Raw genomic sequence first — 118,393 nt, forward strand, 5'->3', positions numbered from 1 at the left:
TTAAATATATATATGAAAAAACGATGAAAGACTTCTTTGTCCAATTGTGTGGGAAAGAAGCAATTCCCACCGAAGAAAGAACTTATGTGCGTTGCAGAATAAAGTACAAATTGAAAATAATAATCACTGTCTTTACGAAATATACAGAGTGTCCACAAAAATCCTTCTATAACCTGGTAGCGGTTATAACAGTCCGCCGCGAATTACATGACATGAACTTACGGGGTCGTGTTGCACGGGCCAAACCGCTCATCAGGAACCATAACGCTTTCGCACGCCGCAAATGGTGCCGCGACCATGCAACTTGGACCGTTGAGGACTGGAAACGTGTGATATGGTCGGATGAGTCATCCTTCACCCTATTCCCAACCACGGGCCGTGTTTATGTGTGGAGAACGCCCAAAGAAGCTTATGATCTGCAGTGTCTCCGCCCAACTGTGAAACATGGCGGCGGCTCGGTGATGCTGTGGGCCGCAATATCATGGTTTTCATTGGGTCCTATGGTCACACTTAGCGGACGAATCACTGCCAACGATTATGTCGCAATGAGATATATATCAAATCTATGAGTGCAATTGTTCCCCTGCAGCCCCAGCTGAAGCATCTGGGAAAACCAAGAGAATTTCCATACAGGTGGGTTTTAGGATGCAGCTTGCGTCCATGAGATTATTTAGGACAACATAATTTCTCATTTAAAATGATACGTGGAAAAAAACTGGAGAATAGAAAATTTGCTGGGAAGAAAGTTAAATTTGGAAAACAGAGTGGTAAACTTGAGGCACAGAGTGATAAATTTGGTGAGAAGAGTGGTACGTTTGGTTCACAGAATGGTAAATTTGGGTGACAAAATGGTAAATTTGGGGAGGAGAATAGTACATTTGGTAAATTTGTGACAAAATGGTAAATTTGGGGAGGATAAAAGTACATTTGGTAAATTTGTGTGACAAAATGGTAAATTTGGGGAGGAGAATAGTACATTTGGTAAATTTGGGTGACAGAATGGTAAATTTGTGTCACAAAATTGTAAATTTGGAGAGAGAGTGATATTCGGCAAAGAGGAATGGGCAATTTAGGGTGTGTGTGCCCAAACCTGTGGAGGGATGGGCACCATCGCTTCCATATAACTACTCATATTTAGTCACAAAAGTAAAAATGGGAAATCGAGTCCCTTAAGTCTCAGCCAGGAAATGGCAGTGAAAACGGCTCCGTATACTCCCATCAGACCCGCACTTTACTTATGAAACTCAATCTGCATGCAGCTTTTTTTTCTTCTGTAAGGGGCTCCAAAAACAAGTCTCACCGCCACTGCACCTACTTTACGCCACTAAGTATAATTATCCTCTAACTTACCGTGTACAGCAATCTTCATCCCATAGAAATCTAGGTAAGAAGAATAGTGCGTGTTTCCATCCGAAGTACACTTGATATTCAATAGAATGAAACTCCTGAATATTTCACACGTAATACGCAAAGGTGATTCTGATTTGGAAGACTAAAACTAACAGGAAGTGTCATTTGTGTAGACACGTTGATTATATCACAAAATCATGGGAGATGAACGAACAGGAGAGAAAAAAATGCGTAATCGTTGTCACTATGGACGTATGGACAGTGACATTATGTCCTTGACGTCCATCATTTGCCTTCACCATATAAGACATAAATGACATATTCTTGCCGTATTTTGAGACATTGCTAAATAATCTTCAGGGGACGATTCGATTAAAAAAAGACTACGAATAACGAAAGAAACATGATATAAAAGCTTATTTAAAGAAAAATGATTCATAATTTGAGACTGTGTTTGCATGGAATTTCGTTGAATATCTTGATAATAAGAAATAATAGTGTGTTTCTTTCTAAATTTTATCTACATTCCAATCGGGGATCTGTTGAGAATATCGTCATCAACCGTGTTGGAAGCAAGACGATAATAGCTGTGCAGCATGCTATTTCTGCTGCCGGTAGTAGAAATGGACGAGAATTGCGCTGCATGATGTCGCTACTGTAGGCGGTAAATGCATGAAAGTGGTTCAGGGTTAGTTCCCCTTTCATTGCAATTAGTGAAGTACCCACACGGGCGGTACACCGGGCCCAGAATCTTCCCCCCTAAAAAAGAACTTCATAGTACTCATACTATATATTAGGGACGTCATTTCAGATTTCGCTTGGGAGGGGGGGGGGGAACACCACCAGCGACATAAGACTTTCACGCTTTGTACTAGTATATTAGTAGACAATCGATTAAAGTATATGTATTCCTCAAACTCTTGGGGAGAAAATTGCTCTCTCCGGCTCCCTTAAATGACGCCCCTGCTATATTGTACATTTTTTTTAAGTATACTTGTTTACCTGAAGAAATGATTGATGTAGCTACCTTACAAAAACAATCCACTTCTATCATTTTTTTCTAAGAATACGGGTTTCAGTATTTAACCATTACCTATCATCTTTTCGCGTGCATAGCTCCTTCGTGGCTAAGCGGTTAGCATACGCGCCTTTGCCGTGGGAGTCCCGGGTTCGATTCCCGGCAGAAGCTCATGTGGTTCGGATTCCACGTTAATCAGTAGATCCACGTCTCATATAGACTCGCTAAACTATAATCAACTCAACTCAATTTTCGGGTGCAGTATAACACCGGTTCAATAATATAAAAACGTAATGTCTTGTAGTGTTGGACTACCCCAAAACTTTGAACCCCTTCCAACAAAAAATTCTAAATACTTGTCTGATTTCAATAGAGGTGAGGGGGCCGCGGTGGCTCAGTGGTAGAGCGTTCACCTCTGGTGCTTGGGGTCTCAGGTTCGATCCCAGCCCCCACCAAGTGAACTTTGTGGTGGACAAACACCGTGTGCATGGGTTTTCTCGGAGTTCTCCCGTTTCCTCCCACTTTCTTCATTCCACCATTTCATTCATTTCTCATCAGCACCGTCCATAACCGTGGGACATAAAACTCAAAGATTTCATTTCATTTTCAATAGAGATGCTTTGAATACCGTAACAGCAATGGATGAAGTAGTGTAAAGATACTTCGTTCAAAAACTTGGGATTGCAACTAAGTCTGAATTGAGCGCATGTTTGATCTGAAGGATTTCCGGCTTTTATATTGAACGATTTTATTATCTACAGTACTCACTTCTAACTAGGTGCTTTGTGACGTTACAGTGTGTTCCAGCATTATCATAATCAAAGCAGAAAGTACAAGGAGAAGGTAGCAAACTTAGCGTTGACAAAACACAGTGATAACAGGCAAAAAAGGCGTAGTCGATGGTTTTGCAGAAACATTACTTGTAGATTCATGACTCTTCGAAGACTGCCAGCTTTGTGACTAATTGACGAAGACCCTTGCTTTCTGGTTGTGCGACTGTGAGTGAAACTGTGTGTTACCATCTGTAGGCGAGTTGCAGAGCTAATATCAAAATTATTTGATATTGCCACATATTCCACATACTTTACTCTGTCTACAAAAGTCCTATATTAATTGCCTTAAATAAGTGAATGGCGTCTGTAATATTATTTTCCTACCTAAATGTAAATTGTTCCCACTCTTACTTTCTCATTTAATCAGCTGTATACTGTTTCTACTCATTATTCGAGGCAGAACTTTTTCTGCATGAATTTTCCTAGTAGCAAAAAAGCTTTCTGCCACTTGGCGCGTGCTTGGCTTTCTACGCTTGCACTTGAAACGGATGCGTTCATACAATCTGCCTTTTTGGTACTTGCAAGCAATGCTTTAGACCCTTCGCAGAGTGTCATAGCATCACTGGTCGTTCATTGGCTATTGACTTGACTTGGCTTGTAAAACGCTTGCCTCAAGTTTGAATGGAATACCGAATGGAAAGGTTGCCTCCATGTAACTTCTTTACTGGAATCCAGCTTGCGGCATGCTTGCACATTTTTCCAATCAAGCTGGACGCAAGCTTGGCCGACTTACAATAAGCTGTTTGCAAGTTATCTTTGCTACTGGGATAGGGTGCCCAGATTCTGACAAGCGAAAAGTAGGACCAAGTATAATAGTATATGATAGTTTACTTCGTCGGCAATATGCATGTCCTTATTTCATTTAATATTAACCTTAAGTTAATCACTCATTTTTATTAAAAAGTACAAGGTTATTATAAATGATTGGAGCGATTTCCAGCTTTATAATAACTGTAGTACTGTATATATTACGCACACACAGAAAAACTCAAAAAGTTTTTGCTAACAATTGCAAATGTTCGATATATGTCCCCTTAGTGATTCAACAGACATCAAGCCGAAATTCAAGTTCTTCCCACACTCGGCGCAGCATGTACCTATCAATGACTTCAAAAGCATTGTTGATACGGGCTCGCAGTTCTGGCAGGTTTGCTAGTAGAGGAGGTATGAACATTGAATCTTTCACATAACACCCACACAAAAAAGTCGCATGGGGTTAGGTCAGGAGAGCGTGGAGGCAATGACATGAAATGCTTTCTCGACTCCTGTCGCCATCTTGTCTCACTGCTATGCTTTCGTGGGAAGGTGTAAAAGTGGATCTGAAAAAGTAGGGGGACGGTAGGTAGCGGCCTGACGTCACACCGTTCCCCCTGCCTATCTTTGTCCATTGTAATTTTTTAGAAGCTGGGAAACGCCGTACATATTTTCTCAAAGTAGGGGGACGGCGTTCCCCTTCACTTTTACCCCTGCCCATGAGAGAAATCTGAAGTAAACTGCAACAAACAAAACTTTTTATCCTTAAGTTTTTCTACGTTACTGTTGAGTTACGTTACAATATCTCAATTACTAGAGCTACAGTGAATTTATGAAATAGCTTCAATCATTTATAATAATCCTGTACTGAACAAAAGTATTGAAGTAATTCAACACAACTCATGCTTTGCTGAATGCAACTCATGCAACAAATGCTTTGCTGAATGACAAAGTGGTTTATTTTTATGAACGTACAGTGAAACTTTGTGTTGGACTAAAGATTTTTTTTTTTTTATGGATTTTCGGAGCGTGTTGCTATTTTAAGGAATGAGAGAAAATTTAGATCAGCACGAGGGAACTTCTACTTAACTTGGTTAGCAACAGTGTCGCAAGTTGAAAATGAAGCTTTTCCTACTTTACCGATATCTCAACAAGCCCTTTTCAGAAAAACAAATGTATTGTTAAACAATGGTTTGTTGATTGTTCTCCATCCTTAACATCTTTTGAAGAGTGTTAAAAATACAGCGGTTCATCATCCAGGAAAAAGAGTACCTGTAATTAAAAATGTTATGCATAAAGAATGAAATATTAAGATACTAGAAATAAGTTAACTCAGGACATTTCGCAGGACATTTTTAAAAAGAAGGATATTTCTCGATTTTCTAGGTGTCTTCGCAATACGCAGGACAGCTCTTTGAAAAACGGTACTGAACTGCGAAACTCAGTACGTCTGGTCACCCTATAACTAGGTAGTTCAATAGTGCTACCATTCTGTCTAACACTCTTTCTTTTTTCTGTATCTATGAACTACTGTATTTGTACCACTTTCACATTTCATGCACATTTTATTGCAAATTTGTGAGATTTCTTTGTTCGTTTTTTCCCCCTATAGACTACTTCTAAATAAAAAATATATGTTCCGTATTGGCCCGTATATAAGCCGCACATTTTATCCAAATTTCAATTTTAAAGAAATAACTTGCGTCATTTCCAAGACCATACAAAATCATAACATTTCGTTAATTGTACACTGCTAAGGATGTGCTGCTTTCTCATTTTCTATTAACAATAATGCAACAGTAGTGTTGTGGAAACTGGGCGCGTTATAGCTTAGTTACTGTAATAGTATCCAACAATAGCACTACTGCAACTATCGGCATTCTTGATAACGTACTCCTTGGTTTTACCAGTAAGATTGTGTTTGTTATTCTCTAAGCTTACACTTGTATGCATTTCTACTGTAGTGAACATACTGGTTTGTGCCAATATGAATAATCATGCAGAGAAGAAATCATAATCAAGTCCATGTAAGTACGGTACTATCTTTCCTTCCCTAGGCTTATATTCGGGGTATCATCTTTGTTTTTCTTTTAAGCTTCTTCAAATGTTGTGTGCTATATTCGGTTCAATACGGTATTTACTTGAGTACTTAAGTGTTAGTGTTAGTATTCCTTCACGAAGAACGAAATCATGAATCCGTTAAGACTCATACCTAGTGCGGTGTCATTGAGTTTGTTTTAGAATTTATTGATTATGAATAAGATTGTTTTTTTTTAATACAATCAATTCATTAGGATTTAACGTCTATGTTTGGCATCGGATCCGTTATGTGAACTAGGATCTGCCCTACTTGGGTTTATATCCGAGGGAAGAACCCCCACAGCGGGAATTTAAACTATCCCTAATAAATGGATTCACTTTGAAGTTATAACTTTTCGAATATATATCAATAGCATTTTAACATTTTCTAACTCCGTAGCGAAGCATTTCTCTAGATATGATTGGTTATTTACAGTTTACAGCTTATTGCATTTCTCTCCAACAATGGACCAGATTTGGATTAGAAATCAGAATTCTGGGCTTTTGGCATCTATGGCTATATTAGCCCATCACATAGTATGAGGTATGATGTTCCTTGGCGTTTGCTCTACCCGGGAAATTGGAGAGTAAGATGTTGCGCTAGCACGAGGAAAGAAGTGAGGAAGGAGGAAAACTGCTTAGGATTATTATGTTAGGTATCATTCCAACATTTACCTGGAGTGAGTAAGGAAACCTCAGGACAACCTCAGTCAGGATGGTTGGTCTGGAAAAATCTTTTACATTTTTTCGACCAGTTTGTCCCCACCGGGAAAAAGGCTATGTAGGAAAGTACCAAAATGTGGTTCAGAACGCTACTCAAATTCTTATCAGAGTCAATTACTTCCAATGTATGTCAAGCTAGAATCACTACTTTTAAAAATTAAAAAAAACAAATAATATCAATTGTGTGTGTACGATTGTGAAGCAAAAAATTTCGTTCCTCCAATTATGATTACAAAATTTTATATTAATTTTAAAATGGTGGTTCTAGCAGCTTACATCAAAATTGATCCACTACTACTGGAAAAAATCAATATTTATGCAAACGAATGACCTCGATCTTCATTTGTGCTAGTTTACATAGAAGAAAACATTTCTGCAACTATAATAAAATTTTACAATATTATAACAATTTTGAAATGGCAGTTTCTGCTTAATATCAAGCGAAAATCACTGCTATTCGAAAAATCAATATTTATACAAATTAACAGTCTACATGTACTTGACCCCACATTTGGAGCTGTAAAGAAGGGGGCAATGCCACTAGGTTGTCCTTCAAGATCCATTGATTGTGTTTCGTTTGCAGAAAGCTGGTTGAGGCAAAATACATACGAGTATACTTCCACTTGAAGCACTAACGATGCCACTCTACTTAAGTAAATCACTAAATATGTACCAAGAGCTACTATTTCTGAGATAATTGAAAAACACAATGACGTTATTATTCTATCTACTGATCCACAGTTTACCACAATTATTCGGAACAAGTTCTCTTATGAGATTTTTTTGGCACAGTAGCCAAATCTTCAAAAGCTTCAATCGGCAATAGATAAATAACACCCGCAGCTAAGAAAGGTACTATCATTATCTGCTGCTATACAGGAGGTATGCCCTCTTGTCAGCGAGAACAAAGTAACGAAAGAGTTGAAGCTGGAAAGTCTTGACACTCAAAAATGCATGTCTGTTGGAAATAACGAAGGACAGACCTACCTGGTACGGATACTAACGGAGTCACAAGAAGTATTTGACTCGAAGCTATTAAATGGCACTTACATCGTTCTTTAGAAAACGCCAGCATGTTGAACTATCTTGTATTACACAGCCAATATCGATCCAGTGTGAGAGGTGTAAATATTACAATGATCAGTCAACTGCCAACTGAGAGAGTGCTTCCAAATGAGCTTGTTTTCAGAGCGGAAAGAGCTTTTTCTCTTAACACGGTATGTACTTGTTAAACTACATGCAGAGGTGCCCCTGGACAGAAGATAACTTCATTTGTTCACTAACTACCACCTCTGTGTTATGTTCTAGTAGTGGAGTGCATGTTAATCATTTGCCACTTCATTCTCTTATACGTTTCGTAGAGCAACGATTGAAAACTCCTACCCATAACAAAAAAGCAGAACATTGTTCTCCCGCCTTCCGAACATCTCATAGACTTACGAACGTTCTTGAACTCCAAGAACTTATTTTTATCTTATTCAATATAGAAGACGTAACCTTCTAACGACACCTATTTCTTTGCTAGCATTGCAAAAATAAATAAAAAATAAAGTAAATTCCATTTACCTCACGACAACGCAGGATCAACACCTAGGGGTTGAATATTGTGCCACCACACAAATAAATAAATAACAAAAATTATGAATAATTGCATTCTTTATTTGTCAAAGTATGTAAACATTTTTGTCAACTTTCGTACAAAGTAAGTAAAGTCTTGATAGTATTTTGTAGAAGCTATACAAATATATACAAATAACATACACGTATATGTTTTATTTGATTCAGGTATAATTGAATGTGAGCATAAGGCCTTATTATTGAAAAATTCCACATTATTATTTGTGCATCATACAGATAAACTCTTAGATGTCCCATACCCACGTAGGTGCTGGTAAGGCGTACTCGTCATCAGAATAAATAGGACATTGTTTATATTCGCATGGAACGTCATACCATACATAGAACAACCTCGTTGCATCTGGACAAGAAGAAATATCCACAGTGACTGAATTCGTTGTGTATGAAGATATGGGTATGTTTTCATCGTAGCCGTAGTTACACATTACCTATAAAGTAATCAGAAATAATTTATTTCCAGCTGATAATGTCTTTCTTAACATAATTAAATATATGTGTATTTCTAAATTCTTGGAACAAACCTCAATACTGATTTACATTAATTGTCTAGGAACAACAGCTGTCAATGATTGGGTTGAAACAATCGTTTTAGAAAATACTTAATATTTTAACCTATTCTTATACACAATGTATATAAACAAAATTTAAGACATGTGGAAATTATATCTATATATCTATATCTATCTATCTATCTATCTATCTATATATATAAACAAAATTGAAGTAATCACGGTTGTCAATAAATTATGATACAGTAGTATCAATGATGAACATATGCTTACAATTTTTATTGTGCGAGCACAATTCTGGCCTCGGTTGATGTTTATAATTTTACTTTAGTTGTTCCAGTCACGATTTCTGGGGATATCCCCTAGGGAAACTTTCTTTGGAGTTACGGAATTCCTTTTGGGGTTACTAAATTCCCCCCGAGGGTAGAATACACTTCTGTTCGTGATTAATGTGGGCTACCAGGATTTTCATAGTACTGGGTTTCAGACATGTGTATCGAAAGCACCCACAGGAGAGGGAAGAGAAAAATATTCTGAAATCATCACTGCCATAACCTGAGGTAGTTAAAGCTAAAAGATCTTTTGAATATCAATAGAATATGACGTTTGAATCTAGGGCTAATACAAGAGTTTATTTTATTTTATTTTATTTTACTGTTTAACTTCTTATAGTAAGATAGGAAGATCTTTGATTTCGAATATGTAAAAAATAATGCATATCCCGCAAAATCTATTATGATGAAAGTGTTTACATTGTAAGTGATCTATATAACTATACCACTTTTGTTATTTAACATGTTGAATGCGTCCGGAGAGCAAGACTGTGAAGGGCAGATTCTACTTGATACTCAGTGAAGCGAAGTATTTACTAGTGGTGGGCACAAAACCCGGCTTTTCGGTTTTCTCCAAAATCGGTTTCGGTTTTCTTCAAAACCGGTTCGGTTTTCCACCGGATCCGGTTTCGGTTTTTTCCAAAAGATCTTGTATTTCTGACCAAAATATAGTGTTTCGTTGTTCTCCGGAAACCGATTCCGTTTCCACAGAAATAGTTTTATGTCCTTTCCAGACGTTTTCACCGAAACCAGTTTTGGTGAAAACCGAACCGATTTTGGAGAAAACCGAAATCGGTTTCGGTGAAAAACTGGTTTTTCAAGAAACTAGTTTCCGGTTTTTTATAAAAAACCGGTTTTGCCCATCCCTAGTATTTACTAGTTTGTTTCATAATGTTCTGAATCTTAAGCACTTGTGGATGAGGCCAAAATACGAAGAGAGGACTGACTGAAGCCTCAGTACTACTCGTATTCTTGTTTATGTTAATAAATATGAAGTGAAACCCATATAGGGATATCATGGTTTCAGTAAGTTGTTGAGGTGAAACCCAAAACTAAAAATCGTGAAAGGGAGAACGGGTGACTCATATTTATGGATCTCATTGCAGTCTAGGTGTTAAAATATTCGATTAAAATTTTCCATAGATCTTTGGGTAAGAGACAAAACTACTTCGCATCTCTTACCATTTTATTTCTCGATCACTTTTCATTCATATCTTTTCATGTGCGTCTCTCCATTCTTTTAATTATTTTTCTGCTTACTTTTGTTTCGTCATTTTGATTTAATTTTTCTTGTATAGTTGTATTGAATTGTAATGTGGCATTCCTTTCAATTCTTACAATAGTTAATTTAACTGAAAATAATTTTTGTACAGCATAAAAATCAGAAACAGCTACTACACACTAAGAAAAATATTAACTGATACTTACAGCAAATCCTTTGTTGTTGAGAACTTTGATGTTTTGGTCGAAATTAAGAACCAATGAATTTCCTTGTTTCTGGATATCTGTCACCTGAAAAATGAGTTTGGTAAGTTCTCTTTATCTTTTTTTTCTGTTTTCATAACAAACTACTGGAACATTTGGTGTAAGGACATGCAAAGTAAAGTTATCCCCACCCGAGTTAATCTCCTAATTATAATAACACAAATAGTAATAAATGTTTTGGATACCACTAACAATAAAGGCCTTGGGCATGTCCGTCAACTCTGAGGAAGAATTAGTATAAAATTGATATGTATAAAGTTAGATTCGTCCAAGTTAAACTCCTAACATATGATAGCACTGACGTTAATATTAGGTGCAGTAATAATGCAGTTATGATCTATAAAGTTTGAAGAATTTTCGAAATGTATGTGAGCCTAACTTTAGACACAATTTCATGAAACACAATTTGAAAGAAGATGCATAATTCATAAATTATTAAATTAACAAAGTGGGAGAAAACTTGATCCTTTGCCTATTATAGTTACTGGAGATACGTAAACACGATGTCAATACAATATTTTCGCACAATTCGCACTTTAGTTTATTGCTTGGCTGTAAAATTAACTACAAATAAATTTGTATTGCTTATATGCGTAGTCAATGTAGGTTGATTAAATATTACTTGAAAAAATGATAACGTGGTTCGCTGGTAATTCTAGATCTTTATGTGGTGCCGCTAATGAAGTTGTTGAGAAGATTTCGAAGCCTTCGATAAGTGTTCTTTCACATGTTCTATTGCAATTTGTATTTCATGCATTTCCGTACTAAGACAAGCTCTTAAATTTTGTACAAATGTGTAAATCCGATGTAAAACATAAGTGCACCACCACCTTCTGAGTAAGACAAACATACTATCAAGCTTCTGAATAGACTTCATATATCCTTTAAGAAAATGATTAACTAATGCATGTCTTGCAAAATATTCTTACGAAAATAATATATGTAATTAAATAGTTGTATTTTATAGAAGTAAAAAAATTGATTGCATTATATTGAATTAACTTAACACTGCAGTGGTCGCGCGGATCACTATTGTGATCCAGGGGTATATCTTTCGTTGCCGCTAGGAGTTGGTAGAACGCTTGACCTTAAGCAACCATGTACCTTCCCCCCACATCATGTGGAACAGACCAGTGATGTCACAAACTTTCCTGCTGGCAAAAGTGCGTTTACCGGGTGGTCGATTTTGTACTTGGATCTCTATTGTGATCCACGCGACCAAACACGGACTACATTTTTTAAACTTGTCCCAATTTGGGTTTTGATATAACTGGGTTTGTTTTCTACACGGTGCGTATATTTATTGTTTAAAATGTCGGAAAGAGACCGTGAACACAGATACGTAAGCGGTTAAATGAAACAGAGAATGACTGTGACAGCATTGTTGGTATAGAACATGATGTCCAATTATAATAAGCCTGAGGGCCATAACTGTTTTTACTAGTAAGGTGGAGGGCCGCAGCTAATAATAATAATAATAATAATAATAATAATAATAATAATAATAATAATAATAATAATAATAATAATAATAATAATAATAATTATTATTATTATTATTATTATTATTATTATTTTACACTACAAAAGAAAAATATAAAAAAAATATATTTGAAATATTACATACCTATTCAATGTGACTAATGAGAGTGACTAGCAGCGTTTACAAGGGCTGGGGTATCTACATACATTCCTCTTGTTGTAAAAGATGTAACCCGCAGAAGATGTAAAAGAGAAGAATCTCCAAGGCAGTTTCTGGAGCGATTCTTTGCAATTTTCATGGTGGAAAATGCACTTTCACACAGATAAGTACTACCAAACATTGACACTATTTTCCGACACAACACACAAAAGCTAGGGAAACGTTTGTTAGAAAGTAGTCTGAAAAATCTACTCCTTTCTTTGTTCTTGTCTGAAACAATGGGTCAGCCTGAAAGTCACAAAGTTCGAGTTGTAAGTTTGGAGCTTGTTCTTCGATGTTTATTGTCAATGGATTAGTAAATAATGCAATGCCGTCTTTTAGTTTGTCAAAATCTGAGAATCTCGCATTAAATCCATTCATGATACTCTCGATGTTTCTACAGAACTCAGAAAAATTAAACGCTTCCTTTTCAAACTCTAATGTCAGACGATTGCAACTTGGAAAGTATGCTAAATTGTGTTTATCACAAGAAGTGGTGTATTTCTTGCGCGCTATGGCTTCTAGGCAAAGTTCGAGGAAGAAAGGGTCTGATTTAAAAAGCTAGATCAAATATAAATTCGTTCATTGAAGTAATCGTCCCTTTCAGCAACGATTACATTACCGACTCCAGTGTTGTCTTGGATGTCTGCGCCTTTTTGTTGTATAGAAGCGCTAAATGGATGCCTTATTCCGAAAGAAGAGTGGAAACATTAAATGAATGAATGAATATAAATTAAAATATTATCAGTTATAACAATCGTAAATCATGAAAGCTTTGTGGGCCGCAGGAAATGGTTTGGCGGGCCGCATGCGGCCCGCGGGCCGCCATTTGGACAGCCCTGGTATAGAAGATCCAGACGGAGTAGAAGACCTCTTGATTGATACTAAAGCTTCTTATAAATCGACAGTTATGGAGATGAACAAAACGAAGAATCAGAGGCTGCAGCAGTACCCCCACTACCTGCAGAAGTAGCAGAGGAAGATTTTCCAGTAGAAATAAAACCTACAGGAGAATCTCAACTACCAAGTCTTAATTTACGTGAGTTTTACATAGGTACGGAAAAAGGTAAGAAAAGAGAGCCAATCCTCTGGTATTTGAATCCTCAATTGCCATGTACTTCTAGAGCTCCATATATCAATTTAATATCTCCTTTTCAGGCACCTGGTCCTCATGGTGCTGCTAAAATGCTCCTACACCTATTGGGGCGTTTGCTTGCCTCATTGACAATAAAATGAATAAATGTTGTTATAAGTTGGTTATATGTGTTGTTAAAATTGCGAAAAGTCTTATAAATAAGTGTGTTTTTCTTTACATAATAAACAAATTTTAATAAAATGTGCGTTATACTTTGCTTTATACTCTGTACCCGCCATACGATAACAATACTATAAATATAACTGTGTGAAAAATAAATTAAGCTGTGGATCACAATAGTGATCCGCGTGACCAAACACGTAATCTGAAAAGCGCGACCACTGCAGTGTTAAAAGATAAATACTAATCTTAAATACAAACTTTGAAAGAACAAAGCGTCTATAAAATGCACTAAAGAGAAGAAAATGTCTTTTGTGAGGTAAATTGATGAAATAGGGCTATGACTAATGCATTGGACGCGATTTAATATTTATATGATGAATTTATTACTGACCATGAGAGATTTTTATTTGAGGACAAGTGATAAGCACATGGCATCAAGCATGGAACTTAATTATTATAATGAATTATATGGACAGCTTGGATATCAAGTGACCTAGCTCCAAACAATAAGAAAATGCACTAATGATTTCATTCACTTTTATATATGTTTATCTTTTTAAAGAGATATTTTGTAAACAGTACGTTTTTTAACCATAAATTACATAGTTATCATTTGAGTTGCCAACATAACAGAAGTGTGAATTGTTCATGAGATATTAAACTTCAAATTTCTCTTCTTTGAAATTTTCAATTTTGGAGTTAGCCATTTGCATTCACGCAATCCATATAGCGAACTACTTCCATAACATCCACGAAAAGTTTAGCCTTCAACCTTACGAAGTGCATTTGTAATCTTAAATCCGTTTCTTCATTATACCCTATAAAAAGCAAGTCATTTTTAGAACATTGAGAACATTTTGATAAACGCATTGAGTTCACAAGTACTTTTTACGGTTTTTTCTTTTAAAATTATCTTTCTCCTTTTAAAACTACTGGAGTTAGGACTTCGTAGCATAAAAAACTTGAAACCAATATATTAGATAATATATTGTCTACATTGATGACATTACCCGTGTTGTTAACGTTGTGTATGTGCTGTTTATGTGTGAACGTGAACTATAGATTTTTTACGCGTAGACTCATGCCACTATTTTGAGCCTGGCTCAACAATCCATGTAGCGAAATCTATATATGGCACAGAATTAAGTTATGTATTTTAGATTAATTATACTGCTTACATGAACCCAAACACGTGATAAGAAACAAGATGTTGTACTTAACTGACTTTTCTGTTAATGACATAATATATATATGTGTGTATATTTTTAGTGGTCACGGTGGTGCGCTTATCTTTGGTGTGTGGGATTCCTGGTTTGAACCCCGACTAAGCAAGTTTGTGGTGGACCTTATCATGTCTGTAGATTTTCTCGACATACTCTTGTTTTATCCCACAATCTCACTCCGCCAACTTTTCCTTTATCATTAATTTGCCTTAATCATCCGTCTCCTCTAGGTTAAAAGGCATAATTGTGGGACATTAAACTGAAAAATTTAATTTTTTCTTACCCGAGGACCATGCGTTGGGTAACTTTTACTATATACCAGACTCAATCCTGACCAAGGTAAACGCTCAGCAATAGTCTGTTTATCTCTTGGATAAACTTTAAAACAAGAGGGACATTAAATTGAAAAATTTAATTTTTTCTTACCTGAGGACCATGCGTCGGGTAACTTTTGCCATATGCCAGACTCAATCCTGCCCAAGGTAAACGCTCAGCAATAGTCTGTTTATCTCTTGGATGAACTTTAAAACAAGAGGGACATTAAACTGAAAAATTTAATTTCTTCTTACCTGAGGACCATGCGTTGGGTAACTTTTGCCATATACCAGACTCAATCCTGCTCAAGATAAGCGGTCAGCAATGGTCTGTTTATCTCTTGGATGAACTTTAAAACAAGAGGGACATTAAATTGAAAAATTTAATTTCTTCTGACCTGAGGACCATGCGTTGGGTAACTTCTGCCATATACCAGACTCAATCCTGCCCAAGATAAACGGTCAGCATAGTCTGTTTATCTCTTGGATGAACTTTAAAACGAGAGAGACATTAAACTGAAAAATTTAATTTCTTCTTACCTGAGGACCATGAGTTGGGTAATTTTTGCCATATGCCAGACTCAATCCTGCCCAAGATAAACGGTCAGCAATAGTCTGTTTATCTCTTGGATGAACTCTAAAAGAATAAGACTAATTGTTTATCATTTCAACGACTAAACATATTGATGTATTGTAGTTATAAAAGGCTGAGATCCAATTATTTCGTTCCAAAAGTATTACAAGGTTAGAGTAATATTTCATTGTGTGAGGTATTTGCTATATTTGAAATCATGTTTTCCGTTACGAATAAGAGAAACTTCACCTTTGCAATAAAAATTCTAGTTTGTTAGTAAGAATAACAAGATACGTTATAGTATCTAATATGATTTCCAAAAAAAAGTATAGACTTTCCCTTGGAAATTTATTTTAATCAAGTAAGAAGTAAAAAAATGTTAATCAATCTAAGCTTTCTTGGATGTTTTAAAGTGTTTCTTGATAATTCTTTAAATTAGAACTTCGTGAAAATTTGTGTAAAAGTGTTAACTCACAGAAGAAGTAAAGGACCTAATAACATAGATTTGAGTAGAAGTGTCAATTCATAGAAGAAGTAAAGAACCTAATAACAAAGTTTTGTGTTAAAGTATCAACCCATAGAAGAAGTAAAGGATCTAGTAACGTAGATTTGTGTAAAAGTATCAACTCACAGAGGAAGTAAGGATCTAATAACATTTATTTGTGTAAAAGTATCAACTCACAGAGGAAGTAAAGGATCTAATAGCATTTATTTGTGTAAAAGTGTCAACTCATAGAAGACGTAAAGGATCTAGTTACGTAGATTTCTGTGAAAGTGTCAACTCAGAGAAAAAGTAAATTACCTAATAACATAGCTTTGTGTAAAAGTGTGAACTCAGAGAATATATAAAGGATCCAATAATATAGATTTGTGTAGAGGTGTTAACTCACAGAAGAAGTAAATTATCTATTAACATAGATTTGTGTGAAAGTGTCAACTCACAGAAGAAGTAAAGGACCTAATGACATAGATTTGTGTTACAGTACCAACCCATAGAAGAAGTAAAGGATCTAGTAACGTAGATTTGTGTAAAAGTGTCAACTCACAGAAGAAGTAAAGTATCTAATAAGATTTATTTGTCTAAAAGAGTCAACTCATAAAAGAAGTAAAAGATCTAGTAACCTTAGATTTGTGTAAACGTGTCAACGCACAGAAAGAAGAAGTAAAGGATATAATAACATTTATTTGTGTAAAAGCGTCAACTCATAGAAAAAGTAAAGGATCTAGTAACGTAGATTTGTGTGAAAGTGTCAACTCAGAGAAGATGTAAATGTTGTAATAACATAGATATGTGTTGAAGTGTCAACTCAGAGAAGAAGTAAAGGATCTAATAATATAGATTTCTGTAGATGTGTTAACTCACGGAAGAAGTAAATTATCGAATAACGTAGATTTATGTGAAAATGTCAACTCACAGAAGAAGTAAAGGATCTAATAACATGGATTTGTGTAAAAGTGTCGAGTCATATAAGAAGTAAAGGATCTAATAACATAGATTTGTGTAAAAGTGTCAACTCATAGAAGAAGTAAAGGATCTAATAACATAGATTTGTGTAGAAATGTTAACTCACAGAAGAAGTAGATTATCTAATTACATATTTCCGTGAAAGTGTGAACTCAGAGAAGAAGTAAAGGATACAAGAACATAGATTTGTGCAAAAGTGTCAACTCATAGAAGAAGTAAAGGATCTAATAACATAGATTTCAGTGGAAATGTCAACTCATAAAAGAAGTAAAGGATCTAATAACGTAGATTTTTGTAAAAGTGTCAACTCATAGAATAAGTAAATGTTCTAATAACATAGATTTGTGTGAAAGTGCCAACTCACAGAAGAAGTAAAGGCTCTAGTAACATTTATTTGTGTAAAAGTATAAACTCAGAGAAGAAGTAAGGTATCTAATAACATAGATTTGTGCAGAAGTGTCAACTCACAGCAGAAGTAAAATATCTAACAACATAGATTTTCATAAAACAATTATTACACTTTTAATTAGCACAGTAACTGAACTTTTTCTTTCACATTAAAAGCCAAACTCTCATCAGAAGATTACAAAAAATACTGCAATGACAGGTTGTTTATTCACTCTAAGAACTTCATTGATGTTAGTTACGATGTCACCACTTAAGTGTATTTCTGTATTTTCCATTTTGGACACGCTCCAATAAACAAATATATATCGCTATCTTATGAGTTTGGTGGGGTACCGTATCTCTCCTGACTTTCCGGGTTGCTAGAACGTAGGATTTTGGTTTCTGAGAACTCAGAATCGATTCAGAGTGGGAGAAACTCGAATTCATTACAATAATTCAGAAATTAGTCCAAATTGTAAATTTTGTTCTACGTAGACTCACGGCTAGCACAAAAGTAAATTCGTACAAACCAATTAACTAATGAATTTGGTGCAATGATCAATGATTTGATTTTCGCGAGGAGTTTCTAATTTTCTAAGCGAAACCAATGAAGCCGTTGAAAATTTAATCTGGAAAGTCAGAAGAATTAACCTAGAAAGTCTAGAGAGTCAGTGTGCTGTCTATGCACTGCCTAATTGAAAGTGTACCATTTGGCTAACTACAGAATTTCGTGAACTGTAGCGCTAGTGGCTTAGTTCACTCTTAGTCGAATAGTAGTTTTGCTTTTCCGCAACCTTTATTGAACTTTTCTCGTATATATGTATTTACGTTTCATTTTTACTATAAATCCATTACTTACGATCCAATAGGAGAATTAGGGTCCGGAAGATCGAATGCAGCAGCCATGAAAGCTTCTGGCATCAATGGATTGGGAGCGTAGCCATAACCGGCCGTTTGGTACCATCGGGTGTAAGACCAAGTGTCCCAACTAATTGGGTCATTGTTGTATGGAGCCAGCTAGAACGAGAAATATTGAAAAACAAAGGTAAGATAATGATGTACATGCAAACAATGTCAATGGGAAGGAATAAAAAATTTAGTATCCATAGCCATAGAAAAAAGGTAATGGAAGAAAGTGTTCATAGATTTTCTGACACGAATTTCCCTTCGTTGACACAAAATTTTCAACTTTTTTTTAATGCCTACATCACAGATGGAGGTACTCTTGAGCTTCTGACAAGATTTCACTTCAATGGAAGAGAGCAATGAACTTGAACAAAAGAGTGCTATTTGATTTGTGACCAGCCTCCTCCACTGTTGCCAACTCGCGAGTGTGAAATGTCGCTAGTTTAGTACTCTAAGTCGCTAGAAGTCGCTAAACGCCTCCTGCCAAGTCGCTAAAAAAGTCGCTATACAAAGCAATTAGAATAATTTAAATGTTTTCCATGTATAATGGGAGACTCGAGTATTTTTTCTTTGAAAAGAAATGATCATCTTGACAGAACCACCACTGCACTACGCACTTTGAAGAATACGAAATTAATAAATATAGCATTAAAAGTTTGCACATACTCACCCATTTACTCATCATCAGAGTCATCGGAAAATGAATCCAAACCCTCTTCCACAATTTCTTCCGAAGATTCATCTACAGATGGAATGTGTTCTAATTCCTTCCTATAATGTTGACTATACGATTGTTTTGGAGGGGGAAATTCATATTGCTTTCGTGTTGCAACCTTTCACCCAACTCACCCCACGAAAAATTTTGTATAATTTATATTAAGAACCACCGCAGTTATATTAATATATAAATCACACGCACTACACTGAACAAGAAAAGCACAATGTTGTCCAGCGCCACTGTCACTGCAGACTGCACGCACTGAGCAATGCAAGAAGTTACCAGCTATCGCGCAACTAGTTAGATATGGGAAATTCCCAGATTTCCGATCCCGCAGAGAAGAAGGGCAAACTCATAGCAGCGATAAATCCAACGAAGTAAGTCGCTCATAGTAGTAATGCAACCGAGTCTGTAAAAGTAATTATTAGTATCACGAACTGCAAAATTTTGGAACCTTTAATATAAATATAGAACAAAATATCTGAATTTCTAAATGTCGCTAGATTTGTCGCTAGGCGTTAAATAAAAAAAAAATGTCGTTAGACACTTCCAAAAGTCGCTAGTTCTAGCGACAAAGTCGCTAAATTGGCAACACTGGCCTCCTCCTCCAATACAGTCATTCTTTTACAGAGAAAAAAGTTAATTCTTGCAGTTTTACGTTCCATGATTATGCCGTTTAGGATAAAAGAGACGACAGTGATAAGTTTGAATGAAATGGTAGAATGAAGAAAATGAAAGGAAATGGGAGAAAAGCGAGAAAACTCATGCACACAGCGTTTATCCAATACAAAGCCACTTTACACGAGCTAGGGTGAACCGGGAACCCCACGCAACAGAAGTGAACTCTCTAAAAGCAAACGAAGACATAGGTGTAATTTGCCAAGATCTTAAAAAAAAAAAAAAAAAAAAACTCAAAGAAAGTAAAAACATAATTTACACTTATTAGTTGTATTCAATAAAAAGTAGAAAGAAACAGGGCCATAAAATCTGTAACTTAAAGTGACGATTTCTCAGGATTTTGTTATTAATGTATGATCACGCAAGTGAGCCTTAGAAGATTATAATTTTAGTACGTACATCAATTACTCTTAACGTAACTCAAGAAGGATAACGAATTTTTGAATTATATCTTTTGCAAAAGATAGCTAGAGCAGTTGTCTTGACCAAGTTCTTTATCGAGTCGCTCCATTAACATTTCCACGGGTAATTGTGACTTGTCACCTCCGTTACTCTCTATGATGACTCATGAACGAAATCAAATTTCTGAGTTCTATTTGTTGCAATAGATAAGGTAGACCAATCATCTCAGTCGAGCTCGTCAACGGTGTCAATCCGTTACAATCTTTGTAAGGAATGGTGTCAATCCGTTACATTCTTCGTAGAGAACGGTGTAAATCCGTTACGGTCTTTGTGGGTAATAGTGTCTTACGTCGATTCGTTTATCTATACGATAACCTAAGCAAAAGCGAATTTTTCAATTTTCTTACTAGCAATATATAGCTAGAGCAATTGTCTTGACCAAGTTCTTTATCAGAGTAACACCGTTAACGTTTCCACGGCTAATTGTGACTGGTCACCTCCGTTACTCTCCATGATAACTCATGAACGAAATCAAATTTCTAAATTCTGTTTGTTGCAATAGGTAAAGTAGAACGATTATCTCAGCCGAGCTCGTCAACGGTATCAATCCGTTACAATCTTTGTAGGGAACGGTGTAAACCCATTACAATATTTGTAGGGAACGGAGTCAATCCGTTACGGCCTTTGTGGGTAATGGTGTCTTACGTCGATCCGTTACTCTATACGACAACCTAAGCAAAAGTGAATTTTTCAATTTTCTTTTACTTGCACTAGATAGCTAGAGCAATTATCTTGACCAAGTTCTTTATCGGAGTAACACCGTTAACATCTTCATGGGTAAAGATGCCTTACGTCCGTTCGTTACTACATGCGATAACTCTTACACAAAAGCGAATTTCTGTACATTATTCTTTGGAAGAGACTGATAGAGCGATTGTCTCGACTGAGTTCATTAATCGAGCAGGGATGGTACCGAGACCGAGACGGACTTTTTTATACCGAGACGAGACCGAGACTGAGACGGACTTTTAAAAACCGAGACGAGACCGAGACCGAGACCGACCTCTATAAATCGAGACGAGACCGAGACGAGACTTAGGCCAGTCTCGAAAGTCTCGGTCTCGTCTCGAATATTGATATTGATAGATACTAAAATTGCCTTCACTCAAAATATGTTTCGTTGCTGTGTTAGATAATATGAGAGCGGTTGACTGATGTACATTGGCGTATTTAGGGGGTGGTTATCGGGCTCAAACCCCTCCCGAAATAAATTTGTAATAATTTTTTGCATTGCACGTACAACGCAAATGTTTCTTACTGGTTCCTCAAGCAGGGTTGGGTAATTACGCGTAAAAAAAGGTTTTCTACGTGACGTGTAAAATACGCGTAAAAAACGCGTAATTTAAGTAAAATACGTAAAGTACGTAAAAAATTAGAAACAGGTCTACAAATTAAAAGAAAACGTTCTACGCGCTGAGCTTTAAAAAAAATCTTCCTAAAATTGTATGGAATCTAGCTGGATTTTGCAAAACTTAATCCGTAAGTATAAACTGGGAATTTTGTATTGGCTTTGTAAAGTAGCATTGTATAATACGGTTTGCATGCGTGGCTGTTCAAAACCCATTTCATCATGTTTCATGTTTTAAACCCTCTGTAATCGAGAAAAGTTTTATGCCAGAGAAGCCATGGAAGAAACTATTGTGCAATATAACAACAATGGTAAGCCTTCGTGGTCTCCATTTGTGACGACTTTCTGCAATGTCTGAGAAAAGCACCACGAACAAGTAGAGTAGTTTCTGTTGGAAAACCTCGGCCCTTCAGGAATAACTAGCTACCAGCAATATCGGGGAAATGTGGAAATTTTGAAGAACTTATGAAGAAGGGAATTACAACACCACGTACATTCTGGTATTTCGCTACTCGGCAATATAAGGAGTTGTCGGAATTTGCTATGAAGTTACTGAACATCCTAGCATCTTCAGCGCAAATTGAAAGACTTTTTCTCAAATTGGTCCTTTGTCCATAACGTCACAAGAAACCGGCTCAGCTTCGAACGTCAGGCACGTAGCCAAGGGGTGGGTCCGGGGGGTCCGGACCCCCCCCTTCGAAACCAAAAATGAAGAAAGTAAGGAAGGATGAAACAAACAAAAAACGAGAAAAAGAATAATCAGCGTTAAAAATAAAAAGCTACAGCAAGCGTTTAGTTACTCTTTCTTATGAGGAGCTTTGTATGGAGGAAACGGCGGGGGGAGGGGGCGGGTCCTGCCGTTAAAAATGGATATTATTGGAAAGAAATGCTTGCAATCACCAATAATATGAGCCTGGCAACATAGATTCGAGTTACATTTTTAAAGGAATTTTCAAATTTCATGGCAACACTAATCCATTTTATAGGATGTCTTTACTTCCGAAAGAGATCTCGTTGCTATTCTTCACGATATTAAATGAATAAGAAAAAGAAGACAAGAAGAGCCGAGTTCGAATGACCTCGGAAGACTCTTTCAATACTTTTTATATTTTACCCTTGATTTCTTCATAGTTTGTTATTAAAATACTTACTAACATATTCTCATTTGATTGTACCAACAACCGAATTTGAGTATGTTGCCAGTAAAATAGTTTAGATTAATCGATCCCCTGGTGTGTAACCACAGTATTTCTTGTCATGCCCCCCCCCTCCCCATTATGAAATCCTGGCTAAACGAACCAATATATGTTGCCAGTAAAATACTTTAGAATGATCGAGCCCCTGGTGTGATATTACAGTATTTCATTATGGACCCCCCCTATTACGAAATCCTGGCTACGTGCCTGCGAACGTTCGAAGAAACTGCTTCAAATATACTACACCCTCAAATTACAAGACCACTCAAGTTATGAATATTAGTGTGATTAAGAGTATTGTGTTCGAATTGTACTAAACTATAATGGAAATGGCATGTAACTTTTTTTTTAGAATTAAAATAATGGCTAAGTTTTAAATAAAATGATATACGCAGTTTTATTTGAACCAAGTGAAATATATTCAGTATTCGAACTAGGAAGAAAGGCAAATTGTTTCTTTCCACACACACACACACACACACGAAGAAACAAGTAGTTCAATATTCTGTTGAGTATTTTCTTCAGTTTTGTCTATTTATTATGAGCATAAAAAATGTCTACATTAAATGTTCAAATGATAGTCAAGTGCTAAGGGAAGTAATATATTTAGTGTTGTTGGACTTGGAAGAAAAGAGCAAAATAAATGAGATCATTCCGAAAAATTTAGTATAATGTTCTTTTGGGTGCTTTTATATTTTTCAGTTGTGTGTGCTTAAAATGAGAATCTAATAACTTTTACATCGAAAATTCATTATGTCCCAGTGCTAAGTGAAGTGGTATATATAGTATCGTTGAGACGTGGAAGAAACACAAATCAGTTTTTTCTAAAATATCATTATTTCAATACTCTGATCAGTATTTTTCGTATCAGTTATGTGTGTGTGTTAGTGTGTAATATGAAGGTGAAATGAGCCTAACAGTCAATCTCTTTTTCTTTTCTAATAGAAGTTTCAAAGTATACTATATGTTTCGAGTTTTATATTAAAAGCTGCAAAGGTATAACAATAAATTGTTATAATCAAAAGGTTACTTGATACTTTCAAACATATCCGAACCAACACATATTTTTAATGTGTGTGCTTATATGTTGGTGGTTGTGCTTGGGTGTGCGCTAATAGGTGGAAAGTAGTAGTGGGCCGGCGAGGGGCTATTCAAAATTATCTTTTATTACTATGATTTGGCATGAAATCATTACTTTTCAATATAATGTTTAGAAGATAATAATGTTTTAATGCTTAAATAAGAAAACTAAGCTTACAATATAACCGACTATTCAAAATGATCTAGTTTTAATGAAAGAAATATAGTTTTCTACGTCTGCGTAAAAAACTGGTTTTCTACATGACGTATATTACTAGTAAATTACGCGTAATTTACGTAAAATACGTAACAAGTAAATTACCTTGCCAAGCCTATCCTCAAGCCTCTCCAGAAACTAAATCCACTGCTGATGCAAATAGAATTCTCTCTCTCTCTCTCTCTCTCTCTCTCTCTCTCTATATATATATATATATATATATATATATATATATATATATATATATGGTCGCGGTGCCACCCAGGTTCGCCCTGCATAGGTTCCCGGGGCCCAACTTTAATTTTAAATGGAAGCAAGGGGTGTGTGGTACCTCGTTCGATAGATATTGAAAAACTAAAAAGCGTTGTGGCAAAAGATCTTTCATATCGGGCACTGTATTCAAAATGGCCGACAAGACATGTTGCCTCTATCAGATACAGTTAAAACGCGCAGTACCACTAATATGAAAACGGTTGAACATAAATGAACCGAACAAAAACTCAAATAGAAAATGTCATGTGGCACATCGATTGATATTGTCGCGGGGGCTTCCAGGGCCACCCTTCATGGGGGCCCAGGGCGCAACCTCAAAATTATAAATGGAAACATGGGGTGAGTGATACCTTGTTCAACATATCTTTAAAAACTGAATAGAGCTGTTGCAAAAGATTGTTCATATGGGTCACCGTTTTCAAAATGACCACCAAGACATGGTACCTGCATCAGGTAAAACGTCCAGTATCACTAATATGAAAACACCAGAACAAATATTCAAATAGGAAATCACAGAGAGTATTTATCATTCTATAGCTCGGGAATGTTGCAACAGTCGAAAAGATGATTAGAGTGAAAGTGCCATAATGGAAAGGAAGAAATTTAACTCCTAGAAATTTATCCTAACCTCACTCCATAAGTGAGTGAAGCGGGAAGGATCGGTGAAATTGCAAATGAGAGCCTTAGTTTTTGCAAATTGTATCTACGAAACAAAGTTATTTGAAATGTGTTTTAATAAGAGATAAATGTCTCTGTAATGGGATAAAGTATGTAAAATTCTTGTTAAATGGTACCTTCCATTTTGATTGCAGGCTATGATTTGATGCAAAAATGAATCAACTGAAATGCGAAACCAATTTGTCGAACAATGCAATTTTACAACAATGTTTACAAACGTTGGTTTTGTTCAACAGTCGTCTGCATGATATTGGTTCGCTTCTTTTCTTTCATGTCTTCTTGCATGTGATAGAATATGAGTTTCACTGAGATGTCCACAGTTATATTCCGAATAACTTTCAACGGTAATTTCAGTTGTGATCCTTAGTAACGAAACGGTACATACTGATGCAGATATGTCCCAAAAATCTTGCACGCATTGCGTTAAATTATCAGGTGCGAAGGGGCGGACAAAATGTTGTTAAACTTGAATTTCGCCTTATTTTTTTCACCTTATTTCACTTTATTTTTATTCATTATAGTACCAGTCATTTGTACACACAAGTGCTTCAGACAAACCATATCTATTGCAAATAAAAGTGAGGTTCTCATTTAAGATTTTACCATTCATTCCCGCTTCACCTACTTACGGACAGAGATCGGAAAGATAATTTTCTATCATTTCCTCTTTTGCATAATGTTAATTATATTTTAATAATCTTTTTCTCCGTTGCATTATACTCGAGCCGCGGAATGATAAATACCCTCTGTGCTTTCCTATACGAGTTTTATTCTGTTCATTTATCTCCAACTATTTTCATATTAGGGGGCTAGTGGTACTGGACGTTTTATCTGATACAGGCACCATGTCTTGGCGGCCATTTTGAAAACGGTGACCCATATGAAAAATCTTTTGATACAATAGTGTTTAGTGTTTCAAAATTTATCCAACAACGTATCACTTGACCCATATTTCGGTTCAAAATTTTTAAGTTTGGCCCCCTTGAAAGGCAGCCGTGGAGCACTGCGAGAACATTAATCGACGCGCCACATGCCTTTCCTTTTTCACTTTCTGAGTGTTCGTTTACCTCCAACTGTTTTCGTATTAGTGGTACTGGACATTTTATCAGATACAGGCACCATATCATGGCGGCCATCTTGAATACGGTGACCAATATGAAAAATCTTTTACCACAACGCTTTTTACTTTTTAAAGATCTATGGAACGAGGTATTATTCGCCCCATGTTTCCATTTAAAAATTTAAAGTTTGGCCCTGGTACCCCATGAAGGGTGGCCCCGGGAGGCGCCGCGACAACACCATTCGATGTGCCCCATTTCATTTCCTATTTGAGTTTTTCTTCGGTTCATTTATGTTCAACCGTTTTCGAGATATCTCCGTGGAAAGATTAAATATATACATATATCCGTGGACCCAGTATATGATCAAGGAAAGGGCTAAACCATGGTTTGCCGCTTTATCCAGTGTAAAGAAAGTAGGATTGAAACTCATTTTATCCAGTGAATACCTGAGCGTTAAGGAGGGCTATAGTCCTTATAGCCCTCCCGTATGATCTGCGAAATATATATATATTAAAAATGCTGAAATTTTGTACCAAGTTGGGAAATTCTTCTAGATACTCTGCAATATCACTAGATAAACAATGTTGCTAAAAGCAAAATAAAGTTGTATTTTCTCAAATTGTGCTACGTAAAGTATTACATATTTCTAATTTAGTTATTTAACAAAACCACAATAGCCCATACATTATTTAGTGTAACAAAGGACAACACAGTATCATTAACATCAACATTTTGGAAATCTCTAATAACTCAAATGGCATGGACGGTGCAATGCGCATCAACTGTATCTTAGCTTCAAATACTGTGATCATGGTATAATATATTTCGAATGAATGAGGGAACAAAGTTACAAGAAACGAAAAATTTAAATGTTTCTAAAGACTTTACTTCGAAAACGCGCTGACATATCACGTCTCATCATGCAGATGCTTCCAAAAGATAAATGCTTATAACACCATTTACAACAATTGTTATTTCACATCGTTTCAGAGATACCAAACACATTGGTAGTGATTGTTATACTGCTTAAAATGACGTATTTGTATTAAATTTTTATAATGATTATTGCTTTCCTTTGCTTCTATAACATTACAACAATAGTTTTTGGTGGTTTTAATTACAACAAATGGCAGTTACATTATTTTAAGCAGCGTTGCCCACTTAAATAAATTGCTAAATATTATTCTAAATATGTACAAATAACGTAGATGAACTGCAAGATATTTTAAAATTACTCGTAGTTTGTTTTATGGTGCAAGAATGCTTTCAAGAGAAGACGTTTTTCATAGTATTTGGGCTACTTATAATGTTAATGTTTAAGTCTTCGTTCCAGCAATACATGTAAATGCAAATTGTAACTGAAATTAAATGTAATTGATACATTTTCAGTAACACTAGTTGTTCCCCCTAAGCCTTAGGCCTGGTGTACACTTCAGATTAAGACCGTGTTTAATTAAAAGTTCTAATTACACACTAATTACAATTCACTTGCTTTAGTTTGACCACCGACCATATCAAACTCGACCCATACCACATAGCTATATCAGTGGTGCCCACCCTCACTCATGTCCATGACGCACCCCCCCTCAATTGCCTATCCGTAGGTGTTCTTCCATGAAAAAAATCTTTTCGATTAATTTTTACACCTTCTCAAGCATATTTATATAGATTTTTACCCCCCTCAAATATTTCAATGACGCAGTTTGCGTCATAGGCCCCCCTTGTGGGCACCAGTGGCTATATGCAATTATTCAAGGACTTACAGTTAGTAATACACAGTGTTCACTTTTGTTTTGTTTTGTTTTAGTTTAACGTCCAACAGTTATGCTAGGGCGGCTAAAGGAGACGTGGAGCTAATGATTATAAGTGGAATCCGAACCACTTCGGTCGTTCAACTTTACCCCTACCGGAAATCGAACTCGAGACCACGCGAACCGAAATCAAGAGTGCTAGCCGCTAGACAAAATGGGGGTTCTCACATTATGTTGTTTTAAATCATTCAGTCAGTGTTGCCAGATTCGAAGATTAAAAAGTAGCGTGTCTGTACTCCGAAAGTAGCGAATTCGAACTATTTGTAGCCCAAATATATAGAAATGAATACTGATGATGCTAATGAAATAATTTAATATGAGCTGGAAAATGTGCTGGACGTATTGCAAGAAGAAATTATGATCGACGGACGAAAACAATTCTAGACTGGACAACACAAGACAAAAACAGCCTAGGAAACCCCCGCATAGAAGAAGGTGTGACGAAATCAAGAGCCATTGAGGAGTAACCTGGAAAAGAATTGCCCAAGTTAGATAGTTGTGAAGACTTGGAAACACCTTCATCCAGCAATGGATTGATAATGGTTGATTATGATGGTGGTGATGATTTTATTATATCTAAACCTCGGAGGTAAACTAAACCAAGTCATAATTTCGTAATTTTACAGAAGCGAAAAACTGGTTCCTCAACTAAGACTATATACATAACTTTTACTAGGTAAGGTAGGGTAAAAATGGATCCAAAATTTAATGAAAGTCATAGAACGAAAAAAGTATTTTTGACTATTCAATCCATCATGTTACAGCAAAACTACGAAAATTAACACAAAAGAAAACTAGAAAGTTAAGAATCACTTGTTTTGGCGAGTGAGAAAAAAATAGATACAGATAACTCGAATTACCTATATATTTATATAATATGTATGTCCATGTTTCGCAAGTAATTTTTAATCAATGTAAAATTTCAACTTAAGGAAAGCAAGATTAGTTTTCTCGAATAAAGATTGCATGCACCGTTGAGAGCTCAGGAATAAGATTATTCTATGTTACGGCACTGGATATGTGCTTACGTAATGCATTACGAACTTATGAATTTGTATAATAAACAGAATGCACTTAAAACGAGACGCGAATTATGCGAAACATCGGACTTTGAATCTAACTTGTTTTGTGATCCAACTTGAGACCTCACATAGCAAAGATGAGTGTAATAGCTCCCACCACAAGGTTCAGGACGTTCGTGTTATAAAGTGTCATAAAGTGTCAATTAAACACGGAGATGTGAAATGGTAATAAAGCCTTTCATCAATTTCAAACAAAATACGTATATTGTAGTAATAATTTATCCTATTTGTTAAGATAATGAACGTTATATTCTGTTTTTAAAATGAAAGTCAAAGCAGAATGTATTGAATAATAAATGAGAAATTGTAAAGTTTCAATTTCGGTACGATTAAATACATTCGTGCTGCTATGTGTTACGTTATCCATTAGTAGGTATTGAACAATTCTGATTCAAAGGAAGGAAATAAACTACTGTATAGTACTGGAGTTAATTTAATAGAGTTTAATTGTATAGGCAGTTCTGACAAGTAACACTTCACATCGTTGCTGCCGGTCTGACGCTAAACTATACATTTTCGGAAAGCACTAGTCCTAAATAGGATAACTACACAGTGCGACGGTCAGACGTTGCCGCGTTCAGGACTTATGGAGCGTCAAACATTAACATGGGGTTTATGAGAGTAACCATAGCAGTCGTATTATTTCATGCTAATTCGTCTTGCATTTGAACTCTGTGCTAACATTTGTGTTGTAGCAGTCGTATTATTTCATGCTAATTCGTCTTGCATTTGTACTCTGTGCTAACATTTGTGTTGTTTTTGTGTTTTTTAGGTATGCGTTGTAAGATGGATCCGAAAGTGGTCGTTTGGGCTCTGGTGGCCGAGATCGGGACAAATGAGCGCAATCCAAATTTGGAAGAGCAAAGGATGGTGGCACACATCAAGTCTCTTTTGACCAGCGGGATGGAAGTCGTTGAAGAGATTCGTACGCTCGGCTTCGGTGACAGTGATGGTGACCAGGGGGACGGAGACATGGATTTTGGAGACGAGGAAGACCAAGAGCAGGAGGATGCAGAGATGCCTTCGTCATCGCAGCAGTCTCATACGTCTTCCGCATCTGGCTCATCAGCGTCAGAATACCTGCCCTCTCCTGTGAAGAAGCCGAAGTTCCAGGATCAGCCTCCAGAAGACTCCAAAATGACACCAGAGCAGTGGCGCGAGTACAAGGCAAAAGCCTATGCCTACTGGACGGTAAATCCAAAAACAGGTAGGCCTTGGAACACAAAGACCGGTCGTGCTACCCACTCGACTCTGCAGAATCAGTTCAGGTATATTCGGAACATTGGCGTGCTACGTCACTTTGGGGCAACACAAGGCAAAGATGACAAGAAGACGCTGATGGCAGAGATCAATGAGGCAGTTCGGGGCATGTTCGCGGAGAAACAGCACACTGCTATCATTCACGATCGAACGTTGCGAATTTGGGCTAGGCAAACAGCTAATGAACTGGACCCTAACAAGAGTCTCAAGTTCAAGGCATCACCGTCGTGGGTGTACAGATTCAAGAAGCGCAACAACATCGTGGACCGTGCAATCACCCACAGGGTCGGCAGGACCTGGCAACTGAAAGAGTTGGACTTGCAGCAGCAGGCTGATGCTTTCGTATTAGCGACTCGCGAGCTCATTGCAAGCGAAAGCATCCCACCAACGCAGGTTGCCAATGCAGATCAGAGTAGCTTCAAGAAGTTGTTGCAGAGTACTCGCACTCTCCGTACCAAAGGAACAACAGTCGTGCGAGCGGTTGTGGGATCCATGAGCGCAACAACCCACAGCTACATGATCATGCCCGTGATCACCATGGCCGGAGAGATTCTGCGGCCGATGTATGTACTGGTGTCGGAACCAAGTGGAAAGTTTCCGGGAAACAAGCCTGCAGATCCACCGAACATCAAATCATTTGCTGGCAAAACGTCCAACATGAACAGGGACGACCTTAAGGACTTCTACGAGCAAGTGTTCTGGCCAAGCATGCCTGATGATCGGAAGAAGATCGTTTTGCTATTGGACTCGTGGACTCTGAACAAGGACGACAATCTATCGAACGCACTGAAGCCTGCCGACGTTGCGTTGCACAAGAGACTGATTCCTGGTGGTTGCACTGGAAAGATTCAGCCTTTAGATGTGCATTTCTTCCGTCAGTACAAGTCCTTTGTACGCTTTGTGACCGACACACTGGCCATGGACAGTGTCATGGATATCTGGCATCGCGATCGATTCCTGGCACTACAGTCGTTTTCACTCTACCAGTTCAGCGCACCCCGATTCAAGAACCTGATCCGGTACGCTTTCCACAAGGCTGGCTATCTGGACGAGGAGCCGGGAATGTGGATCTCTCCGCACGAGTACTGCTTTGACTCCCTCGACGAAGGTGACGTGTGCTTCACGTGCGGCGAACTACCGTTCGTCAAGTGTGCACACTGTGAGCGCACTCTTTGCATCTCTCATGCTCTGTTCGACGATTTGCACATTGATTGTACCCTTTAACTTACGCAAACAAGTGCTCAATCAGACAACGTCGATTCAAACGTCACAAACCTTGTGTTCTTCTTCGTTTCCTGTAACTCTCATAAACCCCATGTTAATGTTTGACGCTCCATAAGTCCTGAACGCGGCAACGTCTGACCGTCGCACTGTGTAGTTATCCTATTTAGGACTAGTGCTTTCCGAAAATGTATAGTTTAGCGTCAGACCGGCAGCAACGATGTGAAGTGTTACTTGTGAGGCTATATGAGACAAAGTCTATTGCTAAAAGTGAAATATGGGTTCTATTAGGGTTTTAGGGTGATATACCCAATAATCATTGAACCTGGAATACGCGCATGGAAAGCATTAGCACTAGCAAATTAGCTATGAAGAGGTACACCATATCATAATTCTAAGTCAAAATGAAAGGAAAAATAAGCGGAAACGACAGACTGTACGAGAATAATACTTTCACTATTTTAATTTCACACTATTTATTTCGAGACTTTCGAGACTTTCGAGACGAGACCGAGACTTGGTACTCGAGACCGAGACCGAGATCGAGACAAGCATCTGTTGACCGAGACGAGACCGAGACCGAGACGGTGATTTTTTACTCGAGACGAGACCGAGACCGTTATTTATCAACCGAGACGAGACCGAGACTGTACAAAGTCTCGTCTCGTCTCGTCTCGATACCATCCCTAAATCGAGCCATTCCGATACGATCTTCACTGGTTGAAACCTCGCGTGATCTTCTTTACTATCTAGCATAATATATTTTTAACCAAAAATTCGCTTTTTTTCATTGATAAATTTTGATATCAAAATTCCCTAGGTTAAGGAAGTTTCCTTCAATCTATGAATAATAGTGGAAGTCTCTCGGCGACGAATCAGAGACAGAGAATGCTGGAGAAGCGATCTTAGTTTTCATTCTTTTTCTTTTCACCAAAACAAAGTTCTGAATTTAATGAATAAGAAAAGGAAATTGAAGAATGAGGCTAAAGAGCAGTATGAAAGAATAAGTAAGAAGATCGTTCGAAATTGCAGATTTGCTAAGAAATTGTGAATAAGAAAATGAAATGAAAACTTTCAAGTTTTACGTCCCACAGTTATGCCGGCTAGGCTAAAGGACACAGTGACGAAAATAAATTAAAGAAATGATGGAATGAAGAAAATGGGAGGAAACGAGATAACCCCGAGAAACTCACGCACACGGTGTTGGCCACTACAAAGTTCTCTTCGTGCAAGCTGGGATCGAACTAATGATACCATGCACCAAAGATGAACGCTCTACCACTGACCCACAGCAGCCCTGGATAAGAAAATAATGTACTAGAGTGTACATGTTTTTTTTTTTTTTTTCAGGGAACACCCACTCGTTCCTAGAGCATACACATATACGCAAACACAGAACTTTATGGCTTTAACATAAAGAACATATCTATAAATACATTACATTTAATTACATTTGCATTTTTTTGTCTATTATCTCCGTGACATTCTGTTTATTCAAAATTATGAATCATTTATTTGTGTCTTTATAAAAAGCCATCTGTCTCAATTTCATATACAAAACTATCAATTTCCATACAATATATCCCTATATTGTTTTCATACTTTGGTTTCATAACATTATAGTGGAAATCATAGATTAACAGTTTTAATTCTGTTACACTCATTCCCACACATATAGACCTATTTAATGTTAATTGTTATTTTTCCATATGTATTACACAGAGGTTCTTCCTAAATATTGTTCTATAATCATAGTTAAGTTTGGTATTAATTTCTCTACTTTTTTAGGATAACATTCTAAGGTAAATGATCTCTTTCTAATATTTTCAACAGTTTTACTGAACAAAAAAGTATTCATGAGTTTATAGTCTTTTTCGAAATAGTTTTCAGCTTTTGTTCTTATATCCATATTTAAATCAAAATGTTTCTTCAACCAATCTAATTGTTTAAACTCTGGTATTTTATACACTTTCTTTAATCTTATTAGAAATGATAACTAAAATTTTAAGTTTCTATAGTGAATAACACATCTCGTTTTATTATTAAGTGTTGTTAAAAGCTTTGATTGTTTTAATTCTGGCGAACAGTTGTTTTCTGGAGCTTAGATAAATATTATTATGTGTTATGTAAATACTTTGGATATTCTAAATCAACTTCTAAAACGTAACCAGCTTCAGATTCATCTGGAATATTTATCATATGTAAGCATGTATCCATTTAAGTCTTTAACAGGCATTTTTCGACTCAGTTCATCCATGTAAGCTATCTGCATTTAACCCTTAAAGAGTTTTCGTTACCATTTGGCTACACATTTTTTGATCTTGCCTATTGCGTTTGAAGAGTATTATTTTCAGGTATTGTTCGTTGTGGTTATTTGTGTACATACTTTCCACGATGGTAGAGCAGCTATTGGCCCCTGGTGACAACTCTGGTAAATATTACGCGGAAAGTAGTCTGTGGATATGTTGTTCTGCAAAGCAGTGCCGGATTCATATTCATTCAAATCAAGTGTTCTTTTTCCAAATTGCGAGGTTCCATTTCTTATGCCGTATTCTATCATTAAAATTTTCTCATGATCAGTTAACATTTCTAGTTAGTTTTACTTCTTTTTAACATTGAATTCAATGATAAGATAGCTGCTGTTTAATACCAAGCAGGATCAAATCCATGTACTTTAACACATATCTCTAAAATTCTCAAACACACTTGCTATAATTAATACGTCGGTTTTGTTACAAAGGTATATTCTGCAATGTTTTAAATATTGAATGATTTTCAAACATTTTTGTTTGTTCATAATCTTTATCACTTATATGAGTTTCAGTTAGTTTATTACTTAATTTTATTTTTGGAGGTAGTTGGGTTTCTTTTAAATTTTCAATTGAATCTATATAACTTTTCAAATCAACTCAACTTTTTAATTACTAAATCTACTGTAACATTAGAAAAGTACCTTAATATTTCGTTATAATGTTCTTTGGTAAGATCAAGTTACAATTCTGCTAATGTATTCGAATGAAATATAAATGCGTGTAGAAATCTTAAATGGATTGCATTTATTTACCTATATATATATATATATATATATATATATATATATATATATATATATATATATATATATATATATATAAGGTACGTTATATATTTTTCTTCATTATTAGTTTTATCTCATTTGTACCATAAGCAAATTCTTTAATAAATAAATAAATGCCATAACTATTAAAGTTGTAAATCAATACACAAACAAATTTAGGATTTCTATAGTTTAAATCACAATAGCTATGCGTTTTGCCTCTAAACTTAAATGATCAGATCTATTTATATTTGTCGTATTCAAACATTTTCTTAACTCATCTTTCTACTTATCAACCAATTTATCTGTATCCTTCCAAAATTGTATTTTTTCTTTAATATGCTTATTTATTTTTCAATTGTATGTGGTAAATCAATCAATCCTCTCTCATATAGAGGAGAAATATTTGAGCTGTTATCAATTTCTATTTCTTCTTTAGTAAGCTGATTTATTTCAGTTTCACGACATATTTTCTTTAATTCTTTTGCTTCTTGGTGTAACATTTTAATAAACACTTTTGCAGCATCTAGACTAACATAAGTTTTTTTTATTTTTATAATATTCAGTTGAATATTTATTGTAATAACATAAACTCATTGGAAGATGTTGTTTGATAGTTTGTAGTTTTATAACAATTATACTCTACTTCTATTTTACATAACAAACATTCAAAATTGCTATATATTACAAATGGAACTCTTGAAAGTCGATTAAAGTTTAAATATATCTATTCTGCCATCATATTTTACAATTTAATTTATGTCCTTGCAACTTTTTTTCACTCCTAAAATGTCTTTTAAATATATTCCATTAAAATATGTTTTTTTCCTTTTTGTTACTTGACTTCATATTAGTCTAGACAAATTCTTTATCTAACAAAAAAGGTTATTTTTAAGAAGCTTTACATATAATAAGTTAACATGATTTTCTTCCTTATTTTTTGTAATTCGAAGGGGATACACATATTTTTTTAATCATAGCTATAAACGTTTTTGGATATGTTACTTCTTTTTCAAACCTTAGAATCTGTCTTAATTATTCAGGAAATTTCAATATCATTACAGTATTTTTTTAAAATAAGTCACTAACTATTTTATTATAGTATAACAGTATTTCGTAGCGGAAACATCGCTCGACAGGTTTTAAGTAAGTTCCAATAGAATACAAACTACATCTATTATATTTATTTTAACATTAATTACTGGTTTCTAGTTTTTAATAGGTTTGGGGAGATCAATATAAGAAAAAGTTTTTGACGATACACAGGCCCTATTTATTTAGTTTTACTTCTAGATGTTTGATCTGGCGTAATGACGATCCTAAACCTCTACCTTGAAATTCTATCATTTCTCTTAAAAGGTTTTGTTTAGCACAGTAATTATAAATTCATCCATATAAGTTGATATTAATATTCTTTCATTTGATGTTTTGAAGTTAAATTCTTTTACTTCTTTATCATTAATGAAATCACAGATGAATACAATGTTAATTTAAATTGAACTTAGTTGAAATTCTTCTTCGTTTTTTTTAATAACAATCTTTCACTAGTTTTTGGAAATAGTGTATGATCTACATCGTGATATAATGTATGATCTACAACGTGCGATACCCAGCCTGTGGGCTAGCGGATCGTTTCGGGCTAGCAAGAACTGCCCTCTTCACTCTGTCTACGTTTTCCGGAGTTGGAACTGAACGGGAAGGACCAGGTGGTTTCTTTTTCATCACAAATCCGGTACTTCAGAACGCTGCAACCCATCGGAATATAGTATTTCAATCTGGGATTGTACCTCGACGTTCGACATTAAACTTTCGACTGCAAAGACGTTGAACCGTGACCACCGAGTCGTTACTTCTAAGAAATTGCTCGACCACGAACACACGATACTCTACGCTCCAATGGTCCATAGCGACTGAAACTGCATTATCTGAGCTGTCTGCCAACGGTCGCTCAAAATGAATACCTCTAGTCATCGCCGAGTAATAGCGGTTAAAAAACATGCGTTTCCTCTGCTCCACCCTATATATATATATATATATATGCGTGTGTGTGTGTGTGTGTGTGTGTGTGTGTGTGTGTGTGTTATAGGTAAACTTCATAATAAACAAACTATCAGCATATTAGTTATAATTACTTTTTAAAGATCTCTCATATATGGTACGTCTAATAGAGTTGATAATAAGTGAAAGAGTGGGAGACCCGGGTTAGATTCCCGGCGGGAGCTCATGTGGTTCGGATTTCACGTTAATCAGTAGGTCCCGTCTCATATAGCCTCGCTGCTGAAAGGGACGTTAAACTAAAAAAAAATCAAAATCAAATAAATGAAAGAGAGTGTTTTGGCTTCGTTAATATTTAAAAATCTTTTACGCGAATAGCGTGATGTGACGAACACATGTAAAACACATTAGTTAATCACAAGAAGGTATGTGAATATTAAAGAAAGAACAATGCAAATGAAATAAATGTAGCTGTATGCGTGTGTGCATTGATGTTTGGGCAAAGACAATTTTTCTTCTATACATAATAACAATGTATCTTAATTTGTATTCATAAGTGGGTATTTGTTTTTCTTTTCCAGAGTAAAATTGCATTCTGTGATTACGTAAGCACACTACATATATAATACCACTCCGAACAATTCATGTCATTTCAAATGAGTTTTTCAAACGATCGAGTGTTTAAATTTTTAGAATCTCTTGCTTCAAAAACTAACAATGACGCAATAGGAGTAAACATTTCACGTTTAAAATTAAAGAACGAATTAAAACTAACATTAGACAAATTCAAAACTAACATTAGAATGATAGAACGAGCTGAAAGACTGCGAGCGTGTGAGGGAGTATGAAATAATATTAATTTCCAAAGTATAAACTTTGGAAACATTAAAACTAATGAAAACGAAGGAGTTGGATACATAGGTTTAAGAAAAACAATTTCTTTTTGTATTATTTAAATCGAAGGTTAGGAATAGGTGGGTGATGCTCATAGAATACTGCATTGGTTGAGGAAGTATTCACCCTAAAGTATACAATTGTTTTGTTTCACTTCACACATGCCGTACTGTAACTTATTTCAATGTTATTGATGCTCTTCGTTAAGATTATGTCATAAAGTTATATATTGATATATTATTTTGGGTACGAGTGGTTTTATTATTGAGATTTATATATATTATAATGTGGTCTAGAAAAAAGGGCAGTTGACTGCACAAGTACCATTTACATTATACTCAGTATAAGAAGATAGAAAAGGATATAAGCATATGAAGAATACTTGTGTCTTATAAGAAGATTAAAAGGAACTTCAAACCACGGAGATCAAAGAGTAATGTACTTAAAGATAAAGAAGGAAGACTCGTGACTGAAGCTGGAGATAAAGTGAAAATATGGAACAAGCTTTTCTTTTTTTCTTTTTTTTTTAGAAAGTGTCTATCGAAGCGACAAGCAATAACATTAATTAGGACACATGGAGATAGCTTAAGAAGAGGCAAGAGGTTACTACATATTCAGATTCTAGTACGACATTGTATTTGAAGACTTGAAACAGGAAAAGCTCCGAGCAAGATGAGTTACGAGCAGAAATACAAAATGTACGAGAGAAAATTGAGGACAGATTGTGTAAATTAATTCACAATATTTATGAATAATGGCAGTTGCCTTCAGACTTCCAGAAGAGCAAGATAAGGGCAATATCAAAACTAATAGTTTCTGAGAAAGGCAAGGATCACAAAACGACAAGCTCGTTTATGAATACTTCAAAAACCTTGACAAAAAAGAAAAAAATCTTTGGAAGATTGGAATTCAAGGTAAAAAAAAGGCAGTAGCAGATGATCACTTTGGTTTTAGAAATAAAACCTGAATGTGGGAAGCAATACTTGCATTAAGAGTATTCCTAGAAGAAATAATTCGAGTGAGAAGAAAATACATACGCTTAGATTTGTAAAGGTTAGGATAATGTTGGCATTGAGTCAGAAAAATTAACGACGGGTCTAAACGCTTTGCAGCAGGTTCAACCTGAAAATCAACAAGAGTAAAACAAAATGTATGGGATTGCTCGACAGGAACCGAAAAAAAAATGTAGACCAAAATTCATCATATGGTGGAAGAAGTGGAGAAATTTTGTTACTTAGGGAGTAAAATAACCAGCGGAAATAAGTGCATACAAATTGTAAACTCCAGAATAGCTCATGCGAAGAAGGTGTTTGAAGGAAAACACAAGCTCCTAACGATAAGGAACGGCATGGAATTGAAGAAAAGACTGATGGAAGCATATCTGTGGAGTGTTACATTATATGGATGTGAGACATAGGCAGAAGGAGAAAAGGAAAAATGGAGAACGGAAACTTTTGAAATGTATTCCTATAGAAGAATGAGGATACTTAGACGGACAAGGCATCAAATGAGAGAGTATTGGAAATGGTAGGAAAAAAGGAGTATATTGAAGAATATTGCGAAAAGATAATATAGAATGATAGAACACATTATGAGACATATAAGAATCACGCTATGAAAGGAATCCTAGAAGAAAAAACACCTTGAGGAAGACCACAATTTAAATATACGGACCAAATATAGAATACACGATACAAGGAAGAAAAGCCACAAAGAAATAAAAAAGACTGCCTTAGAATTTGAAAGGATGGATAGTTGCATCAAACAAATCGAGAAATTGCTGAATTGAATGGTGATGAAAAATGTTATACCTAAGGAATGGTAAATATCAAGCGTTAGACTATTACATGCGTATAAAAAATACATATGACAAAAGTTTATTACATCGTATTACATGTTTGCTAAATAACTTCATGTGTAAAACTTTTGATATGACTGAGTTTGGTCAGTACTGAATCAGTGGAAGTTCTGAAGGAAGTCAAATTGATAAAAATGAAAATGTTATCTCTACTAACTAAGGAAAGGAAACTAACCTAATGTACCGTAAATCTTAACATTACATAACCACATTAGGTGAGCTTTCTTTCCTTAGTTTGAAGGCATATTATTTTCATTATTGAGTTCCCTCCGTGACTCAATGGTTAGCGTACTTGTATTCTGAATGGGAGACTGAATTCGATTTCTGGCGAGAGTTTATGTGGTTCGGATCCTACATTAAGCTGTAGAACCACGTTTGGTATAGCCTCGGTGCTGAAAGGGACGCTCAACTCCAATCCAAGTACCAAGCAATTGATATTCATTTTTACCGATGTAATTCCTCCAAGAGCCGACATTGCAACTTATGTGTTACTTTACAAATAGAATTTGACCTCAAATTAATACTTCTTAACCAATCATTTTGTAAAGACTTAAGAAAGGGACACATAAAACGTTTCAAGTAGAGTATTGCGTTTCATGAGGGCAGAAACATGAATACACTGGAAAGCGACTAAAGAAGAATGGATGATTTTGAAATATAGGTATGAAGAAAAATGGAAAACGTTAGCTGGCCAAATAGAAAACCAATAAACAAGTGTTAGAAAAACTGAGAGAGAAAGGAACAGTAATAATTGTCTTCTATGAAGAATCTATACCTTGAAGGATGTGTTAGAAGACACAATGGAAGAAAAAATAGGGTAGTAGGAAGAGGGAACAATTTATAAATAGTATGGAAAGAGGAACATAAAATTGATGATGATGATCACTATCCTATTTTCCTTATTTCATTGTTGTTCTGAAAAAAGCACTAACTCGAAAAATAATTAATAATTAAAATACATGAACAAATTCGGATGGAGTTAGGCACTTCTTTCAGTACATGCACGATATATAAAGTGAAATACATGGCGCTCTAATATTGCTAGATGTAACAGGTAATATTGTGATGCTAACAATAGGCAGGCTAAACATCACAATTTCACCTGCTATATCTAGCCTGACAATATTAAAACTCCATGTGGCCTATCCACTTTGTATAGCATAATCGTTCTGTGCCTTCTGCCAGAATAACAACTATATATTCGTGGGTAGTGGTGAAAAAATTCCAGTGCCTCTATTTATAGGAGCGCTCGCTTTGTCCATTTCAGTATTCTTGTATGTTCTTCACATCATCGAACCCTTTTAACATTACCGAGTACCGAATACCTTTGATTTATATTCCATTCACTCATACGGAGAATGACTTTCTTTTTTCTATTTTTATTAGCAATGAGTAGGAAATTTAATGGTTTGGTTTTATAGGTTCGAACATAGTATCCATTTTCTGCACTCCAGCTACATGAGACGTGAATGTACAGTTTAAGCTGGAATCCTAACCAACGTAACATGTTCAAATTTCAGTTTTCGTACCGGTGAATCAAACACGGGACTCCATGTATCAAAGCGCGTTCGAATCTAAACCAATATGGAGAATATTGCCTCTTCCTCAAATCTATATAAATGTTCATCACTTCGTGAAATTTAAATTCTAATCAAATTTAATTTTGGTAATATGATATTTATAATATATATAGTAAAGTCGTTTTGAAAGAGTAAGATATATTTAAGAAGTTACAGTATGAAGATGAAAGCGGTGGAGTCGCAAATTTAACATTCCGGTTTTTTTCTAAGAAAACTGAGAAAATAATAATTATTGAAACAAATCAATATGCTAAATAAAATAGTATTTATACTCGGCACCGAATTGATGGTCATTGCCAAAGACATGGAATTCCAGATACACAGGTACATTCTGGAACAAAATTTCGCGCAGATCTACATTAGTAAGGCTTCAACCACTACTAATTTTACAAACCTGTAGCTTTGTGAACTGCTCTCTGTTACATCATATCACATTGAATCCAACCTTCTAACCAAAGATTTGTTTATTTATTCTGAAATTAAATTTTAAAAATAACGCAATATCACCTCAGACTAACAGACCATACCATGTTCTTCCGCACAAGCACCAAAAAGCAGCTGAAGAATGCCGTTTCCGATGAAATCCCGAGAGGACACGAAGAGTCACGAAGAGGATTCGTTCAACCCCTCCACAGACTCTGTCTCCAAAGACTGGCAATAAAAGACTACGTACAAAGAGCAAGACACATCAATCACCAACTGATCACATTCTACCTCTCTCCGAGCTGCTTTGGGTAAGTAGACTCCCGTAAACGTTCCTCTGCGCTGCATCGGGCAAGAGTTATCCACCCATCTCCACGCTGCACTGGGTAGGAAATGCAACCGTACCTCCGCGCTGCTTCGGGCAAGAGGTTCCTTTAGAACCATCTGTATCGGGCAGGATCGTTTCTAACTAGCAACTCTAAATGTTCGTGCTGCTATGAGAAGGAGGTCCAACTTATACAGGAAAGGATTATTAGAGATATTACTAATTTGTAATATAGTATATAAATTGTGTAGAAACTTTTATAATAAAAAAGTTGAGTGAAAACCCGTGCACAGTTTCTCTACGAAATATTACAATAATCTTTTCATTAAATTTTACTAGACTTACCTGAACGAACCCAAATGGGAAAGATGGTGTACTTCCAGCATTGCCAGCATAGAACGAGTTCTGCCATGAGTTAATCATAGTCGGGAACATACAGCTGTAGTTATGTGGTAGACCAGCATTGGCTTCACCTGCACACAGCACAAAATATAATTAAAATCATTTAAAAATGTCATATTATGTTATCATAGCCAGTATTAAATATGTCGCACTCTAAGTTGAGCTGTCTAAGCCAAAAATGTGACACGAGGGAGGGGGGATTTAGCTTAATGCAAAACATTACCATTCCGTTTCACTCTACAATCAATTGATTCGATTTTTGTGACAGGGCGTGGTGTTTTAGCCAGGTTTTATTCTATTATGTGTGAGAGTTCGAAAGATTCGTTAATACACCTAAGTTCAAGCCAATAATAATAATAATAATAATAATAATAATAATAATAATAATAATAATAATAATAATAATAATGGAGAAACCACCGAATATCATTGTGGAATTTTCAACAATATTAAAGTTATTCCGAGATTATTTTAAAGTAAAAGTGGTGGTTTGCAGTCATCATTTAGTTTTCTATATTTTGAAATTAGAATTTTTTCTTCATTCTTTAATGAAAATTTTGAACTACTACTTTTCACAAATTTTTAACTAAATCTTTCATAAAACTACTGCAAAAATATAAAGTATGATTTACAACTTTAAAAATATGAAAAGAAAAGCAAAGCTAGTCATTTTGTAAAAAAAAAAAAAGTTTTGTGCTGTAATATAAGTTCCTAAGGAAACATAAATAACACTTAGGAAAGTGTATGACAAATTTAGTCATAAAAACATTTTATTAATTAGAAAATCTGAAGAGAAGCATATTTGAGCTGGAAAACTAACTATTTATACAAGACGATTGGAAAAGCCATTACCATACAAATGGAAACGGCGATTAATAATAAACTGAAAGTTTTACTAACAAACCATTATGAGATTTTTGGGGTAACGTTTATTTGCAGAAGAAACAAACGTCAACATCCTTCCAATATTCAGCGCAGTCATAGTATGCCCATATTTCACATGTAACACAAGGCACTCACAGTTCTTCTTGGTTATCTGAAACTAGATACTGGCAGAATAGAGAATCTGCTTCATTTCCGAGATATTCCACTCCGATTGGTGTTTCTAACACAGATTCCCCAGATCCGACATCTTATTCACTTGTTTTTTTAATCTGAATCTTGGAGAAGTTCCTTTTCTACTGCTTGTTCCTTTATTTCGTGTTTTCTTATTAGTATTATCGTAATCTTCATTATCCTTCAGCTGAACCTGACCTCTTTTCTTCTGCAGTCAAAGTTTTAGAGAATAATATTACAACCCTCGCCATGTTGGAATTGGAACGCTTATAATGATTCTTTGCAACTTGCAAAATTACATAATATGTATTTACACAAAACAATCTTCTAAACATGACTGATTCACTGTAGTAATATACTAGGATGAATTTAAATGAGTAAGTGCTGTAACTAAAACCAAACCCTAACCTTATAAATCTTTCTAGATTGTTCACTTACAAACTGTTAGGTGCAACTAAACTATTGGAACGCTCTGGTGACAAAATACATTACTTAACTAATAATTCCAGTCACTACCACCAGACTGAAAGCGCTCTATGAAAAGATATTGAGAAGGTTCGTAACATATGAAGGCCTTTAATTATGAATTTATCTCTAAAATGTATACTAGTGAAAATTGAAAAAAAAAGAACACTCCGAAATTATTGTTTCATGTACGTCAAATGTTATTCGCTCATTCTATGAGCCTATGGACAGAATATAGTTTTGTATCAAGATACCATATTAGTATGTTGTGAATTCTAATTCATCTAGAATGAAGGCTTCACTCATGCATAAAGTCGTAGAGGCACCAACGTCGTCGTGAGAAATTGCGTTGTTGTTTTGGATGATGATGGATTGATTGCCTATATGAGTAGTGAAGACGAACAGTCATATAGGCCATGGCCCCCGCACGATAATACCTGGCATTGGTTGCTATATTGCTGTGGAATGTGTTTATTACTCGTCAATTCAGAAGCTACTATCGTTAGAACCTAGGCGAAACTGATTCCCATCTCGTCGCTGAACTTCAGTGACAAATGGTTCCAAATTTTTCTATTTGCAATCACTTGCAATGTAGAATAAGGTGACATTCTTGACTGGCACATGTAAAACCCTTTGCTGGAAACCATGCAAACAAAGTTTCAATGTAACTTCTTTCTGAGTGTTCATTTTTTCCTTTCTATCAATGTATATATGAATTAATTATTAAATATAATTGATAGTATACCAAAACGTATTGCGAATTTAAGTAACTGACATTGTACTTCACATTTCCTAGGTTACAATTGAATAAAGTTGAACTATTACCTTGATACCAGATAACACCTCGAATTGTGAGCGGCAGAAGAGGGTAAATCATAGCATTCCACAGAACATTGGGACTATTTTGATCAATACGAGGTGATCTGTAAAGAAAAATAGGCCATAGATATTGAATGGCTGAGGTGGAGACTCAGATTTAATTTATTCATTGTTTATATAATGAAATTTCATTTTAACTTAGTCTGATTCTTGGACTCCAACGTATTCATGATTCCTCAGTGTTTTCAAATTTCCTTTTATGAAATTTACAATAAAATATACGTAATTTGAATCTCTTTTTAAATAATGAATTGATAATCGAGGGAAAGTTGAACATAAATATTAGGAAAATAATGACTGAAATCAAAAGCAATAATGACTGAAACCAAGAAATTTATATTAAATTATACAACATAGGAAGAAAAAAATAGATGAAAAGTTTTAAATTTATTTGAAAATCCATGAAATACGAACTTTAATAATTAAAGTGAGGATAGGAAAGTCAAAAGCTTTAAGAAGCAGAGAAATATATTTTATGGATTAATGAATGTGGATTTATGGGTTAAACATGTCGAAGCAGACGGGGGCTAAAAGATTTACAGTGCATTGCGTACTCTTTCACCTAGCTATGAAACACAGAAACTTTTGACTCAGATTCAAATTTATAATAATGATAATGAGGAAGAACTAATACTTACGGTCCAGTTTCTTGAGGATAAGTAATCCTTTCGACCCCGCATTGCTGAAGTGCTTCAACTGAACTCCATGCTTCGATAGGAGTACCTCCCCAGTTGCTTTCAATTAATCCAATTGGAATTTGAAGTTCATCGTATAAGCGTCGTCCATATAAGAAACACAATGCAGAGAAATATGGCAAAGAACCTAACACAATGAACGTGAGATTAAAATTAATATTTAATAAATAAAGCAATTCAAAGTTTATTATTTTCAATTTAACAATTTTATTCAAATCTCTTATTTTGACTTGACTAACATTAACTCATTTAATATAACTTAATAGTGGTAATAACATTATTTAACTGTAAGAAAACAATTATAATACTAGTGATCTATGATGAAAGATTATTTGGTACCTTTACCCACTTGTCTTGGCAGATTACAACCCAAAACAATGGCGATGATTGAAAGAGTTACATAACATTAATACTATGTTATTTTGAAACCGAATAATTTTGGACTATTATTAAGGAATCTTATCCCCTTATAGTATTGTACAGAAAGCCTGAATCATTGTTCAAACTGTTTAAGCTAGAAACTTCAAATTTGGACATAAGATTTGTGACGTGAAAATTGAAAAAACGAAGTATCCAGTACCGTAACGAAGTATCTTTCCAAATTCGATGTGGAAGAGGAAAATGCATTCCACAATTGTTTTAATAAAATGTGCATATCTCATAAACATTTAAGGTTGAAGTTATAGCTTGTGGTATTTAGACTTTCTATATAAAAATATTAAATACGTGTTTCGGCATTTATTTTCATGTTTGACCTAGAAGGAAAAAAAAAGGATCTGAGTTACAAGTGTTATAATAGGATATCTATATCTCTGAGACACTTAAATTAAAACGCATGAAACTGTATTTAGAATAATCATTTAACACAATTGAAGACGTGATTTTGTATTATTACTTTCGAGTTGAAAAGGAAGAGAGTATAGTGATCACGAAATAGAGTCAAATTCAAGATTACAATGGATTGACACGTGTCGTGACTCTTACACATCGAAAAAGTATGTTTTTTTAATGTCTGTTCGTCCGTTAATCTGTTCGTTTCGGTTATTTTGTACAATCATCTACAGCCCGTAACGTTTAACGTATCAAGATCAAATTTCAAAGTTAAAATTTTTGTAAGATTATCTACAAGAAGTTTCAAATTTTCTTCTTACCCTTCAAAGTTAATTTAATTATCTGGAGGATGATTTTTTTTAAAAAAAAATACAATTTTTGAAAAAACTACACTAATGATTCTGTTTATTTTTCAAAAATCAATATTTTATTAAGAACCTTATAATACGGCATAAGTCGTTGCTCTAGGAAAAGTTCAAAAAAGGTTGTTTATAATCGGTGTGAGTTTTCTACGAACAATATTCTCGAAAACCACTAAAGAAATTTTGCACATCTCTCATCTCTCAAAACTGGCTCAGGTGATTTTAACCATATTTCATAAATAAACGCTCCTCTAACAGCCCTGTGGCATATTTTTGTAAGCCAGGAAAAGTCCACAATGGTAGTTCACCTTTGGAATTATGATTTTTTTTCGGATGATTTTTCTAAAAAAAAAAAAAAAGGCCCACAAATTTGTTTATTTATTAATCATCCTAGAATACAGCATAAGTCATTCTGCAAGGAAAAGTCCACAAGGGGCTCTTGGGATGATTGTTTTTTTTTCATTTTTACAGAAATTGTTTTTGATATTGTTCTTATTTTGGAAATGAATATATCTTTAATAATTATATAATACGGAATAAATAACTCTGCATCCAAAAGTTTACAAGCAGCAGTTTACTCTTCGGGGTGTTTTTTTTTCTTCGGAAAATTTTCTCCAAACCTGTTACATTTATTTTGTCCATATTTCGTAAATAAATGTTACATTTATTTTGTCCATATTTCGTAATTAAATGTTCCTATATTGCCTAAAGCATGACATAATTTGTCTTAAGAAGTAAGGACAAGAAACTTTAGTGCGGTGGCCTATACCTTTTATTTGATATTTAACCTAGGAGGAAGAAAAGGGGTTGAAAATTGTGCATGGAACGGGTTGGAAATTGTTATATATAAGATGTCAGTATCTCTGAATTCCGTATGCTTACAGATATAAAATTTCGTTTTTAGCATTTTGATTTATAATAATTAAATATTTGTTTCAGCCTTTGTTTTTATATATATACGCGTGTATTTCCATTGACCTAGAAGAGAAGTAAAGGGTAGAGTTTGTCTGCTACGATGCCCATTGGAGCTGTTTGAGTTTCGTACGAACAGAGGAGTTCTATATGAGCACTGCAGGAAGAGGAATGCAAAATATTAATTGTACTTACAGTGGATTCTCGTTGATTTTTGCATTATAGTATAGAGCGAAACATCTTTTTGTTTCAAGTTTATGTTCTTTCTTGTTTATTTTTTTATCTGATCGAGATGGGAAAATAGCTATCTTTGCATGCTGGAACACAGAACTTTATTGAATTTTAGGGCCTACGCTTAATGCACGTTCTAAATTTGGAACCATACTTGTTTTACTCAGTTGATTCATCACGTTTGCTATAGAAAACTGATACATCCAAATTCACCGATCTTCTATACTTTTAAGTGTCATTGGATAAAAGAAGATTTATTATCCTTTTCGAACTCAATTTCAAAATTCTAATTACTTTTAATGTATTTAAAATGTCAGATGAAACGATGATTAAATACCTAATGTCGTATATATTTATATACCTTGGCTAGGATCCGACCACTGTATGGCTATGTTTGGAAGATCTTCCTGTTCTGTCTCCGTATACACAGATCCAACCTCAAATATACGAATATTCTTATAAGCAGCTGCAGCAGCTATTTCTTCACTTGCGTTGTAGATCTAAAATATAACAAAGAATTTTTATTGTAAGTGACTAATCTAATATGAATAGTCTGCCCTTGTGATTACTTGATTTGAAAATGATCTAAATTTTATGAAAATAAGGCAAAATAACTACAGCCATCTCACAGTTTCAATTATACCTTGCACGTAAACAATATCTTTGTTCATTGCGTTTGAATACTAAATATCGGATTATATGTAATTTATCTTTTTTCTTTATTTTGAAAACTATAAATTGTTTGTAATGTAACATCCAATCACTAATGTTGAAGTAAATTTGAAGAGAAAATTATTACTTTATGCTTAATTGAATTCGTATTTAAAGAAGCTTAAAAGGGCAAGAGAACAATTCTGCTAATGCAAATAGAACAGTAATACTATTAATGAAGGTAACAGAATGATAGTACTGATGTAGATAGGATAAAAATACTAATTTAATTAACGATGATAAAATAATGGTGATATTAATGTAGGTAAGAGAGTGATACTATTAATGATGGTAATAGGATGATAATACGAATGTGGATTGGTGAAATATACTATTAGTCAAGATAAGATAATAATAATAATTCTAATGTAGATAAGAGCTGATATTATTATAGAAGGTAAGAGAGTGATAATACTAATGTAGATTGTACTATTAATGAAAGTGTTCTGCTTATTTGAATTTGTGTTTAAAGAAGCTAATGAGGGTAAGAGAATAACGGTGCTAATGTAGATAGAACAATGATACTATTAATGAAGGTAACAGAATGATAAAACTAATGTGGATAGGGGAATGATGTATGTATGTGGATAGAATAATATGATTAATGAAAGTAAGAGAATGATAATACTGGTGTAGATAGGAGAATGGTACTATTAATCAAGGAAAGAGAATGATAATACTAATGTGGATAGGGGAATGATGTACTAATGTGGATAGAATAATATGATTAATGAAAGAGAATAATAATACTGATGTAGATAGGAGAATGGTACTATTAATCAAGATAAGAGAATGATAATACTAATGTGGATAGGGGAATGATGTACTAATGTGGATAGAATAATATGATTAATGAAAGAGAATAATAATACTGATGTAGATAGGAGAATGGTAGTATTAATCAAGGAAAGAGAATGATAATACTAATGTGGATAGGGGAATGATGTACTAATGTGGATAGAATAATATGATTAATGAAAGAGAATAATAATACTGATGTAGATAGGAGAATGATACTATTAATCAAGGTAAGAGAATGATAATACTAATGTGGATAGGGGAATGATGTACTAATGTGGATAGAATAATATGATTAATGAAAGTAAGAGAATGATAATACTGGTGTAGATAAAAGAATGGTACTATTAATCAAGGTAAGAGAATGATAATATTAATGTAATTAAGAGAATGATACTTGTAATGAAGGTAAGCGAATGATAATACTAACGAAGATAGAAGAATAATAGTATTAATGAACGTGAGAGATTGATAATAGGAATATAAATGGGAAAATGATTTTATCAATGAAGGCATAATAATAATAATACTAGGATAGGAAAATGATATAAGCATGTGAATACAAGAAGAATATTATTAATGAAGGTCAGAGAATGATAATACTGATGCAGGTAGAATAACAGTATCAATGATTGTAGGATAAAGCAGATAGGAAAATGATACTGATAACGATGGCAAGAGAACAGTAATAGATGAATGATATTATTAACAGAGTGTTAGTTAACTCTACTGTTAGTGTAGTTGTGATATAATAATTTTCATGTTTGTTTTAGTGTTAATACATACTTGATTCATTGCCATTTGCATATTGCTTTGTCCACTGCACAGCCATACCTCACCGAAAAGAACATTTTGAAGTTGAATAGATTGACCATCCTAAAATAAGAGACAAAGTGAAGAAGATATTAGTAGAATCTAACTAGTGAGTCCTAAAAGAATAAATATACACTATAATTTTGCTTATGAATATGAAAGAAGAGCAAACGTTTATGTATTTTTATGGCTATGGCCTATCACGTCTTATAAAATAGAATTTGTTACTTCTTTTACAATTTTCTAGGCCTTTAGAACTTCATTATCTGGTGCTGACGTTGATGATTAATAACATATTACTCCATCATTATATGATCATCACTGTAAATTATTCTATGAATTACACTTCTGAGCTTTTTACCAAATCAATGAAATAACTATGAACTATATATTTTGTTAAATAATCTTTCAAGATCTTTAACACTTTATAATGATATTCATTCAAGCAGTTTCGTGAGTGTTAGTGCAAGTTTACTAGTATGAAATCTGTTTGTTTGATTTATCTAAAATATTTCAATGTCTCTTAAAGCAATTTACTTTTTATATATATAAATTGTACATTTAAGCAATAAATTACATACCAAATGTGCTAAGTTCATTGAACTTGTAAAAATATAAAAGATAAAATTTAAAACAAATATATGTTATATGTCTAGTTTGCAAAGATAATATAATAATAAAGTTTACATTTAAACGCATTAATCTAGTTTGATTCTAGTGACAAACAATATGTGTATTTAAAAAGATTATTAATTTTAGGAACGTACAAAAGTTTTTAGATACATTTGGCTATCATAAACTTTGATGAGTAATTTTTAAAACACAGATTATATTTATCTGGAGACATACTAAGGCATAGAACTAATTTTAAAACATTCAATAAAATCAGAAAATGTAGGTAACTAATCATTTTGATAAAATTTAGATAACTCATCACCTTAACAGATCATGAAGTCTTTAGATTGATTTGATTGAGCAATATATGGTCAGCAAATTAGTTTTTATCGCTGGTTTCTCTACTTTTGTAGACTGAGCTCATTTTTTGTTAATTCAATTTCATCTCTAGTTACTTTATATCTCCCTATATGCAAAATCATGTGGTAATTGTGGAACATATGGAAGAAAAACAGAGAAGGTAGAAAAAGATAAAAAGATGGTGCGTAGGAAACATAGAAAGAAAAATTATATGAGAAAACAGCAACTTCTGCACAGTTAGTTATGGAAAGGGAAACCTCTTCTAATAATTTGCCAGGAAGCAGAGTACCTGAAATGGAAGCCACATTACCTCGCTGAACTGCTATGCTGATGCGTTGTATCAAAAAACAAAAAACAAAAAACAAAAAGTAGCCCGTTTGTCACCAATAACGTGTGCAATACGTTGGCCTACTTCTTTGATGAAATTGAGAACTTCGAGGCCCCAAGTACGCTCGATTCAATGGCTACGGTCACGAACATGTAGTTATCGAGTAGTTCTTTATATTTTCTTCTTTTCTCGCATTTTCTGCGGGCTTCAATAGCTCCTTTTCGTGATGAAGAAAGAGTAAGGTTGAATGGCGCGAATGTGCCAGAGTAGGTGAAATCCCAGAGAAGAATATTCCCCCTCTTCCATGATACCATCGTCATACCATCTGGCCTTTTGCCGTTAGATCCGTTACATCCCGTAGGTTCACGAATAGATGAAACTTCCGCCGATGTAAGTGCTCTCCAGATAATGTCATTCAAGTTCAAATGTCTAACATGTTTTCCGGAGCTACTTATGAAAGAGAGACCTTGTAGACCCTTCTGTTTGACTGAAGCACCACATGTAGAGCAGTTGTGTGAAGTCCACCCCTAGGTGAAGTCCAACTACAATACGAAAACCTTCGTTTGAAAGTTGCAGTCCTAGGTTGTGTGAAGGTAATGCATATATCCAAGCACCTGAGATTGGAAATGAGTAGGCGAGAATCTGACATTGTCCTCTTGCTGTATGCTTCTTGTAGTAACACTGAGTGACGATTATTGATGATTGGGTTGTCCCAAACTGATTGGGAACTTCGGCCAGTTATTTCACGAGAACTTAAACCAATTAGGTTAGACCAGCCAGATAAGCAGTCTTAGATATCAGATTCTTTGAGAGGCTCATTTCCTTGATTGAGAAGTATTTCAATCGTATGCCGGGATCCATAGAAGACGCTGAAAATGCAGGATACGCCAAATCGATTGTCCAAGGAATACCAAGACATTGAGAATTAACTGGAAGGGAAGCCTGTATCCATGCGTTACTATTTAGGTTACAGTTGAGTATTGATTCTAGTCCACTTTTAAGAACAGTGTAAAACTTCACCAGTAAATCGACTTCATCTAGTATTAATTGACCGACGAAACCACCACAAACGGTGCAAAATCTGAAGCAATAGAGCTATATCTTCAAAATCGATGCTAATGAAAAGTGTATTCGAATTATTGTAATTGTAGATTGATATCATATCAAATAATGCTTTAATTGTGAAGACCTGTTAATACCTGTTGTGTAATTTATGTAATTTTTTGACACTATTTACAAATATTATTAATAGGAGTACTGTTTCAGAACTTACCTGTGTGGCAGTAATGTTATAAGGTCCACCAGCGTTGTGTGGCTGCAATTCTATGCTCCATCGACCATTGTCTGTAACACAACAAATATACACAATAAAGTTAACATACAGGGATTGGGTTGATGTTTTAGATTTCACATCATAAAAAGTTTAGATTATTTAATAAGGAGAACACAACAGTCTTAATGCCCAGTTGTAGTGTCGTGTACATAATTTTCTAACACACTATTATACATACATTATTATATATACACAAATATACTTCGTTTAATTAGGCAGAAGTTACTGCCTGACAATTGTTTTGAACTTTCGGCTATACTAAATACATCTACTACATGAAATCTAATCATCTCGTTATATGAAGCACACATTCTTCACAAAGGAGACTTATGTAATATGTTAGTTCTTGTTTTTCTACAATAGAATGCAACTAATATTTCTGCAACTAATTGTGGACAATCAATTTTACCATTTAATATTTTATGTAAGAACAACAAATCAAAAACACATCTCCTTTTTCCTAATGTTTGAAAACTAAAATTGGTTACTAGGTCTTCATAGGGAACATACTTTGGGTAGAAACCGGTTTTCTTGTATGCAAGTATTTTTAAGAATTTAAACTTCATATTTTCTATTGCATCTGAGTATTTAGTGACATTTGGTGTCCAAACAGTACAACAGTATTCTAATTTTGACCTCACATACGAAAAATATAACCGTGTAAATGTTGATTCTTTGTAGAAATCCTGTCCTATCCTATAAATTAAACCTAGGTTTTTATATGCACTACCGGCAATGTGTTGAGCAAAGGTTAATTTACTATCAAATATAACTCCTAGGTTTTTGATAGTTATTGGGGTAGAGAAGGAAGTCTAGTTTACTTATTGTATAGATAAAGTTAATTGCATTTTCTTCCCTCGTAAAAGATACAGATTTACATTTGGATACATTCAAGACTAATTTATTTTTATCACACCTATTTAAACTCTCTCTAGAGCCTGTTGAAGTTCCACGTAATCATCAATTGAACTTACTTTGGAGTATAATTTGAGATCGTCGGCTAAAAGAAGAACTTGATGAGTTCTAATACACAGAGTAATATCATTAATAACAAGGAGAAACAACAGGGACATACATTAGAACCTTGAGGAACTCCCTATAGAGTATTGATCTTTTTAGTTACAAATTCTATGTATGAAACATATTGTTTTCATTGACAAGTATGACACAAGAAACCCCATTGCTGTGTCGAAAAATTCAGTGATGCTTTCAACGATGTCAAATGCCTTGCTAAAATCACTATAAACGACATCTACTTGAAAGCTTATATCTAATTATGTTGCTATAAAATTTGTTAAAATTGATAAGTTTGTCGAAGTAGATCTATTACGTAAAAAGCCGTGTTGATAAATATAGTGGAATATAATAGTTGAGTTGAGAGATAACTATGGTTGCATATAGTTGGGAGTTGAGAGATAACTATATCTCAAACAAATGAGGACATTAATACCAAATGTCAGGGTACATTGTACGTCTAAAATTTATGGCGAGAATATAGCATGTGTTTTGTTCTATTATTTAGGTACTCGGTATAATCCACAGAGGCAATAAAAAAATTGACATGCTGTATACTCTCGAAATAACAGCTGACTTCCCTGTGCATCTATAAAGCACGCAGTCGTCAGAGAGTAAAAAATATTCGGAACTATTGAAAATATTTGTGTTACATATGAACATATGAATTTAAAGAAATGTTTCTCTACAGTATTAAATTAATAAAGGTTGTTAAACTTAAAAGTTTATTCTAATATAAAAAATGCACAATGCATTACCAAACTTGCTGATTTCAAAATACAGCATATATATATATATATATATATATATATATATATATATATATATATATATATATATGTTTCTAATTCAGAGAGGGCAAGTGCCCGGGAAACGATATAGAAGTAAGACTTCGTATTTTCTTTACCCCACAACCTACAGGGAGTTATCTATTTAACACCAAGCTCCGATTGCCCACCGTAGGTTTACCTAGGTATCCATTTTAAGGAGGATGGGTGACGCAATGAATCGCTTTGAAACGAAAGCAGAACAAGAAATCTACATATCCCATTGAAAATCAATCTTCCAATTTTAATTAGTGAATCGTCATTTTACGGAAGACAGTTGATTACCCTTTTCTTTTTGAAGAATACCCGCTCTTCCCTCTTCTAACTTCGGAACTATTTAATTCATTTCGATGATCGTACCCGAATAATTGGGTAATAATAAATTTTCTAATAAGTGGCAAGACATAATAATTCTACTATTCAAATAGATGTAGGGACATTATCCAAACAATTATGACCACATTAATCCTATTTCACACGGCTACTCAACACAAACATGTAGATCATTGCAAAACAGTTGAAAACCATTAGGCTAGGAAAAGCCACAATATATATACAGGGTGGTAGGTAACTCCACCGACTAACTTTGGGAGGCGATTCCTTATACGAAATGAAAGAAAAAAGTTCTAATAAACATAGGCCGAAAAGTGCCTCCTTTCAGAGTTATGATCCATTGAAAATTAGAAAAATCATTTTTCAAAACTCCCTAACTTAGAAACTATAGGACCTATCCCAAGCGGTTTAAGGAATTATACAGGAACTGGTATACGCTCTATCTAAATATCGATGTTTCAGAAGTCACCCGTACCAGCGAAACGAACGCACCACTAGTACTTAAAGGAGTATTCCTATACTTCAACTTCCTTTTTACAGTTCCTTTCACCGATAACGGAAGAGGGTAAAACATGGATATTTAGATAGAGAACATATGAGTTCCTCTGTAATTCCTTAAACCGCTTGGAATAGGTCCTATAGTTGCTAAGTTAGGGAGTTTTAAAAAATGATTTTTCGAATTTTCAATGGATCATAGCTCTAAAAGGAGGCATTTTTCGGTCCATGTTTATTCAAACTTTTTTCTTTCATTTCGTATAAGGAATTGCCTCCCAAAGTTTGTCGGTGGAGTTACCTACCACCCTGTATATATATAGCAAAGGGATATACTATCATTTTGTGGAAAACCTGTTTGCTAGACTTACCGTTAACTTGGCCTTCGTAGTTTTCTCCATCAACACTCAGAGATACAGTTGATCCAGGATTTCCATAACCCCAGATGTTGGCTGGTTTAGGAGCCCTCTGTAATACCATTCCATTTTCGTAGTAGGAAGCAAAGCTGAAAGTAGCTGAAACAAGACATTGGAAACCATCAATTAATGCTCAAAGCAAATTAATTACGTGCACAATCAAGTAAACACAATATGGTTTATGTGAGTATTCATGATGTCAAGATTGTTTACAAAGTTGAAAAAATAAAAACGACTGGAGTAAGTCTAAAATTCGAGTTGTCTCAAACCGTCGTACATATGAATCTATAGACATGTAAGGTTTAATATACGTGGGAAAAGATATGATAATGAAATTCTATATTGATATTGATGTAATTAGTAAAATATAAAGTCCGCCTACATTTTGCAACTGGGCGTGAAGGCCCAAGGTTTGTGTGTGGGAATAAAGGTTAAACTCTTTCATGATTTCGGCATTCATGGATTTGATGTTATCAACACACTGTTTTGGTATCCTTTACGTTCTCAGTTTTCATTATAAAGGAACTAGGGAATACTTAGAGGTGGAGAGGAGAACGATAATCTATATAAATAAAAATGAAAGTAACTATGTTTGTGACTTAATAGCTCTTGAACCACTCGACCAATCTCGAACAAATTTTCAAAGATGAGGTTCGGGTCTGGGATAGTTTTTTATCATCTCACTTTGATGGTGCAACTTAGGACAGAAGGAGGGAGATATATTTAAAAGTGACTTATATTAGTACCGCACCCACAATTTTTGGGGTTGCTGAGATGATCAATCACACTTTCGATGCCGTTTAATTCCAAATTCAGTCCCGCGACTTGGAGAAAGGAGGAAGAGTTAGATATATGAAAATGATCGAATGACCTATATTAGTGCTGAATCCATAGTTTTCGGGGTCGCTGAGACGAACAATGACACTTTCGATGCTGTTTAAATCCAAATTCACCACTTTATGTCCAAAATGAAACATACTCTCGTCGTGCGAAAAACGATATTCTGCTAATAATAATAATAATATTGAAGTTGTATCAGTAATAGTACTGTAGCAGTAGTTAGGTTGAGACGAACAACATTTATTTCTTTTGTGCCCCTTCATGACCAAGTGGCTAATGATCATAATACCAAGTTTAATTCTCGTTGAAGGTATTTGAATGGGATACAAATAATACTTTCGTATCCTAGTTTGAATAGTAGGGATCTCACATAACCACGGCATTGAGAGGGGACCATATCTCCAAACAATCGATTTTTCTCTTTTTCTCCTAGTTGTCGCGTTTCGTATTGTTCTTATAACCGTCACCACGTTACAGAAGTATATTTTGTGGACGCCCTGTATATTTCGTAGTCCTAATTATTTTTCGATTTATACTTTATTCTGAGACTCAATAACTTCTTTCTTCAGTTGAAACTATTTTTCTTCCCACGCAACAGGACCAAGAAGTCTTTCATAGTTTATATATATATATATATATATATATATATATATATATATATATATATATATATATATATATATATATATATTAACAACCTTCCACCGTCGTGCCTATATAGCATGGGGATGAAATGTAAAATGACGGTCGAAGATCGCTGCTACTCACCATCTAGAATGAGTAGGTACAGGATGACGGAAAGAAACCACATTAAATGACTTTGAACTAAAACTTTGTATTTTCATTTAGCTTGTGTATTATTGTGATTGATCGTCGACTGAATATAATCGCAAGATCACAAATCTTTAAGCAGCTAGGAAGTTAACCACGATGAACTCAAACATAGCTGAGATACACGTACCTTTATACAGCTGATGACTGGAACTGCTATCGATGTTCTGGACGATCTCTGTATTGCTGCCAATAGTCTAGAATGGTCGACTATTGTGTACCATTATCTACTATAATGGTCTGCTGAACTATTAGATCTCCTGATCTAATACTGAACGTAGAATCACAGAGAAGTGACTCCTGTGACATGAGCAACTATGTGACTACTAGACGTACGATGATCTCTTAGACTCAACTCTGAGACAAATGCTCGAAGACTGCTCCCTCGAGACTGATCCTCGAATCCTCCTCATCTCTAACAACTATAAGGTTTTATACGAAGATTCCAGACATCTTGGAATTCATTCTCGTCGACTTTCTGTATATCTCAGCTATTGGTAAAACGTTGGTTTCACCCGAATTACATCGTGATCAAATTCTCAGACTTACAAATTTCTGCGAACTCAACGATTATATCACAGTCAAAGTGTGTCAATGTTACAATGTGACGATCTGATGACAATTCAAAACATTACAAATACAAATTACAATATCTTACGAATTGACGACCAAGCGTCTAGCCGTAGAACATTCATTACATACACACAACATTGATGTCAACACATAAACACACACACGTGTTTACGTTACGTGATAACACTTAGTTTCTTAACATTCAATTTTATTAAATATACTTTCCTTTACCAAAATAATATCTTTTTAAATAAAATCAATGACATGCCTCAACATGCCCCTCCTTTAAAATAAGAGAACTCCGTTCTCGACTCAATTTCTTCCTTGAAATTGACCGAAAACTAATTAAATATATTACATAAAATAATCATATATATTCAACCATCACCCTGTATATATCTTTATATTCATTTTTCACATTCGAAAGAAATCATCAAAACATTATTTATTTACAATCATTGTTTTCGTTTTAAAAAAAATACTTTTCAAGAGTCCTCATCAGAGTATGAGCTCCTGCCATCTATTGAGTTACATATATAACTACTTGAAGTTGTGTTGCATTTCCTGTGCTCGGAATTGCTCATATATATACTTTTCCGTTCTCGTTCTTGAAAACTTTCCACTGAAGTTAGTCGCAAAGTTCAACTCAGTGTTTATTGACTCTGCATAGTTTCCACTAATACCAGTGACCATATCACTGATGCTTTCCATAAAAATAATGCACTTCATTATACACTAGATTTGTTGTTGTAAACCACTAATACACTAATGAACAACGTCTCCTATCGCTGCATGATTTTGAAACACAAAAACAAAATTTAAAAATATTATTCACTTCACTTATGGTAAGTTTGCTATCTATAGAGTTAGCAACTCTTGATACACTTCCTTCCGCAAAATGTTAAGTCAGCAAACGTTTTTGACACTGAACTTGGACAAACTTCCACGTCTTATCCTGTTTGCCGCGTTGCTTCGATGTATAAAGTTAACTTTGAATACGTGCTCCGCATTGTTCGTGAAAATTTCGGCAAAATGTTCACAGGACCAAAATGTCGCAAGGACGCATGTATAGTTTTTCGTGTTTCAAGTTTGTGACCAAATGTTGATCCGTTTTTTCTGCTTCAAAACCGGATAATTCGTGATTTGTGTTACATCCCTCTTTGGTTTTGGTGCAGTGCATACCAACAATGTTTAAGTTACCTTGTGGTTCCTTTTTCTGCTCAAGATAGTGATCTGCTTTGTGTTTTGTGCAAATAGTGTGCTTTTAGTGTGGTTTTTATTTATTTCTGCATAGATTGGAAATAATCCGCAGTTTTCTACGTTACTAATATCGTCATCTACTCTTTTATCCTCTACTCTTCCTTCCTGTTTTTTCTTTCTACTAAATCTACGTAATTTAATAATTAAATAAGTGATAATTATAGACGTTGCTAGTACTAAGGTTATTAACGATGTTAAAGCAATAGCCATTACGGTAAACTTCTTTTCCATAATACCTGTAAATATATAACTAAGTGTGAAATCGTGTTTTTATTTTCTTAAAAACTTATATAACTATACCGCGGTCTATGACTCTCTTCTGAACAATATATTCATAATTTCAGCATAGGCCTAATGTTAATGTTCATTAATCGTTCATTATTTTCTCTAAAATGCATAATCGATGCATATTCTAAATAATGAATAGTGTTCTAATCACTATGTAACCTATTCGGATACAAAACTGCTATCCTTGTTACATTTTCATTCGTTTGACGCTGTTATTGTTTTTTTTTTTTTAAAGTCGTAAAATCCTACATTTTCGTGCATATTTCAGCTCTTAAATACACTTTATTACTAGTTTTAACGTTGTTTGTAGGTACAGTTATCTTTATTGATGTTTAATCTATCTTATTTTAACATTCCAACACTCTCTGTCCTTAGAATTCATTCATAACGCATCAAAATCATTGTGAATACAAGTAGCTAGTCTCCCGTGGGTGGGACTTGTTGCTACGCTGGCGGCCATCTTCTCGTAAACCACGCCCCTTAGCAACCGCTCTCTGCTGCATGAGCGCACAGAGCCTCGCCAGGATGCAATCGTCTCGTAAGTAGTAAACAGAAAACTACTCAACGGAGTACAGTACTCTCATGAATATCAAAGATACTCATAACCTAAATACAATAACTTATTATAATACAAATAATCTATATACCAATTGATCATTTGATAATAATAATGAATCAATAATTCCTCTCTCATTTAAAAAAAACGTGAATTTAGAAAATGAATTTTGATAAAAATAATGTGTTTTCATACAACTTAACGTTGATTATTGATATGATGCATTATGATTGTATTCTATTTGCGACTATTTCTCGTGTCTTATCTATGATTTTCCTACTTTTCTATTAAAACTATTTACTTCTTTTCAACGACTTTTTCGTACTTTTCCGTACTTTTAACGACTTATTATTGTAGATTTGTAAGCTTACTTGAACTAGTTTATAACACTAGTATCTACTTTATCTATGATTTGTCTATTTATCTAGCTTTACTAATAGACAACTTTTCTATTTTCTTCTTTTCGCTTTTGTTTTCTATAGCTTGAAGCTACTGATTTCACTAATATTCTGATGTTATTTAACTTAGCTATTATCTATTTACATGCTTTTATCTATGCTTGTCTACGATGATCTATTATCTATGCTTATTTTCTATTGCTTCTTTTCTACCAAAAACAAAGAGTTTTGTCGTACTAGTTCTACGTAACCATTTTATATTTTCAACGATTTAATCGTTTTCACCGACTCAACTAGACCAATCCTAGTTTTATCTAGGATGACAACCAAAAGCTTTCAACTCACAACTACCTCATGCTGTAGGTAAGTATGTCTACATATTACCAATTGTTTTAAATGTTAATTCGATATTCCTTTTCAGGTTTTATTGCAACTTAGATATTTTTTTTTTCAAAAATAAACTCCATTCTTCTCCATATCCATAAATGTAAAAACTTTTTTTTTTTTATAACCCAAGGCACATACGATATTCATTTACATACTACGCTTACTTTATTATTACTTTCTGATTATTATTATTATTATGATTATTATTATTATTATTATTATTATTATTATTATTATTATTATTATTATTATTATTATTCCTGATTTTGAATTTTATACTTCCGTATTGCTCTATACAGCTTACAATACAGTACTAATAACAATATTGTTGTCAAAATTAATGATATTATTACTCCAAAAATTACATACATGATATAGTCTGTTTTTAAATGTAGTTCTGGGATCGAAGTATCGACTTTCAATTTTAACAATTTTTCAGTTAAACTATTTAGCTCTTGCGTATGCAAGGTGAAATTTATTTGTCTCTCAGTCCAATTACCGATCAATTCAATGTGTTTATTTTGAATCTGAATTATCCGTTTAGATGGAATGACCAGCTCTCCAATTATTATATTATCAAATTTATCATAGTTTATGAAATTTGATTTAGCTTTGGTTTGATCAAGTTTTGTTGAAGTAACTTCTTGTTGTACACCCACTTTTGTCATGTACGCTTCTTCAATAGAAGAATACATCACACCAGCGTGTGTATATCTGAATATCACATTCCCCAAAAATTTTTCCGAATTTTGCTGGCATCCTCCTAGAGATTTATTTAAAATAATATTATTCAAACATTTCGATTCATGGTCCATAGTTATGCTCTCGCAAAAATATAGAAAACTTTTAAATTCGCATTTACTTTTATCCAATGAGTGAAATTTACCTTCAGCCAAATAGACTGCTTCTGGTAATTGATAAAATATTCTTGTGTTATTTATTAAGTAGCCCATTGATGTAACGTCATACATTATTGAAATGCTAGTATCATATATTATCGGAGTCTTTATTATTAAGTCAACATTATTATCTTCGTAATGGTATTTTACTAGATATACGCTAGACATTTGGTAAAACATTCCAATGTCTGACCTATAAATAGTATTTTTCAAAACATCATGAAAATTAATTAACTTTTTAACATCAGCATTAGATAATATATGATATGTTAACTCATTATTTAAAATGCTATTTACTATTTTATTTACTCTCTCCTGTACAAGATGAACAAACAAGTTTGCCATTATCCTGCGTTGGGATTGATGTAAATAACAGTATAGCTCCTGAATTTTATTTTTAAAATCTTGCAACACCTGTTGTACTTTTACGACTATCCCGTGGACTACTGTTATCTCATTATTAAATGATTCTTTTAGATTTTTAATTTCATTAGTTAATACATTCTCATGCTTACTTAACTTATCAATAGACTGAGACAATTGTTTATTATGGATTAAATTATACGTCGATAAACCCAATGGACGACAATCCCTGTTATGTTTTCATTTATTTATTTTACTTTGTATGTGTACCTTGGATTATTTTACCAATTCAAATATATTTACTAGATATCTCTCTAATTTAAAAAAAAATTCTCTAATTTCCTAGTCACTTTACGCTCTGTAAACAATATACTTTTGCCAGTTAAGGGATTTTTTGATGGAAATCAACATTTACTTTGATTTCGGGTACACGGACTTTTGTTGATAAACAGCGGTCCACCTCGCTGTCTCACTGACAAAAACATCTTGTTTGCAGATACCTAACAAAAAAAATTAAACTTTTACTAAAAACTTATTCGTGTTTTCGTAGTTGCAAAAAAAAATATTTTTTTTTCATCGTGATGTAGTCCTTTTGAAAACTTTTTGGTTTTTCCCACGCGTTGTTCTTTTTTTTTTTCATTTAGACATCACTGTCTAAATCCGATTCTTCTTCTGGTCTATCCGAATCTTCCTCCTTTGCACTTACAAATGGTTTCAAACGTCTTATGTCAACAGAATCTGTCTTCTCTTGTCCTTTCTTAGTCTCGTATCTCACTTTATATGAGTTATTATTCAACTTTTGCACTATTACTCCTCGAATGTTATATCGCTTACCAAAACAAGCTGGAATGCCTGCTCTTGGCATTTCACGAATCCAAACTTTTTGTCCCACGTCGAAGTTTGGTTGAGAGAATTTCTTCTCAATTTGTTTCTTTTGGGATTTGAACCGCTTCTGCAAATTGTGGTACGCGACCTTCCTTGCTTCCTTCACATTTCGTATCCGCTCTTCGTTTTCCACATACTCACAAGGTATGTCCAGATCCTGTTCCAAGAACGTTCTGGGTTCACGCCCTGTAAGCAAATAGTAAGGCGAGTGTTTTGTCCCGTCATGAATCTGTGTATTCATGGTAAACACAATTGAAGGTAAGATCTCGTCCCAGTTTGTAAACTCACGGTCTATATAGTGCTTCATAATTTGTTGAATTGACCCGATGGCTCTCTCCGATGTTCCAATCTGGTAATGGGCATCTGTATTGGCAAAATTTAACCGCATACCAAACCTTTCAGCCATCTCTTCCATCACTCGGCTCCGGTGTGTGCTATGCCGGTCCATCGCAAGAATTTCAGGAATGCCATGTTTTGTAATTAATTCTTCAAAAATTGCTTCTGCTATGATTTCAGAAGTTATAGCAGGAACTGCTCTTGCAATTACGTATCGAGTAGCGCTATCAACAAATACAATAACATATTTATTCCTGTGATTCTTCGATCTTTTAAATGGCCCAATCTCATCCATAGTTACATGCTGGAATGGCATATAACTCGGGTATGTTTGCGGATGCAGTGGTGTCCTACCAGCTTTACGTTTCTGGATTTGGCAACTGATACACTGGCTGACCTTCTCTTGAAAAAATCTTTTCATGTTTGGGAAATAGATGGATTTCAATGCTCGATTATAACACTTGGTGTAGGAATAATGTCCTCCTCCGTATATCGAACAATGCAAGTTTTTGAAAACTTGTTCCCTCAAAGAAAAAGGAATGCATAATAGGAATTTCTTCCCATTAGCCATTTTCTGAGTTCGGAAAAGTTTTCCGTCCTTAATTTCATACCAGCGCGCCTGTTTTTCTGCTTTTTCATCTGCTTCTTCCGGATGTTCTATAGCCTTCATTATTGAACCGAAGAAAGGGTCTTTCCGTTGCAACTCAGCCACATTCACATCTTCGTCGAACGTGATGTTGACTTCAAGGTCTTCCATCTTGACTGGTAATGCATCTAGATCGATGTCTTCATCAGTTGGTTGGATGTTCGTGTTTCTTGATAATACATCGCTAGGATTTTTCTCTCCTGGACAATGTACTGGCGTGTACTGGTACTGCGCCATCTCTAGACTATACCGTAACAGTTTCGGCGATAATTTTGGCGTTGTTTGAAGGTATTTTATACACCTGCAATCAGTGTATAGCTCAAATTCTTTATTGTACAAATAATAGTTAAATGCTTTGAAAGCACTAACCACGGCCAAAATTTCTAGTTCCACTATATGTCTTCGTGTTTCGTTTGGTCTCAATACTCTACTATAATACGCTATAGGTGTCCACTCTCCATTCAATTGTTTCTGCATTAGTACAGCCCCTATTGATTTTGTAGATGCATCCGTATACACTCTAGTTTCCAACTCTTCACGGAAAGGTGCCAATAAAGGTGCACTCATCAACGATTCTTTTAGTTTTTCAAAACTAAGTTGGTGTTCTTCCGTCCACACAAATTTATGGTTTTTCCTTAATAATTGTTGAAAATTAGATGTCATTTCCGCGTAGTTTTTACAAAATTTCCTCACATAATTAGTCAAACCAAGGAATGATTTCAACTCTTTCGCGCTTGTAGGTGGCTTACAAGCTTTTATTGCTTGAATCACTTTAGGACTGATTTCGTAACCAGCTTCGCTCACAATGTGACCTAAAGCCATTACCTTCTCTTCCATGAAGTGACATTTCTCTACTGATAACTTTAACCCATATTTCCTTAACCTTTGAAAAACTGAGTGTAACACAGATACCATTTTCTCCTGATTATTTAAATATATAAATATATCATCCATGTAAAATGACACCGCCTCCGGATGAACGTTAGCTAATGTCATTGCCATGATTTTTGTATATATAGCGGGCGACTGAATGTAACCCATTGGGAGCTTAGAGTATTGATACGCTCCTACGCCAGGGATATTGAATGCAGTATACTTCCTAGAATCCTTAGAAATTGATACCGTATGATAGGCACTCTTAATGTCCAACACACTAAAGTATTTGTGACCACCCATACTTGTAAGAATTTGATGGATAGGCGGCAACGCCACGGAATGGAACCGTACATGCCGATTCAGCATTCTACAGTCCAAACAGGCCCTAATCGATCCGTTTGGCTTCTTTACGAACAACATAGGTGAGTTATACGAGCTATTACTTTCCTCGATGATGTTTTGTTCGAGTAAAATGTTTATCTGTTCTTTAACCTTATCCTTCATTGCTATCGGTATTGGATATTGTTGACGTCGAAACGGAACTTCCGTTTCCAACTCTATCTTGTGTTCTACTCCCTTGACTTTTCCTAATTCGTTTTCTCGCCACGCAAAAACATCTGCGTAATCGTAGCACAATTTCTCTAATTTCTTTCTGATTTCTGGTTTAGTATTATTGCCAAATTTTAACCGTGATTTATCGTAGTTTTTTCTCGCCTCTAACACCTCTTCAATTTCATCCTCTGATAATCCTTCTTTTCTTAATTCCGATTCATTCATGCATGCTTCCGCATCTCCAATTTTTAAATTTTTTGTCAACATGATCGTCTTATTTGACGGATTGATAACTTCTAAACACTTATTTTCATTCGACAAAATTACTCTAGGTACAAATATGTTATATTGAGACTCTAATAGCTTATCTGGCTCTAATAGAAATTCATTGTTCTCCCAAGAATTAACTAGGTTAACCTCGACAGTTGTCCTAGTTCTTGGTAACAACTTCACCCTATGACCAAGAACCCATTTTGGCTTTAAACTTGATTTAATGCTAATTGCAACATTATCAGAAACTGTTCTGGTTCCCTGATCGTTTCGACAATGTTTAATTGGTTTCCCAAATCTTTGAACAATAATTTTACTAGTTCCATAATCAATTCTACAATTTTGTGTTTGCAAAAAGTCATTCCCAATCAACATTTGATATGGGAAGTCTTTTATTATTCTAAAAGCCTGATGAAACGTTTGATTTAAAATTTTGAACTTAATTATGGCTAATTTGTTAATTACCAGCGTGTTCTGCGTGATCCCTTTGATCTTAGTTTGTTGTGGGATTATTTTTGCACTCGGTGGCACTAATTTCTCGTTTATAATTGAAATTTGCGACCCACTATCGAGTAACGCTTTGATCTTTCTATCATCTATTTCTAATGGTAAATATACCATGTTGTTATCTAAATTCACTGAGGCAATTATTTCTCTTATTCGGACATTTCGATTGCCTGTAAATGCGCCTCTCCCATTTACAGATGTGTTCCGTTTAAAGTACTCGAGCCTGGTGTTTGATAATAAGTAGTACCATTTACTTGTGCTGGTACCACTTGCACAAATCTCTGCTGATTCGGGTTTTCGAAATTATACGACTGGTGACAACACGAATTCTGACAATTCCCTTGCCAGTTTCCTTGCTGACCACGTCCTCTATTGTTTCTCCAAAAATTTCCTCGATTACCACGCTTACTGTAATAACGGTTATTACCTCTATTGTTGTTTTGATTCCTATCACTATTACTATGCCAATTCTTATTTCTATTTCCATTTCCACGGTAATTATTTCGATAACCACCTCTATTCTGCTTATTATTCCTATAATACTGATTTTTCCCTTGTTTTCTCGCGTTATTCTCTTGTTTCTCGTCGTCTTGTGTTTTTGCCGACAATGCTAACTGTAATTTGTCTATTTTCTTTTCTAATTCCGCGATTTGTGTAATACTCGGAGATTCCTGTTTAATCTTACTTTCTTCTTTATGTTTTCTTACAACCACATGATCTGAATCAGATCCGCTCTCCTCATCTTCTACCTGCTCTCTAATTTTCTTTACAAGATCTTTAATTGTAACTTTGCCGGATTCCTTTTTCACACGCTTTGCTATTTTACACTTATTCTTTTCTATCTTTTGTAAATCCTCCACGAATTTGTCTAAGCTTGAATATTCACGCGTTCCGACCTTTTCCATATAATATGGATGTAGACCTCCAACTATAATACCTATCTTCTTGATATCATTCATTTTTGAATCTAGTCGTTCACAAAGAACGAGCATGTCATAAACGTAATTAATTACAGCTTCGTCTTCATACTGTAACCGCTCCTTAATTCTATCTTCAATGTCTATAGTTACATTAGATTTCGTAAACTCGTCTACTATTTCAGACTGCAATTGTTTATACTGTATTTCTGCCATGTTTCTCCGTTTCAGGAACAACTTTATCCATTGCCTCCCTACTCCTTTGAAGATATTGGGCAGTAACTCCTTTCGTTTGCTTTCGGCGATGCCTGCCATTTGACAAGCATCGTCGAATTCATCGAAAAACGACACGATGTCATTATCGTTCTTGAGATCGAATTTAGGCAATTTATTAATATCTGCGTAAAACGTAATGTTAGACGCCATAGTAAAATTCTTATTTTCACTATTTACTAATTTCGAATCTAAATTTATGATTGAAGGAAAGTCTTCCGATACAGATTTCGTCACCGGACTACTTGGGAAATTAAAAACTGGTTCTTTACTCAAAACAATTTTCAGACTCGCGACTTTATCGTAACTACAAGCAGTATTTTGTCTTTCTGGTGTCCTCACACCAAATAAATTCACATCAATATTTATTCCCTTACTCGCTTTCTGTGCTCTAGTCAACACAGTTCTTTCATTCATTTAATCTAATACTTAAATTCAACTTTAATTTACGAAGTGAGGGTGGGTGGTGAGGGTTAACGTATTACTTATTCTACTTGAGTCAATTGCCTTTAGTCATTCGAGATCCGAACCATATCTCGTCTTTGAGTGGTGAACGATTATAATACAAACTCTTAACATACTAAATAACTTAAATCTAAACCGAATTTAACCATAACCTAATAAAATATATTCTTAACACTAAAATTATTCCGTTTCGGAATCGCTATTTCCACCATAAGTTTGGTGCGACCTACTTTTAGCACTGTTCGGGAATCGAACCAAAATATCTCCACCATAAAACTGCCCTGGAATCGCTACAAAAACCAGCATCTCTACCATAACAATGGTGAGAGTTACTCCTAGTACTTTTCGGGAATCGAACCTCACCATAAAACTGGTGAGAGCTACACTAAGACCGCTACAAAACCAGCATCTCCGCCATAACAACCTTCCACCGTCGTGCCTATATAGCATGGGGATGAAATGTAAAATGACGGTCGAAGATCGCTGCTACTCACCATCTAGAATGAGTAGGTACAGGATGACGGAAAGAAACCACATTAAATGACTTTGAACTAAAACTTTGTATTTTCATTTAGCTTGTGTATTATTGTGATTGATCGTCGACTGAATATAATCGCAAGATCACAAATCTTTAAGCAGCTAGGAAGTTAACCACGATGAACTCAAACATAGCTGAGATACACGTACCTTTATACAGCTGATGACTGGAACTGCTATCGATGTTCTGGACGATCTCTGTATTGCTGCCAATAGTCTAGAATGGTCGACTATTGTGTACCATTATCTACTATAATGGTCTGCTGAACTATTAGATCTCCTGATCTAATACTGAACGTAGAATCACAGAGAAGTGACTCCTGTGACATGAGCAACTATGTGACTACTAGACGTACGATGATCTCTTAGACTCAACTCTGAGACAAATGCTCGAAGACTGCTCCCTCGAGACTGATCCTCGAATCCTCCTCATCTCTAACAACTATAAGGTTTTATACGAAGATTCCAGACATCTTGGAATTCATTCTCGTCGACTTTCTGTATATCTCAGCTATTGGTAAAACGTTGGTTTCACCCGAATTACATCGTGATCAAATTCTCAGACTTACAAATTTCTGCGAACTCAACGATTATATCACAGTCAAAGTGTGTCAATGTTACAATGTGACGATCTGATGACAATTCAAAACATTACAAATACAAATTACAATATCTTACGAATTGACGACCAAGCGTCTAGCCGTAGAACATTCATTACATACACACAACATTGATGTCAACACATAAACACACACACGTGTTTACGTTACGTGATAACACTTAGTTTCTTAACATTCAATTTTATTAAATATACTTTCCTTTACCAAAATAATATCTTTTTAAATAAAATCAATGACATGCCTCAACAATATATATAACGTTGCTTTGTACTGAGAACATTTTTGTGAGCGACAAAGCTTCTCAGTGTTTCTTCCTTACATATTATAATGCAAAAACTATGTTCTATATAGCGATTTGGAACTGAATTAAGTGTATCTCCCAATCATTTATGGAAATACTGCGAAGCAAAGCACACCAGGTGTCTGGGCGCCAGAACGACGCCAGCCACGTCGCTTTACCAGTTCGTTATCTAAACGTTCCCACAATCAAGTTATCGCATTGTCTTGTGCGTCGTTTCCAGTGAACTAACATTAACGTTAATTATTTTTATATTCTATTTGCATGCACATACAAGTGGTTTAAGCTGAGTGTTTTTTGGAATGAACTGCCAACATTGATCAGGCGATCAGTTTAGCTCGTATCTCGAATCTCTGAATTCGAAGAGTCTTACTCCGTAACTGTGAACAGCAACCACGTATGTTGCATCGGACATCAAGTAAAATGTTGTGCTAAGGGACATACGTTATTAGCGAGTCAAGGACTTAGTTATGGCTAGCCCCAATCAGTGAAATCTCAGGTTCGCATACCTAGTGCGTCTTAGTTATAAACGCGCCCTCCAATATTATCATTCCATTTTGGTGACTACATATTTTTGCTGAAGACTAACATCGACCTCTAAGGATTTTCTGGAGCAGCAACCATACTACTTCGTATCACCGTGGAATCATCACGATATTACTCCCACAGTGCTAATTCCCCATGTGCATTAAGAGTGCGAGAAAAGTATCTGTAGTGAAACCACAATCATAATCTTCCATTCTAATATGTAAAAGTGATAAAGGGCTATAGTGTAGTGAAAAAGTAAAGTGTGATTTTATAAGTGAAAATAATTATATATATTCAGTGTTGAGTATTGTGATTGTTTTTCCACTCCGTTATTTTTTAATAATATTTTAATAAATAAGCATATTGTCGTTTTATCCAGTGCGTTTTTGTTGTATGTATGAATAATGTTTGTGTGCGTTGTGGTCTGAGTGACAGTCTAATCGTCCGTGAGGTTTTCGAGATGAGACATCCCAACCTCTCGATGGCTAATGCTCATCTTGTTATTAAGACCGGCAAGCAATTTGGGAACGATTTTGTAATTCCTTTCTGCAGATGTCTTTCAACGTCTTACCCAGGTAAGTCCAGGTCTCCGGAAAATACTCATTGGCAGGACCACGGAGGACAGACCCCGAAAAGCGGTTACACTGTGTAACAAATTTTCAACTTTTTTCTCTTTCCTGAAAAAGAATGACCGATTCCTATGGAACATTTTATGCTGAGTAGCGTGAAGTAAATGAAATTTCTGTATCAGCCTCCAATTCCGAGAAATAGCCGATTAAAGTTTTAATATATATAATATGATTAATATATATGCTAGGTTAAACATTACAGAGCTCGTAAAGACAGTCTAAATTTTGAAGGAACCGCATTAAATATAGAGGACACCTTGCAGATACAAATTCCTACTAATGTCTGAGCCTAAGTGCTTCACGGAGGCATTTGCACCTCAAGATTGTCAACTAGAAGCACTGGTTTTATGCAATTTTACCTACAATTTAAACGATTTTGGGACAAAATTGCCTACTTTCCAGGGATTTGTTCCCCTGGGAAAGATTCTATGGGTGTCCATGCTTCTGAAAATGTTTTTTGTTTGTGTGTGTGTGTGTGTTTAATGGACAATTGGGAGGAGTAGAGTCATCCACGCACCTCATAGTTACATTACAATGAGTGGAAGACCTGAATGTAAATATAAACATTAACTTAAAATGCACATAAAATGTGTATTAAAACAAAATTAGTGAAACACATACAGATGTGAAATAAAATAAGAATACTACACTGCTTCAAAAAGTATTTTATCAGCGTTACCTTTTGTACGCACTTTCTCTGTTACTAAACCAAATAAGAAAACTATCTTGCTTCAAAAACTGATAAACGTTCTTATCGGCGTTCCCTTTTGTACGCACCCTCATGTTCTCTTTGCACGATCCAACAATAGTCAACTAGCATGGAGACTACCTCACATTTCCGCGAGTATCTTTCTTCCATCACACGAATTGTTTGATGAAATTTTTCACCGTATTCATCTGATACTACATCTAAGTTTTCGAGAAAGAAGTCCAAGTGGCTTTGGAGGAGATAAAGTTTCAAAGACATGTTGCAACCCATTTCTTGAAAACTCAGTATCAGTTCTTCAACAATTCTGGCATATTGTTCAGATTTTATGTTTCCCAGAAAAGAATTGACCACATTCTTCTGCGCAATCCACGCCCTTCTCTCGTTTCCGCTCAGGGTTTCGTCAAATTGTGTATCTTCCACCACTTTTCTTATTTCTGGTCTAACAAATATCCTTTTCTTAAGTTTTGCATCTATGATACGTGGAAATAGGGTCTTGAGGTAACGAAAGCCACCACTCTCTTTATCTAGAGCCTTGACGAAAATCTTCGTTAATCCTAACTTCATGTGTAATGGCGGTAAGTACACATTCTGCGGCTCGACAAAAGGTTCATAACTAACACTTTTCTGTCCGGGAGTCAAAAATTTCCTTTCAGGGTATTGTTTTACGTTGTAGTGTTGATTTTTTCCCTGCTATCCCGTTCCCACAAAAACAATATTTCGTATACCCCGATTGCATCCCCTGAAGCAGGCCAAGAACTATAAAATCACCACAAATGTGCCATGGATGTTCCGCGTACTCAAGTTTCTCAAGTAAAAGTTTCATATTTCTGCATGTTTCTTTCATACCTATAGCATAAGTAACCGGAATAGCAGAGTAGCTATTTCCATTGTGTAATAAAACGGCTTTTAAACTGAATTTGAAAGAATTAATGAATAACCGCCAATCATTGATATCTAATCAACGTCCAATGCAGACATGAATCCGCAAACATCTGTACAGAACACCAAACCTTTGTGAGAGTCGAAAGACTTCACTAGATCACATCCGCGAAAACGATACGTAGTTACTTATGTGTTCACTAAAAGGTTTCACTGTTGTAGTCTCGAAGCTAGTAGTTCAGCTGAGACTTGGACAAGTGCAAATTCCTAACAAGGTCATTTAATTTACTTTGAGATATTAATTGCGGCTCCGACGATTTTTCAGTATAGACAGGATCATCTTCTTTTTCAAGTTCGGAATCACGATCTACGGAAGTCCAATGATCATTTTCTTTGTGGAACGGGTACAGGTAACTCTGTGCTGTGTAGAACAGATCGAACAGCGGAAGGTAGATTTGGCAATATGATTGACATATTGGTTTTTGAGGTATTGCACTTACGTTTGTTAAACAAAAATAACAGTCTAACGTGTGGTTTCTCGGCTCACGCCACACCATTGGCACTGCAAATCGCATTGCTTTGTGTGTTCCATTCAACCACCCCGGAAGAGTCACTGTACAAGATTTACAAATCACGTGTGGAGCTCATTTTTTATCCTGATCCCCGACTTTGCACCCAAAGTACAATTCATTAGATTTTTTTCACAAGCGTTGTTATCAGTGTAATATTGGATTCAACAGTCACTCTCCCACACATATAACAGAATCTGTTAGGGTTATTCAAGCAATTACTCAGCATGACTCACTGCACACAATACTCACACAAGTACTTTCTAGAAGAAAAAATACTAAGAGTAATATCCAGCAAAACACCTTTATCTTTGTCCAAGTTCACCTATCAACAATAAGAGCTGTATATTTCCTGTGCATAACCTCCCTGTCCTTCCACCTACAGCAAAATCACAAACAAGGAAGTCAAAACAATGAACCACAATTCCTCTGATAAAGATTTTTACACAGTGTTGCAACTGCACCGCAGAAAGTGTTGCCAACTCATGAAGAGGAAATCTATTATAAAAATTCCCTTTTCCCCCAATTTTGGGAAAATGGAGGCTGATACAAATGAACGACTTATGGTTTTAAGATCAGAGCACGAAATACTACTACAGTCAGTGAACAACTTTACAGAAAGAAAACCACTGTAACACAGTGTTATATTCTTTCTCTTATTTCACATTTTGTGTCCATCATTCCCATTCATTTATTACTGGTTTCTTTTATGTTATGACAGGGGCAGATGCAGGGGATGCCCCCCAGAAGAGGAAACTTCTTTATATATATATATATATATATATATATATATATATAACCTATCTTAGAGTTTGGAGCTCTTAAAAGTAGCTCTTAGTAGCAGTATTACAACCCTCCCCTTCCCCCAGAAGTCTGTCGTGAATCCGCTCCTGTGCCATGAAGTGTAATCCTTCAACTGAAGACGTCACTAACGAAGATAATATTGTTATTGTGTTAAGTAGAAATGATAATGATCTTTAACAATATTTACCCTTGGTATGAGGCTTTGCAGAAGCTACCGCCAAAGCGTAAAGCAAAAACACCAGCAATCGTCCATCCATCTGTAACGAAAATGATATACAAGGTTATACCAGCTGCGAATATAAATTATGAAAACTATTATTATTTATCATAGTTGTCCTTCCATTCGTGATACCCAAAGCAAGATCATAGTTTCTATGAAGCAATATTCCACGCTAATATATTCTCTTAACGTTAAAATTATATTGTGCACTTTCATTAACTTACATTTCTTTCCTTAATTCTCCTACTGTTGCTGCTCCTTAATTTTATTGCACTACGTTTTCTATTATTTTCCTTAGGTTATAATTTTGTTTCTAACACAGTGCTAGACTTTTCTTTTCTCTGCATTCGTTTCTTCTTTAAGTTTTGTAACATTTACTCATTGTTTTCCTGTTCTATGTAATTAATCTCCTCCAACATTATCTATATTCAAGGCTTGTGTGTTATTATTATCTCTCTCTCTCTCTCTCTCTCTCTCTCTCACACACACACACACACACACACACACACACACACACATATATATATATATATATATATATATATATATATATTGACCCTCCACTGTACAACACGTGTTGCGGTTGCCGATCGTTTTTTGACTTCAATGTGTCATGTGGATCTTCCTCTTCCGTCAGCAGTAACCAGTTCACCTGTGAGTGTCGTGGTGTGAAAGTGGTGCGGTAAATTGGGCGACCTCACAGACTTCCAAAGAGGCATGATCGTAGGTGACCGTCTGGTTCGAGCTTCAGTAGCAACAGTGGCGAACATTGTGGAGTTATCCAAAGGCACTGTGTCCAATATCACGGGGGTATACACAATTCGTGGGCAAACGACGTCTGCAAAGCACAACAGTGGTCGAAATTCAATCCTATCAGATAGGGACCGGAGGGCATTAAAACAGATTGTAGCAGCTAAAAGAAAGACCACTGCAATGAAAATTACGTCTGAACTCAATTCTGACCTACAGAACCTTGTTTCATCGAAAACAATCCGACGAAACCTTCATAAAATGAAAATTAATGGTAGGGTCGCTATCGCCAAATGCCTGGTTACAGCAGTAAATGAGAAGAGGCGTATCCAGTGGTGCAAGGACCACAGGGAGTGGACTCATGAGCAGTGGAAACACATAATGTGGTCCGATGAATGGACCTTCACCTTGTTTTCAACAACCGGTTGTGTTTACGTATGGAGAACTCCGTCGGTAGCCTACACTGAGAAAAAAAAATGTAGGTGACATACTTAAAAAGATAGGTTACATGCGTAATTCCTATAGTTTTTGGACTTAACGTACACTAGACGTATAACTGAAAACGCATGTTTTATAATACTTTCTGTATAAGTGTTCCATCTATACGTACTTTCCGTATGAAACAATATAGGCGGTCAGGATCTCACATACAAGTGGACGTATATAACATATAGCTGACGAAGGAAACATAAGTATATGCATGTGATATACGGAAAACTGTTAGATGTCAGACATCCTGCAATGGCATGATGTAACATCTAAGGGCAGTGCCTATGTAGCATACGGATAACTTATGCTCCGTACTTATTTCTATAGTGAGCAAGAGGATACCGTATATTTGTACAATATACCGCTGTCCGGAGAACGGATTTTTCTCTGTGTATCATACAGACTGTCTACTCCCAACTGTAAAGCATGAGAGTGTTTCTGTTACAGTATGGGCAGTGATACCGTGGTTTTCTGCAGGTCCCATCATAGCCTTACATGGAATGATGAATGCTAAGGAGTATGAGGCCATTTTGGGGAACCAGGTTCTACCCATGGCCCAAATATTGTTCCTTGATGGTGATGGCATCTACCAAGATGATCTGGCACCCTGCCAAGCTGCAAAAACGGTGAAATCATGTTTTGAGGAGCATGACCAGGAGCTATATATACAAGGTAACCAGAAAAGTTCTTGCCGATTTTGGTGTCCCATTAATTATGCGCTCCAGAGAGGTAACGAAATGACGCATGTGCCTGCTAAGCGCTCTGCAGTTACTCTAACCATCGACCTTCAGCAATACAAGCACTTTGCACACACACACAGCAGTCATACTTTGTCCAGTGTCGAAGAGAAATGGAGCTATTGAAGTATATTGTTCGGGTGTGTTTGTGTATGATGTAAAGTGGGCCTGTAGCTGCCACATCAAGTCGCCGCTTACGCCATGCATTTGGGGAGAATACCGTGAACGAATTCACTGCCATTCATTGGTTTCAGAAATTTTGTTCGAGAGATTCTTTCGGAAAAACCTTGTTGTGGACGGCTATATGTGTTGGACGACGAAGGCCTGAAAGCAGCCATCGAGGAGAACAGTGGTGCCCCATGTGATGAACTTGCAGAGAGGACCCATGTTTTCACTGAAATAGTCAGACTGCACCTGCATGAGATAGGGAAGTCATATAAGTTAAGCAAATAGGTATACCCAGTGCCGGATTTAGGTTTGATGAGGCTCTAAGCTATTGAAAAGGGACCCTTATACATCAAGTTTTAGGGGTCCTTTATACATCATGCTTTCTTTTTCAGTGACAGAATCTCGCCGTGTTTTAGGCTTTAGTTTATGCTATACACTAATTTATGGACCTAATGAATATCTAAATGGAAACAAGGGCCCATTACAAGCAGGGCTACGAAACGAGGGCTCCATTATAAACGAGACTGGATAACAGGGATCTCAATTACAAGTGGAGCTGAAAAACAGAGCCCTATTACCTGCTTCATAAAAGCCTAATACATAACAATACAAAACACCATTGTTGTATGAGCGTTTTGTCTTCTTTGCTTTTTCTTGTTATTTGGAAATTATATTACAATCAGTTTTTTCTTTACATTTTCTGGGCCCACCAGTGAACGGGGCACTAAGCTATAGCTTGTTTACCTTATACGTAAATCCGGTACTGGGTATACCCCACATAATGTAGGAAGCAAAGAAGGAACATTTGTTCTTTCTCACTCGGCACCTGAGCACGCCCATCTTTCATCGCTTGCTCACTACAGACGAAGAGTGGGTCCTCTATGACACTCTCAAACGTGCTAGACATTGGTTGTGGCCAGGTGACCGTGCTATTCACGCCTCAGGATCACCTCTGCACGCACGAAAAGTAATGTTCTCTGTATGGTGGAATTGGCAAGTGGTGCATTACGAGCTACTTTACCTGATCAGACCAACACTGCTGACCTCTACTCTTAGCAGTTGCAAAGGGCACACTACGTATTGCAGCAGGAGCTGGCATTTGTGAGTCACCAATGTGCTCGTTTCTGCACGAAAATGCCAAGCCTCATGTGACAAAGAGAATCTTGGAGACCCTTCAGCAACTTTGCTGGGAAACACTGTGCCATGGACCATATTTATGTTCCTGCACCGAAAGATTACCAGCTGTTTCATTCATTCGACAACTACCTCTCTGAGAGATGCTTCGCAAATGAGGGAGACCTGCGGACATCTTTGTATCCAAGACCACCGAGTTTTATTACAGGGTACAGTGTTCCAGATCCGAATATTAAAAAGTAGCGAGGTTGTACTACACACACACACACACACACACACATATATATATATATATATATATATATATATATATATATATATATATATATTAGCAAGACTGACCCCATACGCAGATGAAATTATTGGAGATTATCAGCGCGGATTTAGACGAAATCGATCAACTATCGACCAAATATCTACCATTCGCCAAATACTCGAAAAAAAGTGGGAATACAATACCCGGTACATCAACTATTTATTGATTTTAGAAAGGCGTACGACTAGGTTAGGAGAGAAACATTATACAACGTTCTTACCGTTGAATACCGTTCTGGAATACGCTATAAGGAAAATCAAAGATAGCAACCAGGGCCTACAGTTGAACGGTATTCATCAGGTTATGGCATATGCTGATGATGTAAATTTAATAGGTGATGATAGGAGAACAATAGAAAGAAATGAAGAGATCTTATTAAACGCTTGCAGGGACATGGGTTTAGAAGTAAATGCAGAGAAAACTAAATACATGGAAGTGCGTCGGGACCGGAATACAGCAAATTATGGATGCCTTACAATATTAAATAATACTTTTGATAAAGTGGATAGTTTCAAATATCTAGGATGAATATTAACAGAGGAAAATCATATTCACGAAGAAATTAAATGTCGACTAAAAGCAGGGAATTCGTGTTACTATTCGGTTCAAAATCTGTTGTTGTCGCGAATTCTGTCGAGGAATTTGAAGCTTAAAATATACAAAACGATAATCATGCCTGTTGTTCTGTATGGCTGCGAAACAGGGTCACTTACTCTGAGGGAAGAACATAGACTGAAAGTATTTGAGAACAGGATCCTGAGACAAATATTCGGACCCAAGAGGAACGGGAATGGGGAATGGCGGAAACTTCATAACGAGGAACTACATAATTTATATGGTATACCCAACATTGTTACGGTCGTCAAGTCTAGGAGGCTTAGGTGGCCAGGTCATGTAGCTAGAATAGAAGAAAGTAGAAAGGCTTTCAAAGTCTTGACTGGAAGACCAATCGGAAAACGACCATTAGGAAGACGTAGGCGCAGATGGGAGGACAATATTATGATGGATCTCGCAGAGATTGGAATACAAAGGAGAAACTGGATGCAGTTAGCTAAGGATAGATGTCAGTGGAGAGCTTTTGTGAACGCGGCATTGAACCTCCGGGTTCCATAGGCCACAGAGTTAGTTAGTTAGTTAGTTATATATTATATATAATGGAAACATCTAAAGTTTGAAATACGTCAGATGTCTGGGTTGGCAACGGCCAGATGGCGACCAGTTTTGGACTGTTGGTGGCGGTGTGTTACAGCAAACTCCATACTACATCAGGAGCAGTAGAATGCGATGTGCAATGAACTGAGCAGACGGTGATAGTATAAATTGGACGACCTTTCTGATTTCCAAGAAGACATATTTGCTTAAGTCACTTAGAGGGCTCTGAAATACACTTTACGAAGTTTACGGCATCCTTTCTCACTGTTGCTTCTCACTTCTTTAATTCAGTTGTTAAATCTGGGAGCCATGAATTTTGGAAGTTTTTGTTGTAACTCCTTTTACTTTTTATGTTAATATGGATAATAAAGAAGCAGAATTAAATTTGCTATATTTATATTTTCACAACTCCGTACAACTATTAGGCTTAGGTATTAACTGGAAAAGCAATGCGGTTAGTAATACTACAACTTCATAAACTCAACAAATAAAGTCTAATATTATCAGCTCTGGAGATTAACAAGTATTAAAGCAAGAGCTGAACTGGTATGGAACGTAGTAGTTTTAGTACAACTATTGCTCATAATGAATAGAATACTCAACAATCAAAACTTTTCTGTTTATGATTTGTGATTTCATATATGAAAATAAAAAAAGTAGCAGCTTGTTAAGAGTTCTAGCCTGTAGATAATTATAAGTAGTTCAAAAGTAGCGAATCGCATGATTAGAAATTTTGCAACCGAGAATACTTAAAACGTCGCCCAATCCGCTAATTGTAGCCGAATCTGACAACACTGTCAGGTATTGTGGAATTTGAGGAACTTAGCAAAAGGTGTTGGATGTTGTTGGAGATAACTTCGAAAACTAAACGCACGTACCGTCCACTGTATTGTTCTTCGTTTATCTAGAACGGCAAATATTTTTCTTGTTAGCTTATAATAATATTTCAAGTCTACTTTATGCTCCGTGAAATAATCTATGCAAGATATAATTAAGATGTCGTTTTTGTATTGTTATATTCGAAGACCAACTAGACATGTGCATATCCTTCTTAACGAATGCTTGCGATTTCGTTTCCCATTTATGCCAGCTAAGTAAAATAAAGACAATAACGAGTAAAGAATAAATAACTTTAGGATAAAATATCTTAAGATAGAATTTCTCTACATCTCAATTATTAAGATGATATCACTAAAATGTCCGATCAGTACTGTATCTGAACATATTGTGTGTATTTAATGTTAAAATAAATATAACAAATTAATATAATAAGTTTTTCTTTTTCAGTGCAGGAAACAAATATTACCATCTGGTCCTATGAAAGAAAAGTTCTGAGGGTTCTAAATGTTGAATACCATATATGAGTTAGGAACATTTTCTATATTACCTTGAAATCTAATCCCCACGAAATGAAAATATAGTACATACAAAACTCACCTTCAGTAACATTTAGTCTCCTGGCGACAGTAACAATTAGAAATCTCCTTTATTTATATATGATAAATATTAGATCTTGATAACATTTTCTGTTATCTCTTTTGAACTTGGTATATTATTGTTGTGTAAGATTTCAAGGTTATATAATCAATGATTTGTTCAACAAAAAACTTATCTATTGAAATTTGATTGGCTTAGAGGTAACCAACCCACTTCACTTCCTTCGCTCCAGTCATTGTTTTGACTCTATATTTTTGTATCAGAAAGATAATTATAGCTTTCAAATGAATCAGAGCATTTCATTGTATGTATACTTGATATGGATCATGCACGTTCATAACAATTATGGTTAAAATATTATCTTTCATAATTATTGATTTTTCTGCGAAACTAAAGTTTTTAAGAAGACAATAATCGTTTTCTTCAGTTGTTCATACTCATATTATAAATAGTTGTGCTGAGAACAATTTTAGGGAGCTCAAGATACAAATTTCGGTCAAATAAGTTTCATTTGCATCCCACGTTAATTCTTAAATACTGTGAAAAAAAAGCCTTTAAACTATTATGTAATCTTTTGTGCTAGCACATTAGAAATTTTCAATATACTTCTCGGTTGAATGGCAAACGTTTCGTCTTGGGGAACGGAAATGCTAATTGACGTTCCGATTATATTACGTCTACAAATCCCTCAGCATATACAGAGTGGGAACGAATAAGCAGCCCGAGACAGCTTTACCACATTTGTTTTGTGTATAGCTTGTTCATTGTTGGACTCCCCGGCAATTTTTTTCTACTCATTGCATTCGTATTTATTCATTATGATTATTATCCTGTTAGGAAAGATTCGTACGCTTAGAAGCTCCATTTTACATCACATGATGTAATAAAAGCATGTTTTGTACACTAAAAAGTTACGTCTCGTATCATATAAGTGATGGATATAAGGACATTTCGTATGCGAAAAAGCTACTTTTCACATACAATGAAGTGATAGAATCGTGTTTTGTGCAGTGAGGAGCTATATTTCATATCATATGAAGTGATAAAAACATACTTGTTGTTTAGTCTATATCTTCATTAGCACCAGGCAGATTGCATGATGTCGTATGTGCAACAATAAATAGTGACAGTTAAAAGTTAGGTGCAAAACTGATCAAGTAAGGAAAAACAGGAGGCTTTCAGAGATTAGAAAAGTACACAGGAACAACACCATAAGCAAAACACTGTATTAAGAATGTAGGACCTATTCTGTTACTGGCTGGTAGCTCAGTGGTAGAGCGTTCATCTCCGATGCGTGGGGTCCCTGGTTCGATCCCAGGTCGCGCAGTGTGGACTTTGTGGTGGACAAACACCGTGCTCGTAGGTTTTCTCGGGGTTCTCCCGTTTCCTCCCACTTTCTTCATTCCACCATTTCATTCATTTGTCATCATCACCGTCTTTTTTTTTAGCCTAAACCGGCATAATCGTGGGACGTAAAACCTAAATATTTTATTCCATTTCATTTCTGTTACTGGCCTCAAAAAACCGAGGCTTTCGCCCGCATACATACCTGTAGTGATGAGTAAATGCAAGACCAAGACCAAGACCCAGGTGGTTCCGGGTCCGGAGACTTCCGGTCTTAGTCTTGCACTGGAACCTTTGCTCTTGGTCTTGCACACCCAGTTTTGGTCTTGGTCTTGGTCTTGCTTGCAAGAGTCTTAGGAAAATTTTACACTGGATATAAGGGATAATAAATTAAATAATGCGCCAATAGTAACGGAAATACAATATAGGTTTCTAAATGTAATATACAGTTTACCTTCATGTAAGTATGATGATAGTGTACAGCATAGGCCATGTCTTTTTTTTCAATGGGTGCCTAAGCTTCAGTACTTATAAGATAAATCACAACGTTTCGTAATCATTTTATATTTTTTAACAGATCCAATACTCTACTGGTTCCCAAACTGGGAAGGCTACTCCTGAGACGCGTGAATGAAAATCAAGACGGCACAGATTACTGAAATACCTTGAATTGCAAAATTCTTTTTACACTCTAAAAGCGTCAGATTTCTTTAGTTTTCAACTTCGATTAGCTCTTCTTTGTATTGAACAAACTTCCAATTAAATATTGAGGTGTTGTTTTACTGATTCCAAATATGTATTCTTTGGGTCAGAAACATGGACATTACGCAAAAGCGATGAAAAAATTCGAGGTTTTTAAAACGTGGGCATGAAAGAAAAAAAAAGAGGTAACTAGCTCCATTGAATGGAAAACGAATGAGGTGTTAAAAATAGTAGCAGAAGGGGAGAAAACAAGAATTTTAGATGTAATTAAAAGGAGGAAGAGAAACTGGTTGGGACATTGGCTGAGGAGGAATTGTATTATGAGGGACCTGCTAAAGGGTATGGTGGAAAAAAGAGAGGAAGAAGCGAAGGAGACTGTAATTGAAGGAAGGTATTAAAACAGAAAATTGCTACGTAAGAAAGACGAAGAGACTAGCTGAGCATTACCGTACATCGAAGCTTTTTAGTTGCAGCAAGTGACCTGCCAATAATGGCAGAATAGCTATGATGATGATGATGATGATTATGATGATGATGATGATATGTTTAGCAATATTGGCCAAAAAAGAGAGAAAAATTAAAATAATATTGATTATAATCAAACCAGGTTTAAAGAAATCTGCAATATTTCGAAATGAAATGAAATCTTGGAGTTTTACGTCCCACGGTTATGCCGGTTAGGCTAAAGGAGACGGTGATGATGAGTAATGAATGAAATGGTTTGCTGCTGCTTTAATGGAAATAGTTCCTGCGCTTCGTTCTTATGCACTGATAAATGATGTTTTTTTCAAGCCTAAAGTGTTTCTGTTTTTCATTTTTATTGCCACTTTGCTTCGTTATTTATTATTATTATTATTATTATTATTATTATTATTATTATTATTATTGATAGTTTGCATAACCCATAGGGTTGCTCCCAACTTCCCCCAACAACTTCGAAATACGCATGAAATATTACTTTTTTGCCCTTGCCAGTTGCGTTTTTTACTTTGCAAATTTCTTCTTACTGGAAGTTTGTGACGTTTCGTCATTAGACTGTCTGAGGTAAAGAAACTGAAGGGTGAAAAACAAATCCCTCTTTTGCTATATTTATCTCAGGACGAGTCGACAAACTTTACCAGCTCGAAGGTCAAAGGTTTAAGTTTACTCCAGATAACACACATATGTAGAATAGTGCCTAATTTCCCGATAAGTAATCCTCATTGTTTAAAAACGCAGGAATGCATCGTAATCCAGCACCAATGATACATTTCTTTGTGTGCAACAAGCTTTGACACCTGTGTGGCTTGAAAACGAGTAATAACTACAGAAAACGCGAACAACCGATTCACAAAACGACATACTGTAGCTATATGCTACAGGAGCAGATCGACTCACACGGATTGCATAAACTACTGGGGACACATTCACTCCAGCGGCTTTTTTACTGAAGCCAAAAATTTCAAGTGCTCTTGTGCTCATCACTACATACCTGAAATCATTCATAGCGTTTGGCAGCGGATAAAATCTAGACCCGGAAACTGAACTACAAAACTGCCACAAAAAATAGGCATGTCGTGAATGATGTATTGGCTGGTAATGAGACGTTTGTTCCTGAGGCCATATCAAACTACATATGTTCAGAAACAGAGATACATCTAAAGTTAAACACGTTTGTTACCAACGTACTTTATGACGGACAAAACCTGGTTTCCCCTGTCCAGTTATGTAAATACAATGAATACTAGATATTAATGTTTTGAAAATAGCCTGAATCTGATATTTGTGTTTTAATAATCTTGGTGCAAATCAAATACAAGAGAAGAAAAATGTCATTTACTGAACACTACATGGAACTCGAATAGTTGATTCAATTTAAATTTTCTTCGAATCAGCTGTCATTACCGAAGTATCTGGACACAACAAAATTTTCACAACAACCAAGTAACCCAAGACCAAACTCATGTGCAAATCAAGGAAAATTTTGTGTCAGATTTGGCTCGGAATGTTGACACATTTCATATGAACTAAAATTACGTAGAATATCATTTGAAACATTTACCATACGTGTAACATCGACAAGAAAATCACTGAAACTGAAATGAAACACTGGAATATTAGTATAAACCCATCATAAAACACCTTACGCAATCAGGGAAGAGACATCAATAGAAGGTGAAAAATGACATTTCCGACCATACTTTGCATAACCTATGAGTCTACTTCGTTTGACACATTCGCCAGCGGTATAAAATTTGATAGTATTTAAATTCACTGTGTTTGATTTTGTTGGTTTTGTTCCTGAATTCAGAATTTCTTGGCCTTTAAATTCCGATTCACGACTTTCGGGGAATAGCCACGAAAAGAATACTATTAAGAATGAAAGCCACGATGGGAAAACTCCAGGACGGGAAAAACCACGCAACGGAACAATGGTAGCTTATAAGCTAACACATTGAATTACGAGGTACGTATTTGGCATGGCGTAAGATATACAGAACATACAGTTCTTAAGCTTCGAGAATTGAGCATTCCTTTCATATGATGTGCATTTTCCCACACCCTTAACAATTTCTTTAATAAAGACTAGGAATGCAATGTATATACCCGATTGCAATGAAATGAGCTGAGCGAGCTTAAACTACGTAATCAGGAAGCGTTTTTCGGTGATTATTCCTCGATGGTACATCGTATTTTTGATTTCGACCTACGTTGTCACTCAGCACGACATACTCTATCAGCGTGCTAAGTTTGGTTGAGATCGGTCAAACGGTCTAGGAGGAGTTCGCGGACAACCAAACGGCTAACCCGAGTATAAGAGCTTCGCTTCGCTCAGCTCAATTAAGGAAACATTCTTATGTATTTATTTTTCAGTAAACAATTTTTAATAATCTCAAGTTTAATACTATTACAAAGATTGTCAATATAATAATAAAAAATATTTTATTGCAGAATATGAATTCTGTACACCATAGTCGTATTTTTATAATGAAGTTACATAAAATTTTATTTGATTTTCGGAACTAAAATTATAACTCAAAGGCTCCCAGAAATTTACATGGATAACAGTTTAAGAATCGTTGCGCTATACCATTTGATGTTTCAGGTCTGCTTTATGCGAAAAGGCAAATGCTAACTAATCTTCTAGCTTATAACTTTGTGCAAAAAATCTCTTAAAATATTCCTCGGAATTTGTCAACAATGGAGTTGTAACAAGATTTATGGAGCTGTAGCTACGGTGCGTGAAGTTATCGTGTTTTTGTATTGTTGACATTTGAAAGGTACTGATGATTAAAAGCCATCAAGAGTACCTATTGTTCAATGGGGTAATTTATTATTTGGTGCTGTTCATTTTCAAGATTTTTTTCTTTTACCAAACGCCAATGATGATGACAGTACAGTGCAATACATCAAATTGTAGCTACGTTATTAGTATTGTATAGCACTATTTGTGGTTCTGCTGGAGCTAATTAGTTTTTGTTGTTGTTGTTGTTTTACACGGTCTGAAGTACGGAGTGTCAAGTTGGAAAGAAAAGTCATCTTCGAAATATTCTCATGCACGAGTTCAACAATTGCTCTAGTGCCGCAATGTGATCCAGGCAAATCTGTTCAGTGTACGAAGAGAATACTATTGCTGAAAGAACCGCCTGAAAATGGTGTGACAGTTTCCGAAGTTGAAATTTTGATCTGAGCAATGACTCACGATCTGGTCGTCCGTCCCACTTTAATGTGGACCATTTAAATTACTTGATTAATGTCAAACACCCTATAATTGACCGAAAAGATTGGACAGTGGACAGGTAACTGTTTTAGTACTTCTTCAACATATGCAAATGTTCAAAAACTAGGTTTGTGAGTGCCTTATTTACTCATTGCACACAATGAGAACCAAGATTTTTTTTTGTTTACCGGCCATTGTGAATCCTGTCGCCAACGTCAACCCTTCCTCTTACGTGTTGTTACCAGAGATGAGAAATGGTGTATGTGCGTGAATTTTGAGGAATGAGTTAGCCCAAACAAAAAGGGAAAATCACGCCCAAAACAGGATTTTCATCCCGAGATGATACACTGTGAAAAATCCGTTAACAGAACTGCTGTATATTGTACAAACGTACGGAATCCATATGTTCACCACGGAAATCTATACGAAGCATACGTTATCCATATATGTTACATACGTACTGCCTTTTCCCACGTAGGTATTACATCATGCCGCTGCAGGGTGTCTGATATCTAACAGTCTGCTGTATATTATATATGTATACGTATGTTACATACGTCATAACATACAGAGTTCTTTCTATACACAGACCTCTGAGCCTGTATACATAGTTCTTTCTTTTGTACGGAAAGTACGTATATACGGAATACTTGTACGGAAAGTGAGTGTAAAATATATTTTCAGTTATACGTTTCCTACAGGATGTTAAATAGGGTTGTAATTAAGTCCAAAAACTACAGGATTTAATATATAACGTACGTTTTTACATTTGCCACACATGTCTCTTTCTCAGTGTAATATTCTGTGTCTGGTGGGACATGGAAGGAATTACAGACCTCGTGCCACGAGTAAACTCTATACAGAGGGTTGACATGGGTAAAGAGAGGCACGAAGGTCAACTCTATTTTCAGAATCTGGGGGTGGGCAATAGTTTATGCTTGACCTTTCCGCGTGGGAAAGATGTGGTATCAAGGGTTGCCAGCACGGTAAAGTGAATTTACAGTACATTGACCTTCTAAAATTTACCCGAGGAAATTACCAATCGGGATAACATTTCCAGGGTGCGGGGATGCAAATATAACTATTAGAACGTTGATTGTGACATCTGTATGCCAGTTGTAAGGCATATGTCACAAACGGCTGGAAGGCCGTTTTCGTCTAAAGATTATTGGATCAGAAGTACAGTAGTTTATTTATTATTATTATAGTTTTAGTTGAGGAAAAATCGAGTTTTTGTGAGATTTTGCACCTCACGTAAATTATTTTTTTCAGTTTAATATCCCACAATTATGCCCGTAATGCTGAGGTACACGAGAATAAAGCAAGTGAATGATAATGGAAGAATTGGTGGAATGAGAATGTATGCCTACAGACACGATGTTGTTCACCACAAACTTACTTGGCCTGGGATCAAACCAGGGACCCTACGCGCCAGGGCTAAGCGTCTATCACTGAGCCGCCGTGCTTCCTTCCCTTTTGTGCTCCTGTGAACGTGGAACTGAAATAAAAAGTATATTTTCTTTCGAGGGGGGTTGGTTCGGAGATATCCCAGACGGTGGTATTCCCTCCCCCGCAGAACTTTTTTAAAAGACCAGAAATCAACATGTGTAATACCCATAAATTTTTCCTCAAATATAAAAGTATCAACCAAAGGAGGTTTTGAAAGAAAGTCGAAAAGTAGTCATTTTTAAAGTTTATTTCTGGGCTATGTATCAGTGAAAATCTCGCCAAAATGTATTCAATGGTTCTTTGTTAAGTGCAATATCATTTGCTGCAGATATTTTCTTTTTCCTAACAATTGCTAATGACGTGGCAACCCTCAATCCGCTTCTGAGTACAGCGCGTTTGTCACACGGTATCTGGTGCCCGAATGAAACGGCCTCCTCCGCACCTGTGAAATGGACAGCGCAGACACCTGCCGCCTCGTATCCGACCTGGCAAAAAGATGTTTCTTCTGTACATAGTCGTGAATGATCCGCCGTGTGCGGGTGCCGAATCCCTACCGATTCGTCGTTGGCCCTCCCGCTTTTCGACCGCGATTTTTCCATGGGGAGAGGCAGAAAAATACTAAAATAACGCAAATATATTTTTCTGTTCTTCGCTATTGATTATACAGAAGGAATTTGCATTTTTTAAATTACTCCTCTGATCATTTAAACAATTACTAACATTCAAAATTACGATTTGCCTCATTAGTTTTATTCTCAAAATATCTCCATAGGCAACGCTATCTTTTGTCACAAAAAATTATGTCTCTATCATTTTAACTTCAAAAATATATACTCCATCAAATTTTGGTTTGCATTTATTTTGGGATACTATGTATATTTCTATGCTTTGTTATTTCGTTATATTTGATATATTTCATACAATCTGGTACGATGGTAAATGACGTACGTCACTTGATTATACAGTCGACTGTGATAGTTAATTAGCAAATTGAAGATTGAATCCAATGATCAAGTGATGTTGTCCGTCAGTTGACAGGAATTGCGACATATGTTAAAATCTTTATATTTTGTTTTGTTACACTTATTTATCAATGTCATAATTTATTTATGAATATAATGCTTTCCATAAGTCGTGAATATGTGATTCTACTGTAGATCTTAAAAAGAGTGCAGTTTGCTTTTGTGATGCATGAAAATAGTAGATTGTCCTCTTAAAGAAAACGTTTCATTGTTTTTGACTGTTATATAAACCTTCGGAAAATTAACAGGCCATATTTAATGGGAAATTCGAGTTCTGCCATGTGAAATCAAATGTCATTTTTTGTTATTCGCAAGTTCTACAACGTGCTAATCCGGTTCCAGTCTGTTGGCATTATAAATGTGTTTTTTTTTTTTGCATTTTTTGTATAGTGTTTTATTAATATTATTATTTTTTGTTGTAATAACATTTTCATGTAGGCCTACATTGTGAACAGTAGGTTTTCTGTTATAGCAATATATGCAAGCCCTGAACTAAATTCTATTCTTTCAGCTAATTATTTTCATTCTATAGATGTCTTTTAGAGGTCTAAGATTCGAAGGTCAGCTCACTTTTTAATCTAGTCAGTAGTAGTTCAGGCAGAAGTGCAATGTAGGCCTATCGTAGAGCGAGAAATAATAAAGTTTGAAAACAAGCGAGAGAGAAAAACGGCGAATTTCAGTTTGGGGTCTGATGAGAACAGTGGTGGATAGTATCGAAAAGCGTGGGATGACGGCATGGGCGGTGATTAGGGGGGGCAAGAGGGGCCAGTTGCTCCCCAACTTTTTTGACATGACGCCCTAATTTATATACTTTCACTTGGAAATGTAAACAGGGTGTCCACACAATATGGAGAAAAATCTCTGACCTTTTCCTTACTTTCCATGACGAAAGTTCCAGATTTCCCTGACCCCCCTGGATAACTTAAAAATATAGAAAAAAGAAGAAAAAACAGCCTCCACACTCCACATAGTTGGCCTTGTTCTCTTCCGATTCTGTTTCTTTCTTTTTTCAATTTTCTTTCCAAAGGAATGTAAATTTACAAACATGTGCATTAATCCGATATTGATCAGGCCTACATATTACACAAACAGTTCATCATGATTTTACTGATTATTAAAAACACACACACACATTATGTAACACATATTTTTGCTGGTGCAGTTGTTAAATGCAACCCATTTAGAAATTTGTTTTCATCCTTTCTCGCATAGTTTTCTTCTCATTGATCTGAATATTCTTCTTGTTGCCTCCGCAGTTTAATTTTCTTCTCTTCTTCCTCCAGCTTCTTTAGTTGTGCTGAATCTTCCGTTTCTCTCTCCTCTTCTCGTCTTCAGCATTTATTTCTCTTTTCTTTTCCAAATACATCTGATATTGTCTCATTGAACTTATCATACCTCTTGTAATTATTAATCCTGATGACCCACCTACTCTCATCACAGAATCATATGATGATCCGTTGAGCCACCAGAGATTCTTCTTGTAATCTGTCAACAATGAGAATTTTATTTATTGTGAAAACACTTTCAAAAAATGCGTTTCCGTAAACGAAGATAAAACACAATTACATAACTGACCATAAGTCAACGAAGTTCTTTCCATTTCCTAAGACTAAGTAAAAAACTCATCACGTTCAATACCGTCTCTGTCATTTGCTATGAACTCATTCGAGTGTTCCTTAAATTCTTCAGTCTGAGCTTTCACTGTGAGCTGGAAATACTATTTCTTCGCGTTCTCAGCCACTTGTCCACATATCCTCTTGGCACCATGCAATTCTTCTAGAACAGCGTCTACCCTTTTGAGCAAATATGCCAGGATGCAGTTAGATATGTTTCTCGCAGAAAATTAGTTTCAACAACTATATCAGAGAACACTGACTCCCTTAATATCATCATTAAGAACACCACATTTTACATCCAGTAACAGTAAAGAAATCAAACCTATTTCATAAATTCAGTAATTGAACAATGGACCTAAATCGATTTTTCACTGACTTTCCTTGACCAATCTGCCATTTCCCTGACTTCACCTGATACTTTCCTGACTTACCTGACTTTCACTTATTTTCCAGAATGTGGACACCCTGGTAATGGTTTTGTATGTATTATTGTTTCATAGAAAGAAATGGTGCCATATGATATTTGCAGTTGCGTGAGTACGTATTGGTTATTTGTCTTCCCGTAGAGTTAAGAAAGCTACAGGAATTGCGTTTTAATTCCAATTCAAAGCAATTAATATTGCAACTGCATATGCCTTTAAATGTCATAGCATATGCTTGCAGTACTTATTATATTTCATTTTTTAAGAGTAAAAACATTAATTTAATGGCATGTGTGGAATTAAAAGTATAAGTTGTTCATTAATTTCCAGTTTCAATATAACTTCTGCAAAACAAGCGTCATTATTCATTACTATGATTAATATTATCCCTTCTATTTATTTGTTTTGCAAATTTATTAAATAATTTGATCACACAACTCTCCAGACAGAATTTTAAGATGTTCATGAGCAAGAACTCAAATCTCTTCTTACACTTTCGTTGTTTTAGAGTATAAAGGGCTAGTACCTACCTGTATTGCTCTTATGAATTTACTTAATAAAATAAAAATATGATATACGGTATTTTAAGTGAAAAAGACAGTATCCTATTAGTTATACAACCTTTCATCAGTGTTAGAAACAACCAGGAAATGTATCACTGATATACAATTGTTCAGATCATGTTTTGACCCCCCACTTTTAAATTCCAACCGCCGCCACTGGATGACGGGAATGTAATTGTTTAGAGATGAATCGAAGACGCAACGTTTCAGAGTAATAGAGGATATGTGGAAAGCGTGTGGTATTGTAGAGATCGCGTGTATGGCTTGGAAGACAAATGAGGAAAGCAAGTCGTAAAGCATGCCGTTCCAGGATTTGCTGTCGACTGTAAAATGACAGGATGGCAGAGTTCCATGCGAGACAACCATCCCAGATAGCACAGAAAAATTTTTAAAAATGTTTAAAAATTTGCAAAGGCAAACTAAAAAGTTTGCAAAAAACTTGCCTTTTCAAATGAGAAAATTTGCCGAAAGTTCAAGGCAAATAACGAAGTTGACGTTGGCTGAGTTTGCAGCAAAGTTGCCCCAGAAAATGAAAACATCTGCCAATACAAACGAAATGTGTGCGACTGCACAGCAAGAAAGTTTGCCAGGACTTTGCTGCAAATATTTTGTGCAAATTTTCTTTGACAAAATTTCCGAAAATGAGCTGATAAATTTGGTGAAAATATTAAAAGGTTTGCAGCAACATTGCAGAAAGAGTTTTCACGATCGCAAGATCATGTTTGCTGCAAATGTATCAGGTAATGGTTGCTACAAATTTATGAAGTGAAACCTAACTTTATGAAACATCAAAATTTTTATAATGTGGGTCCGTCTTTTCTTAGTGGCAAGCATTAAACGTCTTTAGCTACTTGCCAAGGATAAGAAACTTACGAACGATAAACGCACAGACAAAGGATATCGCAATTTATCTACTTACTCAACGATCATATCCCTGTACTTACTCTCACACACATTCACAAAATAACGTCAGGCTGCCTGGGTCAATAAAAACATCTGATAAGAGACCAGTGAGTTTATTCTGGAGTCCTCTGGTGTATTGGTTTTTCTCGATTCTCACTTCCCGCTTGTTTTGTCACAGTTGATGTAGCGCAGTGAATTCTGGGTACGATGCGCGCGCACTCGGTAATATCATCACATATTTGTTTTCAGCAAGTTTTTCGAAACAAGTTTTATACAGAGTTGCAAACTGTTTGCGACGGCAAACTTTCAACGCTATATTTTCAAAAAAGAAGCAAGTTAATTGCAGTGGTGAATTTATTTTTACAAATCAGCGAAAATTTGCAGATCATATTGAAAACTTTTAATAAATATTAAGAATTTTTGCCTTCGCAAACTTTCAGATTGTTTGCTCCACTAAACGAAGCAAAAATTTGCCGCAAGTATTCGTGCTATCTGGGCATAGATAACAGAGAACTGTAAGGATGTTTTACACACAGTTCCTTAGTGAGGAGTGTGTGTGGATGAAGGCCACAAGTGTATTGGTCAAATTTTTCCATGTATCTTCTACGTTAACAAAGGAAACCAGTAAAGAGATCAGCGAATGTCTAAAATATCTCGCTTATATTTTCTAATTTTATTAAGTGTAGTATTAAAAAGAACATAGTCCTTGTATTCATTTTAGATTTACAACAAACTATTAATTAATTGTTTAAGATTTTCTATAATTAGAGAATAAATAAATATTTTTTTCTTTCTCTTTTGTTATTACATAGCTTTTGTCTTAAATTACCTGTGTGCTGAAGGAGACCCTATACTTCGATCCAACCAATTATATGACCAAAAGATTTTTCACTTCGTTCTTTTTTTTTTTTTTTTTTTTTTTTTTTTTTTTTTTTTTTTTAGAAGTCGTTGGCAGGGGCGGCGACTAGGGACGCAAGAGAGGGCAGTTGCCTCCCCACTTTTTTCAGGTGGCTCCTTAATGTATATAGTTTCATTTGGAAATGTAAAGTTTCTGTATGAATTAGTTGTTCAAGATAAAAAGTGAAATATAATATTTGACGTAGCGTGAGTACGTATTGCTTATTTCTCTTCCCATGAAGTTAAGAAACTCCAGGAATTGCGTTTTAATTGCAACCCAAACCTACCTATTGCCGCGCAACAATTCCTGCGCACTTTCATTTCTTCTTACAAGGGCTCGATATGTTATTCAGACGCTTTGAAACAAATTCAGAGAACATTTCGAAATACAAGTAAAGTATTTCACAAGTTATTCTTTAATTGCACAAAAGTCGACAGTTCCTAAAATGTCATTCTTCATTAATATTATTAATATTATCCTTTCTATTATAGGGAGCTAGCTTGTTTACCAGCGGGGGCTGAGGTAAAGGGGGAAGAAATTCAACAATCTTTCTGCCTGACTCTTGCAATACTCCCTTACCCTCCTTCTATATGTCAGCGTTGCCAGGGTTAAAAATTTGTCACATGAATGTCATTCTGAAGAGTTAGTGTGAGTTGGTTATTTGTTCTGTACTGTTGTGGTTGCGGTTTTGTTGCTTATTATTCATTTGACAATGGTTTCACAGCGTAAGAGAGGGCAAACTATACACAGCGAAGCTAGAGAAGTAATAAGGAAGGTCATAGTGCAGTGCGACGAAGCAGCGAGGGAGAAAAAAACACTGAAGCATTTGTTATCACAGCCTAATTTGCGTGTGTCCACGTATACAGCGATCTTCGATAGGGATTGCATAATTGCATAAACTCTTTGAATTAAGTGAGTATTAGCTGAATTTTTTGACAACGCTCTAGCAACCCTGCCCAGGACCGTCGAGTGGCCGTTTCTTGACGACGGGGTGGGGAACCTGCCAATCAACTCTGAATTCCTCAGCCTCGCATTAAAGCTAGCTCCCTATAATACTTATTAGTTTTGCAAATTTTTATTAAATAATCTGATCACAATTTTCCAGATAGAATTTTAAGATGTTCATAAGCAAGGAATCAACTCTGTTCTTACATCTTCGTTGTTTGAAAGTACAAAGTGCTAGCATCCACTTGCGTTGCTCATGTCAATTTACTCCATAAAATGTGAAATACGATGTACGGTATTTTAACTGAAAAACATGGTATGCTATTAGTTATACAACCTTTCGTCAAAGTGTTAGTAACAACCAGGAAAACAAATATTGATAGACAGATGATGTTTCTCTCCCCCCTCCCCCCTCCATACACAAACACTATTAACGTCTAATCGCTGCCACTGATCATTCTACACGATATTGGTCAGTTTTCCTCATTCTCCTACGCTTTTTGTTTATTACTGACGGCTGTTGAGGGAAGTAATATCAGTTGTCACTACAATGTGTAAGAGAATAAATCTTCATACACTTTCAGAAAGTTGAATACCAGGATACGAACCAGAACACTAGGTAAACTTATTACACATATAATGTAACTGTTATAATTAATTTAGTTTCTCTTAATTTTGTGTATGTGACTTTCTTCAAGAACCGCCATTACATTGTTCATTTCTACAATTACAATTGCTGAAAGAGCTTCATTCTATTAAAATCAAATTCAACTGTAAGTGTGTTTCCTTGCACTTAAATTACACTATAGTACATCTTTTGATACTTCCCAAAGGGTCACTAGATGGCAGGAGCATTGTACTGCAATAAGGCAAGCCATTCTAATAATAACGCAGGCAATTTACTACTTGTAAAGAGAAAATAATGAGTAAAATATATTTTGAAACGTAATAAATAATCAACTCTAAGATAGTGTGAAATTGGTGTTTAATATATGTCATATGTGTCATAGAAACGCTAATGAAACTGTAAGAACATCGAATATAAATGTGGTATGAAAAATCTTGGTACTGAAAAGACACATATCGATGAAATATATTTGACATTTTTTTTTTGAGGGCCGTTAATGGACAATTTAAGTTCTTGGCTCTAATTTTTCTGAAGTATGAAATGTGTAAGCAGTGATTACAATCTGTGGAAAAAATCGCATATCGTGGGAGTGTTTGATCTTATTTTATTCGAGAGATAGAAAAAAAAAAAAAAAAAAAAGCAGCATACAGGTGATTTTTTCAGTAGTGATGGGAATTCTGATTCCTGTCTGGTATTCGATTCCCTTGGATTCGTTGAGTGAAATGAATCATAAAAAGTAACGACTACATTCGTCACTTTGATTACAAGGACTCATGTGTCCCTCTGAATCCCTGTACTCAGTTGCCATTTGGGTTTCTTTCCCTCAGTTCTGATTACCCGTACTCAAACACATTTTCAAAAGCTTTTTCCTCGTTTTCATCAATGTAGCCTATTCAGTTTGGCTTCGTAGTAGTTCGTATATCTTCGGCTGCATACTATACATAAAGCAATCAAGTAGAATTCTGCTTCGGGTGAGTGAAAGGGAGAAAAGGAAAGAATATTTTTAGGCAACTGACTTTAAAAGAAAATAGCACCTCCCGCTTCATCCTCTTTAGAGGGAGTGATTCCAGCGAGCAGTGGAAAATAGATGTTTTCATTCTTCCGTCCTTAATGAACACCCAACGTAGAATTCCATAAGTTTGATAGTACTATTGTGAATAACTGTGGGGCGACTAAATAAGACAAAGAATGAAGGGCTATGTTTCACTGTATTTTAATATACTTTAAAAAAAAAAAATAGTGTTGGTTATTTACATGAATTTGAAGTGAATTAACATACTATCCTTCGAAAGTAAGAAAATATCGGGAAAATAGAATGGAATTTAAGATTAAAAAATGTAGAACGCAAAACTTTCTGGCCTCCACTACAAATCTAGCCTTTACAAACAACAGCTACAAGCAGTGTGCGGACTGCTTGGAAAATACCTTGGAATTCCCCGGAAAAAATAATATCTTCCGTGACAAAATAAAACTTGGGTTCTGTCCTCCCTAAATTAATTAATTAGCATACTGACTACAAGTGACAAATTTGACAAGGTTCAAAATTTAAGGCAGCGGTACTTTCTGCGCAAGAATTGTAAGAGTGACCTCGCATGGTATAGTCGGTAACACTCTCCCACCTTTGGTGCGAACGGTCCCGGGTTCTATTCCCGGTGGGGACACTCGGTGGAAAAAGTGTAAAATCTTCCTGAGGGCAGCCATCCTGATTGGAGTTTCCTGTTTTTTCCTCATTCACAGCAGACAAATACCGGGATGGTACCTAATATATAGGTCCTAGGCCGCTTAATTCCTTCCCCCGGTTAGCCGAGGACGCCATCCCTCATAAGTGACGGGCAAACGTAGTCATCCATGCTGAAAGCCCAGAAACCTAATTCCTAATCCTATAATCCTAAGGATGAAATAGAATCTTTGAGAGCAGGTAATACGTCGAATCTGATGACATTTTAACGTTTTTGTCTTTTGTCTCTTAGTTTGTCAAGAATGAAAGCAAATACTGGAATGTGAATAACCGTAATCATAGATAATGGTGTTATGCACCAGAAAAGATGCATAAAAGCAACCATTAGCGTTGATATCTGTAGACATTTGCAGTGTTACCACAAATTACGATTCAAAAAATCTGTGTGAAGAAAGCGACTAGAACAATGAATTTAACGGCATTAAATGAGAAATTGTGTTATCTTTGCGGTATTTTTAAATATTACATCTACTTAATTATAATAATTGTATTTCAAAACGATTTTGCTTATTACAAATGTAATAAAAGTACGAGACAATTAGAACACAGCCGTATAAGGATTCAAATTGAATTGGAGCTGCTCAAAATGGTAACAGATGGAGACATTTTGTTCCTGCTGCTGTAAACTATCTGGTTCCTTAAGCCATAGCCGGAGTGGGGGCTAGCGTGTAGTTAGTCCCCTAGTAAATATAGCTTATATTTATACTACTAAAACTGATCAAACGTTAAAAATTGGTGATCGAATGATTGACAAACGTTGATCAAATGATTGACATAAGAAAAAGTCGATTCGGCGGTGTAGGAGGACTGCCCCCCCATTTTCTAACCATTATTTCTCTGTTAGTAAAGTTGATCAAACGTTGAAAATCGTTGATCAAACTGATCGAACAATTTGCACAGGGGCGTCATTTAGGGGGGTCAGAGAGGGGCATTTCCCCGCCCTGAGTTTGAGATTTATATAGATTTTATCCATAGAATAGTAGTAAGTCAGTGAAAAAAGCGAAATTTCACTTATATCAAGGGGTCTTGCTTCCCCCAAACAAAATCTGAAATGACGTTTCTGTTTAGAACACGATTAGAATATTAAACTATTTTTACTAAACTATTACATACAAATGCCTGCTATCATTTAGTCATAGTATACACCACAGCTTCTTATAAGGTTCATCTTCCTTCTTTTCTCGTTGCTGATATCTTCTGTAGTCTGCACTGCGCCTTCCTTTTCGTAAAAAAGACTTAACATACGGCTCAGGATTAAACGTGTGTACAGGGGGCACGATTAATGACACAAACATTATACTCGAAACTGTACTAATTTGTCGCGAATTTCTAAGATCAGACATGTTCATTTTACTGAAACCACGTTCACAATCTGCACTGCTAATTGCTATGGTGTTAAGAGCGGTGAAGCACCTTTTTACAGTTTCAGTAACAACTTTTTTTTTCTTTTTTTTACAATGCAAGAGCCCGTAGAAGGGAATACCTTCTCTTGGTAGTGGAGTTATGCGTAAGGGGAATAAAGGATAAATTGGATGGAGAAAGAGGTATCATTTCATTTATTTATTTATTGTCAGTGAAAAACGCGAAATTTTACATCAAGGGGCCTTGCCAAATCTGAAATGACGCTGCTGAATTGGCATCGAAAAATTCAGACTCAGGCGTGAAGGGGGACTAGCATGTAGTTACCCTCGCCCACTAAATATGGCTTATATTTATGTTAGTAAATCTGATCAAACATTAAAAATTGTTGAGCATACCTGATCACACGATTGACATAAAAATAATTTTAATTTTTTTTAAAGGGGGGGGGGGGTGCTAACTGCACGCAGGTGATTCCAATCTTCCAAAGTCTTCCAAATTCTCCTGTTTCGTGTGAGTATTCGTTACTAAATCTTGTCAATCTCTTTAATGCAGACGCGAATTGATTCCAGGAATCATATGTCTAACTTTAAATCCGAATCCAAATGAATACTTTGAGTCCTTGGATTCAAAGCATTTCGAAGTGAATTCGAGTCCTTTGAGTTGTTTTCAGTATTCGTTCCTTTGAGTACTCAAGAAGAATCGTTACTTTGTAACGATTCCGCAAGTAACGACCCATCACCAGTGCTTAAAGTGACATCAGATCAGATGACGCTATGGAACAAATATGACCATTTTTAGCACTACTTTTGACAGAACCAGTGGCGTATTTAGGGGGCCTCCGGGCTTAACCCCCCGAAATTTTATTTACTATATTAAAGTAAACGGCATATGTTGTTGAATTTTCACATTTCCAGAACTAAAGTTAGCAGTCCCCCCGAAACAAAATCGTAAATACGCCACTGGCCAGAACCCTAAAGAACATCTCTACTCCTGACATTTTTGCACCATTTTTGATGAGAGAGAGAGAGAAAAAAAACAAATATGTAAATGTTTTATTCCTCACAATCATCAGCCTAACAGAAATAGGGAATATTAATATTCAATGAACATTATTTTCTGTCGTATTCCATTGTATTGCATTGTATTCCATTCAATAAAATGGAAACTTTAAATATTGCTAACCATCATATTATTTGGTAAATAATTACCAGCACATAATACAAATCCAGTGAACAGAAAAATGTGTAGCTGGTTTACGATTAAAAAAAAAAAAAAAAAACTGTCAGCTCAAAGTGTAAAATTCTTATACTTTCTACATAAGTGTGGACCTCTAAAAATATACAAAACACTTTGTACATAGACCTATTTTAGAACCAAGGGCGTCATTTAGGGGTACAGGGGGCAATTACCCCCCCCCCCCCGAGTTTGAGATTTATATAGATTTTATCCATAGAATAGTAGTAAGTCAGTGAAAAGCGCGAAATTTCACTTATATCAAGGGGTCTTGCTTCCCCCAAACAAAATCTGAAATGACGCTTCTGTTTAGAACACGATTAGAATATTAAACTATTTTTACCAACCTGGTTTCTATTACATACAAATGTCTGCTATCCGGAACATTAAGTCATAGAATCCATCACAGCTTCTTATAAGGTCCATCTTCCTTCTTTTCTCGTTGCTGACATCTTCTGTGGTCTGCACTGCGCCTTCCTTTTCGTAAAAAAAGACTTAACATACGGCTCAGGATTAAACGTGTGTACAGGGGGCCCGATTAATGACACAAACATTATACTCGAAACTGTACTAATTTCTAGCGAATTTCTAAGATCAGACGTTATGTTCATTTTACTGAAACCACGTTCACAATCTGCACTGCTAATTGCTATGGTGTTAAGAGCGGTGAAGCACCTTTTTACAGTTTCAGTAACAACTTTTTTTTTCTTTTTTTTACAATGCAAGAGCCCGTAGAAGGGAATACCTTCTCTTGGTAGTGGAGTTATGCGTGAGGGGAATAAAGGATAAATTGGATGGACAAAGAGGTTTCATTTCATTTATTTATTAATTTCTTTTTTCATTCATAATTGGGATTTTTATTCACCAATTGATCAGGAATCGTTATTTATTGTACGTACATTATCTATCGAAATGTATGTGTGATGAGATGAAAGATGAGGTGCAAATCAGACGCCACAACACAGTGATATTGGTTAGTTAGACAGATGAAGGGTTATCTTCTTGTGCCGGGGCGACTCGGCACATAATGAGAGACAGTATGATGTCCTTGTTATTGCGAATTAAGGTGCAAAAGATGGATAGATGTTGGATGATAAATCTGGTGGTTGATATGCTAATAGATAGTCGTCTATGTGTTCGTCAGGATGGGAAAGAACATACATTTTAATTAAATGCTGAAGGGGTGTAGGTTGTAGACGGGGTGGAACGTCTTGTTCAGCATCTATACGTATACTACTGCAAAGGATGGGATGGCCTTGCCTCCAACGAGTAGTGATGTATCTGGTACGCAGTTTTTCCAAATGAAGAAGAAGATGTGGAAACGGAATACGATCATATAGTAGCCGGGTAGGACTAGGCAGTTTGATGCGATATGCCAGGCGTAATGCATCTCTTTCAATTATATCTGGAGGCGGGTGTAGAATTTATTACTGGCATTAAGCCATGCGATGTGTCCATGAAGTATAGATGGTCGTATGAAGACTTTGTAAGTATGTAACACAGTCTCTTGATGAAGGCCCCATGAAGTACCGACTAATCTCTTCAGAAGATTTAGCTTATTTTGCGCTAGAGATATGAGATGCTGAAGATGTCCACGCCATGAAAGATGGTCATCAAAGCACCCAAATACCTCGCTGTGCCTGTGACAGAAATGCGTGTCCTGCTATGGTAAGATGTAAAAGAGATCTATTGCGTCGGACCCGACTGGTACGTTCTGATGGTATGATGACAAGTGCCTGTGTTTTAGTGGAGTTGATTCGGAGTCGCCAAGTATTACACCAGTCACAGAACTTATTTATTGCCTCTTGAAGTATACTATTGATATGCTGAATAGATTTCCCACAGGCAAGGTAAGCAGTATCATCTGCAAAAGTAAAGGTGTGGATAGGGTCAGGAGGAACAGGCAAATCTCGAACATATAATATATATAGGAGTGGCGATAGCACTGACCCTTGGGGTACACCAGTAAGTTGGAAAATAGGAAAAGATAAAGATGGATGCGATTGGTAAGATAGTGATAAATCAATCTGATATATGCGAATGGTAGTCGTAGAAGATGAAGTTTGTAAATTAATCAATCGTGCCAAACTGAATCGAAAGCCTTTTCCAAATCAAATAACAATAAACAGGAAGGTTGGATGCTATTGAAGTGGTTGGTAAGAATAGTGGTAAGTTTGAGTAGATTATCATTGAGACTGTAGTTAGGGTAACAATCCTTTTCCCTGTTGCCTTATATTGCACAAAGTCGCGAAGAACATCATGTGAATTTAATCCAAACCTAAAAGCAAGTTCCTTGATTTCTTTCTCACCTTGTCGAATGTCACCAGAGTCACTGAAAACAGATTCTATTTGACTTATTAGCTTGTGATTCGTATCGTTTTCGTTAATGGTTCGCATTTTGAGGTTATCCAGTATACACTGTATGAACTGTCATCTGTTGACAGATGGAAAATTAATGTGCTTGTTGTTAAGTTTCACGCCTTTTAAACCCCCGGTTTCAACACTTTTGAATACTTTATCTTCACTGTCCCCTGGCGTACATTTTAAACTCTCTATTCTATTTATATATAGCTTTATCATATCATAAGCTCTTTTTATGGTGCAGTCACGCATTTGCAATAATTCTGACAGACCTTTTAATTCCTGCAGAATATCAAAGAGAAGTCCTAAAAGTTTAATAAAATTGTAGGAGCTTAGTTTATCTGCTAGTCCTTGGAACTGACTTCGCTCTTTACTGTTGCGGTAGCTGTTTTTTAGAATCTGTAGAGCAATGTGTATATACTGTAGAGTGTATGAACTCCATACAGATTCTACACAGCGAAAAGAAGACGCTACCCATCTTACATCTATAATGCGACCTATCTTTTTAAGTTGACTTGCAACATCATGTGCACACTTTTCAAGTTCGTTCGAATTTTTTGGAGGGAGACTGTACAGCTTGTACAGAGCACTAACCAAAATACTAAAATGATTCACACCACCTCCAATAGTCTCCGGTGCATCATTTACAGGAAGTTCCAATCTATGACTAAGGCAATGCCACAATACGATTTTGGGAAATTGTTGTTGTAATCTTGATCCGACTCCAGATTTTTTCCCGCACATAACACTAGCGCCAGCACTTGTGAAACCAACCAGGTAGTCCCCGAGATAACTTTCTTCAAAACCGTTCCTTCGAAGACAATCCATAAGAACGTTGGATATTGTATCTGATTTTTGATCCGGAAGCTCCAATAGTTCTAAAAAGAACGTATACATATCATCACTACAGTTATTGTCTTTACTTTCAACTCCTTCGCAATCCGGAATACGCGCACGTATATAAATATTTAACGCGCTTTTCTTTCTTAATGTGGTTGATTCATCAACAATAATGGCTATCATGGACTTAGCACATTTAATTTTCTCAATAAGTCTACTTTTCATTTCAGCACTACTGTGGCTTACAATATCCGCGCATACATTACTGTGTAAAATTCGCCTCATATCAAGGCCGTTGGCACCTTGAAGATCTATTAAATGGGAATGATCCAGAAACGGCCTGCACAGTACAGTATGCTGTTCGAAAAACCCGACACGTTGTTTCAAAGCTATATTTGCTTTCATTATCGAAAAGTTTTTCTAAGCTCTGGTTTTCAGCTTCCAAGAGTATTTTTTCCGCGGTGCACTGGGCAATACTTTTGTTATGTTCGAAAATTTTCTTCCGTAATGAATGTTGTTGCATTTCCGTAGTAGACCCGAAAGGTTTAACACTACCCGCAATCCACTGTTGTGACAGCGATACGCCAACACTTGAATACCATTTCAAGTCCTGAACTTTACGACAACTTACACAGCCAAGAGTAATCGAGACAGTTAACCACGGATACTTTTCTTTAAACATGTTAACTTCGTTTTGGTTCCAGCACAAAGGTGCACTATTGGATTTCAACAATTAGCCACTAGTGTCACTTGAGCTTGAGCCGGCAGATTTCTCCTGTAGACTTCCGGAGTCTTCCTGTGAAAGACCTACATCTGAATTACTTCTCTTCGTATTACCACTAGAAGCACTGAAATAAGATTCTATTGTCCTCTGGGTACGCTTCATTTTTCTTAATTAGCACACCACATACAATCACAACATTAAAGGAGCAAAGCAACACACTTAGAAACGGCCTGAATTAGACATGTGTAGTTCGCATCTGCCAAATGTAAAAAACAACTTGGGCGTAGGCGCTGTAGTAAGCTGGGAACTACGCGAACTAGAGCCTTATCAATCTCAGATGAACCCTCGGAAATATGCAAAACATAGTTAGGTCCCACCCGCGCCACCCTCTGACGGAGGAAACCCTCTCTTTGATTAGGGAAAAGAAGTGAATGACCTCGACTTTGTTGCCAATTTGTCATTCAGTCGTTTGGTCTTGACGAGTTAAAATCGTAGGCTACTTAAAATGGCTAAAAAGACAGAGTATAGCGAAGTCCGTCAAATAAATCATTGTGGCAATGCTTCCGCATCAAACAATTGAAAGCTTTCGGTTGCAGCAACTTGTCCCTCCTCTTTCGAGGGACGTACGGGAAAACCCACATTGACAGCAGCACCACACCATCAGAAGGGGCACAGCGTTGCCAATGTGTGTAATTACACAAAATGTGTGCAATTTTGTCTTATGTGTGCATTTAGTGTGTAATGCCAATCTGTGTGAACTTTGTGTGTAGTTTGGCACAATTCAAAATTTTGATCATTGATGATTTTTGCGAAGTTCCTTTCATTCAAATATGCATTATTTCCATTGTTTTTTTTAAAATTACCTTCTAAAAACTACGAGCGACAACTCCTGGCTCCAGGGCGGCTCATAAAACCTATCTTGCTTCCTTGGTACCTCACGTTTTGTTTTTCAGAAGCGGGTGTCATGACCGTTAGCCCACATCCCCAAGCAAATCCTCTTTGTTCAAGCAAAGCAATATGAATGAATGTTTTCCCTCGATGTTGGCCAAAACATGGGGCGGTGGGGGGTAAGAAGTCTTTTTTTTTCACCAATTGTCAAGAAAATGCCATTATTGTAAACAGATGAACGACAGAGTGAACGAGGGATGGGAGGTCTTTTATTGAACGAAGGACAAAAATGAAAATGAAACGAAATCTTTGATAGTACAAACATATTTGTTGACTCAATGTTAACGTCGTCCTTATTTCTATGTGTATTTTTTCTACAATTTAAATAATTACAATTTAAAATAAGTTATTTTTTACAGGTATGCCATGCCGGCTGATTTTCTAACTTTCGGATGCATAACCGGCTCATACCGCCTCACTTTAAGCACTGCCCATCACTATGTGATACAACTACGTCAGAGGTTTAATCGTGGTGCGAGGACAGTATCCAGAATGACTCCTATGCTGAGATTTTACCATCACTACTGCTCTATACTGTGATCAACTCCAACTCTGTGTTCATGCAGAACTTCCAGGAAAAAGGCAAAATAAAGGACAAAGGGACCATTACATACAATGACAAAACTAGTCCACATGTGGTAGACGTGTTGACATGGAATAGCTTGAATGGTGGTTCCTTCCTTATTTGACGTATTACTCAGATATGGTTCATACAGTACACTGCCTTTTCCAGTTTTTCTCGAATGTTATCCATGGCAAATTATTCGAAAATGAACTTTCGTAAAGCCATTAACAACTGCGGGTAATATAACAGTAATCCATTGTCTAATTAGTTCAACCCTCAAACAGGAAATGTATTCATTTCTTCAAAACGGCACGAACTAAAGAAGCAATGCAATAATTAGTAAACGTTTTACGCATACAAGCAATGTTTTGAAGTCACAATTGATTACAAAATCAAATAAAGGTGTAACAAGAATCCAGGAATGATTTTGATAATTGTAACATTTTTATTCGAAATCTTAGATCCAAATAAATTGTCCTAAAACACATTTTAAGTATTAGTGCATGTAGTTAGAAGCCAGTTTAATAACCTCATATAGAGATTGATCCATTTCCAGTCCAACATATTGAAGTTGATGCTTACCTAAGATATTCTAACCGTCACTATATATCACTGGAGATACCATCTGTCAGTGGTGTGAACCATTGAACAACGTCGCCGCTTCCCCTGCAACAGATTTCGTTGCAGCAATACCAGGGACACATTTTCTCACTCCTGGCTTCCAGAGTTCTGGCTTCTATTGAAGGCTTTCCAGAAATCATTTACCGTGCGAACCCGATGTGATGAAAGGTGTCATTTGAGAACTCAAAAGCACAATGACCGCATCATCAAAAACACAGGGACTAGCATCTAGATTCTAGAGTATCATCGAATAGAATAGCATGCATACTAGTTGTATGCAGAGATACTAATACCCTTGCATGTACAGTTTCGTTGTGTGTTTAGCAAGTGTCGCTATCTCCAAGTTGTTCGGATGCAGACTGATAAACCTCTGTAGTATGACTTAGTATCGTTTTATTTATAGCTATTGTTACTTTCACTTTCCTTCCACAACACATAACCTTCTTTAATAAAAGTCTACGACACGAGACAATAACTCAGCATTTAAACAACTGTCTTGGTTGATATTATGGCACTAATGATATTGTAATATGATGACCTGTTATGCTGAAAGTAGCATCCGTTCACTTGAATGCATTTCTGGGCACACTGCAACATGTTGGTCAATATTATCTGCAATCTTCCTGTGATGATACTATGGATAGTGTTTGTAAAAAAAATATAGTTCATTCAGGGTATAAGAATAATTGGCGTACGCTTTTCTCATTAAAGTTATCCAGAGTTAAAAATCGTACAGTAGAATACACTTAAAGAGGTCACAGTGACCATACCCCTTGCTGACAGCTCGTTCTTCTGAAAATATATCATGAACCCAAGCCACTGTTCGTTATGTATGGAATATTGTCTCTTGAAGAAAACACAGCTATGTCCATGTGATCTAAGTGAATGATTGTTCTGTTAAATAGCTCACAACACTGGAAAGTTGCTTGATTTCGGATAATTTAATATGTTACTAGCAAATGAAGAACAATATTGTATTTTAACTTAAATTAACCATTGGCAGTTAATTATTGGAAAACTGGTAAGAAAACCAAATAAAAAACCATTCAATAACCTGAATAGCTGTTCGGCCAATCAGAGATGAAAATTTGTTGACATTTTCCGCTCTTGATCAAACAAAGACAAACATGTGTTCACATTTTTCAGCTGTGCTATATACTAGTAACTGCTGAATACGATGTTAGTACTACAACAGAAACCACATAAAAGTTATAGATACCTTCTTCATCGGGAAACTGCAATTAAACATATCCTGAATTTACTTATTGGTTACTGTAGCAGTTTAATTTCAGGCTGTAGCTCTGGGTTTCTTTGATAGTAGTGATTAATACTTTGCATTTATAGTCGGGAGGCAGAATTTGAAAAAGTTTCCAAAACACAAGTTGGTTCAACCCGAGAGAGTGAAACCAACCGGTGTTCCTAAATCATTAAGTCTACTATTCTGATCATTTCTAGACCGCCGGTCGCTTGATACAAGCGGAAGTTCTCCCTATACACCCCCTCACCTTTCTACTGAGCATAAAAAATGAACCTATCTAATAAGGGGCAATTTCTCCTAGGTTAATTAAGATATTAATTAATTTCTTTTTCCGGTTTTATCTTTGAGGTGTGCTTTACGATTTTGTCTATTCATGCTTTGGATAAACTCAAGGGTTTTTCGGAAAGTTTAACATGAGCATTAAAAACTGACATATTTTGTGTTTAATATTTTCCTTTTGCTCTGTACCTTCCCAATGAGTTAAGATATGGAAAGAACATTCCTAATTAAGTTTGTAGAGCATTAAATTATCTTCCCAACGTTACCAATATTGTTAGTTTGCTTCTAGAAGTAGCTGTACAGCGAGGTAAGTTTGAAAGCAAGTGCGCTTTGATTCGGATGCTGGTGCTCCGAAATTCACCAATGAATTTCAGCTCACGTCATTCAATAACAGTTTCGTTTCCGAAATAAAAGCTGATTCTTTTTTTAATATTTAAAGAATAGTTCTCACCCTTCTCCTTTGAGCTGTACTGCACTGGCATGATAATTTCTTGATCTCCGGTCACTTGATGCGACCGTGCGATAAGGATCACAAAATTTTGAAATAAGTAGAGATGTGTTTTATAGTGTAAAATCCGTTTACAGTTGATATTCAGGATGATTCCGATTTTTAAACTGTATTTGTGTGCGGTATTTCCACCAGTCGTTGAAAATAATTCCTTATTTCTTTAACAAAAATGTTTATCGTACCATAATGAAAAAGCAGAAAATAGAAATAATGTAGAAACATATGTAAAGATGTCTTAAGTGAGGGCAAACACCATTTACAGGTGACATACAAGGTGATTGATAACATTGTTCTACACCTGAAGGGCATTTCTAAAATCAAGAATAGACCTGTATTTTCTAAATAGTCACTTTAAAAAATGTTTTTGTAGAAACCTCAATAACTATATTTGCATGTAATTTATGAGAATATTATATAGAACCTTATAAAATACTTACTAATTACTGGAAACAAGCAGAACTATAGTAATATTCTACATTATCATATCAAATCTGCGCAAAATGTTTGCAAAATTACATATTACTATAGGTTTAGTCTTTTGAATCCTCATCAGATGAATCATTTTCTGGTACATAGGTGTTTAAAGTAAGTTATAACAATTATTACCATTACAAGGACAGATTCTAATGCACTCTACTGAAGCCCGCACACACTTGCAATTGTTTGTATCCCACATATGTTTACATGTACAAGACTTTAACTCTGGGCAATTTTTAGGTATAGATTCCTGAGTGGTCCATTTGGGCACCAATTTTCCATTCGTAGTTTGCCAACCAAAATGTTCGGGTTGAAGGAAATCAATATTCGAGTCGCTGGCGTGCCGCCAAATGTATGTTTGAAGGTGTGCTCGCTTGAGGTGGAACATTAGAGTACCTATCATTGATGGAAGATTGTCTGCTTTTTTGTGACCAACCAAATAAGCACAGACAACACTGATCAATGAAGAGATTCACTATAAATTCTTCTGCACGTGCTATCGTCTCATCATCCACATCACCAGATCGTAAGTTACTTAGCAAATATGATTTTTAAAATATACATTCCATGCTTTCCCTTTTTCTAATTTCTTCCACCTGGCTGGTGTTGATTTGGCGGATATTTTTGTAAAATGTGTGCTGAACTTTCCAAACAGGGCGTGCTCACGAATTGATGATTTATTCGACCATTACAGTCCATATTCTATTTAAGGAGAGACGAGATTTGGGCGATCAGCAAGTACTTACTGACTGATTCGGAGAAGTATTAAAGGTAGAGATTGTCCGCTTCCTCAGCAGTGAAAATATTTCAATGATTTGCCTGAATAGAAATGTGACCTCGCAGTTTTTCTTTCTTTAGAGATGACTAGGTTCTGTAGGCAAACATTGAAAGACGAACAGTTAATTATCACATCAAGTGGATTTACAGACTTACTTCACTTGGAGTCATCACAAGGAGAAGCCCTACCATTCCTGAAATCTAATCATAAAGAGGCTGATACCAGGATAATACTTCACGCATACCACGCTTCGGTTATAAGCAGGTGCTCATTGACTGCTAAAACATCGAGGTTCTTGTTCTACTTGCACATTTTTAAAAAACAATAAAGTAGAAGAAATATGGACGTCTACTAGAACAACATTAAAATTACAATTTATTCCATAGAGTTTGTTGCATGTTTTCAGTTCCTTATCCACCATTTTTTGTTTTTATAAGACCTCGTGAACATGAAGACTTAAACATTTCGGAAAACTAATCAGGGGAACAAGAACACTTTGTTAATTATGTAGTTTGCAGAAATATATGCCATGCTTGCAAGGATATAAATGGGTGGTTCGTGTTCTATATGCGTAAAAGACAACAGGGAAACATGAGTTTGACTTTACCACAATCGACAAGTTTATTTTTTAAAAACTATTGTTTGCAACCACTTTGAACTAAATTAACACTTACTTAACGCGTACTTTCTGTAGAAAAGATGTATCGAATCTTTAAAAATAAAATCGGAAGCAAAGTATTTATTTATTTATTTATTTTCATGAACAAGGTAACCGTTGCGCGATGTTACATGATATTTATTGATAAATATTTATTTGGACCTCGTATTTTTTCGGTAAACATCGGTAATTCTTGTAATCTTATTTTTTTCCGTAAAGGAGTAAACCTTTCGTTTTAAAAAAGGACAAAAAATGCTAGCTTTTTGTTTTCCAGTACTACAGATAGGAATTAAAAGATATGTTAATTACCTGGTATTACTATACTATAGTAACCAAAGATAAAACAAAATTATAAATATATCAACTGTAATAACATCATGAAACTATTCCAAGACATATATATACATATTTTCCATTACGAAATCTCATTACTGAGATGTTATGTTTTATCTTTATTTAGAAAATGTTTTGCTAACTGACATACAAAGTTGCATCCAATGTTAGTAATCTGCGCATTTCATTTAAAAAGATATATATTTTGGAGGTTATGAACTGTTTGAAAATCTGTATTTTTCTGCACTTTTTAAATGCTGTCGTATTAGGCATCGCACACTCTTGATTTACAATGCTTATATTGTTATATATGCAATCATTGCAAAATATTGTATTTTTACAATGTCACTTGATAAGGTATACTTTAATTCGTTCTTTGGATATGTATCTTTAACAGCATTCGCAGGGATACAATTAATCAACCTATAACAGCATTTCCTTCTGAAATGAAAGCTTGTGTAAGAATTTTTTCTTCGTATCATAACAATTTAACTGCTCTATGTTTCAAATAATCATATTTGCTTAACTATATTTAATTTACAACGGTTTACCAGCGTCAGTTGGGTTTCAATTCCTTGTGCGTTGCGTTCATCCATCAAAGTGGAAACACACATTTGCCATGGCAGATAATTATGCCCAGTGCTGCCCAATAATATTTATTATGTGTTTCTTTGCATAATGACAGTTATAAACCACGAAACAAAGTAATTCAGGTTGCCAGCAGAATCGAGTCCTAGAAAATAACACACTTCATAACTAAATTCAAGCCCGTCGACACACACACACGTCTCTACCCCTCAGCCGAATAACGTAAGTTATATTCTAAAACATTACATGTCTTTTAGGACGAATCAACAATTATCGCGAGTTTACTTGACATTTGATTTCCAAGAGAACAGAGTCGATCAACATAATGGCGAATATGTTTGAATATGGAAGATAAAATATTCAGTTAACATTTATACAAAAACATTGTGATTATAATCGTTGAACGAAATTGGATACATCTGATTAACGTGAAGTCAGTTATTACATATTTTATAAGCAATTTTTTAAAAAATGCCTTATTATTTCTTTACAGGTACTTTACACGTCGAGCAGCGTAGATGATCAATATCATCACATTATTCAGGTGCTCCAGGTCTCTATTCATCACTGGTGAATGTACAGGATTACCAGATAGGCCTAAGTATAGGTTGGAATTAAAGTTGGTTTGAAGTATGTAGCTTAGTATAACTTACTATAACTCGTTAGTTGTATACATTAGATCCATGTAAGGCAGAGAAAGAGAGAGAGAGAGAGCAGCCAGTTAGGGCCGGCTCAATTTAGAGAACCATCTTGTGAGTAACTTTGATTTCAGACCCAAGTAAAATGTATTTTCAAATGTACAACATTTTCTAAATTGTACCTTCTACTAATATACTATCACTTCTTATATTAAGTTATTATGCCGAATTATTATATTATCACTAGATGTGTACTATCAAATTATTTCAAACTCCTATAGGATGGTTTTCAATCATTATATTCTGTTCATCTGTAGTAACTCCATTTTTTAACGTATACATATTATCTTCGTCTTTCTTTTTATCTCTAAGAACAACGTATTTATTTTCCTCCTCGTCTTCCTATGTAAAATAGGTGCATATTATAATTATGGAACATTTTTTCTAACTATTTTACACAGAGCTAAAAAGACAAAATGGTAGACAAATAAAGAACATTCATGAGTGTCAGAAAATGGTAAGCAGACAAATGCATTATCAACAAACTGGAAGTCATACAACATATAACAATATGGCGGACATGTAAATGTAAATATGGTACATGTAAATGTAAATATATTTACACTTGTTACAACGCCTTCAGTGGCATAACAAACTGCGTAAGCAAAACACTGTATGATTAGATGTTTCTAGATTTCTATGTAGATTTCTAAATATTTGTTTATTTGTTCACATAAACAAAAATGTTGCCATCACCAGGATAAAAGTTACCTTCAAAACTAGTACTGTATTGTTTACGATAGTACCACCATCTAGACATAACTTTGTCTTTAAAACAATTTGCAGGATATTGTACACTATATGTACTTTTCGAATGGAGCGCCATGGTATTGATTTTACAAACTATTACCCTAGTACTTTATGTTTTATTGGTAACATTAGTTACATGTAAGATATCTAGCACGTCGTAGCATACGTGATCGCTGCTTGTGTGTTGACAAGAATGCGCACGCCTTTGTTATTAGGTGGAACATATGCATTTACGTTAGCATGCAAGAATTCGACATGGCGTGAAAACTTATAGGGACACGTTTCCCGATATTAAGTATTTTACACTGCAAGGTACGCAAACTTACTATAGGGTGTACACCGAGAACTACTTAGCATTGTTTCCGCATTAGTATAAGTTAACGTGTATAACTTTAAAAATGTATGTGTAAAGCTATTTATTGATGATTCAGGATTTCATCAATGTTATAAAAACATGTATGAATTTAGTTTAAACCTTTTAATAATTTATGCACATTTACACATGTTAAACAAGTTTTTACAATAATTATAAATTGTATCGTATGTTAGCATAGGGATAAAAATGAATGAAAGAAATAATTTTTCAAATTTCCAATATGTTATATGTACCAATAGCTTTGGCGACATATGTTATATATTCACATAAAGTATCATTTGTAGGATAAAAATTAGGAGATATGTAAACCAATCACGGTACCTTCCTTTAATGTTTTATTAACTTTATGTTTTATTTGTCTATCTTATTTGATAGTTCTCACAAAGGCAATTACAATTGAAAAAATGCATTTAATACGACGAAACATACCAGATATACAGTATGAACAAGAAGTTTAGGAATGTTCCAAAAATTATCAAAATATTGCGATCTTAGCCAAAGGAATGATCCAAAAAATGCATCAAAAGATTGCAATCTTACCCAATAATTAGCTTTTGGATCAGGGGCCACAAAATTTTTGAACGGTCGCTAAATCGAGTTTTGGTAAATTTTTTTATGGAATAAACACATCATACTGAGTGAAGTGATAGTTTGGGTTTGGCTACGCTATATGTGATTCTCCAGATATAAGGCGTACAAGAAAATTTTCGATTGAAATATATTGGATCTTTTAATACATTTTTGGATCAGGGGCCACAAAATTTTTGAACGTTTTTTAAATCGAGTTTTCGTATTGTTTACGGAATAAGCACATTATACTGAGTTAAGTGATAGTTTGGGTTTGGCTACATTGTATGTAGTTTTCCAGATATAAGGCAGACAATTTTTTTTGCCTGAAATCTATTGGATCTTTCGATCCAAAAAGATAATGACGATACCCTTTAATTATATTCGAGTGCTATATTAATCCTGTTTGCCAACATTTCTGTGTTCTAATCAATCTTGCAAAATATGTATTTGTCAAATTTTGTTTGTGGATGCATTATTATCATTGCAATATGTTTATTTATATGTATATGTTCCGATTCGCCTTCCGGTTTATTCATGCTTCCGGCCAATTCCATTTAGACCGTCTTATTAGAAAATGGACGATTTTATGAAAACACTTACAAAGATGCTTTAGAGCGTGTGCTACAAATATTTTTTTGATTTCAAATGAAACATATATATGCTATTTTAAATCTAATAAAAACCCACCACAACGGTTTAAACTATCATGTTTCCGACCTCTAAGCATTTACTGTTATTTCCCTCCTCTTCCTGTTACATCTGATGTTAGTATCATGTTTGAAGAAGAATATTGTAAATAAGAATTGTTATCTATTTTTCGTAGTCCCTCTTTTTTTGTACATATATAAAATTTATGATACAAAACACCCTGAAGTGGTAGTCGACTCCAATTGAATAGACCCTCTCACTCTTTAGTGTTCTACGATAGATTGTCGTATTTTTCTTGGTAGTTCTACGATTAGATTATCTTGCTTCATATTTATGTACAGGCCTCTTATATAGAAACTTGTTAAGTACCAGAATTTATCCCACAAATTCCTCTAAAAGACTCAGGGAACCTCAAACTATCTTTCAATGAAGAGACCTCCAACGATCTCTCAAGAACAAAAATAAATAAATAAATAAATAAATAAATAATAAAATAAAATAAAATAAAAAGTAAAAAATAAAAAAGCTATCACAAACCCTTCATATAATATGCATTAACCAACATATGTGTATTATTTTACAGTTTATCATAATATTTTAAACTTAGTACGCATTGCAATTCATGTTTATAAGACATAGAGTTGAACAGAGAGGGAAAATACTTACTGAAGCTACTTTTTATTTGATCTCATCAAAATGGATGCTGTACACCAATTTTAAACGCACTAACACAAAGACAGTTTTGTTGTTCTTCCTTCACGTTTCTGCATGGGATAGGCCAAGGCCATCTTCCCACGTTGCTCTGCGCGTGCTGACGTTACAATATTTGCTGAACGCTGTCGCCTATAGAGATCTATGAGGAATACATGGTGCATACAGAAGTTCTCTAACTCAGCCCCTAACGTTCATCCATATACTAGTGGGATTATACAGTTAGACAGAGAGATGTCAAGACCCAGCTATCCAATCAGCAGCGCGAGAGAGAAAATATGCTATCGTAGACGATAACATGTACCAGCATCAACTCGCCCCCTCCAAAAATAAGTTAAATAAAAACATCTAATACCAGTTAAGTGTTCGTTGATCGCGTGTGTACATAATTTTGAAATTAATAAAAGATCATTATTTTATATGTAAATGTGTATCACTGTTACCTTTCATCGAATTTAAAGCAAGATTTTACCATTATGATCGCCTTGTTATGTATGTCACTGCAAAGAGTATTCCTGCTTTTATAATTGTAACATGTAAGTATCTCAAATTACCTGTCTACTCTTGTGTTTATTTTGCAAAGTTTTAGGATTGTACACCATGCAACTAAGCAAGCAAGCAAGTGTGTATCTTTCATTTAATTTGTAAATATATGATGTTTTCCAGTGGTAGGCCTATGTCGAAAGTTCAAATGTTAGAAAATTATAATTTACTCGTATACTCCATTAGTTTTGTGAGTAACTTATAATTATCATAGAATTTTCCCCTGGTCCCAGGGGTTAATATTATTAGTATTTATTATTCAGTATGTACTTTCTGCTCAGAAAATCTTATTTATTTTTTCTTTCATGTTGTTACATAAAACCTTCAATTCCTTGTCCACAAGATTCGAGAAATTTTACATCTTGTCTTGTATAATTTTTAAGAAATAAATCTCACCATTAACTGAATACAACAACAATACATTTACTCACTAGCGTCTCTGGCATATAAAATTTGAAGGGGGGGGGACATCAAAGAAAGTGATTTAAATGGTACTACCTAGCCCAACCTGTTTATTGTCTTCGATTCCATTTGTTACCTTTCTGCTTACCTTCACATACTTCCTGAGTTATATAAAGAAGTTTTATAATCGTTTCACAGCCTGAATATTATATTCCAAATAAATATAATTATTATTATTTATATGTTTATCTGTCATTAGTAAATAAATTAAAGTAGAATAAAATATTGAATATGTTGTACTTCAAAATATTGAGAGGACGCGTCCCCCTCGTCCCTCAGCCAGAGACGCCCGTGCATTTACCTATAATATTAAACAGTTGCATATATAGGTCTACTATGACTATAATGAATGCATATCAACTGGTCTTTCCCACGAAATAACGTTTCAGAAGCTCTAACTACCAACAGCTCAATCACATCTGCCACCAAGAAAGGCACTGTCATTATTTGTCGTTATACATTGCTTAGACTCTATTCTCGACAATGACAAATAGCGGAAGAGTTCAAACTAGAATGTCTTGACATTTAAATGTGCAACATTTGAAAGAACCAAAGAGCAATTTTCATGTTATGGGTACTTACGAAGACAAGAAGCAATTGGTATTCTTCCATCAAATGGCGTCTATACCATTTTTAAAAAACACCGGCGTGTTGAACCATCTCATATTACACCCATCCGGTGTGAGTTGTAAGCAATACAATGATCATACTACTGCCAAATGCAAGAGTACTTATTAGCAGCACTGAAAGACCTTTGTATCTTAATAGCTACCTATTTGTCTACAGTACATCCAGAGGTGCTCCTGAACAGGAGATAATCTCTTTTTTTTTTAAAAAAAAATAAATAAAATAACTACGACATCTGTGTTGTGTTATGACAGTGCACTGCATGTTTTTCAATTTTCATTTCATTCTCACATACCTCTCATAAAAAGGTAAATAAAATCACATACAGCAATGATTGAAAATTCCTATTCATGACACTAAAGCAGAAACATTGTTCTCCTGGTTTCCTAACATCTTATAGACTTACGAACATTCTAGAACTCCAATATCTCATTTTCATATTTTGCCTTTTAGAAGGTGCAAACGGCAGTTACCTATTGGTTAACATTGCAAAAAATCAAGTAGGTCCTCAATTAGAGATGCAAAAAAGCCGACTTTTTTGAATCGATGGTTTTTTTGCAAATAAAAAGCCGGCTTTTTTGAAAAAAAAACGAGAATTTTGGAAATTTTGGCTGTTTTCATTTTCAAGATTTTTATGTTTAAATAGCTTTCTTATAGTATACTCTAATGTTAAATAAGATTCCATGACCTAAATGCCATATTTCGCTCTGGAATTCACCATCATGATGGCTGGAGCATAGTTTATGAATTAAAGTAAACATAAAGTACGTAGTTTGAGGACAATTGTAGAAACTATTTAACTTGATTTTAACTTCTGAATTATCGACATTTTATTCTTCTCTAGATCATTTCTTTTTAGACATCCGTGTTTCACTTCTTAGAGCTTAGTACTCTAGCTTCTAGCACATAATTAAACTTATGTTTTTCAATATATCCATCAGAGCGTACGTTTTTCAATATATCTGTCAGAGCGTACTTCCACATTTCCGTTATACTGTAGCTGTGCAATGATTTAACAATAATCTTCCGGGCACAACCTTGAAACCATTTGATAGAAACAATCAGTATCGGGTTTAGAAAAATATTTGGAAGGGTTTTTTCTGAATAATGTTTGTTTTTTCTAAAAATTCCTAACTTTTATTTAAAAGGAGCTAAAGTTTATGAATATAAACATAACAAATATTTCGTTTCGTTTGTATATTTAGCTATAATCTTCCAGATATAACCATGAAGTCCATTTTATACTGATGATCAGTGGTGGATTTAGAAAAGTATTTTGGGAAGGGCTTTTCTTATTAATGCTTAGTTTTTCTAAAAATTTCTAATTTTTTTTTATTTGAAGAAAGCTTGAAGTTTATGAGTAAAGGCAAATCTAATAGTCTGTTTTAGAAATTCCGTAATTTCGGGATAGACTTCAATCCGAAAGACATCCCCACGCTAACCCTCTTCGCAAATCCATCACTGCCGGTAATTAGTAATAACAAAGATTTAAAAACGATTAGAAAGGAAGTCGACCAGGACTCACAGTACACGCACTATCTCTAGATTCACAGATGGAATTAAAAACTTTTGTCAAGATGGTCGAATGCGGGGTTGAATCCCGCATAGACTTCACGATAGAAGCGCAAAAGCTAACCATTCACTTATGTTTGTTGTGCAGCTGTGCTTAACTTAAATGTAAGTCTCTCTCTCTCTCTCTCTTTCTCTATGGCCACAAAAGCTCTCTATTGACTTCTGTCCTTATCAAATTCAAACCAGTTTCTACTCTGTATTCCTATTTCTGCTAGATCCATCTTAATATTGTCATCCCATCTGGACGTATGTTTTCCTAATATATGTTTCCCGATTGGATTTCCAGTTAAAACTTTGAAAGCGTCCCTACTTTCTTCCATTCTGGCTATATGACCTGCCCACCTGAGCCTCCTAGAGTTGATGACTCTAACGATGTTTGGTAAACCGTATAAGTTACGTAGTTCCTCCTTAACAACAAGGAAGTTCCTCTTAAATACAATAAAGTTTCCGCCATTCCCCATTCCCGTTCCTCTTGGGTCCAAATATTCGTCTCAGAATTTTATTATCAAATAATTTCAGTCTGCGTTCTTCCCTCAGCGTAAGCGACCATGTTTCACAACCATAAAGCATAACAGGCTTGATCATCATTTTTATATATTTTAAGCTTTAAATTCCTTGACAGAATTCGCGACGACAAAATATTTTGAACTGAATAATAACAAGAATTTCCTGATTTCAGCCGACATTTAATTTCTTTGTGGGTATGATTTTGGTCTGTAATACTGATCCAAGATATTTGAAAGTATCCACTGTGTCGAAAGTATTAATTGATATTTTAACGCGTTCATAATTTGCCGTATTACGATCCTTGTGAACTTCCTTGTATTTAATTTCTCTGAATTTACTCATGTATATGCAAGCGTTTAATAAGGCCTCTGCATTTTTTCAATTGTTCTCCTATCAGATTTACATCATCAGCATACACCATAACCTGGTGAATACCATTCAACTCTTGTTCGATTCCCGGCGGGAGCTCATGTGGTTCGGATTCCACGTTAATCAGTAGGTCCACGTCTCATATAGCCTCGCTGCTCAACGGGACGTTAAACTCAAAATCAACTCAACTCAACCATTCAACTCTAGGCCCTGGTTCCTATCTTTGACTTTTTTATAGCGTACTCCGGAACAAAGTTGAATAATAACGCCGATAACGCATATCCTTGTTTCAGGCCAATCTCGACGTAGAAGCTCGCATTTTTCTACTCGGACTTTATTCTGGGATTCATTTAAACACTTGATAAATCTAGCTTTTTCGGTATTCCAAATTCTGTAAGGATGTTGTACAATATTTTCCTCCTAACCGAGTTGTAAGCCTTTCTAAAATCAATAAACAATTGGTGTACTGTGTAATATATTCCCATTTCTTTTGGAGTATTTGTCGAATGGTAAATATCTGGTCGATTTCGACTAAATCCACACTGATAATCTCCAATAATTTCATCTGTATGGGATCAATCTAATTAATAGAATGTTAAGAGAAATGCCTCGATAATTATTACAATCAGTTTTGTCGTCTATCTTGTGAATTGGAACAGTGATTAATTCTTCCACTCTTTTTAAATGTATTCCATAGTTTTTCTTTTCTGCATTAAAAAAGTTTCGTAACGATATGTTGAATTTTCTTGTAAAAAATTCAGAAACCTTCAGAACTGGGTAAACCGTGATGGTGGTTATATATTCTACAGCCTAGGAAACCATACCTCAGATGAACCGTCTATTACGTATATGATCCATGAACAGAAAATTCGATACTTTCCCTATTCTGAACAAGCTTAAGGAACAGTCAGTGCATTACAGAATTTGGAGCTTTACCGATTTTGCAGATCCGAAGCACATGATAGGTGGTAACAGATTATTACGTATATGATCAATCAGTGAAAAATTTGTTCGAAATGTTCATACAATGTATATGAAAGTTAAAACTTAACTGAAAAATTTCAATAATGTACAGAACTACCCGAAACGAACCTCTTGATGTGTAGATTTCTCTCATATTTATCTTTATTTTGCTACAATTTCGCAAAATACTACATACAATTTCGCTAGTTATTTGTGTATCATTTTTTAAAGTGCTTATTGTATATAAGAGGTTAAAATATTATTACATATATTGGTTAATCCTTTGGAATTCATAATGTAAATATGTTAAGAATTTTAAAAAAAATCTTTCTGAAATTCATGGTTTATTTTCGAGGTTTCATATTATTATCTGCATCAAACATTAATTAAATGAGTTTT

At 35.4% G+C, this 118,393-nt stretch overlaps 2 protein-coding genes across 4 annotated transcripts; both read right to left on the bottom strand.

Moving 5' to 3' along the window:
• Positions 1 to 8,394: 8,394 nt before the first annotated feature.
• LOC145683489 (sialate O-acetylesterase-like) lies at positions 8,395 to 112,973 on the bottom strand. 3 transcript variants are annotated; one of them, XM_081754828.1, is made up of 13 exons: positions 112,907 to 112,973; positions 73,520 to 73,589; positions 55,593 to 55,736; positions 52,496 to 52,566; positions 49,893 to 49,982; positions 47,959 to 48,097; positions 45,205 to 45,388; positions 44,513 to 44,610; positions 42,110 to 42,237; positions 18,482 to 18,639; positions 15,737 to 15,833; positions 10,664 to 10,747; positions 8,395 to 8,822 (listed from the first exon to the last, which is right to left on the bottom strand). In XM_081754828.1, the coding sequence occupies exons 2-13, from the start codon at positions 73,587 to 73,589 to the stop codon at positions 8,619 to 8,621; spliced, it is 1,467 nt and encodes a 488-aa protein (XP_081610954.1). In that variant the 5' UTR covers positions 112,907 to 112,973; the 3' UTR covers positions 8,395 to 8,618. The 3 variants fall into 3 exon arrangements, with proteins under 3 accessions (XP_081610954.1, XP_081610953.1, XP_081610952.1); XM_081754827.1 differs by lacking the exon at positions 112,907 to 112,973 and adding an exon at positions 79,736 to 79,799; XM_081754826.1 differs by lacking the exon at positions 112,907 to 112,973 and adding an exon at positions 79,686 to 79,733.
• On the bottom strand, positions 100,691 to 101,866 carry LOC145683108 (E3 SUMO-protein ligase KIAA1586-like). The gene has a single exon (XM_081754468.1). It carries the CDS (start codon positions 101,864 to 101,866, stop codon positions 100,691 to 100,693), a length of 1,176 nt encoding a protein of 391 aa, XP_081610594.1.
• Positions 112,974 to 118,393: the final 5,420 nt, after the last annotated feature.

The sequence above is a fragment of the Thermobia domestica genome, chromosome 4, assembly GCF_964235325.1.
Source record: "Thermobia domestica chromosome 4, izTheDome1.hap1.1, whole genome shotgun sequence".
Classification (NCBI taxonomy): Eukaryota; Metazoa; Arthropoda; class Insecta; order Zygentoma; family Lepismatidae; genus Thermobia; species Thermobia domestica.

Excerpts from the sequence above, each read along its gene's own strand:
- LOC145683489 (XM_081754826.1), bottom strand. The coding sequence starts at position 79,724 with ATGTACTATATTTTCATTTCGTGGGGATTAGATTTCAAG. Across the intron at positions 73,590-79,685 it reads CGTGGGGATTAGATTTCAAG|ATGGATGGACGATTGCTGGT; the intron begins GTAATATAGAAA and ends TTTTCGTTACAG. Across the intron at positions 48,098-49,892 it reads TGCAAATGGCAATGAATCAA|ATCTACAACGCAAGTGAAGA; the intron begins GTATGTATTAAC and ends GTTATATTTTAG.
- LOC145683108 (XM_081754468.1), bottom strand. The coding sequence starts at position 101,866 with ATGAAAGCAAATATAGCTTTGAAACAACGTGTCGGGTTTTTCGAACAG.